The 144,179-nt window shown below is 44.0% G+C and overlaps 2 protein-coding genes across 6 annotated transcripts in view; both read right to left on the bottom strand.

Moving 5' to 3' along the window:
• Positions 1 to 499: 499 nt before the first annotated feature.
• On the bottom strand, positions 500 to 115,951 carry LOC147015163 (ubiquitin carboxyl-terminal hydrolase MINDY-1-like). Of its 3 annotated transcripts, none has more exons than XM_085849684.1 (10): positions 114,917 to 115,951; positions 84,051 to 84,158; positions 71,187 to 71,244; positions 57,410 to 57,474; positions 53,555 to 53,713; positions 25,822 to 25,924; positions 12,196 to 12,338; positions 11,885 to 12,064; positions 4,997 to 5,119; positions 500 to 1,998 (listed from the first exon to the last, which is right to left on the bottom strand). In XM_085849684.1, the coding sequence occupies exons 1-10, from the start codon at positions 115,745 to 115,747 to the stop codon at positions 1,840 to 1,842; spliced, it is 1,929 nt and encodes a 642-aa protein (XP_085705810.1). In that variant the 5' UTR covers positions 115,748 to 115,951; the 3' UTR covers positions 500 to 1,839. The 3 variants fall into 3 exon arrangements, with proteins under 3 accessions (XP_085705810.1, XP_085705809.1, XP_085705811.1); XM_085849683.1 differs by having other exon boundaries at positions 4,997 to 5,146; positions 114,917 to 115,950; XM_085849685.1 differs by lacking the exon at positions 84,051 to 84,158 and having other exon boundaries at positions 4,997 to 5,146; positions 114,917 to 115,947.
• A 19,031-nt stretch (positions 115,952 to 134,982) lies between these two features.
• Positions 134,983 to 144,179, bottom strand: part of LOC147015164 (uncharacterized) — a 12,289-nt gene continuing 3,092 nt past the window's right edge. The window contains exons 2-3 of one of the 3 annotated variants that reach the window (XR_015050224.1): positions 144,072 to 144,143; positions 134,983 to 135,065 (exon numbers count right to left, since the gene is read on the bottom strand). Coding sequence is in view for 1 of the 3 variants with exons in the window: in XM_085849687.1 (XP_085705813.1) it covers positions 142,304 to 143,575 (1,272 nt within the window). In the remaining 2 variants the exon portion in view is untranslated. Of the gene's footprint in view, positions 135,066 to 138,575; positions 139,095 to 142,267; positions 144,144 to 144,179 lie in introns of those variants that run through there. The other 2 variants (XR_015050225.1, XM_085849687.1) reach the window with 2 other exon arrangements.

Genomic DNA, 144,179 nt, shown 5'->3' on the forward strand with positions numbered 1-144,179 from the left:
AGGTGTTAAATAAGATGGCATAAAAGACACTGCATCAACGGCAATAAATGTCCAAACATTTTTCTTCTACAACCTTTAAAATCTTTCATTTAAATTCAATTGAATTATATACTCGAAGACTAGAACACAAATCACCATTTTGACACTTTCAAAACCCTTGTTTTGTTGATGCTTTGCAAATAAAATCAAAGGGGATGCAAAAAAGCAATGAAGGTAAAGAGGTCCGAATGAAGGAATGAGGTACGGTGTACACTTGAGGTAAATGATCTGGAACTGACAAGTTGCAACCTGTCATCTTAAATTTTCAAGTGCAGGTACCAATTTCACAGAATGTTACAAAGACAAATTCACACTTGGCTTTCTGGGATTTAACATCACAGTATCGCGCACACCCATACTCAGCAGAAACCGCAAAACGTCGACCTTTTGGTAGAAAAAAAAACACCTTATTTCCAATGAAAAGAGTCTGCAAGTTATTTTAACAAGACGGAAAAGCATGAAACATAAATGTGGAAATTTATTCATATGTAAATCAATCATTAATAGCCATTCCAAAATACTTTTCCTTCATTTCCCAGCAAGTTAGTCAAAACTAAATTACAACACGCAAATTCCACTGCCCAGGTAAAATGCAAACAAATAGTTTTAAAGCAATTTGAATGAAGGAACAATTGTTGCACGACCTGGTAATAAATCCTGACCACTTGCATATCTTATACATTTAAACTTTTACAAATACTCGTATTTATAAATACAGTAATATGTACAACAGTCATGTAAATAGCTCGAGTATGGAATATTTTTAAGCATAATGAGCAATGCGTTCAATTGAGGGATGTGCAGACAGTGACACCTGCAAAGACCAATCAGCTCGCAAAATGTGATTTTCATAGTCAAGCACAAATGACCATTTCCTTTGCTGAAGGTAAGATCATTTGGAAAAACCAACTCAAAATTTCAGAAATGTGATTGATTGGGGGGAAAACAAATAAAATAAAAAAACAAGAACAATAAAACTAGTGTTGGAGAAATTTCATTTCCCCCAACCCTTGCCCCCCTGCCCATTACTTACCCAAGTACATTCATTTGTTAAACAATTAGCAAAGACTTGCAATCAAAACAGCAATAGTTAGATCATCCATCGGCTTTGCAATATCATTCAGATTCCACCGCAAGAATAAAAGACTTTCAAGAACAGTAAAAAAAAGATGAATGATGCATAGAAACCTCATTTGCCAAACACTCTGTGGGAAAATCACCAACGTTATTAAGAGTTCAGCTTAAACCCATTGGTGAACGAAGAAGAAAATATTTCCAAAAAACATGACCTTTTGTTAAAATTGTGTGCACCACATTATGTGAATTGGTATTATAAACCTCAAAACAAATGTTTAGCAATTGTGCATTTATGACTTCAGCTTAAACAAACAAATTTGATCTTTACAAGAAGATCACCAGTACAAAAACAGCATTATTCTGTGCACATTATAATAATTCCACCAGGCACCAATCCTTTCAAACAACGCTTGCAAGTTCGTAATTCTTATGCCTATCGGAACGAGCAGGGAACATTGGATTCTGTCTGTGGGTCAAAGCAATAGGTAAACAAGCAATACAGTTCGATAAGACCAAAGCAAATGTGATTACAATCTGCTCCATTAGAGAAGATTGGCAAAACCCGAGCCATGAGGCAATACAAAGGTAGTAATCGGAAGGGGGGAGGGGGGCAAGAATCAAGGCCACAGACACCGCACAGGAGCCATCTCCCACTTCAAAACACAGGACATATTCAGTCCCAGCAGTTCCAAGATCTGGCTTGTCATGAGACAACCGATTGAATCAAAGAATCCCACATCTCTTTTCCTCCTGCTTTCTCGACCGCCTATCTACTCCCGTAGGCACTGGTGCTGGTGTTGCTGCTGGAGCGGTGGCAGCCCCGGCAATGGACTCTGCAGCAGGCCGTGCCAGCGTGGATGGTGAAGGCTGCTGCCTTCGGGGCTGAAGAACAAGCACAGCCATTCATGCTATGAACATTAATAACTGTGGCACAATTACACCTACAGAAATGATAAAGCTCTTGGGATTGCCTTGATCAGGGTGTATCTGGTAAGAATTTTATATATATATATATATATATATATATAGATATATATATATATATATATATATATATAAATATATATATATATATATATATATATACATATATATATATATATATACATATATATATATATACATACATATATACAAGGTGTCCCAAACAAATATACAACTTTTCATCTGCAAAGAGGATGGTCATAACATATATTTAAAAAAAAAAAGATATATGGCTGGATAGAAAGCTGAAAGGTTGAAGATTATTGTACCATTGTCAAAATTGCCACCAAAATTTAAATTTTGGTATAGAATTGTCGTTTTCTTTTTGACCACATGTTCAACGTAGGCTCCACGTTCTCCGATCACTGCCTGCAAACGCGTTGTCATGTTCTCCATCACTTTGGGAAACGTTTCCTGAGGAATGTTGTGGATTTCTCGGTGGATGTTTTCCTTCAGCCGATCAAGAGTCTGAGGCCTAGGGTTTCCATAGATCCTGTCCTTGACATACCCCCACAAGAAGAAGTCTGGAGGAGTAAGGTCAGGGGAATACGGTGGCCACTCAACGTCTTCGTATAGGGAGATAAAGCGGCCCTCAAAATGTTGGTTGAGAAAACGCCTTGCTTCCTTGGCTGTATGGGGCGGTGCCCCATCCTGCTGGAACCACTGGGTTCTCGTCTGGATCAGGTTGTTTCTCCTACGGGCCCGAGTACGTAGCTCAGGCAGATAGAATTCCTGAATCATTTCACGATAGTTCCTCTGGTTTACCGTGCAAGTGCGTCCCTGGTCATCTTCAAAGTATGGACCAATTATCCCACACCAACCAACCGCCACCCCCATGGTGACTTTGAGAACAGATCGAGGCACTAGTTCAGTTGATGCATTACCAGGATTTTCAGTTCCCCAGTACCGAAAGTTTTGCTTGTTTACCTCCCCGGACAAGTGAGCATGGCATTCGTCCATCATGTGAAGTTTTTTGAGGAAGTCTGCATCTTCCTCCAACTTTCCTGAGAACCAATTTGCAAAGTCTAGTCGTTTGCGTTTCTGTTGATCAGTAAGCACCATTTCCATTTGAATTTTGTATGGAAAGGCATGAATGTCTTGGCGAAGGATCCTCTGAACGGTGCTCTTATGAATGTTTGTCTCGGCAGAAAGTCGTCGAATCAATTTTTTTGGAGTCTGAACGACCGCCTGTCTCACTAATTCCACATTTTCTTCACTACGACCTGTCCTCTTCCAACCACTGTGACCCTTGTGAAGGTCACAGATGGTTCCCACATTGGTAAACTTTGCAATGGTGCACTTTATTGCCCGAAAATTTGGTGCATGGTGCAAGTGGATACCGAAATGTCTCGAGTAAAGACGTTGCACCTGTATGACACTTTTCGTCTGGTCCGAAAGTTCAACAATTTTTGTTCGTTGTTGTACGGTCAGTCTTGGCATTTTTCTGGCGCTTGCTTGGTATCAAAATAAACTTCAGGGTCTCTGCAACAAGAAATGAAGCATTAGTGACAAAATTACTGCTTTTTTAGGATCAAACGAAGCATTTTAAAAGTTGTATATTTTTTTGGGACACCCTATATATAAAAGTTTGTTCAAAAGGATCTCAAAATAGAGAATGAGAAAAATCAGAGAAACTCCACATATTACTCTTCTACATTTCCAAAATTGATAAAGGATGTCAGAGAAGCATAAATATAGAAATATATATAGCTGATTAAATCATCCATTTTGACACGATAAATCAGTTTATGTTATTCTTTTGGAGAAAGACAAATTTTGGCTTGGCAACAAACTTGGTTATACATTAAAAACTTCAAACTGTGCAAGGAAAGCAAAGTTCATCAAACAAGAACCAATTGTAGAAACAAAACCCTCCACAGCAAGAAGCCTTTCCCTATTCTATAGGGGGAGGCCAAATCGTACTAACATACGTACTTTTGTGTCCATCTGTGTGTATTTTTTTACCACAATACATTCGGTCATTACTTATCCAATCTTAACCAAACTCAACAGGAGGACTAAGGGTCAAACGATGGAGTCTAGTGACTTCATTTGCCCCCCTCCCCACAGGGGTTTTCAGTATTTTGCAAAACCCGTGTTAAGATGGTGGTGTTTTTCCAAGTCCGCTTCTAATAACGAATGTAATAACATCTAATCACTCATGATAAGAGCATAATATGAATGTGGCAAAAAAATTAAATGGAAGACCAAGAAGGAAGAAGTAAAGAGCAAAGATGGAGTCATCAGGAGGAACCTGGATGGGATTGAACCCACAAAATAAACAATACTAACACGAATAATATCCCCACTCTCCAAAGGGATTTTTCCTCCTTGGACAAATGCCATGTTAACGTGTATAAATAGTTCATCGTGGAGTTTCCTGGGGCACTCTTACCAGAAGTAAAAAAATATTACAAACCACAAACACGTATGATTACCTTTTTAATCAGTCGCTACTGCTGTTGAACACTAAACTGAAAGGGAGGAAACCCGACGTTCTTGAGGCCCACACCTAGATCTACTGTAATCGATACACCCCAGAGAGGACAATAGCATGACCCTTCCTGCCACTCCAATTGGGAATAGGTGTACTAGTTACAATTAAAAAACAAACAAACAAAAAATCAGAAAGCATTACCTTTGGGGAAATCTACGAATACAGAAATCTGAGACAAACATGTTTAAACGTGTTCGGCAAAGCCTGGCAAAAAAATAAATAATAATAATAAAAAAACGGCATGAATGAACAATCCACCATTTCAACACAATTCATCCAATTGATTATTGCTTCAAAGGAAGTGCCAGATAAAAAGGGGCAAAGCTGGAAGTTTTACGGAGCAAGATGAAATAAATCCCAACAACCTCAAAAGGCTTCACCAAAAACTCAGCAACTCACCTGCTGCTGCCTCTCTTGGTCCTGGTAAAACTGTGCCGCACGAATGTTTTCCTCCTCTTGAAGCTGCTTCGCAAACTCCAAATCACTCACAGCAGGTGCTGTTGTGACACCTCCCTGCTCCTGCTGCAGTGACAATGCCACTAAGTAGTCCTGGCAAAAACAATGCCATGGCCAGGTAAAAAGCAGGGGGGATTCCAGGAAGGCAATATAGTTGCATGCATTTTTGACAATGATACCATGACTGTATCTTAAGCAAATATGACCAATTTCCACAAATAAGCCACTTTTGAGGGAAAGGGGGGGGGGTCTTAGGTTTGGTTTATCTTCCTTCCTGGACATTGTGCAATTCCAAGATTCAGAGAAAACTGGGACGAGAAGCAATTCATAATCCTCTAATAACTTCATCAATTATGAAACACCATTTTGCTTTATTGGTGTAATTATTGGATTTATCATTGAAAACTATGCATTGCAATTATCATCGAAAACAGAATTTAAAACACCCCAGACAGGCTGGTGCTGCTCTCCCAACAATAGATGGAGGCCCTGATTCTCAGACAAAATATCAGTGATCTCTCTGGATGCAATCCGAGCATTTGATAGTCCAGCATTCCACCTTGCTTTCCAAGCTCTCAGCCTATGGCCTTCCAGAGTATCAACTCTCATGACTTGCTGACTTCCACTCTCAATGGGATACTCGCAAATCCTCTCCCTGTCAAGGCTGGAGTGCTCGAATTAGCAGTGTCCAGGGCACAGTGTTGTTCCTCATCTTCATCAACAATCTTCAGGTTTGAGGTTGCTCCACATGGGGTCAAATGTACAGCTGCTCCTTCCACCTCAATCAAAGTCAACTTTTCCAAACCGGTTCCTTTGTGTTTTTCTGTTATATTTTTGTCCCTGTGTGATGTTTGTGTTATCATAGAAAAATTTTCATGATAAATCATACCGTATCGTCAATATTGTTGAAAAGTTTTTTTTTTTTTTTTGTGTGGCCTGGGCTCACTCACTGATTTAAATATAACTGGATTACAGATTCGCTGAAACAAATGAAGTCACCAGCCATCACCTGGGCACTCACAACACAAAAAAGCACCATTAACTAGCCGGGAGGAGACGATGGTTCACAGTACATTATTGAACAATGCCACGAAAGGTACAATTGAGTTAGTGGAAGCTTTTGAGGAAGCCCTACTGTAAAAACCTATCTCTTCCGTCAAAATTGACCAAATCAAATCGGATTTTTTTATATGTTGTACTTATGGGCATTACGCACAGCTTCTAGGAAATGAAATTGAGAGAAAAAAAAAATCGAGAAAAAAATTAAAAGTTCAAGTGGGCGTGGCTCCGCCCACAAGGGGCGTGGGACGCCCCTCATACAAAAAGACACAACTAGACCATGATATCTAGCTTGTGTCCAAGTTTCATCAAGATCGCATCAAATGTCATGGAGCTATGCTCTGGAGAGAGTCACAAACAGAGAGACACACAGACAGACACAGACACACAGACACAACGAAAATAGTGGTCACTGCTGGCACCCGCAAACCAAAAAAAAAAAACAAACAAGCAAAAAACTCGGTATATTTTAAAACCTGCAAATCTTTGAATTCTGTTCCACATAGTTCACCGTGGAACTTTTGGTCGGAAGCGGTCGGAACATCAGTTGATAGTTCCTTCATATAATAGAGCTCAGTGGGCCTACTCCCCGAATGGCCAAAGGCTAAATTGGTTCAGTTTTGAGATGTTTGTCGTTTTGTCTGTCGTTTCCCCCGCCCCCACAACTCAAATTTTTTTTTTATCCTTTCTGCCTCTTTGATATTATCCTATTCACCCTTGCTTCAAAAAAGCAAACAAACAAACAAACACTACAAAACACAATCTTATTCTACCTTATACTTGTACTTCCTCTACCTTTCTTTACCTCTACCTTTTCTCAATATCTTAATTGAATATGCTGCTTACTTTAAAATGCTTCACTTTCCTCATTTCTTTTGGCACGAGCACCGCATGTGGGCTTCATCCTATCTATTCTTCCTCTTCTTTACAAGGCATAAATTGGAAATCGATCTCACCTAAACTCTTAGTCTGCACCCAAAGTCTGCGCTTAGACGACACTTATTAATCCTCCCCAAGCCAATCCCTTCCCTTCCAGGTTATTGGGGTTTCTCTCCTCTACCTCAACCTCGACCAACCTTCCCATTTCATCAACAAGGACAAGGAAATCCAACACAGGTGGAGGCCATTCAGCCCATCATGCCTGCACGAACACCACACCAACCTAAAGGCTCAGTCACACCTTGACATTTTAGCCAGGAATGGCAACGTATGAAAATGCACGTAAAACGTTGGCGTACGCTGTAGTTTTGAGTTTTTTTTAAAGTTTTGGTCGTATTCATAACGTGTTGGTCGTATGCATAACATATTAATAATGTACACAGAACGTTTCGTTGTCTTATAGATAACTTATAACAACGAATGCTTAGCCTGTTGTCGGCGTTCACAACCTATGCCCAACGATAGTTTAACTTAGTCATAGCGTGCTGCACGTATCGCCGACGAAGTCGTGGCGTTCTCTGTTAAAAACCTGCCGCACGCAGATTTAAATCAAAACCGCCTGAAAATTGGAAGTGTCAACATCGCAGTCACACCTTGACGATTTAGCCAGCATATGCTGACCTATGAAAAATGTGTCTAAAACGCTGGGACACGTCGAATATGGTATGGGTAAGTTGTGTATACGTTAGGAGCACGATGAAAAACAATGAAGTACGCTAGCATATTACGTGGTACGTCTAGTATGTCGTGAAATTTCAAGCATGCTGAAAATTTTACGACGTACTCGATGTATGGCTCACAAGTTCCGCATACGCTGGCATAAGTTCTCGGCACGCTCCGCAATCGTTTACACACGTCGGCCACACGTTACTTGTAAGTTACTCATAAGTCGAAACACGTCGAGGTAATGTTTAGCATACCCGAAACTTAATTTTTAACCTACGAGTAACGTGCTTTGAACCTATGAGTAGCGTGCTTTGAACCTATGTGTAATGTATCTCAAACGCACATTGGCGTATGTAGACTAATTTGATTGACGTCTTCCGGACGACCACAGAACTTACTGAACGTGTTTCTAACTTACAGCTACCGTATAATGGCGTATTGGCAGCGTTTAGGGGAATTGGTACATACAAATGGGCTTCACAAGAGGAACCCGTCAGTGTTCCAGACTCCATGTCGAGTAGATGTCAATGTCAGTAGCAGTGGCAGTAGTAGTAGTAGTAGTAGTAGTAGTAGTAGTAGTTTGAGAGAATTTAGTGATGTCGATGTTATTAGTAGTAGTAGTAGTTCGAGAGAATTTAGTGATGTCGATGTTATTAGTAGTAGTAGTAGTAGTAGTAGTTCGAGAGAATTTAGTGATGTCGATGTTAAGGCCCGGTCACACCTTGACGTTTTAGCCAGCGATGGCAACGTATTAAAATGTATGTAAACGCTGGCTTACGTTGAACTTTTGATGTTTTTTTTTAAAGATTCGGACGTATTCATAGCGACTTGGTATTATGTATAACGCATTGGTAACGGACACAGAACGTTTCGTTGTGTTATAGATAACTTATACCAACGAATGCTGAACCTGTTGTCGGCCTACACAACCGATGCCCAACGATAGTCTAACTTAGGCATAGCGCGTTGCACGCATCGCCGACGATGTCGTGACGTAGCCTATTAAAAGGCTGACGCACAACGAGTCGAATCATAACTGCCGTAGAAATGGAAGTGTCAACATCGCGGTCACACCTTGGCGATCTTGCCAGCGTATGCCGACCTAAGAAAAATGTGTCTAAAACGTTGGGGCACGTCAAATACGGTATGAGTAAGTTTGGTATACGTGAGTACAACGCTAAAGTACGCAATCATACGTCGTAGTAAGTAGAGTACGTCAAGAAATTTTAAACATGTTCAAAATTTTACGACGTACTCGGCGTATGACACACGTTCCGCATGCGATGGGGATAAGTTGTACACACGATATGTGGACGCTTACACACGTCCACAAAGGCTACTTATAAGCTACTCATAAGTCGAAACACGTCGCGGTAATGTCTTTTTTACGCGAAACTTATTTCTAACTTATGTTTGACGTGCTTTGAACCAATTCTTTACGTAGTCCCAACACACATCGACGTATGTAGACGTATTCCAATGACGTCTTCCGGTCGACAAAAAAAAAAAAATTAACGTGTTTCTGGCTTACAACTGCCATATAAAGACGTGTTCCCAGCGGTTTTGGGAATTGGTATATAAAAATGCTGCTCATAAAAGGGGAACCCAACAGTGTTTTCGAGTTCCTTTTTGAGTCGATGTGCATGTCAGCAGTTACAGTATCAGTATCAGTATTAGTATTAGGATTAGTAGTAGTTTGTTCATGTTGGCAGTAGTAGGTGAGTGTGAGGGGGAGGGTGTGGGTTATGATGGATCGTCCTTGCTTTTAACGATTTAACGATTTAAATGATAAACTCAATGATTTAAATGGCTGCATCTCCACTATTGAAAGTAGACGCTTGCGCTCAACAATTGGATTTTTTTTTTACACTCAACGACTTTTAAACGGTACCACTCAGCTATTTTCATTGTTTACAATGAACGATTTAAATTGCTGTCACTCGCCTTTGTTTTTTGACACTGGCGCTCGGAAATTTTAATCATTTCTATTGAACGTGCTAAATCGCTCAAACCCCACTATTGAAAGTAGATGCTTGCGCTCAACAATTGGATTTTTTTTTACACTCAACGACTTTTAAACAGTACCACTCAACTATTTTCATTGTTTACAATGAACGATTTAAATTGCTGTCACTCGCCTTTGTTTTTTGACGCTAGGGTTTGGAAATTTGAAGCGTTTCTTCTGAACGTGTTAAAACGCTCAAACTCGACTATTTTAAATAGACGCTGCCGATGGACAATTGGAATCATAGCCAAGCTAGACATCGAAGTGTGAACATCCTCGTCATGCCGAATAAAACTTTGAAGAATGCTGCAAATAAGTGTCCTGGCCCGTGGCCGTGGACGCTGACGCAAGGACGATCCATTATACCGACGTCTTTCAGCCTATGAGTAACTTAAAAGTAACGTCTGTCGATGTGTGGCAACGATCGCGTAACGTGCCAACAATACGTTAATCATAGGTTAGAAATAAGTTTCGGGTACGCTAAACATTACTTCGGCATGTCTCAACTTATGATTAACTTACAAGTAGCATGTGTTGACGTCTGTCAACGATCGCAGACCGTGCATACAACATGTGGCCAGCGTAGCGGAATGTGTGAGTCATACGCCGGCATACGTCGTGAAATTTCAAGCATGAAAAAATTTGAGGACAACCAAAAAGTACAACGTTTAAAGCCAACGTACAACGACGTATGGCAGTGTATTTCAGCGTGCTCTCAATGTTATCAAAACTTACCCATAACGTATTCAACGTGTGCCAGCGTTTTAGAAAAAAAATTCAAAAATCGGCATACGTTGGCTAAAACGTCAAGGTGTGACCGGGCCTTTAGTAGTAGCAGTAGTCGTAGTAGTTCGAGAGAATTTAGTGATGTCGATGTTAGTAGTAGTAGTAGTAGTAGTAGTAGCAGTAGTAGTTCAAGAGAATTTAGTGATGTCGATGTTAGTAGTATTAGTATTAGTATTAGTAGTAGCAGTAGTAGTAGCAGTTCGAGAGAATTAAGTGATGTCGATGTTAGTAGTAGTCGTAGTAGTTCGAGAGAATTTAGTGATGTGGATGTTAGTAGTCGTAGTAGTAGTAGTAGTAGTAGTAGTACTTTCAAGTAATGTGTTGCAAAGTGTGAACAACGTTAGTGTAGCGTGCTTACAAAACGTTACTCATAGGTTAGAAATAAGTTTCGGGTACGCTAAACATTACCTCGACGCGTTTCGACTTATGAGTAACTTACAAGTAACGTGTTTCAACGTGTGTCAACGATCGCATAACGTGCCTACAACTTATGGCCAGCGTAGCGGAACGTGCGAGTCATACGCCGGCATACGTCGTAAAATTTCAAGCATGAAAAAATTCGAGGAAAACCCAAAAGTTCAACGTTTAAAGCCAGCGTACAACGACGTATGTCAGTGTTTTTCAGCGTGCTCTCAATGTTATCAAAACTTACCCATAACGTATTCGACGTGTACCAGCGTTTGACAAATTTTCCAAAAAACGGCATAAGCTGGCTAAAACGTCAAGGTGTGACTGGGCCTTAAGATCCAAGAAAGAAAATGCAAAAAAAAAAAAAAAAACTTTCTTAATTAATGAAAGAAAATTTTTATTTTTATTTTCTTCCCTCGGAGAGGGGGCATGGGCTTGGTTAAAAACACACATCAACCACACAACCCCCCTTAACAAGACTCACCATCAACAGCACTCTGTATACAATTACCCATCAATACTCAAACTACCTCAAAGTCTTTTCAACATCCCAATACCCCTCTACCAAACATTCAATTTTCACCATTCAACATTCATTCAAATTCCTATTTTTTTCCTTCCTCTTCTTTCAGGCTCTTACTTATTGTGCTTGAGCTTGCATCCAGTTTGTCCCCCCCCCACCCCCCATGTCTCCCTCCCCTCTCCATACTGTCTCACTCTTCCACTCGCCCATTCTTCCTCCAAGTGTGTCACTGTCGAGTCCCTCTACTACTCCGCTGTTGGTGTGTTTCCCCACTTTCCACTGTGTTCTAGCTGTGTTGTCTTAGCTTTTCCATAAGCCTAGACTTTGTATACAAAAAAAGGAAGGATATTCTTTGGGATGTGCAGCTTGTCAAAATGTCTCCAGCCTGAAAATATTACACAAGATAATTTAATTCCTCATACTTCTGGTCAGCAATCTAAATTACCTGGTCTATCTGTTCTTGGTTGTTGCTGGACACAAAAGTAGTGCTGGGTTCAGAAGGTGGTCGAAGTCCGAAATTTGCATCAAAGAAATTTCCGTCGCCATCAACATTCTGAAGGCTCTCCCAAACGACCTTGTCTTCTCTCAGGAAGCCCTGGTCAGTAACTAGTAGGTACAGCTGGCCCTGTAATACATCAGACAGTACAGAAGCATAAAGGCATTTGTAAGCTCCATTGCTCTTAGGAACAACAGTGTGGACACATACATGCACAGGGGTATTGATTGTCCTTTTGCATGCAAGACACTCAATCTCACCTTGTGCTTATAGATGGTGCTAAAATGGTTATTCCTGAAGAAGACACAGAGCTCCCCTTCTTTGATATTATTGTTCACTTCACACAAGCCATGGTACGTTAGTTGTGTTGCTGTATTGTCCAAAAACTGTTCAGCTATTATCCCTGCACATGAGATAGATGTAGACATAAGCATCTTCATTCAATGCATGTACAAAATACATAATTGGACAAAATTTTAGAGTGAATGGCTACATTGCAACATGCCAATGAAAATGGAAAATTCAAATGATTTTTGTTGCATTTTAAAGATTGTCACATTCATGGGATTGGGGGGGGGGGTTGGGGAAAGGGGTCAGAGACAGAACAAAGGCTAAGTGTGGTCTGTGTGTTCATGAAGGACTGGGCATAATTTATTATATCAATCCATGTCTCGAGTAAAGTTAGCTGGCTCATAGTCCACGTGGAAAGACAGGTCCTATAGTTATTCATACTCGTCTCTGAGCCACCTTGCTTGGGTTTGAATCTTGTCCCAGATACAAACTGTCAATCCTGGTGTCCCACAGGTAGGGCGAGGCATCAGTGTGCGTGCCACCCCTCAAATGGAAATTAAACTGGGCCTTCCATCTGGCAACATTATTTGGTGAAAGTTAGATCCCATGGTGTATTTTGCGAAGAGTATGTGAGCTATCGCCGGTAACCTGCCCAAATCCCCCCCCCCACCCAGAAATTTCCCTGCAAAAACACCCATGATGTGAATGTTTGGTTGTACCGCTCACCAGGACTACCGTTGTTGGACAGAGCACAGGAATCGAGGTGTAGCCTTGAAAGACAGTGGGGTGATTGGGGGCTTATAAAAGTGGCAGCACTTGGGGAGAGGGTGTGTGTGTGGAGGTGCAATATTTTCACTCTCTCTCTGTCTACCAGCTCTTCTTCTTCTGGTTCACTTTTCGGCTTTGTCTTGGATTTGCAGAGGATGCAGTGCAGCTCACCCTCACCTGGAAGCTCATACGCAAGATCCTGGGGCTGCATGACAGCAGATGTTTGTGCTGATGCCCTGTGAAGCATTTCACGCAAAGCCTGGTCCGGTTCAACGGGAGTGGAATATTCGTGACATCTTGCTCTTATTTGATGTATTATTAAGTGCATATTTATTACCTCTGCCACCAAAGGTGAAGGAGGTTATGCTTTCACCCTTTTCTGTCTGTTTGTTTGTGTGCAGGATATCTCAAAAAGTTGTGAACGGATTCAGACAAAACTTAGTGCACACGTTGGGTGTGTGGTAAAGACGAATTGATTTGATTTTTGTGAAGATCCAAATCCGGATCTGCATGCGATCATTATTTAATTTACAAGTGATTCTTCACCATTGAGAGATCAGGCGAAAAACGATATTTCAAAAATGTATTGGGCCCGATATGTTCTCGTGGATCAGGATTGCATGGCGGAGGTGTGCGCTCCAGCGAGTGCCCTTCTAGTTTCCTATTTATTATTCGTCTATATTTCACGCAGCATTCTTTGTTCATCATCTTGTCATGGAGAGAAGCAGTAAATGCTACAATATTAAAAAATATCCTGCTGCTTTAATAGCCCCAAATGCAAAACTGTATTTTGTTTTTTTTGGTGTACAAGTCGATATTTTTTTCCCAGAAGTTTGAGTCTCGACTCGTACTCAGAATCGACTTGCCTATGGTTGAAGACACTGAATTTTTTTTTTTTTTTTAAAGTGATATTTTCTGAAATAAATTATATAATTAACAATTTAAACCACGAGAGAAATCATTGCCTGGAATGTTTACCGAATAGGTGAGCAATCAAACGTAAATCCACTCACTGACACCAATTTTTTTTTTTAATCTAATCAATAATGAGCATGCACTCACAAACTATGTTTTACCCATCCCTTTCAATCTTAATCATATGTATCTACCATTACCTTGTCATCTCAAAATGCCTCCCGTAAAGTGACGCAAGTCGTACACGGCAGCTTTTAAGTTGAAAGTTAAATGTGGTGAAGAAAATGGTGGGAAAATGGCTCCGCATAGGAAATACGATGGCAGAGAGAAATGCGTTCGAGACTGGTTTAAAAGCGAAGGATACATTGCGGATTACCAAGAAAACCATAACGGTTCATTGCGGCTGCAAAGGTAGGTGGACAAACATCGAGGATAAGTTGGAGGAATACGTGACGACTCAATGTGCTGTGCCACTTTTGAGGATACTGTACTCCTCCATTTATAACAAACATGTTGAAAAACTATTTACATTACCAACTTATCTGAAAGGTCGCCCCACAAAATAGTTCAAAAAATATGCACGTAACTCATTAATACTTGTGATCCTCAAAGTACCGTCGGCATCAATGCTTTGTGAGTGTGAGGGAGGAATTAACACTCCATTGTTCTAACTGACAGTTTTGCTAATGACCGTAGTCAATTTAACTTTGTCTTATCCTCCACAATCGACATATCGATGAATGAAGGAAAGAAAAATGGGGAAATTAGCCTATTCCACTTTAAAAAAAACCTGAAAAATCCAATACAGTGTAAACTAGAAGGTCATTCAATAGAGCGCATACCTCCATCACGCAATGCCTGATCCAGTAGAACATATCGGGTCCAATAAAGTTTTTGATACGTATCTAATGCTACATATCGTTTTTTAACCTATCTCTCAATTGTGAAGAATCGCAAAAAAAAATTGCGGTATCTGGCTCTGTAGCCGGATCTTCAACAAAACTTAATCAATTCGTCCTTGTTGGCAGGGCAGAGAGCAGAGGAGTTGTCAGAGTTTGGGTGAGAAAAGCAAGGCAGCACTCTAAAGGAGTCGGACAAAGGTGCGCCCAGAGTGACCCACCTCATCGACGTGACCTCGAAGCATCCCTCTCCCTATTGGTCCCATCTTCCTTCACCGACTCCACAGACCTCACACAAACGTAGCGTGGGAAGAAGGTTCTCTCTCGTCTCATCCTTTCCCAGTCTTTACTATGTGGTATGAAAGGCTGGTCGTTTTCTACTCATGAAGGATTTTGGGAAAGTTTCACGAAAAAAAAACATGCAAAGAAGGTCGAGCAACACCACTTGATACTACAGACCATGTTCCAGTGAGGCTTTTTGAATTGAAGCATCCTTGATCCGATGCTGCTTTGGGCACACGGAGTAATAGATGTGCAGTGATTCAGTGAACCGAGTTGGTGGAGTGCCCAGCAAGGGAGAGTGGCATCGACATTGTGATGCAGCTTGGGGAAATTACACCATGTCAAAAAAACGTAAACGCAAAAATTACGGAGGGTAAATAGAAAAGTGTTCAGTACTTTGTCAATGACGTTTAAAAAGTGTATGTACAATGTGTGTAGAGAGAGGAATATCTGGACAGGAGGGCCTTGCCATTTGCGAGGGCTGCATTCTTGAAAATCCCAATGAACTGCAAATCCACAATAACCAAACTTAAGGGGTAATGGGGAAAATAGGGTTAAAGAGTTCAACTTCCGCAATCCGCAAGCCTTGCCTCAACAGATTCATTGCGATAGAGTGAATCCACGAAGGGGAAACCCAAGAACCGCAAGGCCTTCCTGTACAAGAAAATGTGTCAATTTATTTTTTTGAATTTCCCAGTAATTTTTTTTTATGGAAGCAGCTGTGTTTTTCAATTGGGGATCCCTTATTGAGTACAATGCTAGATGTATGTAACAGCCATAAAAGTGTAATATTTATGAAGCTATTCTTCATTAACCATGGTTGAGTTGCATTTTACTTCTCCTCGATCAAGTCTCTTGTTATTCTCTTCCATGTGCAGTACAACGGACAGAGATAAATACAATGTGCAACCCCATCTGATCTGTGCTCAATGTGCCTTTCACGAAGGAAAATGTTACTGAAAAATTTATATATTGAGAGTTTAAGAGAAAGATACAAAGTATAATTTAAAAGCCCAGGGATATTACAATATCTAAATGACTGTCTTGATTATTTTATTTTTTTTAATTCTGAAAAAAAACACCAGAATAGCCCTAAAAAAATTGGGGCACTGTGATATATGTAATTGGTGAAAAATCTTTCTAATAACAATTACGTAATAAGTTCCTTTACAAAGAACTTCAACACAGGAGGAGGCTATTAGGCCCATCAGAGCCTGTGCTCTTATTGCTAACCGACAGTTGTTTGTCCACTCAATATCCATTTAAATGCTGAGCCTCAAGCAAGGAAGCAGCACGTATCATTTTTAAAGCCTTTGGTGCGACTCAACCGGGGTTCAAATCGCAGATCTCCCAGAGCTCTAAACATCATGCCACCGAGGCTAGTATAACTTGAACATTGGTGAACAAAGAGTTCATAAACGTGTAACAAAGCATACATTTCCTTTATTTTTTTTTGTATACCTTCGAGGCTCGTATGAGAGCTAACACACAAAGCACAGCAAGGGGGGCTTGAGACAAGAGGACAAAACAGTGGGGAACAGAGACATTAGGAGATCTGTGGAAGGGAGAGGGATGGGGCAGGGAACATAGGGAATAGAAGATGGACATTACAGGGACTTTCAGGAAGGAAAGCAGGGAATTTGAAGGAGGTGGGTTTTGGGTGGATTAACGGGGGTAGAAAAGATCGAGGATTTGGATGGGGAACTATAAGAGGTGGTGGTGAACAGCTGTTTTGAAGCCTGGAGGGAAGAATGGGATTGAACAGAGCGAGGGAGTTTATTCCAAAGGCAGGAAAAAAGAGGATTTAAAGAGTGAAGGTGAGCAGTGATTCGTGATTTTGGTAGTTTTAGCAGAAGGGGGTTGTTGGTGGACCTTGAGCATCCTGGGGAAATATGGTGGGGACAAATCGCAGACACAGCAGGGGGGGAGGGGGCGAGACTGGAGAGGAGACGGTAGAAGACAGAAAGACCACCGCCCTGCCTGCGGTGAGAGAGTGAAAGGCCCAAAGACTAAGCCTCATCGCGGGAGATGCCAATGACCCAAAATGCCTTGGTTTCCACAGCGTGAAGCCGATATAGGTGGGAGGCAGGAGCACCAGCCCAGAGTGGAGAGCAGTACTCCATCAGGCTGTGGACGAAAGCTTTGTCTGTGATCAGGAGCTCAGGTGGGCCGAGAAAGGACTTTGCATGATGGAGGATTCCCAGTCGGCGACTGGCTTTGGAGGCCAGGTTGGAAATGTGGCTTTCCCAGTTAAGATCATGGCAGATCGTGAGACCCAGAAGCTTGAAAGAAAGGACTCCTTCCAGAGGATTGTGGAGAAAGTGGATGGGGGGGGGGGGTTGCCAAACAGTCCTTTCAGAGAGACATAGTGAGAGTGTGAGATTTGTCCGGATTGAGATACAAACTCCACGTGTTGGACCAGTTTGTGATTTTACCCAGATCTGCAGTGAGCGAAGAATCTGCTGCTTGCCGGTCTGAAGGATGACAGATGACGGTCTGAAGGCAGAGGGTGGAGTCATCAACAAAGTGATTTACTCATAATTAAAGTGAAGGTGGACTGAATGACACTCAAGTAAAGTTTATTCGTGCAATAAAAAAAAATATTCTCCATTATCAAACCTTTACAATGACTACAATAGTGTGTTAACTTGCAATCTTGCTTTTTTTTTTTTAACCATTTCCTGGTTACCTGATAAATGCATCATCAACCATGAATGCTTATTCTGACAGTATGACATTCACAAATTGAATGTCATACACAGTAATACAAAATATTTTGAATGAAACACCATGATGCTCCACCTTTATGATTAACAAACTATTGATGACAAGCACAAATATGTTACGTCTATACAAAGGAAAGTAAAAAATGTTTTTCAGGTCAGGATATGTTCAATAAGACTAATATTCTAGTTAAGCATAGCATGAATCCTTGGTGACTTTCATAACCCCCTCCCCCCACTGCCAATACATTACATTACATGTAGAATCGCTGCTGCTTATCGCCTGCAATACACGTGAACAAGCGTAGCTATAGTTCACACCGCTGTACATAATTTACTGCACCAGGACTGCAACCACAGTACACAGACAATGACTGCGAGTCATCCACCAATCACTATATTTTATATGGAGACCGGTGACGTCATCAGGGTTAGCACTGATCGTAGGGGTACGCATCATGACTTGGTGACTCTCCGACGAGTTTGGGCAGTCAGAGACACCTGTTGATACCACTTTGTCTATCGACCAAATCTATGAAGTTTCAAATGCAGAAATATTGCTAGTCATCGTAATTGGCATCACTACTGAAATAAGCAAGGTAAAATACATCCCAGACAGGTATAAAACAGGAGGCGAGACACCTGTATAAAACAGGACGCCAGTTTGGCAAATATCTCCAAGGAATCAGATCCAGAGAACGAATGGAGTCATTCCATGTCAATTCACACAATATCCAGATACCTCCCATATGACACTTCTCAGATTTGCATAGAAAAATTTCCAAAAATACCGCTCCATGCCCAACAAAGGAATCCCAAGTTTCAGTTCAATACCTCAAACAGTTTTCAAGGTATAGCCCCTCAAAATGTGGGTGCCATGCTCCTTTTTCGCACTCGTGAATTGCACATTTGTTTTATCAGCGTTTTTGAAAATCTACATCTTCTGTTCTAATCACGATAGAAAGCGGAAAATGGGGTTCTCAGCTAATTCTGCTCCAGGCTTTCAGATTCCACAGCCAGAAATTTATTATCTCTTTGACAATGGAAGCTATGGACACCCAAATTTTTTATTTGGGTTTGGTGCGAAATTGATTTTTGGGTTCCATTATATTGTGACGTCCACGGGACTTGAACAGTCCCACCAAAGTAGAATGAGCCGAAACGATGGAGGCGGTTTATTTATTTATAACCCAAACATGGCGGTTCCAATCGCTCTACCGCAAACGGGACGAGGAAGGGGGCACGAGTCACTTTTCACTGAGTTGATGATGTTTATTTGTTTTTATTATCACCAGAAATAACAAGACTCGGCAAGAAGAGGGATCCGGGGCGATTTGACGGGATGGTGTGGGATCGGGCGTGGGGAAAAAACACAGACAATTCCAATGAATATACAGTTCTCAATCCCTCTAAGGCGCCAAAAACACACACACACACACACACACACACACACACACACACACACACACACACACACACACACACACACACACACACACACACACACACACACACACAAAACGTAGCTATTTCTGGTGGTCAGGCTGGACCGTGGTGTGGACGCAACTGTCCCTGGATCGGCGTCGGACGAGCTGGCCTTGCTCTCGTCAGGGGGGCAGGAGAAACCGTGGTGCTGTCGACCTCCTGGTCTTGGCCCAAGTCCGCTCACAGCCGCCAGGGAACCAGTTCTGGCGCCAAGCCGCGAGCAGGAGAGGGAGGCAGGTCCGCCCACCGCCCGACCCCGCACTCCGAGTCAACAGAACCCCAGAGCCAACCAAGGTGAGGCACGAGGCTCGGCAAGGCTCCAAGACACGATCAAGAACACGATCGATTCAGCACAACCACAAGGACGCTCTCTGCCGCCACAGGGAACCACACCAAAAAAACACGATCGTTCTGGTTGTAATCTTCTTCCTCTTCCTTTTCGACCCCGAACAGAACCTTTTTATCCTTCGTCCTCGTCACTCCCAATCGAGCCGTTTATTGGCCCACCGCCATCGCCTTCCGCCAATCGTGATCACGGGGCGGAGCCATCCGCTGCACTGTCCTGTGACGTCACGGCCAGTCTTCAGAGAATACCAAAAGGGGTTTACGCAGACACACTTACCCTATCCCGTGTCCCTATCTAATTACGTGACATTTATCATTTCCACCCTTGAAGAAATGAACATTTACTAGACAACTTATCACCACTGAATTGCTACTTATTACATCGAGATCCTGGTAAACTCGAACAGCATGGCATACCTAATTAAACATCCTAATTACCCTTTGAATGCATACCCCCCCCTCAAACGTAACACTGCCCCCTCCTCTGGTACCGCAGCTCCTGCAAGGTATATCACAGGCGCTACCGTACCAGCCTTAACACTTACTGACTCACACCTAATTAACCTAACGAAATAAAGTAGGAGGGGCAATGGGCAGCGAGTCGCAGCTAACTTACCTATCCTGCTTAATGTACTACCCCCTTATGGCCTTGTCCTCGCCTAAACAATCATTCGTTTTTTTTTTTTTGTTGTTTTTTTTTGTTTTTTTTTAAATCACATGAGAGCACTGAGCGAAGTTGCACTCCATCCTCCGGATCATCGCTCTTGCCCAGCACTCTTCCAGTGATCTGGGGAGGGGAAACAAAAGGTTCCACAAAAACACAACACTTATACTTTATATTCCTACTCTAAGCCTCAACGACACTATTCACAGGATATTTACACTTGACCGCCACCCCCAGTGGATGCTAATAGACCCAGCGTTACCTGGGGAGCCAATTTTCAAATTTGCTTGCCCCAAAATTATGCGGACATCATGCCCTTGCTGCACCTGTCAAGTTGTGCGGGATCGGGTGGGACTCACACATCTTCACAACACTCACACCATGGTCATCATCACATTTGTAGGTCATGGTCCTCATTTTAATCATGCAGGCTGAATCCCGTCGTGGCCGTGGGGTGGGTTACCACAAGATGATGGGGGCATCTCAGGTGCAACCATGCCCACAGGTAAGCTTTAGTCCAACCCAGACGTTTCTCCGCCCCGCTCCCTTTGATTCCCACCCCCCTGGTAGCCATCAGCTCTCATCCTGTACAACACACTGGAAGGGGTCTCACTGGCTCCTCTGGCCTTCCTGGGTCGCCAAGGTCCTACCCGCCTTGGTCGCCCAACCAGACCCTCTCCCAGTTGCCTCCAGACACTGTCACCATTAGCCACCAGGTGGTGAATCTCCTTGAAGGGGGTCGCAATTCACGCTCACCGTGAGCTTCAGCAATCCCTGTGGACACGCACATCATCCCCACCTACAAAACCCACATGACTCCCCCACCCCATCGGCCTTACATGTGACACCTGCATTTCTAACACTTCACCGACCATGACCTTCCCTGTTACCACACCATGCCCAATAAAAAAACAATGTGTGCACCATACATTTCACTTCTTCACTTAAAACAACTCACACAGCACTTCTCACCCGATCCACGCACCAGCCATTGGACAGCCACACGTGCCCGCTTTGTTTCCAATTACCCACTGTCCCGATTGTCACTCTAAAACCCAGCAGAACTTACAAACCCATGCCAATTTTCCCACAATTCATTTTTTTTTCCACCAAAGGAGGGCACTTCGCCACAATCTCAGCAGCCGAGCATGGCCGTATATGCTCAGCCCAATCTAGTCTCCCGGACCCCCGACAGTGATCTCCGGACCCGACCTATGAAAGGGCATCTCGGATAGACCTGGCGGTTCAGCAGGAGGATTCATCCTCTGTAATATTTGAGTAATGCCAATTTCTCCCAGCCCCCCTCCCTGATCCTGGATCTCCGCCTGTCGGATCGTCACCGATGGCCTCTCTAGAACCTGACCCGGCCGACTCCACGAGGCCAGCCTGGCCGCGCACTCAGCCGCTCGGTGAACGGTGGGTGGATCCTGTAGCTCCACTAGCGCTCGGACCTCAGGGTCCGGAAGAGCAGCTAAAAATTTCTCTAGTGCCAGTCTGTCCCATGCCTCCACTGTAAAGTCCCGATACGCGATCCTGACTGATTGGTAAATGTCCTGTGCCAGCTCCTGCACTGTCTCACCCGGCTTTAATCTGCGGTGCTGGAGCTGAGCCCGCACCAGATCATTTTGCCGCGAACCCAAACCGACGGCTCAACGCCTCGCAAATGTGGGAGCTGGTCAACATCCCCTCCGCGATCACGTTTAACACGTCTGCGGCTGGTCCCCACAACGTTGCCACCAAATTCCCTGTACGTTCCTGCTCATTCCACCCGTTTAGTCGGGAAATGCACTCAAATTGCGTCAGAAAAGCTTCAACGCTCCCTGACCCGTCGAAATTTACCAGGGGGATCACTTTTACGGTGGCCCGCTTCTCAGTTTCTCCCTTGTCCGAATCCAGCCCAGGGATCAAACACCCTTGTGGCTGCGTATCCAATTTCGGAGCCCACTGTGGCCAAAGATGTTTTGTGGTGAGGGTCTCATGGGTCAATTTTGCCTCCTGTTCCAAACGTTGAATGGACCAATTCACCTCTTCCCGCAGGATCCTCTGGGCCCGCACAAGCTCCTCCAAGGCTCCGTCGCGAGTTTGTAGCTGCTCCTCAACCAACCCGGACACTCTACTTACAAAAGATGGCTCCACCAGGCCTTTATCCAAGACTTCATCTTGGCTCATAATTTTATCTTGTTCATCCAAACGAGCCTCCAATCCTTTTACCTCCTCCGCCAAATTCATCCCTTGCTTCCTCAGCTCTCCCCACTCTTCAACCTGCAGCTGCATACGAGCATCCACACAGGCACGATGACGTTCCAGGCTTTCATCCACTTCATCAACCCGAATGTTCGTTGCATCAATTTTATCTACCAATTTTTTCCGTATATTTTCCCCCTCCAATGTAATTTCTACCTTTGTTTCCTCCAATCTAGCCTCGAATTTGCTTTGTATTTCTCCCAATTTAACATCCACACACTCCTGCATCTCAGTTTTCATTTTCTCCATCTTTTCCCCCAATTCATCCCTCATTAAATCAATCCGTGCACCCAACTGTACCCCCATTACCCCCAATTGATCTGTCATTTCTGCCCTCTGTGCCGTCATTTCTGCCCTCTGTGTCACGAATTGATTTGCCATTTGTACCGTCATGTCCCCTATTAAACGTTCCAACATTGTCTAGATCGACATCGCGCCGGTTTCCGGCACTACCGGCCCCGTTACAGGCAATGAAGCACGGTCCACGCTCGGAATGGGGGAGGTTCCAACCCTACCCCCGTCTCTCCACTCTTCCTCCGACTCGCTGCCAGACACGTGGCCTTCCTCCTCAAACATCTGGACATCCGCCATGGTGCAGAAGTCCCATTTGCCGCCAATTAATTTAAATTTGAAAAATCCCGCCAAAATTTTCCCGCGCTCGCGCGCTTTTCTGTAGTAATTTTATATTCCAATTCGTGGCGAGATTTTAATCCTGGTATATAATTTAGAGGGGTTCGAACATCCAACACCCTGACACCAATGTGACGTCCACGGGACTTGAACAGTCCCGCCAACGTAGAACGAGCCGAAACGATGGAGGCGGTTTATTTATTTATAACCCAAACATGGCGGTTCCAATCGCTCTACCGCAAACGGGACGAGGAAGGTGGCACGAGTCACTTTTCACTGAGTTGATGATGTTTATTTGTTTTTATTATCACCAGAAATAACAAGACTCGGCAAGAAGAGGGATCCGGGGCGATTCGACGGGATGGTGTGGGATCGGGCGTGGGGAAAAACACAGACAATTCCATTGAATATACAGTTCTCAATCCCTCTAAGGCGCCAAGTACACACACACACACACACACACACACACACACACACACACACACACACACACACACACACACACACACACACACACACACACACACACACACACACACACACACACACAACGTAGCTATTTCTGGTGGTCAGGCTGGACCGTGGTGTGGACGCAACTGTCCCTGGATCGGCGTCGGACGAGCTGGCCTTGCTCTCGTCAGGGGGGCAGGAGAAACCGTGGTGCTGTCGACCTCCTGGTCTTGGCCCAAGTCCGCTCACAGCCGCCAGGGAACCAGTTCTGGCGCCAAGCCGCGAGCAGGAGAGGGAGTCAGGTCCGCCCGCCGCCCGACCCCGCACTCCGAGTCAGCAGAACCCCAGAGCCAACCAAGGTGAGGCACGAGGCTCGGCAAGGCTCCAAGACACGATCAAGAACACGATCGATTCAGCACAACCACAAGGACGCTCTCTGCCGCCACAGGGAACCACACCAAAAAAACACGATCGTTCTGGTTGTAATCTTCTTCCTCTTCCTTTTCGACCCCGAACAGAACCTTTTGGTTTTGGAAGGATTTTGGAAGGATACCAAAATAGTATCCTTCGTCCTCGTCACTCCCAATCGAGCCGTTTATTGGCCCACCGCCATCGCCTTCCGCCAATCGTGATCACGGGGCGGAGCCATCCGCTGCACTGTCCTGTGACGTCACGGCCAGTCTTCAGAGAATACCAAAAGGGGTTTACGCAGATACACTTACCCTATCCCGTGTCCCTATCTAATTACGTGACATTTATCATTTCCCCCCTTGAAGAAATGAACATTTACTAGACAACTTATCACCACTGAATTGCTACTTATTACATCGAGATCCTGGTAAACTCGAACAGCATGGCATACCTAATTAAACATCCTAATTACCCTTTGAATGCATACCCCCCCTCAAACGTAACAATATTTACCCTTTTGAATTTTTTGATGACAAAAGGTTTTTCCTAAATATTTGGGAACTGGACTGTGCACCAAAATAGTTTTAGGGTGAAATGAGGGGTGTGGGGGTGGGGGGGGTATGGTAGGGTCCTAAATATCATTACGGGACAAAACCACCCTTATGACCCCCCCGATTCAGGCCACTGGTTGCCCCCGTAGGCACGTGTTGTGGGTACTGAGCTTTTAACCAAACTTTTAAAGCAATAAAAACTTTGATAATCCACCTCCTTGTGTGCGAACTGAATTTTTCAAAATGGGTACTTTTTGTCCCTATTCCACCAAAATTTTCAAAGTCCATAAACGAGGTCAGTTATGAAAAGATGATTATTACTAAACCAGGATGTATAAAAACATTCATCATGCTTCAGATGGATGCACATGATGAAAATAAAGTGACAAGGGAGCAATATCTTCCATAATTCTTGGAAAAAGCCATTTTAACCCTTTGTAAGCTATTATAGGGAAGCATGACGTGGCACAGTAATCATTCAAACAAGACATTTGAACACACATCATGGGCTGAGGTTGATGCACAGGATGTATTCGATTTGATAAAAGTATGAAACGCAGCTCGTCGGCAAGCTATGGCAGTCGCAACACTTGTTGAGTCTATGCTGCCTAGAATTGTGCCGATGACCTAGCGAACGTGAAAATAACAAACGTTCATGCTTCATAGGTCGCTCTGAGCGCACCCATGTCAGACTGCTTTGGAGTCTTGCTGTGATTACCTCAACCAAGCTCCGACAAACTCCTCTGCTCTGACAACTGATCTCTGTGATGTGGTCCTGGGTCTTGATCCGACCACTTCAGTTCCTCGACGAACAATAGACTGACTCCCTCGACATACTGAACAACTTCAAGCTGACCCCACCCCTCGGCTATTTTTACTTTGCGAACGTGCACCGATTGGTTATCCCCCAGGCCGCTAGAGCCCGTGACATGCTCATCATTGCTGGTGGTTTTCTTTTTTTTAAATGAATCTTTTGATTGCGTTTTTTTTTTCTTTTTCCTTCCGTCCAAATAATCCAAAAGACTTCGGTCACCACATTATTTTTCACTAACTTGTAATACTGTGTCACCATTTTTACCCAAGAAATACTTATGGTAGGGAACAAAAAAAAAGAAATTTAAAAAGAGAATTCTCAGATATGTTTCTGCTTTGAAATATAAAGCACATTTTGTTTTAGTTATTTTGCATAACAACAAGTAGAATAAATCAACTGCACTAATGCACTTACCAGTCGTCACCTCTTCACTGCTCTGAGAATTTTTGCTTGATATTATCTTTTCCACCAGCTGGTTGTAACTGCATTTTCCAACAGCTTTGACCACGTCGGTATTCTGCATTGACAGAGGACACACAAGAGCGAAGAAGATCGAGCAGTCAGTGAAAGAAATGGGATAAAGAAAGATCTAAACAACATACACAAGTAGATAATAATGAAACAAAAATAAATTAATAAATTATCAAACAATAATAAATAAACAAGCAGTCATAGACTGGTACTTACAAAATCGTCAACTTGACCTCTGACCTTGTCTAATAAAAGCTGTCTCTAGAGAAGGTAGCGACGCAAACCAGAAGTTTCTACGATGATTCTGTACAAAACCATCAAAAATCGAATGTTTGACCTCACTGTGACCTTGACCTTTGACCGATTTTGACCAAAATCTAATCAGCGCTAGCCATCACCCTCCTGAATCACGTGGTGTAATTTGACATTGGTAGCTTCTTCCGTTCTCGAGTTATCGTGCCTACACACACACACACACACACACACAAACACACACACACACACACACACACACACACACACACACACACACACACACACACACACACACACACACACACACACACACACACACACACACACACACACACACACACACACACACACACACACACACACACACACGACGGAAGTCATCAATATACTTACGAAATCCTTAGATTTTGTAAGTAATAAATTGATGAGAACAAACCTGGACCTCAGGCCTTATTTCTGCAAATGCATTTCAAGTTACCAGTTTTGTCATCGCAAGTGTTGAAAGTCAAACACTACCAAAGAACATATTCAACAACCTCATAGCCTTCGCCAACACATGCCATTCAAAAATTTCAATTTCAGTCTCTTCCCCTTTTTCTACTCCAAGAGAAAAATTTAGCATAAAAATACAGCATGGGGATTTGTGAAGGCGTGCCATCGACTTCGCTCAGGTTTAATAGTTACTATCATGGCAATAAAAAAGGCCATTAATTTACTCTTATACTGGTAATTTACTTACAGTCAAGAAACAAGTGCTTAGCACACTTTGTCAAAGAACAAAATAAATATACTGCATATATCCCATGGGGAGTCAATGATATGCCAAGTTTCAATTGTTTTAGTGCAGTGGTGACAGTGCAGTGGCGATTGTGCAACAGAGGCAGGAAATGGGGGTGCAGCGGGTGCGGGCACTGGCGGGGGTGCAGCGGTTGCGGGCAATGGCGGGGGTGCAGCGGATGCGGGGGTGCAGGCAGTGGCAGGGGTGCAGTGGGTGCGGGCAGTGGTGGGGTGCAGCGGGTGCAGCGGCTGTGGGCAGTGGTGGAGGTGCAGCGGGTGCGGGCAGTGGCGGAAGTGCAGCGGCTGCGGGCAGTGGCGGAAGTGCAGCGGCTGCGGGCAGTGGCGGAAGTGCAGCGGCTGTGGGCAGTGGCGGAGGTGCAGCGGGTGCGGGCAGTGGTGCCGCGGGTGTGGGGAGTGGCGAAGGTGCAGCAAGTGCGGGCAGTGGCAGAGGTGCAGCAATGGAAATTGGTAGATATGAGCTATGGGAGACAGTTATTGTGGGTGATGAGATTATTAAATATGTGGATTGTTCATTCTGCAGGAAAAATTGTAGGCATAGAATTCTGTGTAGTTTTTAAGGAGCAGGAGTAAGGGACATTGAAGGAAGAGTAAACGATATTGTATTGGGTCATGGTAGGAAGAGGTTGGTTGTGGTACACCTCGGTGCGAATGATGTAGGGAAAGTTTACTCAGAAGTTTTGAAAAATAGATACAGGGTGTTGGGAAGGCGGCTGAAAACAAAGGGTTGTGAGGTAATGTTTTCTGGGATTCTCCCAAGATCAGGAAACAATATAGAAATTATGAGCAGAGCAATAGATGTCAACCAATGGCTGGAAGAATGGTGTCGGGAGGAAGGTTTTACATTTAAGAAGCAGTGGGAATCATTTAGGGGATAAAGGGAGTGCTTCTGGAATGATGGCCTTGTATTGTTACGGATCTGGAAGCCATGAGCATTCAACATACAGGTCCTATAGCTCAGTTATTTAGATAAGTCAATGTGGATAGATAGCTCCCTGTCCCGAGTCTTACGGGAATTAAATGTACATGCGCTGTGCGTTATTTTAATAGTTCGGATTTTTACACCCCTTATAACAACACACCTTCACCTCGCTTCCTCCCACCATCCTCGACCGGCACCATTGCCCGCGTGCGTGTCAGCATGTACGTGGGCGGAGTCACAAGGACCTGACGCCTCTCTCGCCCAATCCGAGGAATGCGAGGAGGTTACCGACGGTCGACCAATAGGCACAGGCCACGCTGGAGCGAGGGCACGCCCGAAAACGATGGAGGAGCAACAAATGCTTGCGTCCGTCGGCTCGAAGCGCTTCAGTCTGGTTTTTGGCGCTGACTGCATCGCACGCTTGCGTCCAGTCTGCTCGAGTGAGCGTCCAGTCTGTCGAGTGCGCGTCCAGTCTCTCGAGTGCGCGTCTCGTCCGTCAAGTGCACGTCGTCTGCTGGAGTGCGCGTCTCTGGTCGGGTCTGGGCCAACTGCATCGGGCAGATCCGAGGCGTCTCGCTGGCGCCTAGTTCTGTGGACCGCATCGCGAAGCAGGTCTGGGTGACTCGACTCGGTGCGAAGACCACACGAGGTGGACAAGTCCGAGGCAGGTTCTGGTCTTCGGCTCGTCCTCTCCATCCGAGCTGGAGGCCTCAATAAAGACTGCTTTTGGTCCGATTCTTTTGAGTGTGCGCGTGTGTGTGTTTGTGGCGCCAGTATAGTAAGTTATGAATTGTTAAGTGCCTTGCTGTACATACGTGCTTATCAATATTCGGATAACTCTGCCCTTATGTGCTCCCCTCATTTCCCTATTGTTAATAAATATCCCCATTTGTGAAATGTATCAGCTCGTTCGTGTCCTTTCCTCCATTGGCTTAGCGTGCTGCATGTTGGAAAATTAGCAAGGCCGTTGTGCCGCCGTAAGGGGACATTTGGATCTCGGATCTCGGTGACCATCCGCTCGGGTTGCACACGGTTCGAGTACGCTAGCCTCTCATTCCGTATGGGTGCCGTCGAGGGTATGAAGACTCGGTAAATCGCCATGTGGATCTCGAGGTATTTTGAAAATTGGCAAATAACCCTGTACCACGTGGTAGAAATATTGACGCTTCACTGTCCGATAAGGGACCCGTACTTTTCTGAAGAAGTACGATCTAAATTCCGGGTGATCGGTGGAGTCGACTCAACGGCTCCATCTAGTGGTCATGCTTGCAGCCGACGCCCGGCCCACAACAATATTAAACAGAAAGGGGGCAGCAAGATTTGCAGTGGGAATTGAGGAAGGAATTCAGGGTTTGTTAGGCTAAAGGAGGGTGGGGAAGCTATTAAGGAACGGATGAAGTAATCGTGATGGGTAAGGCCAGGCAGGAAAATAGAATTTCAGGAAAGGAAAAGTTAAATATATTCCATACCAATGCCAGAGGTTTAAATAATAATATGGAAGAGCTTGATGCCAAAGTAGATAGCGAGGAGTATGATATAGTTGCAGTGAGTGAGACATGGTTTTAGGGGGAGAGTAACTGCACGACAGGATTAGAAGGCTACAAGGTGTGTTGGTGTGATTGGAAGGAGAGAATAGGAGGAGGAGAAGGAGGAGGAGTAGCAATCTGGGTAAAGGACAGCATTGCATCAAGAGAAAGGGGTGATATTAAGGATTCTGTGTGGGTAGAGATTAGAGATTGTAAAAACAGTAAGATACTGGAAGGATGCTTTTTCGGGCTCCAGGTGGGAAGGAAGAGAAGGAAGGAGGAGCACATGAAGAATTCAAAAGGGCATGTCGTGAGGGAAGAGTATTGATTATGGGAGATTTTAACTTGCCAGGGATAGATTGGGTCCAGGAACAGGGAAAGGGCAGAACAGATGAGGATTTCCTAGTTTTAATCCAGGATTGCTTTTTAAACCAGTTTGTAGATAAGCCCACGAGGGGAGAGCAGTGTTAGACCTCCTTTTAAGTAACGATCCCAATATGGTGGTGAAGGGAGGGAAGCATTTTGGATCAAGTGACCTTCACATTGTGTGTGCAAAGATTCTATTGAGGGTTGGAGTTCAGGAGAGTAGGGTAAGGCTATTAGCTTTCAGGAAGACAAACTTTGAGGGTATGAGGAGAGAATTGGGTGATGTCGTTTGGGAGAATCTAACAACAGAACAATCAGCATCAGAGAAATAGGAAACCTTGAAGGACCAAATGTGTAGAGTGCACCACATTCCAATGAGGTGTAAAACTCGAAGTAGAAGGACACCAGGGTGGTTGAGCAGTGAGATAAGGAATGCTATCAAGGGGAAGCAAAAGGCATTTATTCGGTTTAAAATAACAGGACTGGAGTTGGATTTATATCACCATTGGAGTAAACAGAGGAAAGTTAAAAAAAATAACTCGGCAAGCCAAAAGAGAGTATGAGAAAGACATGGCGAAGAATCTTAAACTTAATAGCAAGGCTTTCTTTAAGTACATCAGGGGAAAAGAACAGATTCAGACCAGTGTGGGCCCATTGAGGAATAGTACTGGGAGAGTGGTTAGTGATGAAAGTGAGATGGCAGGCTTATTAAACAGGTATTTTTCTTTAACTTTTACACAAGAACAGTCAGAAGAATTGCCAATAGCTGAGAGTATCTATCGAGGAGGTGAGGAAGGGCTTTTACAGAAGATCTAGGTTGGAGTGGAGGAAGTAAAGGAACAGCGAGGTAATCTCAGAGTAGATAAGGCTCTGGGTCTAGATAATATTCACCCGAGAGTATTGATGGAGGTGGCTGAGCAAGTAAGCGAGATGTTAATGGATATTTTAAAAGTTCCCTGGAGTCAGGACAGGTACCGGAGGATTGGAGAGTAGCAAATGTAACATCATTATTTAAGAAAGGATCCAGAGAAGAATTGGGAAACTATAGACCTGTTAGTTTGACTTCAGTTGTGGGGAAGGTGTTGGAGGTATTAATTAAAGACCGGATGAGGAACCATTTAAACAAATACAAACTAATTAAAGGTAGTCAGCATGGGTTTACCAAAGGTAGTTCCTGTTTAACAATTTTTTTAGTTCTATGAAGCAGTTTCTGATTGAGTGGATGAGGGAAAGGCAATGGACATAGTATTTCTAGACTTCAAGAAGGCATTTGATATGGTACCACATCGGAGGTTGTTAGTCAAAGTGAGAGCTTGTGGAGTGGCTGGTCAGGTAGCTAATTGGATTGCAAACTGGCTTAGTAATAGGAAACAAAGAGTGGCTGTGAGTGGGAGGATGTCTTGCTGGGAGGATGTAAGTAGCGGGGTACCTCAGGGATCAGTACTCGGACCATTACTATTAAATATTTACATCAATGATTTACTAATGGGATAAAGAGTAAGCTTTCCAAATTTGCAGATGACACAAAGCTTGAAGGTACGGTAGATAGCAGAGGGGGTGGTGATCAGATACAGGAAAGTATTGATACTTGCATAGATTGGGCAAAAGACTGGCAGATGGAATTTAACCTGAACAAGTGTAAGGTGTTGGGGATGGGAAAGAACAATGAAAATAGAGGTTACAGGATGCAAGGGGTAATTTTGGAGTGTGTCACACAGGAGAAGGATCTGGGGGTGGTAATAGATACGGGAGGTAAGCAGGCAGCACAGTGCCAATTCGCTATCGGTAAAGCAAATCGGGTTTTAGGCTGTATAAGGAGGGGGGTCGATTATTATAAATCAAAAGAGGTAGTATTAACATTGTACAGGAATTTAGTGAGAGCCACATCTAGAATATTGTGTACAGTTTTGGTCACCACAGTTCCAGAAGGACATAGATGCCGTAGAAATGGTTCAGCGTAGAGCTACTAGATTGATTCTGGGCCAAGCTCGACTCAGCTATGAGGAGCGGATGAAGGAGACAAGGCTGTATTCACTAGAAAGTAGGCGGGTACGAGGAGATATGATGTTTACGAGATGTTTAAGACAATGAATAGGTATAGATAAAATAAGGGCAGATTAATTACTCAACAGAGTAGACAGTGATAGACATCACAATAACATGGGCCATGCAGGATGAGTTTTAAATAGCAAACAGGTGGCATTATATTTTGTGGCCTGGTCCAGATCTATCCTGCATAAAACAAACAAAAAAAAACAATGCTTTGTGTTATGTGCTATTGAGGGCAAATTTAAGTTGTTTATACGTTTTTGTTATAAACACGATTGTCTATTTCACTGTTGCAGTAACTGCTATACACCAGTTCCTGCAGTAACTGTGATGCACAGAAAGCTTCCTCAGTGTTCAGTGTTCCAGTTCTTGCCATCTGTGCAATGGGAATTGGAGATCGAGTACAAGTGCATTTTCACAATGCTTAACCAAGATACCACCTCGATTTCCGATTGTCTTGAGGCAGCAGTAATTCTGAATTGTGAAAGTTCTATTTCACTGATTGCAGTAATGGAAATAAGGCTGATGTCTGACCTTGAGGAGGAGGAAGATATTCCAGAAACAACTTTCAATATGCCTTAGCTTGGGGAAAAGGATGTTGTATATCAAAGATTATTATTATTATTAGGGTAACCAGTCTAATGGACTTGGTAACCTATTGTTTTTCTTCTGTTTATTTCTTATTTCTTTATTCTTTTTCCGCTGGCAATTTTTGGGTTCTTTCGCTTTAAAAATCATTTTTCTCAGGAACGGAAAGTCCGATCGACACGAAATTTTCACCATAGTATGTATCTTTTTGATAGCAAACTTAATTGATAATTGTGTCGCCATCTTGAAAAAAACCTATAAACTTTGGACCTCTGTATCTCTGAAACCTTGCAATGGAAATTTTTTTTGCTTCATACATTTTAATAAGCTCCCCATGGGGAACACGGGTGATTTTTCGTGACGTCATGAGTGAAGCGGTGTCCCGGTGAAAATTCGTCAAGTAGAACGCTGCATAAGAAAAATCTGAAATTTCTTTAGCCTCCTCTAAACAATTCACCGTAGAAAAAAAAATTATGACGTCATACGTGACTTCGTTCGGCAGCCATCTTGTTTAAAAAAAAATTAAAAACATCTTCTCCAGAACGGCTGAAGAGATTGAGGCATAACTTTACACACACATTCCCCATGACGTCCTTTTACAGGTTTATTAATTTCTTATTGATAGGTCACATGGTTTGGTGGCCATATTGAATTGACCTAAAAACCTTCAAACATCTTCTACAGAACGGCTTGACAGATCAAGGGGAAGCTTCACAAAAGTATTGCTCAATGGTAGAGAATATAAGTTTGTTCATGAATAATTGATAGGTCACATGGTTTGGCAGCCATGTTGGATTCAATAAAAATATTAAATAATGCTTTCTCTGGAACTACTTATCCTATCGAAGTGAAACTTGGCAACTATCATACACAACCCTGTCTGCATATATGGTAAAAATTATGATGTCACAAGTCACATGGTTTGACCTCCATCTTGGATAGAAAAACGTACCTTGGCTGATCAACACAAAATTTAACAAGCATGATCCACTATGCCATGAGAGGGAGAATTTGAATTTATGTTGTAATAGGTCACATGGTATGGCAGCCATATTGGATTGAAAAATTAATAACTCCAAAAGTCCTCTTCTCTGAAATGACTGAACAGATCAAGGTGAAACTCCACATATATGACCGCCTCTCCATGACGAACAAAAAGTTCTCCCCGCTTTTGATGTACGACACATCGTTTGGCAGCCATATTATATTGACGGAAAATATTAATTAATGTTTACTCTGGAACTGCTGCATCAATAAATGTGAAACTTCAGAGTTATGATGGAACAGTCATGTGGAATGAAGGGTTTAAATTTCAACTCAATCAGCCTCATGGTTTGGCAGCCATGTTGGATTGAAGGGGAAATATTAAGTAATATTTACTCTTGGACCACTGTGTCAATATATGTGAAACTTCACAATTATTATCGAGCCGACATGGGAAACAGAGGTTTAAAATTTCAACACAATCGGCCACACAGTTTGGCAGCCAGAATTATTTCATTATTTGAATCCGAGAAGTTTTAGATTTGTTTTTTCCAGAAGGCTCACTTGGCTGCACCTGCATGCATTTGAGGGTTCAGGAATCGCAATTCAATTGATACCGACAATGTCCCCAGGAAAAATGGCGAACTGCATACGTAATAACTAGATTGAACACTTTATGCGACCCGGTTCGAAACTAGTCAGTCCCGCGCTGTCTTGAAGCAAGCCTGTATTTGTATCACTATTAAATAATGTTTTCGCTGGAACCACTTATCCTATCGAAGGGAAACTTTGCAACTGTCATCTCCAGAAAGACTCACGTTGCATCAAAGGCGGACGTCTGGGTACCTGGTCATCACTGCCAGCAGTTTTAAAGTGGCAGTTCTAGTTATTATTATTATTATTGTTATTATTATAAAGACCAAATGCACCTGCTTGTAAACTTCAACAATGCTAATCAGTTGGTCTATGTTGAATTCAATGAAAATATTTTAAAAGGCAAGATGTTTAACCGAAGTAAATCCCCACAATCATAAACTAGAGCGTTCATAGAACACTTTACCTCACCTCGTGCACTCGAGAAACAAGGACACGGGCGGGGTCTCTGTGAGCAACAAATTTGATTGGTCATGATGATGTAAAATTCCATATTTGGCCAATATACTGCTAAACGGAAGATTTTTGAAAGTGCCAAAAAATTGATGTGTTCTGCAGTGTTCAAGTATATAATTTAATTGAAATAAAATAAAGGTATTAAAGGTGACCGATTCACTGTCATGCTCGCCTGCACCGCAGCCGGTGGCAAGCTTCCCCCATATGTCATGTCCAAGAGGAAGACACTGCCCAAAGACAAGTTTCCAGTTGGCGTCATAGTTCGTGCGCAGCAAAAGGGGTTGATAGATGAGGAACTGGTCTAGGACTGGGTGTGCATAGTTTGCGCTTGCAGCAGTAGGCCGGATAGCAGTCTCTCCCGACGACGGAGCATGCTAGTCCTGGATGTATTGAGTTGTCACAAGACAACTCAACAACAAAGACAACAACAAAGCGCTACTCCGTTGGACCAACACCGATCTTGTCATCCCAGGTGGGACGATGTCGCTCCTGCAGCCCCTCAATGCGTCCATCAACAAGCCCTTCAAGGACAGGCTACGTCGGTGCTGGTCTGACTGGATGAGTGGGGAGAAGACCTGCACCAAGAATGGGAGGATGAGAAAGGTCGACCTTCCGATGATCTGCGACTGGATCATCAAGGTGTGGAGCAGATATTGTCGGACATCATCAAGCGAGAATTTCTGAAATGCTGCATCTCCACCAACATGGACGGCACAGAGGACGAAATCATTTGGGAGGAAGAGCTGCAAATGACGGTCACTGAGACGTGGACAGCGACGGGGACTTGCTCTACCCTTACTTGGAGAAGGAGTTATGTGCCGTCTTCGACGAGGAAAGCATTGACGAGGATTTATTCAAATTTCACTGAAAAGCTTCATCAAACCCAAATAGCCCTTTTCAGGGCCACAAATCCACAAGAAATATGTATGATACCGGTTCTAATAACAACCTTTTCTTCCTTTTGTAGTAACAACAACAAAAATCCTCTTTATAATATTTTAAAAATAAGAAAGAAAAATAAAAACTTCTTGGTATCCTCTCCTCTTTCTTCAAAATGAGAATAAGACTGTTCGACAAAATGAAGTGGACATGGGAGGAAGGATGTTGATACCTCCATCACTTTGTTCGGTCCAAAGTTAATGCACAAACATATTTAGATCTCGGTTCAGAAAATAAAATGATCAATATATTCATTTATTTTGAGGGTGAAAAACAGGAATACGGTAAATACATAAAATAATGAAAAAAACTTAATTCACTCAGAGCGACACTTGGTAAAATAGAACAAAGTAGAATGGCATTCGGTAGAGCGCCTACCTCCTCCAGGCTGAACAGTTTACATTTTGTATCCCACTGATGAGCTGGATCTGAACCAAAAATGTAATCCCCATGTTCTCGTCACCTAACCAACTCATCCACCAAGTTTTGTCACAACTCGTCCAGAACTTTTTGAGACATCATGATATATTTTTCGGCCCCATCTTTCAATTTTAGAAATTAGGCCTATGTCAACCTATTGACCTTAAAAATAATTGGTGATCAAATTAATCGACCTGACATGCAAATCCTGTTCAAATTTCAAGTCAATCGGAAAATTGATGATTTTAGAAATTCTCCCCAAGTTGTTGACCTTTGGCCAATATGGACCTCAAAAGTAGCTGGTGGTTGAATTTGGTGACCTGATATACAAATGCTCTTCAAAAATTACAAGTTGATCAGATTAAAATTGAGGATTTTAGAAAAAAGTCTATGTTGACCAAAAAAATATGTGGTTGAATTCAGTGACAGATGCAGATATCCGGTTCCGGTTTTGGAGCGGCGAGAGGTCTCCTTCGGGGCTCCCTGCTGACGTTCTCAAAGTTAAGTTCCGGTTGTTATTTGTCCCGTTTTAACTGTTTAATTTTCTCACCTACATGTTACTGTGTGTTCCTAGTTCGGTTTTGTTTCAAAAATCGTGCTATTTTGTGAGTATTTTTGTCGACGTTCTTACCTGGTGTTTGAGGCCTAGGCCTAGGCTTGAGGCCTACCGGTTCCACTCGGTGTTCGATCGTTTTTTTGTTTTTTGTTTTTTCTCCCCATTACCTTCAATTTCTATCCTCCCCATTACCTTCAATTTTCATCCTCCCCACTTTCCAAACATCCCCCATTCTCCCAACTAATCTCTTTCTTATCTCAAAAAAAAAATATATATATATATACATATATATATATATATATATATATATATATATATATATATATATATATATATATATATATATATATACCCAACAACAACAACAACACGCTCACCTTCTCCCGATTCTGCTTCTTCTTCTTCCTCTTATCTTCCTCCTCGTCTTCTTCCTCGATTTTTTTTTTTTCTTTTTACACTTCCATGACCTAATCTGTTGAACTCTCTCATACATTAATATTAACAACAAAAACGATCTTATAATGCTTCATCCTCCTCTCTCACACATGTGGTACTCTTTACTGTTTCACAATGCACTACTCTTCTGCTATTTTAACAGACTGCTCTCATTTCGACCTCTCCTTCATTCCTTGCCTAAAAAATCCAACTATTACAGCGCTTCTTCTCTCCATTCTCTGAATTCGCCTTCATTGCATCCATCAAGAATTGTGTTAAATCGCATCTCTGACCTAAAACTTTTAAAAACCACAGTTTGCCATGGATGCTCGCTTTCCATCAACCATTCTTTTTTTCCAACTTCAGTACCAACTCACCCCCCTCACCCCTCACTCTCACTCTCAAAGCAACCATCCACTCTTGTCCCTCCATGCCTCCCTCTCACCTCTCTCAAAAATTTCCCCCTCACCTTTCTCCCACCTTTCATCCCCCTCACTCTCCTTCTCTAAGTTGCCCCCCCTCTCATCCACCAACCTGCCTCCCTCCACTGCCCTCTCACCTCCATCTCTTCACTCCACCCCCACCTCTTCATTAAAAGTGTGGAGCTCAAATATCCGGGGCCTTCGCTCAAACCTTTCAGATCTTTCCATACAGGTTGCTACTGACAAACCAGACATTATCTGCCTAACAGAAACTTTCCTCTCCCAAGACGTGTCTGACTCCCAAGTATCTCTCCCTGGTTACTCCCTCTTACGGTATGACAGACCTGAGCCTCGTCCTGGTGGAGGTGTTGCTCTCTTCATCAAAGACTCTTCCTCACTCTATGCACTGCTCTCACTCCCCCACACCCCCAGGAATACCTCTGGCTTCGGCTTCCCCTCCACTCCCACCTCATGTTTATATGTGTACTGTACCATCCACCGAACAGTGATGACTCCATCTACAACTCACTATCCGAAAACATGGACCATCTTCTATCTTCTCATCCAAACTCTCTCTTCCTCTTATGTGGTGACTTCAATTGTCATCACGCCAGTTGGCTAGGTGTGGGTACCTCTCTCACCTGTCATGGCACCTCAGCAAAAGCTTTCTGCGACTCATTGGGACTGACTCAATCGGTCAACTTCCCGACCCGGATCTCAACCAATGGTACTCCATCTCTTCTGGATCTGATTTTGACAAATTTCCCTGACAATATCTGCTGCTCTTCCTTCGCTCCAATTGGTTCTTCTGACCACGTCCTTGTTAAAGTGGACATCTCTCTGGCTGTTATCAGAGAACCACCTCACCGCCGTCGAGTCTGGCATTTCACTCAAGCCGACTGGCAGGGTCTCCGAGCAGCCATCAAACTTACAGACTGGTCTCCTATCACTACTTTCTCAAACATCAACTCATCCTGGGAATTCTTTCAAAGAAACTTGCTCTCCCTCATGCACAGATTTATCCCCTCTCGTGTTCAGTTGTCTTACCCTTCCTCCCGCCCTTGGTTTACTGAAGCTTGTGGCGAGGCAGTTGTCCTGAAACAACTTGCCTTTGCCTCATGGAAAGCAAACCCAACTGAGGGCAATCTCAGTTCTTTCCACAAAGCTCGGAACAAGTGTGTATCTACCCTCAGGAGAGCCAGAAAACAACATCTTTCTCATCTCAAGTCTGAACTCTCAAACCTCTCTCCCTCCTCAAAATCCTGGTGGCGTTTAATCAAATCTGTTTCTGGTGTATGTTCCCCCTCCATCCCCTCCCTTACCTCAAATGGTCGCACTGCTGATTCCACACGTGATAAAGCTGAATGTCTAAACTCGGTGTTTGCAGCTAAATCTTGTGTCGTAAACCCATCACTATCTCTACCCACTTTACCCAGTCGCACCCAACTGTCCCTGGACTCTGTATCCTTTTCTCCTGACAAGGTGGAGAGCTTGCTTTCAAACCTCGAGTCAGATTCTGCAACCGGTCCAGACGGCATCAGCCCACGTGTCCTCAAAGCCTGCTCTTCTGCTCTTGCTCACCCTCTCTCTATTCTATTCACCCTCTCATTTGCTCAAGGTCAACTGCCATCTGCTTGGAAATCTGCTAACATCACTGCCCTGCATAAAAAAGGTGCAAAAACAGATCCCTGTAACTACAAATCAATCAGCCTTCTCCCAATCATCAGCAAGGTGATGGAATCCATCATCGCTTCGGACATGAAATCCTTCCTCTTCTCCAATGGCTTGATTTCCAATCATCAATTTGGTTTCAGACCAGGTCACTCGACCCTGGATATGCTGCTTCTGCTCTCCCATCAATGGATGGAGGTCCTCAATGCCAGACAGGAAATCCGAGCCGTATCCCTGGACATATCACGTGCTTTTGACACAGTCTGGCACCCTGCCCTACTCACCAAACTCTCTTCCCATGGTATTCAAGGCCATCTCCACTCATGGCTCGCAGACTTCCTCTCCTGTCGCAGTCAACGTGTGGCCCTAAATGGAGTTCTTTCACCCCCCCCCTTCCTGTCCAGGCTGGAGTTCCTCAAGGCAGCATTCTGGGCCCTGTTCTTTTTCTGGTTTTCATCAATGATCTCTCGGACTCTCTGGAAAATCCTCTATTTCTCTTTGCCGACGACTCCACCCTCTGCCGTACCATCTGTCATCCCTCAGACCGGCAAGCAGCAGCTTCTTCGCTCACTGCAGATCTGGATAAAATCACAAACTGGTCCAACACGTGGAACATGTCTTTCAATCCAGACAAATCTCACACTCTCACTATGTCTCTTCGAAAGGACCGTTTAGAAAACCCCCCCATCCACTTTCTCAACAATCCTCTGGAAGAAGTCTTTTCTTTCAAGCTTCTGGGTCTCACTATCTGCCATGACCTTTCCTGGGAAAGTCACATTTCCAACCTCGCCTCAAAAGCCAGTCGCCGACTGGGAATCCTCCGTCGTGCAAAGTCCTTCCACGGCCCTCTTGAGCTCCTGACCACTTACAAAGCTTTTGTCCGTAGCCTGATGGAGTACTGCTCTCCCCTCTGGGCTGGTGCTCCTGCCTCCCACCTTTCTCGGCTTCATGCTGTCGAAACCAGGGCATTTAAGATCATCTGCATCTCCCGCAATGAAGCTGAGTCTTTGGGCCTCTCACTCAATCACCGCAGGTTGGTCGGTGGTCTTTCTGTCTTCTACCGACTCCTCTCCAGCCTTGCCCCCCCTGCTCTCTCTGCGATTTGTCCCCACCACATTTCCACAGGGCGCTCAAGGTCCGCCAACAACCCCCTTCTGGTAAAACTACCAAAATCACGAATCACTGCTCATCTTCACTCTTTCATTCCTCTTTTTTCCCAGCTTTGGAATAAACTTCCTCACTCTATTCTTTCCCATTCTTCCCTCCAGGCTTTCAAAACAGCTGTTCACCACCACCTCTTATCTTCCCCCATCCAAATCCCCAATCTTTTCTACCCCCAATAATCCACCCAAGCCCACTTCTTTCAATTCTCCTGCTTCCCTTCCTGAAAGTCCCTGTAATGTCCATCTTCTCTTCGCCATGTTCCCCGTCCCATCCCCATCCCTCTCCCTTCCACAGTTCACCTAATGTGTCTGTTCCCCACTGTTTTGTCCCTTCCACTCCCGCGCCTCTTGTCTCATGCCTCCTTGCTGTGAGTTGTGTGTTAGCTCTCATACGAGCCTCGACCAAGGTATACAAAAAAAAAAATAAAAAAAATCGTGCTCAAATTTCAGTCAATTGAATGAAAATTGACAATTTTAGAAATCGGAAAAAGTTGTTGATCTTCGGCCTATGATGACCTTTTGACCTTAAAAATAAAAAGGATTCGGTTGGACGACCAACTCCACCATTCGGTGGTTTCGTGAAGATCAGTTTAAAATTGTGGCCTGTAGGCAATTAAAGGTTGACAAACAAACGGAAGCGATCAACATACTTGTCCAAATTTTTATTTATTTTTTGCCAATTATAATTAGTAAAAAAAAAAACATGAATTCAAATTGAAGAATGAACGTTTAACAGCATTTCTTGAGAAACTGGTGTTCAAAGTTTGAAAGGAAAGCAAAAGGAGATATTTGAAAGACATAAAAGAGCACAATACTGTTACGGCTGTGGAAATTCGCATTACACCATAAAGGGCCCTCAGGTGAGATATCTCTACAGGTACATGTATAGTTAGCCCAAACCCGTTGTATAGAGGGAATTTATGTGATCCATTCGGGCTGCGATCCTTCAGTTAGTCGTTTTTCTTTCTCTATCTTTTATTTCAAACAAACAAAAACATGGGCTTTTCCCGCCATTCTTCCCCGCGCTTGGTGTGAGGGAAGGGGAAGGGCAGCTCGCCGCCGATTGGTGAATGAACAGCATGAGGCGGTCGGGGTGAGGGAACGCCCCTTTTTGAGAACCTCCTCGAAGGAGGGTGGAGCCGAAAACGGGGCGGAGCGAAGGGCGGAACCCCGCGCTATAAAAGACGGACACGGGCAGGGCATTCTCTCTCTTCCTCCACTCTTCGCTCGTCTGCGTGTGGTTGTTGCTGTTGGTGGTTCGTTCGTCTACGAGTTCTTCAGAGAGTTCTCCTACGAGTCCAGCTGGAGGGAGTCGAGTCGGCGCATCCTCGTCCTGGGCCCTGTCGCCGTCTACAGCGGGAGAGGGCGAGCCTTCTGCCAGGTGCCGGATGCCCCGTTCGTGGCACGGAGCGGCTACACGTGCCGGCGCGAGTCGCAGACCACATCGGGGGAGGCTCGGATTCGAGGTCAAGGATGCGACGCTGGACGACGCGTGCAGGGAAATCGCAACTTTCTCTTTTCCTTTGGGTTCGTGTAAATGACTGTGGGTGGCGCCTGTCCTTGAAGTAAAACTGGTTAAGTGTTGCCGTGTGTCGGGTTTAGTCGGGACATCTCTTTTGCCTGTGATTGTGTATACGTGCCATTTCTTGACTTGCTTTTGCTTTATTGTACATGATTATTGTGACTGTAAATATGTGCCTTCCATGCTGGTCTGCGTGTGCAATTAAACGTGCTTGTGTGAACTTGTTCCCCGTTTCACTGCGTCCTTTCCTTCGTTTGAATTTCCATCTTGCATCACGTTAGGGGTTCGTAGTGGGTTTAAAATGCCCGGTAATTAATCGGAACGATCAAGGCCAACGATAACACCGCTCTGTTATCACTGTAGCACGGAACGAACCGCTTAAGCGGTTCGTGTCCGGAGTCGGCCTATGGCGTGGTACGATCGCTCGATCACTCGCGCAGGTACTTCGGTAGATCGAATTTGGTGAGCAACCCTATCCTGCATGGGTGGGCAATTGGCACGATCGTGGTGAGGTTAAACCCCCACCTGTGACTAGCTCCCGGCGTTGTTCCGAGAGGGTCACGACTGAATTGTCCGTTCTGGTGGGCGAGGCGGCCGCCATTCGAGTCGAGCGGCCGATTGCACGCCGGTGGGCGTGAATTCGCAACAATACCAAAAGGAAAGCAAAAACAATAAAATAAAATAAAAGGTTCCCATGTGGAGTACACCAAGATTATCGACGTATAGTGACATCAATTAATCGGGCCAGAATTGTTTGGGGATAGAACTTGCAGGAGCATGTCAAAACGCACTGAAGGTGATCTTGTAGAAATGTACAAGCATCAGCACATGCTGAAAATCAGATCTTTAATTGCTTTAACAACTCTCCAATGCACATTCGAATGAGCAATGAGCTTACTTTTGATAATTTCTGCCAGTTCCATTAAGCCATTGGCATGAGATGCCAAGAGATCATTGAAAAATTTTCAAGCATCAAGATTCATAAAGTTGGGCTGCAAGGACGGCTTCGAGTTAAGCACACTCGTCTCTAAGTTATCTAGCCTGGGTTTGCATTCCGACCGAGCTATAAACTGTCATCTCAGTGTTTCACAGGTAGGGTCATTCACCAACTTGTATGCTGTTCCTGGGATGGACATTAAACTGGGTTTCCTGTCTGATGGCACAACTGGGTGGACGTTAAAGATCCCACGGTGTCCTTCAAAAAGAGTAGGTGAGTTATCGCCAGCAGCACAGCAGCTGTCCTTCACAGGGCAGCTCACCGGTTGACGGAATTGGGGCAAAGCCTTCGGGATCCCCAATCTTTGATGATAGAAGGGAAACCACGGGGTAACCTTCCCAGGTCAGATTGTGGTCGTGTGTGTCGGGGTGGTGCTGAGGTGTCATCCACCAGACGGCAATCTCCTTGGGTTAACCGGAGGCGGTCCCTTCGGGTGGGTGCCTGGAATGTCCTATCCTGAAGAGAGGATGATCACCTGTCTCTGTTATCATTTGAGCTCAAGTACTTGGACATCGGTATTGCAGCACTCTCTGAGGTTCGGAGACCGGATTGCGGCGAGATCATGGCGGGTGGTTACACCTACTATTGGTCTGGTCGCTCTGATGGTTACCATGCCCAAGGAATTGCTGCAGCTGTGTCCAATAAGCTGACTCCAATGATAATTGAGGTAACACCGGTCAACGAGCGTATTATGAGACTAAGGATTCGTCACTCCTTGGGTGTCATTTCCCTGGTCTCTGTATATGCTCCGATTGAGGCGAGCGATCTCACCGTGAAGGACGCATTCCATGCCACGCTGGAGTCTGTGGTTGATCAGTGCCCCCAGGTGAGATACTCTTCTCATCTTGGGGGATTTCAATGCATCGACTGGAACTGATAGGGATGGTTATGAGACATATGTTGGTCCCCATGGGTCTGGAACTGTGAACCAGTGTAGCACTAAGTTCCTTGACTTTGCAAGAAGTCATGGACTTAAGGTGGCTGGTTCATGGTTTCAGCACTCACAGGCTCATCGCCGGATGGTTGTATGATCTCATCAGGATCATCCAGATCTGCAGGGTCAACCGGAATGCTCAGTTCCTCAATACTGACCACAGGCTTGTTGTCGCAACTCTGAAGTTGTAGCTTAAATCCAGGAGAATGGTACGTTGTGGATAGCTGAGGAGTTTGCGAACAGGCCGAGTGAAGATTTGGTGGGTCTGGGTGCTTTGGGAGATCCTGAAGAGTTGTGGAGTGTCTTCAAGACCACAGTCCTTGATGTTGCTGGTGGATGTCTTGGAACTCACCGTAGGGCGAAGAAGAATTTTGTCTCTCAAGGTGCACTAGATACCATTGACCAGTCCCAGGGCCAGGCTGAATGGCAGAGCTGAGCTGTTCAGGGAGCTGAGGTGTAAAACTGAACGAGCATTAAGGGTGGACAAGGAGGCCTATCTGCGAGGAATCTGTGAGGGGGTAGAGCATCACCCGTGGTCAAGTGATTCTCATCCTGCTTACAGGGGAATTCATGCAATGCGTTCCTCCAAGCCCGTCCATCGGTGTACTGCAGTTAGAGAAGAGGGTGGTGGGCTCTTGACAGAATAGTCCGAAGTGAAGGCCCAATGGGCCGGTTACTTTGAGCGGCTGTACCAGGCTGATCCACTAGCTGTCGAGTTGGATGTCAGGGGTGGTACAATCCCAACTGCTGACCGTTCCAATCCACTGCGGTCCACCTTCGTCTGTGGAAACACAGGCTGCCGTTGAAATGCAGTAAACCTCCTGGGATCTGTGGTGTCCATGCTGAACTTTTCAAGGCTGATGGAAATGCTGTACTCGTGCCGTTACATGCAGTTGTGTGCTCTGCCTGGAACAAAGGTATCATCCCAACTGACTGGAAGAGGTGCCTTGTTGTCCCTCTCTCGAAAGGGAAGGGTGATTGCCAAGACTGCAACAACTACCGAGGGGTGACGCTGCCCTCAGTGCCAGGCAACGTCTTTGCGTGGTAATTATCGATCGGTTCGCCACCTTCGACTTTAGCACCAGCGTCCAGAGCAGTAAGGATACACACCAAAGAGGTCAACCATTGACTGTATCCTTGCTCTTCGGGTCCTCACCGAACGCAGACGAGAGTTTCGGCAGGGGCTGCTTGCAGCCTATGTTGCAGCCTATGCTGCCAGCAGCCAATCGGGATGCCCTCTGTAGGATTCTTGGTCTTCATGGGGTGTCACCAAAACTGATCAATCTGATGTCTGAACTGGAGACATGACAGAAGTAAATAGACAGCATGATTTGAAACAAATTTATTTATTTAACATTTGAAGAATATTTGATCCATTTTAAAACATACACTCGTGTGTTGTTGACTTGCCATTTGCAGATTTCAATGCTTTTACTCTTTCAGGTATAGAACTAACAAGTTCTGAAATTTTCTCTTGTGGGATTTCTGCCCAGGCTTCCCGCAAAGGGGTTAGCAGTTCTGCCCGTGATGTTGGTTTCCTGGACTTTTTCCGCACAGCTCGATCAAATATGGCCCAGAGGTGTTCAATGGGATTCATCTCAAGAGACTGACTTGGCCATGGAAGTCGCTTGATCCCATTTCTGTCCTGCCATTCTTTGGTTTGTCTTGCAGTGTGGCATGGAGCTCCATCCTCCATGGACAGTGTTGTTTTTGACCATTTGAGCAGTGAAGAAGACGGGGAGACGTCCATTCTCAAGGATAGAAATGTATGTCGTCGAGTTGATGTTGCCAACACACTCCACAAGCTCTGACCGACCAGTGAAACAGATTGCTCCCCACACAATCACTGAAAAACCACCGTGTTTGACAGTTGGCTGCAATCGGTTCAAAGATAACTCTTGACTGGGAAGTCTCCAGACCCATACGCGTCCAGTCAGAAAATTAAGCAAATTGGGACTCATGAAAAAAATGATAGTTTGCCAAAACTCCAAGAGTTTGGTGGCCATCTCATCAGCCCACTTCTTTCTCCTTTGAATGTTGGCTGGTCGAAGGAGAGGTTTTCTGCTAGCTCCTCTCCCATAGTAGCCCAGTTGAAGAAGGTATCACAGGCAGTTCTTGAGCCAACTTGGACCTCCTCTGCAACATCTGCTGCCTTGCAATGGGGAGTTCTCAGTGGACCGCATGACAACAGCTCGAAGATACCTTTCTGAGGGCCCAGATAGACCAGAACGGGAAGCTGTGGATTCCTTGCCTTCGCTAGTGAATAGCACAATCACCCGATTGACCGTAGAAAGTGGAATGCCAAGGTTTTGAGCTATCTGATTATGGCTGACTCCACCGTGTGATTGCCCAACAATTTGTCCTCTGAAAATTGTAAAGTTTCTGTGCTCCCTGGGTTCAAGGCATAGTTAATTATGATACAAGACACAGGAACTCGTTTCTGCAAAGAAATAGTTGAATATTAGTACAAATCATTGAGCAAAACTGCGTTATGCAGATGGAATGAAATTTGTGTTTATTTACTTCTGTCATGTCTGCATACTCTGGTACAGAGAGTGCTGTGAGATGTGGTGATACCATCTCTGACTTGTTGTATTTGGCAATTCCATGCCAAATACACTATTACTGGAATTCTTTATTATTCTTTATTTTCGTCACACATCCATTGCCCTAAAACTCCTCCTTGGGCTTTTGTCTTAGAGCACTAACAATTATGTCTTTGAAATGGCTGCTTTCAAGGAAGTGCAGTGTCAACTTTTGACCTTGAAATTCTCAAGGTTAAGGTCAAGGTCACACAAAACGTCAAAAACACATTTTGCCCCATATCTTCGCCCTACGGAAAGATACAGGTCAGCCGCTGACATTTTCTGATAAGTCACAACAGGGCCTACAAAAAACCTTACTAGATCAAAGTTGTCTGACCTATATCTTCTGAGATCGGTAGGGATCAAAGTTCATGACGTTGGTCAAAAACACATTTTGCCCCATATCTTCGCCCCACGGAAAGATACAGGTTCGCTGCTGACATTTTCTGATAGGGCACAACAGGGGCTACAAAAAATCGTGTTTGACCAAAGTTGTGTGACCTATATCTTCTGAGATCGGTAGGGGTCAAAGTTCATGACATTGGTCAAAAAAACATTTTGCCCCATATCTTCGCCCCACGGAAAGATACAGGTTAGCCGCTGACATTTTCTGATAGGTCACAACAGGGCCTACAAAAAATATTATTTGACCAAAGTTGTGTGACCTATATCTTTTGAGATTGTAGGCGTCAAAGTTCATGACGTTGCCAAATACGTATTCGCTGCAAGCGAATGCAGCCCTCTAGTTCCCAGTTGTTATTGGAGTTCTTCAGGGGTGTGTACTGGCCCCCACACTTTTTCAGCACTTGTATGGATCAGATTCTGGGGAGGATGTCGGAGAGATCAGGATGCGGTGCATCATTTGGGAATGTCATGGTCTCTAACCTTGATTTCACAGATGATGCAGTCATCTTTGCAGAGACTCTGGATATCCTTTTGGGGGTCCTCGAGGTGTTGAATGAGGAGTCGGAGCCGCTGGGATTACGGGTTTCCTGGGTCAAAACTAAGATCCACGCATACAATGACATCTTGGATGCTGCTATCTTGTCTGTACCTGTTTGTGGCAAGGATGTTGAGGTCACGGAGAGATTGACTTACCTTGGCAGTGATATTCACGTCTCTGCTGGCTGTGAGCCAGAGGTCAACAGACATCTGGGTCGGGCCTGGGGAGTCATGGATTCACTGGATCATGGTGTGTGGCGCTGCCGGTACCTGTGTGGGAGGAAGAAAGTCCGAGTCTTCAGGTCCTTCATGCTTCCAGTGTTGTGAGACTTGGACTGTGACCAGGGATCTGAGACGGAGACTTAATTACTTTGGTGCCAGGTCTCTTTGGAGAATCTTTGACTATCGCTGGTCAAACTTTTTGTCCAATGAGCGGTTTCTGAGACTCAAATGAGATTTGTTACCTGCATAGTCCGTGAGCGTCAGCTGTGGCTGTATTGAAATGTGGCTCGTTTTCCTGATGCTGATCCTGCTCAGCAGATTCTCTCAGCGAGGGAGCCTCGTGAGTGGAGGAGGCCAATGGGCCGACCACGTGCCTCATGGTTGCAGCAGGTTGATCAGCATCTCAAGGAGATGGGGATGGGCCAGCCATCTGCCTGGGGGATGGCCAGACGGGGGTCCCTGGAGTACCGGCAGAAAGTGGACGCAGCGACATGATGCTCCGACGCATGCTCCCATCCATACCTGACCTGACCATGGCCAAGTTCCTAATTCCTGCCCTTACTACTTTGTCTAGTGTCAGACCTGGCCAACTGCTTAATCATGATGGACTTGGGCCAAAAACCTTCCCCGGCAAGAAGAAAAAGAAGAAAAAGAAGAAAAAGAAGAAAAAGAAGAAAAAGAAAAATTCAAAAAGGTGATCTCTAAACAAAATAAAAATGGAATGCATTTTAAAGGCAATGTCACATGGATGTTTTTTGTAGATCACGTATGGAAACTGATAAATACATTGCAGTGTATGAATAACAAAACCACTTGTAATATACTGAACTTAGAGTAAAGCAAGCTATAATCAGAATCTCACACCATCAATTGACTTGTGGTGCAATAATTACTTTTTGGCTCTCCAAGTGGTGACAACATGCATTGAAACAGGGTGCTCCAGCATAAAGCTGTCACTAATTACTGTCACACATTCTATTAGAGATTGTGAAAAGTGAACGGCAATGAATATGACTGGTGATAAGCACCATAACATCACAATTTTCTCACCGATTTTAAAATAAAAAATAAAAATAAATAGCCGTTTGATTCTGAAAATACAGGGCATTAGTCCATAAGCCAGTAGGGTTGGTCGGTACCATCTGGGGGGAATAATTCTCATTGTGATTTTTGGCAAGGTATACAACCCTAGAGTTAGAAAATGTGATAGCATGGCAACGGTGGTAGCTTTTTGTGTTATCACCCTGTTTATATGCCTAGCCTTAAATAACATTTTGCACAAAATGGCCTGTACAAGGTAAGACATCCGACTTCAACTTAATTTTTTTTTTTTAATCAGTCAAACATTAACATGGAAATTTGTCTCACCTTTTGCTAGGATCATTTGCTTCTCAATAAAAAGTGCTAAACATGCCTAGGTTGAAAGTTTTGTCATTGATATATATATATATATATATATATATATATATATATATATATATATATATATATATATATATATATATATATATATATATATATATATATATATATATATATATATATCAGTGCCTATTTCCTGTGTGGTAAATCATACCGCCTTTAGAAAAGTATTTGTCTATCATTTACTGTGGAAAGTAAATAAAAGTTCTGGAACAATATAATTACATGGGTGTTTAGCAAATTTATTAAGAAATCCAAAAATCTAAATTTATTTTTTGTATGTTGTATATTAAGATCAATATAGCAGACAATGTTACCCCACCCCCCAATGAAAAAATACCTAATTTGGACGGATTTATGTAGTTTGGTCAATGTCATGATATTTTACCTGTTGTTATTGAAGAATACTTTCCAAGAATCAAACAAAGGTAAATGATAGCATGTTCATGAACAAGATTAATGTTTTTTTCCCTGTAATTTCTCAAAAAGTACAAAATTTCAGGGATTTAGATACTCAATAATGCACATATGAAGGTATCAAACACCCGTATTACACAATATAAACCAATAAGACAAGAGCAAGATGATTAATCATGTGCAATCTGATGAATGAGTCAAAGGTGAAAATGAAACACAATCTTCTGTTGTTGGGCATAAAATTACAGAATAGAAACACAAATGTGGTGTCCCACACTAACAAGGCCATTACCGAGGCCCAATGTGTTGCTGAGAAACATATTGTCTCATGAACCAAAGGAGGAGACTGGGACCATACCCTGTGCAGAGCGTTTGTGCTGCTTAAGCAGTCTCCTTGGCTATTGGGCACAATCCTGGACGGGTTGCCACTCCGACACAGTATACCAGCATGCTGGCACTCATTTTGCCGACCTCGGAAGGATGACAGGCCAAATTTACCCCACCTGGTATTAATTCAACAGCTGAGCAGGATCCAAAGCCCACCACCCTAACCATTAAGCCAACAACAGGCATATGAACCAAAGACGGGTCCTTTATCGTTTCTAAGACATCTCTGATCATATGCGCTGATTGTAAGTGATATAAAATGTTCAAGGTGAACTTAAAAATCATAATCATTATCCAGTTCTTCAATACCCTCATCTAAACTTTCCCCATCGTCTGACTCAAAGATGGATATGTTCTGCAATGTATCAGCACTGGACTATCAGTGCCTGTAATTGCAAGCACCAAATGCGAGGCTAGTTTAAAGAACTGTTTTGAAAAGCAAATAACATGAGCTACATGCCGAACAATTTTCAAGAAGACATAGCCTATAATGAGAGAGCCATTAGTATTAAATAGAATGTCGTCTTCTGTCTTACGCCGGTTTCAGAAAAGTTTATTTTGGGATGGGGTTACTAAACGACTAATAACACACAAAAGGCTACCACCAATGCAATGCTATCACATAGTTTCTGACTGTAGAGATGTACACCCTGCCAAAAATTACGATGAGTATTATTCCCCTCGGATGGTAGCGGTGGCCAAAAATTACCGGGTCTGGCTCATGGCCTAAGAACTTGCATTTGTGAGTTTGTGCCGAGATTCCAGTGTTTATTCTCAATTTGTGTGCTAAAAGATACAGGTCCAAACAGGCCACCTGGCCGATCTCAAGATGTAATGTATGCTCAGAAAAACTTTTTTGTTAAAAGTTGTCAACCATGCTAAAAAGTATCACCATGGTCCAAGGTTTCAGATAGACCCAGTTGACATCACAGCATTTGACCTTAGATTTCAAATATTGAGGCAAAAGGTCAAATTTCTATTTTCTTCATGAATGATCTACTATCTGTTTGCTTTCACGAACCAAAGAAATAGACAAAATATTGACCAATTAATGAGTTATGGTGCTGTAAAGATTGAAAATAATAGGAAATTGGGAAGAAAATGCAAATATCTCTTAAACCGTTTGACTCATAAAATACTTACCAACTGATGTGTCCTCAAATAGGTATGTGGAAACCAAGGCATTCAAGATCATTGGAATTTCCCACGATGAAGCTTAATCTATGGGCCTATCACTTTGCCATCACAGACAGGTCAGTGGTCTCTGTCTTCTACAACCTCCTTTCTGGTCTTGCCCAATCTGCGCTTTCTGTGCTCTGTCTCCCCTCCGCACCCCCCTCACACCCCCCAGGTTTCTGTGGGATGCATATGGTCTACCATCAACCTCTTTCTGGTGAACTTCCTAAAATCCAGAATCACTGCTCATCTCCACTCATCCATTCCTCATTTCCTCACCTGTAAAACCAACTTCCACATTCTCTTCAATCTCATTCTTCCATTCAGGTCTTCAAGACAGCTGTTCACCACCATCGCAGATCATCACGCATCCAAAACCACATTCTTTTCTACTCCCATTAACCGCCCCACACCCCCTCCAATTTTCCACCCCAAGCCCAACTCCGTACAAATTTCCAGTTTTTCTTTCTTGAGAGTTTGCTTCTTTATTCATCTTGTCCACCTTGTGCATCTTCTCCAACCCCACCCATTTGTCCCAAGTCTCCCTCTATTTTGTCCTTCAACTCTGCTATCGGTTTCCCTCCTCTCTCGACTGTGCCTTTTGTTCTGTTGTGTCCTGATCCATTCAGTGTTTGTCTTACACTAAAACCCATTATATATTTCAACAAAAAATGATTAGTCATGTGATACAACACTCAATAGTGAGCTATTTGTGACAAATGCTCTTTAATGGAACGATATGACCACAATATCTGACAGCTCTAGATTTAGGATCACAACTAATGCGAAAGTATTTATTTATTTTAAATACAATGCTGATATAGAAGGCAGTGGAAATAATTAATGGGTATCAATGGAATTGTATCAACACTGATTTGGCTTATCAGGATATATCTCATAAAGATTAAGATTTCAAGCTTCTGAAAATGAAGATTAACATGCCACTATCAGATGGTCAATTAAAAGAAGAAAAAATAAATTAAAATATCCATCTGACAAATGTCCATCTGACAGAATGGTGAGGTGCAGTTCACCTCACCATTCTGGTCTCGTTTAAATGCAGTAGCAGTGCAAAGACTGTAGTTGACTCATGCCCACAGGGCAACTGAGGATGGGCACCACGATTAAGATGCTGCTGATGAAAAAACTGTCACCCACAATCCCTCGAATGAATTATATTTTTTTTTAACATCCGAAGATTTATTTACTTATTTATAAATTACTTTAGAGAGGTTTCAAGGCCCAAAATATTTGGCTTAAATAGCAAGTAAAGCACTGGTGTAAAATTACATTTTGATAATGATTGTACCATCACTACCATGGCATTTCAAATCTCCAAAGAGCAACTGAATGTGAATGGGATATAGCTAGCTTATCGTTTCATTTGAAGGACAGCAGACTCAGTTGTGCAACGTCCTTTTTTGTGGAAATGTCCTATTCTTTTAAAAATAAACTTTAACCACAAAACTCAAAGATGAGGTATCCTACGAGGGTGGCTCAAGGTTAAGCTGCATTGAGTTGTCCAATTTCAAACGTTTTGCACCACTCAACCGCTTCGGCATGAGAACACACACATGAGTAATTTATACAGCTAATCTCCTGCAAATGTAAATTCACGAGAGACTATTACACAACACTGCTCCACAGGGCAGCCTGAAAGTCACTTCACTCCTCCCCAGTAAAGCATTCGTTCTTAAACAGCTATTATTAATATACAGGTTTTATTGTGTATTGTGCAGTACTTACAATAATTAATCAGTCATTGTATCTGTGTCAGTGTTGCTACATACCACGGAGGGGGGAGGGAGTGAGGTGCAAGTAATTTAGCAGGGGTAAAGCAACTTTCAGGCCACCCTATATAACGTTACATTATATCAAGAATGCCCTGTGCAGCTGCAACATAACCTCAAACAGAAGTTTCAGGACGTACACCACAACTTCACAAACCTTCAGTGTTTTCTATGATGTCCATAGAACAAGTGGCGGTTAGTCTTGAACCTTCCCTATACATCAACCCCTGTCATTCATCTAGTGATTAGAAAATACTTTTTATGAAGGACAGATGGAATAAACAAGTGTTGCTTTTTGTTGTATTTTAAAATGGCAGCTTAAAAATTTATTACAATTTGTATACGCCATGGACTTTACACGATCACACTTGTTCAATGACCAAAACAGCACAAACAAACAAATTCTGCAAGTGTTACTGTGTTTGTAGACTTGGCCTCACCAACAGAATACCAAATAAAGAATAAAAAGGTTTACCAAGAGCGAGTCAGAGTTGGATAGATCCATATTCGAAAATGATGGTACCACCATTACAAGGAACTTGTGCACAGGAGGAGGCCATTTGGCCCAACATGCCTGTGCCACACCAATACCAGATTTAATAAATCCATCAATACCCCTTCCCTTCGTGTGCAGCCTATTAGCTGCTGCACTGGTACTCATTTCGCCGATCTCGGAAGGATGACAGGCTGAGTCAACCCCCTGGTGTTAATTCAGTGGCCAACAGGGCTTTAACTCAGGACCCTAGGATCCCAAGGCACTACCCTAACCGCTAAGCCAACACCAGTTTCTACAAATACTTGCACTACTATCTGTTCTAAGCAAGGTCTGGGTCCAAAGTTTTCTTGAGTCCCGGACGAACACCACTCGGCAGTCAAAATGTTGGATCTGAGTCTTGCCTACCAAGCAGCTATACGAGTTGGTAGTGCTTTGGTTTTTAAATGAAAATAATAAAGAAACATCAGGTGAGAGAGATTCACTATTATAAACACAACAAATGCATTTCATCGTTCTTCCCTCCCCCCCCTCCTACAATGGTGAGCCACAATGGAAGAAAAGAAACTACAATGGTGAGCCACACACCTGTGGGTCGACAAGCCAGCCATGATAAAGCGGAATCACAAGAAGGTCAAACACAATGCATTCTGGTGTGTACTCAAAGTCGGTGACACCGGTAAAGCGCACGTTCACATCCAGGCCTGTCTGAAGCTTGTGCATTATCATGATGGCATCTCCAATGTTCTGAAATAAAAAGTGTACATGAACAATCATGTGCAAATAAAAATAAAAACCAAGATTTGCAAAAGCTTTTTCAACTTTTTTAAGAGGGGGGGGGGAATAAATAAAGAGTAAATCATGTGCAATATTAACATCAGCATCATCAATAGTAATGATTCCCCATCACATCTACACATGTTACTTTTGGATCAGAGTAATGCTGCATGTAAAGCAAAGTTATACATGCTTAAAGTGGCCAGAAACAGATTACGAGAAACAATCCACCCTTTCAATGTTAAAGGGAGATTATGTGGCCTTAAGTATGGCAATGGGGAAAACAAAAGAAAAAAGGATCTTCGTGTTGTACATATACTCAGTCATGCATTTAGTGTTTGCAGTGGCCAGTCCAGAAGGCGAAGTTGACAGCATTGTCAATTGTAAGGGCGTTGCAAAATAAAGGCATTCCGATTTGACGCTAGAGTCACAGGACTCGTTTTCTGCGCTCATCACATCGGCTGAAGTGGTTTTCGGGCGTTTTCAAAATTCCTGCAGTCAAGAAAATGGTCGGATAAATTTTCTCGACCAAATGGCAAGAAAAATACAAGCGCAGGGCACATACTATACGGTACCAATGGGTCGAGAGAATAAACGGATAGAAAAGGTAGTTTAAGGTGCTTTTGGCAGTTTTATAGACTCACGGCACATGCAGCTCACAAGTCCAAAGCAACTCGGTATGACATTAAACGGCTTGTTCCTTCCAGTCCACTTAAATTCCTTTTTAGGCGATTAAGCAAACCGGTGAGGGAACAGTAAGAGGCTTGTGGTTGGGAGTTTGTGCCGAGATTCCAGTGTTTCTTCCCAATTTGTGTGTTAAAAGTGATAAATATATGTGGAAAAATTACAGGCCCAGAACAGGAATCGTCTGGCAAACCGTACCAGTGCTCTGCCATCTGAGCTATCTGGGCAACCCACCGGCTGAGCGACCAACGCAATTCCTCCACATATAGAAATGCCACTCTCTTTCCACATAAAGAAAATGCCGCCGTGTGTTAAAAGTTGCAGGTGCAAACAGACAAACTGGCCGACCTGCAAAAGTATGCTCAGAAAAACTTTTTGATGGAATTTTTTTTTTAAAGTTGTGAACCATGCTAAAAAGTATCACCATGGTCAAAGGTTTCAGATTGACCCTGTTGACATCATGGCATTTGACCTTCAATGTCAAATATTGAGGTCAAAAGGTCAAATTTTCTTCAAAAAAATCTTTCCTATCTGTGTGCTTTCACGAACTAAAGAGCTATAGAGACAAAATATCCACCAATTAATGAGTTATGGTGCGGTAAACACTGAAAAGTCTGAAGAAAAATGAAAAACATCTCTTAAACTGCTCGACTCACAAAATATTTGCCAACTGATGTGTCCTCAAATTTGTGATGCATGAAAATGTTTCAAAAGGTTCGGCCCATAGTATTGGGCACTCAAAGGGTTAAACTTGGCTTAGATGCAGGCTTCACTTATGTACACTTCTTGTCAGTCTGAGTCAGTGTGTCTGTCACACCCTGCTTACATATACCTTTCATCTGAATCTTAACATGTATGATTGAACTTGACCAAAAGTAAACAAACTATACCTTGTTTATTGATTTTGCAATGCCAAGGCCATGTGGTGCTTTGCTTCTGCGGTGGTGGGTTGTTATTTTGGAGATGTCAATCATGGCTCATGGCATTATCCCGACAGTCACTGCACTTGAGCAAAAACGAGATTCCTCTTCCACCATCGAGTACCCATGCTGTTTTATCTGCCAATAAATCAAGAGAGTGGGTGAAGAACGACATGTCGGCTGTGAGGATGGGAAGAAACGCATCAGGGATGCTGTGGCTGAACGAGAAAGGCTTACCGATCGAGCTTCTTTACCCATTCCAAATAGACTCGACTATTTCTGACCATGACTGGAAGGATTTGGAGATGAAATGGCACAAGATGTGCGATGCAAACTTTCCCTCAGAGAGCTATTTGAACAGGCTATGGAGAAAGGTCAACAAAGAGAAATGGAAAGTCTTCTGCAGGAGCGATCAGTGGAAACAATTTCCAGCCATTGGAGTCCTTCAAACTGAAGCCATAGACACAAATTACCATCAATTAATTTGGAGCTTTGCAAGTTTTGTCAACGAAAGGACAAACCCAACCTACATAACATCATGACGATGAACATATCTGAGGGGATCCTTCACCTTTCCCAGGATGATTTTGTTATGCGAGTTCAGACAGCTGTCGTTGACCTTGGTGCCTCTGAAGACAAATATCACACCCAATGCCTAATTGAGTTTGAAAGGAAAGTGAATAAGCAGCAGGGACAATATTCTACAGATTTCAACCATTTAAAAGAACTTTTCCATAAATTATGAGATGGTCTTGCTTGGGATCATGTCTGATATGAGAAATGTATAGGACATGTATCTAGCAATCGCTGAGGAAAACCAAACAGTTGTGCCAGATCGACTAATTTCCATAAGAAAAGTAACTTTGGAGATAAACAATGACCTAGCTCAGTTCTTCAATGCCAAACTTGCTGCCACTGAATCGGAGCAAAGTGAAGAAATGACAGGTGGCAGTTTCCACAGCATGGGGAGTCATACCCAGGCGAGACGTCAGTCACGAGGAGGTGAGCACATGCTTGATTCTCCATGCTTTAGAAGTGGCCGAGTCAGGATAAAGAGAATCATTGTAAAATGCAGAGACATTGATGATATTCTGTTGTTAATTTCCGTCCTTGAGGACGAGACCGATACGTGTGGATAATGAGTAGTACTTCCAAGGATACAAAATGCAATACTGTACATGATATTGGTCAAAAGCTACCACCTGTTGTTGTGGAGAGCATCCTTGGTTTTCATGTGCCAACCGGCTGTGACATTGTCTCCCCTCAATAGCTGGCATTGGGAAGAAGACACGTTGGACAGTTTATCTTAAAGGTATTCAGAGCTACTCCTTGGTGTAGGAAGAGATGACCCACATGGTGATGTAGAACAATTTCTTTGCCATTTATACCAGGCAGCAAATGTTACTGGTGGATGTAGCAAGGCGAGATATGCCATTTTTGAGAGAGACAAAAAAAGCCAACCAGCATACCATTTAGAAAAGACACAAATTACCTAAATTTTTACAAAGTGATGATCCACCCATCCTCCTTACTACAGAGCACCCAGGCTTTGTTAGGATTTGATACTGGGGTGCAAGAGGAGGAGAAATTTGCATCAAATTGTACATTACAATGTAGCTTCAAATATTTCAACAGAAAACTGTGTTGCTTGGATCGTTGAATATGAGGAACAGGACCAGGTCCAAGACATTGCCTTGGGGAACTAAAACCTCAACAGGGGAGATGAGAGGAACCAGTTGACAGCCACACCATGGGAGGAGTTAGCCTTGGATGCAATAAGGCTGATAGTTTGGAGAGCAGGGTGGGGTGCCAGACTATATTGAATGCTCGAGATATGTATCGATAATTACGAACATAACAGCAAAGGTACATGCAAGTTATTTATTTAGAGTCAATTGTGACGGGGCAATTTCGTTTGTCGTTGAAACTAAAAAAATCTGCTGATGCAACAGCTTTAAAAACGATATAATATTTCTTGAGAAACATTTGATTTGCTTGGAATATTGATGGAGGTATGCATTGGACTGCATGAAGCAAAGTAACCAAACAACAAAACAATCACCTGCTCGTAGTTGAGTCGCTGATCTTCGGAAAACTCCTTCGGTACGCTTTCTAAGATGAAATCACCTGCAGATTAATGCATGTCTGTAAGTATGCGGCATGAACACATGTCAAAGCATGTGCATCACATGGTTATGTCACAGATACGGTTTAACTCTCACCACCCACCTCCTTCTCCGATGAGCTCTCAAAACAACATTATTAGAATGTGACAGTGACTATGTTTCCAAACATTTCTTAATCAAACATTATTTAAATTAACAGAACATGAAAAAATTTTTTTTTACATTTATACAGTACAACAAAACTATGACTAGGCATAATTTGCTTTTCAAATAATGCTTTGGGGTGGAGTTCCTCCCACCCACCTCCATGTAATTAAGAGAATCAATAATGTGATTGAATTTTCAAATAGGCATAAGTACACAACAGTGAAGGAAATGGTCCAGTCTCCATCCCCGTCCCCATCTCCATCATACTCTTCACAGAGCATCGGTGCTGCCGAAGCAGCTTCCTGATCAAGGGTTATACGGGGTGGTTTGCCATTGCCTTCCCAGCAGTAGTTATGGCAGGCATTTGTAATTTGTTCATGGTGCCGGCGATGGCTCGCCGACTCTTCATGAAGGACACTGTGGGGTATTTAACGTCCACCAACTAATGCCACCAGATGGGACGCCTGTTTAACGTCCATCCGAGGGACGTTGCACACATTGATGAATCACCCTGTCTGTGAAATACCGGGATGACAGTTTATAGCTGGGTTGGAATTCCAGCCCAGGAGAGACAGCAAGAGAAGCAAGTATGCATACCTCGAGGGATCAGCCATCTTGCCAGCGCGCTATTAATTTGAAAAGCAACAATGGAAAGAGGTTCACAATGGTCGGGAAACATATCTCAGCTCAGCTGAATTTCAGATGAATTTCTCAGCAAACTAAAGTCGAAGTCATTTTGTCATTTTGTCGAAGCGTTTGCCATGACGAATGACATCGGCATTTTAGGGGGCAACGCAGTTCAAGCCAAACGGCCACAGCATTGTGGTTTCCATTTTGTCTGTTCATCACATTGTTGTCATTGTTGTTGCTGTTGTTGTTGTTTCTCTGACCCTCAACTATCAAAAGCCATTCCATCCCCATCATCAGTCATCGAGGAGTACATCCACGAGTTTTGCATTTAGAAAAGATTGTTATATATGTCATACAACAAACAGCTGCCCTTTTTGCTTCACTAAAACAACAAGTAGATGGGTGATCATGCCAAACCATCTTTTGTCTCTATCAGCTTCTTCTTCTTTTTCTTGAGTATGGCAGCTTGGGTGCCAGTTCGCTATCATTTTGTTGGGGCATGGCTGTGCCGCTGGTGCTGTGTCCAGTTCACTTGTGCACTGTGCACTAGTACTCATTTCACCGACCTGGTAAGGATGACAGGCTGAGTCAACCCCACCTGGTGTTAATTTAGCGGCCAAAGGGGCTCAAACTCAGGACGCTAAGATCCCAAGCCAGCCACCCTAACCACGAAGCCAACACCAGGTTTGTTTTAGCTGATAACTAATATTAAAGATGGTTATATTTTTTTTTTCCCCCAATACACTTATCTATATACTGTATAACTAAAACTCTAATCTTGTATGTAGGTAGGTATGTATGTATGTATGCATGTGTATGTTCCCGAAATACAGCCAAAACGGTACACGATAGCGCAAAAATTTTCGGCCCACATTACTCACCATTCTTCTGCGGTGTGCATTATCAAGTTTCGTTAAAATCGGACAACGAAAACATAATTTAAAAAAATCAATTCCTGGTTCAGTCAAGTACTCTTCGGAAGAATTTGATCAATGCAAACAACCTCAGCGGTATAGTTCGCTGGAGCCATCTTATTTTTTTTCTTGAAATGATTTATTTGAAAATCTCAAAAATTTAGTATCGACAAAGAACGATTTATTTTTAAGCATAAAATAAACATCGCCATTTTGATTTAATACTTCCGGGTTCATTCATAAATAAAATTGTGTTTACATGATTACACACAATAATTCCTTCGACTTTCTTTTCTCAGTTTTTTTTTTTCACATTGACGCGCAATATCAAGTTTCATTCAAATCGGGCAACGAAAAAAAATTATTAAAAAATTCAATTCCCGATTCAGTCAAGTACTCTTCGGGAGAATTTGATCAATGCAAACAACCTCAGCGGTATAGTTCGCTGGAGCTATCTTTTTCTTTTGAAATGTTTTTTTTTTTAATCAACCGCTGTCACAACGGGAACCCAACGGGTTCATGGGCAAATCTAGTATGTTACTAAAAGGAGAGTAGTGTGTGGTGTGTGTGTGTGTGTGTGTGTGTGTGTGTGTGTGTGTGTGTGTGTGTGTGTGTGTGTGTGTGTGTGTGTGTGTGTGTGTGTGTGTGTGTGTGTGTGTGTGTGTGTGTGTGTGTGTGTGTGTGTGTGTGTGTGTGTGTGTGTGTGTAGATTCATTCAAAAAGGGTTCCACCTGTCGCAATTAAAATGGTTCCTTAGGAAAGTTAATAATCAATTTACTTGGAACAAAGAATCAAGTACGTTTAATCTTCAAGGTGCCTGTGCTAAAAGCCAATCCTTCCGCGATTGAAGAATAAGAAGCAGGACCTCGATGTTTAATGGAGTGAGTGGTTCCTGCTGTCGGAGAGTAATAAAAATAGTTCCGTTTGAACGCTAATAAATCGATATACTTGGAACAAAAATTGGTGTCCATTTAATCTTAAAGATGCCTCTTTTAAAAGCCAATCTTTCCAGGATTGAAGAAGAAGCAGCAGGGACTTGAACTTTAATGTGGCAATAATTGCGTGGGTTTTCTCAGGATTGCTGTTGGAGAATGATAAAAATGGTTCCGTTGGAAAGCTAACGATCAATTTACTTGGTTGGAGGTGAGTGTTGTCTTGACAGTGAAGGTGGCTGGCTTAAGATATTTGGGTCTTGAGTTCAAGCCCGTGCTGTTGAATCAACACCACGTGGGTTGACGCAGCCTGTCATCCCTCCGAAGTCGGCAAAATAAGCACTAGCTTCCTGGCAACAGGAGGAATTGCATCAGCGGCACAGACGCGTCCCCAGAAGAAAAACAAACAAAAAAAGCAGCCAGCACCCACAGGCTGCATACGAATGAATAAACTTGGTTGGAAAGCTTATGATCGATTTACTTGGAACAAAAATTTGTGTCCCTTTATCCAAAGAGATGGTTGTTTGAACCAAAGAGATGGTTAAACCACCGATGCAGATTGTGGTGATGGGCGGGTAACACCGCCAGCCCAGAGAGCCGAGCGGTTTTCCTAAGGAGGCGGACATATTGATCCTCGGAGATGATATCGCGTGCAGGAGGGGTAGGGCGGAGAGACGGAAGAATGGGAAATCACAGCACAGGGGGGTTTATACTCGAACACCACGACAAACACATGGACACATCAACTGAAAATAAACACAGGATTTAATGAAAATAGACGAATATTTACAAGGGACAATAATTAAGATATAATAATAATTGTGAGATAAATTAAACTGACAGTCGAGGCACCTCCACACAGACAAGGGGAAACGAGATAAAAGAAAATCCTCCCTTTATTCTGCCAATTTGATTGGTCCAGGGATGATCTTTGTAGAACTTGGAATCGAGGCGCTACGTCCTGCACGTGTAGATGTGCGCAAAATGGCACCGAGCCGCTCTCCCTCGCAGCAGGAAAATTAGGCAAGTCATCAACAGTATTCAACACCAAGGCTCACCGACCGTAGTGCAGCTTCTTCGTCTATCACGCCTGCCGATACATGGCACTGCAGAATCACGCCGTCTCTTCGGTCATATATACACGAGGCTTCGAGGTCCGTCTCATGCGACCCAACCAAGAGACAATGGCCAGTATCTTGCTTCACCCCACAAGCCAAATTGCCTCAGCACAAATACGAGAATTGTGGCATCATCTTCATGCATTGAAGGAAAGCCAGCCGTAAAGCCCTGTTCTTACAGGCCATGTCCGAGCTACATTCTCTCTCGGCCACGTGCGTCCCTTACTCCGAACTTATCCAACAGCCACCCACCTCTTCACTTCGCTATCTGTCCTGCCGTCACACGAACAACCGCCCACCTCCGGGGAATGGCTTGCTGCCACGAAAACCGATAAGGCGGGGCTTCTGCCTGCTCGGCATGCGTAGCTCTTCTTGTTATGGTGGTGGCTGTTATAAAAACGCAACTCCTTCATGGCTGGGTTGCAAACAGCAAAAACGTAGGAATAAGTCACAGGTGGCAATTACATACTACAGGGAACTTATCCTTAATCCCCACCTAATTACCGTACCACCCCCCATGTGGTGACGCGCAACACTAACACTCAGTTTCCCTACTTAATTTACATCAAGATGTTTCTTGCACGTCCACGGTCCAAACAACTATTCAATCCTAACTTTCCTATGAAATTCCTACATCTACCCCCACAACCGTAACTGTATACACATATATCCATCCATTGGGACCATACTCTGTGCAGAGCATTGGTGTTGCCGAAGCAGTTTCCTTGGCTATTGGACACAATCCTGGACGGATCCCCACTTCGACACAGTATACCAGCAAGCTGGCACCCATTTTTGCCGACCTCGGAAGGATGACATGACGGAAGGAGTCAACCCCACCTGGTATCAATTTAACAGCAAGTGGGATTTGAACTCAGGATCTGACAATCCGAAGCCCACCACCTTAATCATTAAGCCAACACCAGGCATAAATATAAATATATCATGTCATATATCATATATACTGAAATGCAAAATAAACTTACCACCTTTTAAACCTTCAAATATCAACAATAACACTGCGTGTAGTAAATGTGTGAACTTATTTGTGGACAATAGTGTCCTCACTGTCAGACAAAACTGTCACGGATGGTCATTTGAACCTTCAATGGTCACTTCATAGCACAGCTGTTGAACAGCCGTTTTGACTGTCAGTGATTAGCCAAGGGGTACGGGATGATTTCAATGAGCTGCACGTGATGTCTTGATATTGGCTTTAAAAAGGCCAGTGCAAAATGGGCATTTCAATCAACATGCCACGATTGTCAAGGGATCAACGGCAGTGTGCCTTGGGCATACTGCAAGGCGGATTGAGCTACCGTGAGGTGGCACGTCGCCTTGGCTGTTCACACCAGACGATATCGGCCCTGGTGGACAGAGACACCCTCTACAACTCTGCAGATGACAGACCTCGATCAGGGAGGCCAAGAGTCACCACTGCAAGGCAGGACAGGTAGATGGTCCCAAGTCAGATGGCTTCAGACATTGATGACTGAGTGGGACAGAATCCAGCAGCAATCCATCCAAAGACTGGTAGGCAGTATGCGCCAACGATGCACTGCCTGTATCCAAAACAATGGTGGCCACACACGCTATTGAAAGGGGATTGACATTGCACCCTGTGCTGTTCTGTAGTGTAGAACAAACAAATGCCAATGTTTCAATTAGCAATTGTTGGTTTGTTTTATTTTGAACTGTTACAATTTTATTACATTTCAAACAAGTGGTAAGTTTATTTTGCGTTTCAGTATATATACAGTCATGCGCCACTTAACGACGTTCCGGGCAACGACGGATCGCATATACGACGGGTCTGCCAGCTCTGAAAATAAATTTATATATATAATAAATAAATAAAAATATGTAGCTGAAAAATTCCTATCGCCGAGTGATGTAGCCTCGTATAAAAATAGCACATACAATTATGTACACTCTACAGAACATAATACCTCATAATGATAAGAAACAACGACAGTGTGGCCCTAGTATAATGCGATCGTTGAGGTCCATAAAATGTCATCGCGAAAAAAGCAGGGTCGTGCTAAATCGGGATTCAAGGAAATCGGCTTTCAAACTGAACCAATGTTTCCACGTTTACCTTCTAGCAAGTAAATTACCTTTGAATTGAAGAATTCCACGAACAAATCGTTGTTGTTCATCAATTAAAACACAAATTTATTTTTAGTGAAGCTTTTTATGTTGTTAAAACAATCGCACTGTTCGGAAAATATATCACAATTGACAGGTGTTCGTTTATTCATTTGTAAATTATAACATCGATGCAATGATTACGTATTTATAAAATCCAAACGCCATTTATTCACCTTTCTATAATCGATGCGAGACGAGGTTGTAAGCTGCTGCTAACAACACTGATGGCCGTCATGAACTGCACAAAGCTAAATCTAACGTGTCTTCTGTCTCTTGGATGTGGGTTACAATTGCTGACAGTATTCATTACAGTAGTATGCTGTACAGGTTTGTTTCTGAGGGGCAATAGGCTACACCATATAGCTTAGGTGTCTAGGTTTGTGTAAGTACGATGTTCGAAAACGATGTTCGAAAACGAAAATTAAAAAAAAAATGATGTTCGCACAACGACAACGTCGCTTAACGACGCGTTTCTCAGAACGTAATCCCATCGTTAAGTGGCGCATGACTGTATATGTGTGTGTGTGTGTGTGTATATATATATATATATATATATATATATATATATATATATATATATATATATATATATATATATATATATATTGTTGCGGAAATGGCACTTAGTGTGTTATTAAATACAGGCTTATTAAATACTTAGTGTGTTATTAAAAGCCCAGACCCCCCCATTAAATGCATGTTTCGCCAGGTTGTTCGGTAAATGGACGCTACATGTGTGTCGGGAGGTGTAAGAGGCTGTTCATTGTTTGTACATTGGTGGTCGACCGAGAGATTCTTTTTCTTCCTTCCTCTCTCCGGACAATAGTCCCCGCCCAGCGCTGGGAGGGGGGGTGGCCTAGAGAAGGAAGTGAAACTGAAGGGAGGAGCCAGTGGGCTTTGAGGCGAGCGTGCGCCGGAAAGACGGTGGTGAAACTGAGCGCCGGTGTGGCGCGATCGGCTGAATCCGGCTGGCTGTGTGTGAGTCAGCAGTCGGCTTTGAGGCGAGCGAGGGCCGAAAAGGAGAAGTAAAACTGAAGAAGTAAAACTGCAGTGGGCTTGGAGGCGAGCGTGCGCCGGGAACAGAAGGTGGAACCGAGAGCACCGAGGTTAGTCTGCGATCGGCAGAAGGTGAGACTGGGAGCGCTGAGGTGGCGCAGATCGGCTGTACAGGGGACAGCTGTGTCTGTTTTCGTGAGGAGCGAGCCAAAAGAAAGGCAGGGAAGCGACTGCATGAGGGCTGTCTGCCATCAGCTGGATGAGAAACGACGAGTGGGAGTCGGCGATCGACCTTTATGAGGACATCGACAGGTTCATCCGGAGTCCAGTGATGGAGCCTCTGACTGTCCCAACTCACCTCACAGCTCGACGACATCTTGGAATCCCATGGCCCCAGCCTCCGGAGCCCAACACCTCGATTTGGCCTGATCTGGTGAACAGGCCAGGCCTGGACTTGTATGCTGGACCTTGTGAAAAGCCAGCTGGAGCATACCACCGTGGATCTTTCGCTCTGGTGCAGTCGACCACGTGGGGTCTGAACGCGCCGAGGCTGCGTGCGTGAGGGCTGCAACACGTGGACGAGAGCCATTTTGCCACGCGGCGCGTTTGAGCTTGGGCGCTCGAATCCGTAGACATCGGCTTGTCACGAGCCACATTCGTGCCTTTGACACTTTCCTCTCGTCCATGAAATATCACCAAGTACTCTGTGTCTTGTCTGCATGCTATCCACGTCTTGTCTGCATGTTGTTTAAGGCTTATCTCGTTAGGGTCCCCTTCGAAACCCGTAATCCGTAGCTCCCTAGTTAAGAACGGGTAAGAGATTAATTATAACATTGTCGTGAATGCTTTGCTGGTGTTGTGTTTCCCCGATGTGTCCCCAATAAATCTGGCTGATTCGTATGAAGTTGCCGCTTTGAATAAATTTGTGCCGCGCCGAGGAACAATCTGCTCGATTTGGAAATAAAAACCAAAAATGGTTACAGACTGGCAGAATTCGCTCGGTATCTGACAAAACCAGTCTGTAACCACGGTCTATTTCCCCAACTGGTAAGGTCCAGGGGTACGTTGGTATCGCGATTCGAGACACGTGACCCGAGGCCTGTGCCGAACCAGCCAGCGTTATAACCCCGGAGATGGTGGTGGTTAGGGTGGCGCCGAATCTGTAACATTTGGCTGTCGAGAGTAGGGTGCGAAAACCCAAACTGGTTACGGACAGTGATTGACGCACTCGTCCAAATCCTTAACAATATATATTTTTACGGATCTGGAAATCATGAGCACTCAACATTCAGGTCCCAAAAATCAGTTATTCCGTTAAGTATGTGTGTAGTCAGATTCCCCTTCCTTTTGTCTCGTGGAAGGATCAAAAACGTGCGTTACGATTTCTTTTAGTCAGGTTATTAAATCCAACCATCCACCAAACCGACAACACCACTGAACAAGCGCTTTACTCGCCGAACCGGTGACTCGCTGTCCGAGGCAGAATCTCTGGCAGCTCCTTCTCGGCTTCCACAAACTTTGTAACTTCTTTTTGACGAGTATGGGCATGCATGAAGTGGGGGGCGGGGTTTTCCCGTCATGGCTAAAACCCCGCCCAGAAAGGGCGGACCCATGGAAGCCCCGTCCAATCAGGGCAAACAGTGACGTCAGTTTCACCAAGGCCCCTCCTCGCTGAGGGAGGTCCATAAAATTACTGACACTTCAGCGGAGAGTTCAGTGCAAGAGGAGTTCTTTGGACGAAGGGTTTTTGCTGTTACGAAGGGGTGGTTACAAGGGGTGGTTACAAGAGGCGATTACGAGGAGTGGTCACAAGAGGTCTACGTTGCTGTTACGAAGGGGTTTTTCTGCTGTCACGAGGGTTGAGCAGAGGGCCATCGAGGTGGCGAACGTGTCTCTGCTGGCCCTCCACAAGGAAGGACAGAGCGACCCTGACCCCCCTCCGTGGACCCCGATTATTCGCCACCTGAACTCCACCACGGGCCTCGAGCCCCCCACGTGCAACTGGGGATCGGACCAACGGCCTTTGTCAGGTGCCGCATCGCAGAGTACTCCCCTCCGACGACCAGGTACAAGCCGAACTCTGACCCCCAGCTCGTCTCACTCATCGGCTGGAGGGTCGAATAAAGAACCTTGGGTTTTCTTTTCATTTGTGTGTGTGTTTGAGTGGTGTGTTGGGCCCATCTTGTAAGTGGAACTGCACAAGTGTTTTTGCCATTGTAAATACTTGCATTGAATATTCACTTTAAGTCTCACTTCTTGTCTTTTATTTACTGTAAATAAATTATTAGAAATGTTCCCAACTCATTTCCGTCCTTTCTTTATTTGGTCCAGCATGGTCCGGGTCTGAGTTCAGATGGGGTTTCATCCCCGATAATCCGATAATCGTAGCCTGAACGTCCTGGGCAGGCCCGCTCGACTGCATCCGAGCCGGAGTTGGTAGGTGGAAGTTGATACTCTACCGTAGCTGGTAGAGTGATCCAGTTCGGCCAGACGTTCCGAGGGCGTGAATCCCCGGTTGCCAAGACTGCGTGGTTACTTTGGTACATTTGATCTGGATAATGAATCCTACGGCACGCGGTCGAGATATTGGCGTTTCACGGTCGATTAATCGACCCGCCGGCTTCGGAGTTATCCGGAGCGACAGCCTATAAATTCCGGGGAGTCTGGTGGGAGACGGCGTAAACTTCCCCACATAGCGGTTGTTCTCGCCACTGACCGCCGGCCCACAACACACACACACACACACACACACACACACACACACACACACACACACACACACACACACACACACACACACACACTAAAAAGTAACGGGACAGCCTGCTGTGTGCTCCACTTAAACAACTTGAATGAACGGGTTATGACAGTCTTTTGGAACATTCCAGAAATATCTAAATATTAATACTGAAGGTCCAATTTTGTGCTCCTCCAAGGGGTCGCGTCACGTTTTTCTCGGTACTGTGACCTGGACTGAAATAAACTTCGTACCTGTAAGAGTGCATCGCACATCGTGGTAATAGTGAACTTTCAACTCTGAATCAGAATAAACACTTTTTGTTTTACATTCGTTTCCATGGCGACGTGTGACGTCACCGCTGAGAGGCGTCAGGACATCATGACATCATCGGTCATTTGCTGACGTCATTACATCCGTCGTCAAAAGACAGACCGTTACCGCTGAGAGGTGTAATTCCACTCCTCGAAAATAGCGTCTGCAATGTAAAACCCTCTTCTGCACATGCTGACTTCCTCAGAATGTGAATTTGACACAAAAAAATGCAACAAGAAACATTGCATCTTCTATCTATATATTAATACTGAAGGACCAATTTTGTGCTCCTCTGAGCGGTCACGTCACGTTTTTCTCGGTACTGTGACCTGGACTGAAATAAACGTCGTACCTGTAAGAGTGCATCGCACATAGTGGCAATAGTCAACCTTCAACTCTGAAGCAGAATAAACACTTTTCGTTGAGACTGAGGTGAGGAGTGAAGAGGCAGGGGTGGGGGATGAAGAGGCGGGGGCGAGGAGTGAAGAGGCGGGGGCGAGGAGTGAAGAGGCGGGGGCGAGGAGTGAAGGGGCGGGGCGAGGAGTGAAGAGGCGGGGCGAGGAGTGAAGAGGCGGGGCGAGGAGTGAAGAGGCGGGGCGAGGAGTGAAGAGGCGGGGCGAGGAGTGAAGAGGCGGGGCGAGGAGTGAAGAGGGAGGGGGAGGAGTGAAGAGGCGGGGGGCAAGGTAAGCAAATATTTGGGCGGGGGTAAGCAAATTAAAAGCGGGAGACGGGGGGGGTTGGAAATGGGGCAGGGGATGAGTGTGCGGGGCTGGGGTGAATTAGGCGGGGTTGACTGTGAGGGGGTGAACAGGGGACGGGGGGCAAGTGGGGCGGGGAATCAAGACGGGGGCGGGGAGTGAATAGGTGGGGGCGGGGCCGGGGTAATTACATTTTTGGGCGGGGGTAAGGAATTTGAAGGCGGGGGGGTGGGAGGTGGGGGGGAATAGGGCAGGGGATGAGTAGGCGGGGGCAAGCACGCCCTGTCCAGTCCATATCCCTCAAGTGTGGGTGAGCTGGTGAGGGTAGTTGAATGAACGGAATCCGTCTGTGACGGGGTTTCGGCTAGTATATATGATTGGTGATGGTTGACTGCGCTCATTGTGTGATTTTTTACAGGTCGTGCTTTACACATTGTCTAGTCTGAGTCGTCTCGCTACAAGTCGTGAACAGATAGCCAATCTGAAGTTTCTTGCCAAGCTTGGCAAAAACACCTTCTGGATCCTTCGCAATGCTGCAGCAAGTCTACGGGGAAGAAACGATGTGACGTACACGTGCATTTGAATGGCACAAGAGGTTCAAAGAGGGACAGGAGGTTGAAGACGATCCATGGTCTGGAAGACCTCCAACGAGCAGAACGGCGGACAACATTGAGCGTGTGAAGCAGATGGTACGCGCAGATCGTCGACTCACGGTACGGATGATTGCTGAGGAACTTTCCATCAACAAGGACAATGTCTGGAGCATCATCACTGAAAATCTCGAAATGCGCAAAGTGTGTGCAAACATGGTCCCCAAGCTGTTGTCCGAGGACCAGAAACAGCAAAGAGTCACTATTTGTGAAGACATTATCGAGTGCCTCGAGGACGATCCAGACCTGATCAGGAGAGTCATTACTGGCGATGAATCGTGGATATTCGAATACGATCCCGAGACCAAACGGCAGAGTCATCAGTGGAAAAGTTTGGAATCGCCAAAACCAAAGAAAGCAAGGGTGTCGAAGTTGAAGGTCAAGCTCATTGCGTTTTTAGCAGCGTCTCGCGTAGCGAACGCTGCTCTAAGAGAGCTCGGCATTGTTCTTCTTCTTCTTCTTCTTCCTGTGAAGTCAAAACCTTTTGGACTGGGCTCTTTTATATACAGGATCCGGATCTCCTTAAATACGAAACACCTGTACACATCCTCGCATAGACGGTGCCTTTTGAGAGCGTCTATCATGAACTTTAAAATATATTCGGACATTTGCTTTAAAGTTTCGAAAAGTTCACGTTACTATTTAAAGATTATTCCATTTAATATATTGTAAATTCGTAAATACACCATTTTCTCGTCATGAACGAAGATCGTCCATGACGGACGTGACGTGACGTGACGGCACGTGACGAAATATCGGAAGTTGTTGTTTTTTTTTTTGTTTTTTTTTTTAATTCTTCCTCTTCTTGTTCTTCTTCTTCTGGTGAAGATAAAACCTTTAGGACGCTGCTCTTGGACACATTTGCCCTTGTTTGACATCAAGGGCATCGTCCACTTGGAGTTTCTACCACAGGGTCAAACAGTGAATCAATACGTGTACAAGGAGATCCTCCGGCGCCTCATGAGATCAGTCCGGGACAAGAGGAGGGATCTGTGGGAGAACAACGCCTGGGTGCTCCACCATGACAACGCCCCTGCTCACAGTGCCCTGAGTATCCGACAGTTTCTGGCGGAGAGGAACGTGCCAACTCTGGAGCAACCCCCGTATTCGCCAGACTTGGCCCCTTGTGATTTTTTTTCCTATTCCCCAAGCTCAAGGGAGTGATCAAGGGGACCCGATTTCCTGATGTGGAGGCCATCAACAGGGCCGTGACGACGGAGCTCCTGAGGATTCCAGAAGAAGCCTTCCGGGAGTGCATTGAAGCGTGTATGAAGAGGATGGACAAGTGTGTGAGACTGGAGGGAAACTATTTTGAAGGGGACAAGCTGTGATTACAATATATTTTTTGGAATAAAATTTCTGTGAAGTCAGTCCCGTTACTTTTTAGACAGACCTCATACATGTACATATACTGTATACTAGCGGGGTATGCTTACACATTGTGCAAGCATATGAACTGCGCTTCCCCGTTGTCTCAGGTTACTCACTTGCATTTGATTTTTCATTTATTTATATTTTCATTTACAGATGCTTTCCAACAGTTCTGTGATTTTTTCCTGGTGCGTCAGCTTCGATGTCCATCGGCACACAAAATTACTGTGCTTCCCCATTGTCTCGGATCGTTCACCTGCATTTTCTTTTCATTTTTTATTTTTTCATTTATTTATAATTTTCATTTATGGATGTTATCTGACAATTCTGTGATTTTTCCCGGTGTACCGGCTTTGATGTCCATCCGCACGCAAAATTTCAATTTCAGCTTTTTACGTCACCTGGAAGGTACCGATTGTTAATATCAGTCAATGGTTAGAAAGTGCTTTAATCATATATCTCTCACACTCTCACACACACACACTCTCACACACACACACACACACACACACACACACACACACACACACACACACACACACACACACACACACACACACACGTTGGCAAGGAAAAGAGGGGAAAATTTTATTTCCAGCCACTCATAAAAATTCGAAATATTTCATTATTTCAATCCTAAAATAAAATGAGTCTTTACAAAAATTCTTGTTTAGGAAATGCTTTTCAACGAAAATAACACTCAGAGCAATTTGTTTTTTTAATCCTGGAGTGATATGAATCAAACAGATGAAGACAGTCGGTGTCACGTCTTATTCGATTCATTAGCAATGCACGACAGCAAATTTTGATTCCAATCGAGTCCCTTCCCACCTCTGCGCGCATCATGTGTGCACCAGGTGAAGCAGCACCCGCTTGCCCCATTCCCAAACAAAGAATACACAAATGATCTATGTCTCCGCAATTTAACATTCTGCCAGAGTATCCCCAACAATTATTATTCCACAAAATAACTTGGACTATGTTTGCACACTGAACACAGCTGTAACATAAACAAACACATCACCAGAAATAAGAAACCAATCAGGATGCTCACCGAGACATTCCATCAGTTGCTCTGCAGTTATAATCTCAATCCCTGCTGGGAATCGTATCTGAGGCAAAAAGAGCAAAATAATTATTTTAGCTTCAGAAAAACAACACTGACAAGTAAAAATAAAAAAAATATTTTACAACCATCAGTCAACAGATAGAACATGTTTGCCAAGCAGGACTTTCAAACGTCATAATTCCACAAAATATATAAATACATGCAAGCGTATCCAGCAAGACTTTTGTTTACTCAATTTTCTTTGTCCAAATATCATTTTATTTGAAAAAAAAAACAAAAACAAAGAAAAACCATCAATTACCAATGCTGCACATTTGTGGACAATTATTATTTATTTACACTACAATCGTTTACATTACATCATTTAAACTATTGTAGTGTCATTTCCCTGCCTTGTCTGGATCCCTCAAATTGCACCATTTAATCTGTAGCTTTTATTTCTCACCTTCAACTGGGCCTCCATAGTGGATTGGTGACATCATGGCTGATACATACAGGTAAGTATTGTCAGTGGTTGTTAACATTTCTTTTTTGAAAGAAATATTTCACAATCACAACTGTTCAGTGGAGTCCCAATACAAGCAATATGCAGCACAACAAACAGCAATTTTGTGTGACCATTCCAATCAAAATGACAAATCAGCACTTCGGTAAACCAATAAATTATAAAAGCGATTTGAACCCACCGAAATTCCGCATAAATAACCTTCTTCTGGTTAAACATAATCCATATCCAATTTCTAATTAAATCCAATAGAAACACCCACTCCCGCAGGGAGCAGCCAAGGGGGCGGGGAGAGGGGGGGTCATGTGTATGTACATGTCCACCATTATCATGCCGATGGTGGTGGAATACTTTTTTATTTTTAATACACAATTTCGAGGTTCGTATAAGAGCTAACACACAGAATGTATAACAAGGGGAGCATGAGACAAGAAGGGCGGGAGAGGGAAGCACAAAACAGTGGGGAAGAGACGTTTAGGAGATCTGAGGAAGGGAGAGGGATGGGGTGGGGTACAGGGGGTAAACAAGATGGACATTACAGGGACTTTCAGGTCCTTACACTACAGGGACTTTCATGAAGGAAAGCAGGGAATTTGAAGGAAATGGGTTTGGGGTGGATTAACAGGGGTAGAAATGATCATGGTTTTTGATGGGGGAAGACAAGAGATGGTGGTGAACAGCTGTTTTGAAGACCTCGAGGGAAGAGTGGGATTGAAGAATGTGAGTTTGTTCCAAAGTCAGGAAAAAAAAAAAGAGGAAGAATGAAGGTGAGCAGTGATTCTTGATTTTGGTAGTTCTACCAGAAGGGGGTTTGCTGGTGGACCTTGAATGCCTTGCGGAAAAATGGGGGACAGATCACAGTCAGAGCAGTGGGGCGAGGCCAGAGATGAGACAGTAGTAGACAGAAAGACCACCGACCTGTCTGCGGTGAGAGAGTGAGAAAGATCTATCAGGTATGAGTGAAGGACCCAGATGCTTGAGGTCCACACTGTCAAGGAAGAGGGAAGGGAGGAGCCTTTGGGTGCAGGGGATGGGAGAGAAGGGGAAGGTTAGGACGATGGAGGAGGGGGGAGGGAGGGATGTTCTTCTTATTCTTCTTTAACAGACAATTATTTCCATGTTGTCTGGTTGGCCAGGGGAAGCTTAGCTGAAGTCTTTCATGAACCAGCTGGCTCGGCCTCATGGTCAACTCAGGTTATAGCAAGAATTTAGAATTTCTTCAGGGTGCCAGCGATAGCTCTCCTATTCTTTGCAAAATATATCGATGTTTAACATCCATCAACTTACGCTTATGCCAGGAGATGGAACGCTAGGTTTAAAGTCCATGCGAGGGAAGGCACACATTGATGAATCACCCTGCCTGTGAAACATCAGGATGACAGTTTATAGCTGGGTCAAGATTCAAACTCAGGCTGGACAGCTCGGAGGGGAGTTTGCATTACGTGTCAAATAAAGGTCATAATTGGGACGTAAGCAAGGGGCAACAGTGCACGTCACACTTGATGTCATGGTTGGAAGAAATTACATGTGAGGTCCCAAGCTACAAGTTATAAACAATCCATGTATAGTCCAGTCAACAAAATCCCATGCGAGAAAAATCTGACAAGCAATGGGAAACATCATTCATCGGTGAAGACTCATTTGATCACCTAACCAAGACGCCCAGCAAGTCGAGATGGCTCGGATCCGTTCGTCTGTTGGGAAAGCGATAAGCATAGAATGCCTCAAGCATGTCAGGTTTGCTCCAAATTTCTTTCAGTTTGGTGCTAAACAATAGTAGGGACTGTTTAAAAAGGTAATCGTACATTGGAAGTAATTGACAGAATGGTTTGCAGTTATAATAATTTTACTGCCTGTAGGTGTGCCCCATGAAATGCCATGCTGAGCTATTTATACACCTAAACACAGAGTTTGAAAAAGGTGGAATTCCCCTTTGGGGAAATGAAGTCGCCACAACCTCCATCGTGTGACCCTTGGTTCTCCTGTCAAGCTTGGTTGAGATTGGATAGGTAACAACCTAATGTATCTCATTCAACAAAGATATTAAATTGTATTTTAGTATGACATCCAATTAAATGTAGTCATTTTCAAATTGCATCGATATACAGTGTGTGTGGTATGTGGTGTGTGGGTCAGAGATTGTTATCGCCATAATTCGGGTTTCAGAAGGTGGAACCGAGTCCCCCCAGGACTCAAAGTGTCCACCTTCGTTTCATTGAAGGATCGCGATTCATGGCCTAAATTGTGAAGTTGTGTTGTTCTCAGAGTTTTGTTTTGACGGCTCTTTTCAGCATCGTCACTCAGCCTCAGACAGCCTCCAACTGTAGTTTGTTTGTGGTAATGTTCCCAGGGGTGGTTTGGAGAATCTTTTGAGGTTCTTCTTTATCATTTCCGTTGTTCCAATTATAACTGGCATCATTTTGGCGCTTTTTAGCTTCCAGGATCTTTTCACTTCATTCTCGAGGTCTTGATATTTGGTCATTTTCTTGATTTCTGCATTATTTAAACCAAAATCACTGGGTATTGAAAGCTCAATTAGCAATGCCTTCTTTTCCTTTTTGTATCTGAGTACTATGTCCAGTCACAGTGCTTTGTTTCACACTGGATAGGATCATCAGCTCGTACGTGAGCATTATGGCCTTGTTTATAATGAATGCTTTTGTTCGCGGTTCCATGAGTTTTGTGGAACTGGGATATTGAAATTTCAGCAGATATACCAGTGGATTACTCTGCATGCATTGCTGTGCCTTTGTATTACAGCTGTTCTGAAATGAGTTTTTTTTTTTTACACCCCGATAGGTGGTGAGTCGTGCTTTCTGTTTATACCTTGCAGCATCAACACTTGTCCGATTGGCTCAGTTCTGCCATTTTTAAGGCCATTCGTGTGATGTCCTTGGTCTTGGGCATTTATAATGATTCATTCTCTGTCCCAATTGAGCTGACCTATTCTTTGCCATTCCAGTGATCCTTCTTTGTCTATCCCCAATCTGTCCAACTATATACATACATTGTTACGGTTAGCATAGGCATACAACAGAGAGTTGTCCTGAGTCAGTTATCCCATTAATATATATGGAGATATATCCATTCCTTGTGTAGTGGGAAGACACGGGGGTGCGTTGCGATGGGCTAAAGTTAGGTTATTAGATCATTATTCCCCTTTTATTTTACTCACTCATTTTATTTTCGAGGTGAAATCGTCTCGCTTGCTACCCTCGTTTCGCTGGCCACAGCGTACCACCATCTATCCAGCAACTCGTTTTCAGAGGCAAAATCCCGACGTTCGCTGTGGAAGCCACATCGGCATCCACGTTCCCAAACCCAGACACGCAAGGCGTGGGTGGGCCAAACTAGCGTCTGGCCGAAACCCCGCCCAGAGAGGCGGACCACATGAAGGCCCAGTCCAATCGGGATGCTCGGATCGGACGATGACGTTGGTTACACCATGGCTCCTCCCCGAGCTCCGTGATCTATAAAGTACGGAGCAATTCTCAGAGTTGGGGCGAAGTTGGGGTGGATGGAAAGGAAGAAGTCGGTCGGAGTTGTTGGATGCAAAGGTATTGAGTTGAATGGGATGGTTGTTGTTGGATGGGAAGGTTGTTGTTGTTCTGGGAGGCCATTGGAAGGAGAAGTGCGAAAAGGAATTGAAGGAGTTGATGCGAATGTGTTCCGGCTGCTTGGTTCTGCTTACATTTCACCTCGACGGCCAGCCTACTGGTCCCTACTGACACGACCTCGACCAAACCTCTTGTGTGGTCATGCTACTGCTCAACTCTCGCCATTTTGGACTCCGCTTTCCTCCAGTCAAGCTCCTGCTGCAGACACGATTACCACACGTGCGGCTGTGGACCAAACTGCACAGCTTTTATTGGGTGCCGCACCACGGAGCATCCCTCCCCCCGAAATGCTCAAGTACCAAAAACTGTGACCTCAACTCCCTCCCTCCCTGGCTGCAAAAGTCCTTTGCCTTTCATTGGGTTTATTTTGTCTGAGTGTGTGTCTGAGTGTGTTGGCGCCTGTCCGTTAGATAAGCCTGTATAAGATCTTCATTGTTGTGATTGTTATCGCTTTTATTAATCTCGCATCAAGTCTGCACTGTCTGCTTTTGTAAGTTGCTTGTATAATTGTCGCACCCCACACCTCTCTCATCTTTCTCTGCATTACATCCCCAATAAACCTCTTGTTGTGTCACATGCTTTTCCTTGCTTATTGTAAATAAAATAATAATTGTTGAAATGTTCCCAGCTCGCCTTTGTCTTTTCCTCCATTGGTCCAGCATGGTTCGGATCTAAGTTTAGCCGGCACTTTATTCCCAACAATCCGCTCCTTCTAACGGGTATATCCTTGGCAGTGCCACTCGGGTGCATCCGATCCGTCTTGGGAAGTCTTGGCGTTCCATAGTACCACTTGCATTTTGCACAATGCATATTTTTGTCATTCCCCGTGTACGGTCTGTCGTCTGCTACCAGCTATGTTGTACTGCTATCGCGTGCATGTGCACGGGTATCGCTAGCATATATTATATATTTCTCCCAGTTGCCACTCCATGTTGTATTTTTAGATCCTCGTGGAGGATCTCCAAGTCTTACTCACGTTGTTGTTCTTCATAGTCTTCTTGTGGACTTTTTTGCTTCACAGCCAACAGTTTTCATCGAAACTTCCTGAAACTGGGCATATATATATATATATATATATATATATATATATATATATATATATATATATATATATATATATATATATATATATATATATATATATATATATATATATATATATATATATATATATGGGTTGACTCAGCCTGTCATCCTTCCGAGGTCGGCGAAATGAGTACCAGTATACTGGGCCGGTGTATACCCCGGTTAAAAGAGGTGTACCATATCCCTGTGTCGTAAGAGGCGACCAGGGTTGCGTCAGGAAGGGCATCCAGCGTAAAACATGTGCCAAATCACTATGCGGATCATACGGATGATCCGCTGTGGCGACCCCTAACAGGAGCAGCCGAAAGATGAAGATGTGTGTATATATATATATATATATATATATATATATATATATATATATATATATATATATATATATATATAAAATATATATAAATATATATATATATATATATATATATATATATATAAAATATATAAATCAAAATAAAAATACCCTGCGCAGACAGTAACCATCCCCGATTTTGAAAATTCCTCCTAGAAAAAAAAGTGATGACGTCAAAATATCTCCGCTAATGGAAATCGCCTAAAAAATTATCTCCGAAACTAGGCGAGCTTTTTGAATTCTGTTCGCAGGAATCAAACAGGGCATTAGCAGAGATGAATTACCACACATATGATACATCACTATGACGTCATATCATTTTTTATGACTTCATTCCTATTTTTTGTTTCACAATGCAGAGTTTTCATCGGATCTTCATGAAACTTGCCATGTATATGCAGAAAGCCCACGCGCAGGCAGTAACCATCTCCGATTTTGAAAATTCTTCCGAGAAAAAAGTTGACGTCATAATATCGCTGCTAATGGAAATCGCCTATACCATTATCTCCGAAACTAGGCAAGCTGTTTGAATTTTGTTTGCGGAAATCAAGCCGGGCATTAGCACAGATAATTTAATCGCAAACCTGATACATCACAATGACTTCATATTCGTTTTTATGACGTCATCTTTTAAAGAACGAGGATCTTAGCTCATTTGAGCTTGTTATTTTGTCATTTTTGCAATCATTGGGGCTGTATTTATTGCCGTTTCAGTTTGCTGCATGACATCTTCTATTCATACCTGTTTTTGTCAGTTTAGTGAGATACCTTTTCAGCCTTGTTGTGTTCATGCTCGTGTACAAATTGTATTCAGTAGTCTGTTGAACTTTTTATGTACTCTGCTAATTCTGCAGTCGTCGCTCTGTGCTCTTGGTTTCGTGTAAATATCTAAAGGCTATAATGGTTCTAACGGGTCTATAGCGGCTCATTAATATTTCTTTACTCATTAATTTTTTTTGTATTTAGCGAATATCTATACTAATAAAAGTGTGGGTGTGTGTGTAGGTGTGTCGGTGTGTAAAGATCAAAATGAAGACCAATTACTGAACCGTAGCCCCAAGAAGAAAGCCAGACATAACGACACACATTTTGATATATCGGGTCTTGATATACATTTTTATTTATCGATACATGAAGAGGGATTTTCCTTTGATGTGCTTCAGGAGTCATCAATATACACTGTCTTCCTAAACCTATGTTAAGCATACAAACATACAAATTATGGCTAATTAGAAATTGGATATAGATGGTCAAACCAGCTCAGAGAAGAACTAGAAGGGCACTCGATAGAGTGCATACCTCCGCCACGTAATGCCTGATCCACGAGAACATATTGGGCCCATTACATTATTGAAACATCATGCGATACAGGACTATATCGTTTTTGGCCCTATCTCTCAATGGTGAAGAATCACTTAAAAGTCAAATAATTCTCATTTCCAGATCCGGATTGGGATCTTCACCAAAATCGAATCAATTCGTCCTTGCCGCACACCCAACCTGTCCAACAAGTTTCATCCGAATCCGTCCACAACTTTATGAGACATCGTGCTATATATCTAATCGGTTTTACCATATCTCTCAATGGTGAAGAATCACTTTAAAAATTATCAGATCCAGATTCAGACTCAGATCCTCACCAAAATTGTATCAGTTCTTCCTTGTCACACACCCATGTTCACCAAGTTTCGTCCGAATCTGTCCACAACTTTTTGAGATATCATGCTATTTATCGTTTTTGGCCCCATCTCTCAATGGTGAAGAATCACTTAAAAATTCTAGTAATCGGATCTGGATCTGGATCCGGATCTTCACCAAAAATCCAATCAGTTCATCCTTGTCACACACCGAACCTGTCCACAACTTTTTGAGATATCCTGAACACAAACAAAGAAACAAACAGAAAGGGGTGAAAACAACCTCCTTCAATCTTCGGTGGCGGAGGTAAATTGAGAATCCTCACAATGATAGGTCAGTGGGGAGGGGGGAGGGCGGGGAGGGGGGGGAAGAAGTCTGAATTGCATGGATAAATTAGCCTGGTGACCATGTGACAAAGCCAGTGGGAATTGTACAATGGTTCACCCTCTCACCAATGCACACAACTTCCATGCTACCAAAGCAACAGTCTTCTGTTTTTTTTTCAAAACAGTCAAAGCAAAAGGCGTGTGGCATATCGTAGGATTCTTCTTTTTACTTCATGCCATCGGGGTAGTGGGGCAGATCTTCCTGGAGGCATTCAAGCAAAGCGAGGTGGCCTGGTGAAGGTATAGCTTCTTTTTAAGAAGAAGGATAACACCTCATGATGAAAATGGGCAAAAAGAACAACAATGTTGATGATGCAAAGTTTCGCACAATGAATAAGTTCCATTGCCTTCCAACAGAAATCAACGGACAGCATGCAGAAAAATAAGTCGAAAGAATCAAGAGAGAGGTAGACAAGACATGTCATCATGCTTGATATTTATCGAATATGTTAAGTCCAGGACTCGATGGTTATATCATACCTGTCAGAAATTTCTGCGGTCATGCAACTTAAAAAACTAGAGGGGGAGCACTCGGTAGAGTGCAAAACCTCTGCCGCCAATACTGCTGGGTCACTTAAATGAACCTGATATCCTATTCATTGTAAGTCAAAACGGATCAGACTCTGCTGAACCACGATTGAATAAACTAAACGAGATCGACGCGCATGTAGAAATTCCCAAAAAATAAAATCAAAAATTTTTTTGAAAAAAGTTGTAAAATTTCTTCTTTTTTGGGGGGGGGGAGGTTGAAATCACTTAAACCATGTAGAAATGCAAAAAAAAAAATTCAAATATTTTTCAAATAAAATCGAAATTTTTTTGAAAAAAAAGTTGCAAAATTGTTTTTTTTTTCTCCAACAAATTTTTTTTTTGGTTGGAAATCACTTAAAACATGTAGAAATGCAACTGGAGGGGGAGCACTCGGTAGAGTGCAAAACCTCTGCCTCCAATACTGCTGGGTCACTTAAGTGAACCTGATATCCTATTCATTGTAGGTCAAAACGGATCAGACTCTACTGAGCAACGATTGAATAAACTAAACTCGATCGACGCACATGTAGAAATGCAAAAAAAATCAAAAATCGGAATTTTTTGGAAAAAATTTGCAAAATTGTTTTTTTTTTCTCTAACAATTTTTTTTTGGGGGGAGGGGGGTTGGAAATCACTTAAAACATGTAGAAATGCAAAAACAAAAATTCAAATAAAATCAAAATTTTTTTGAAAAAAAGTAAAATTTTCCAAGTTGTTTTTTTTCTCCAACATTTTTTGGGGGGGGTTGGAAATCACTTAAAACATGTAGAAATGCAAAAACAAAAATTCAAATATTTTTTCAAAATGGCCACCATAATAGCTTGGGCTAAGTCCAAAATCTAATGGCATGATCCTTGGACCATACCAAATCCCCCCACCAAGTTTCGTCGAAATCCGTCAGAGTTTTTCTGTAATACTGTTCACAAACAAAAACAAACAAACAAAGACAGGGGTGAAAACAGTAACCTCCGTCCATCTTCGATGACAGAGGTTAATAAACCATGCAATTTTATCAGAAGCTTGCAAGAAAAATTATTATAGTTTTGTTTCAAGAAAGCTTCTTTGATTTCGAGAAAATATTTTCTTCCCAAGAAAATTATTTTTTGGCAGGGTGCGTTAATCGAAGTGTGAGATAGCAAATGTGGTGTGCTGACATTTCACACACGACATTTGTTGGTTCTTGCCAAAAGCCAGCAACTGGTTCGTTTTACCGTCTACTGTGCAAATTATCACCGCCTATCAATTTCTAAGAAACTTCTCTCAAAAGCTGTGCATGTCCAGCACTTAATTGTTCATTCCTATTGAAAATAAATAAATAACTCGTTCACCACAGCCTAACTCGGAGTCGCTTCACTTTTATTCGCTCATCAGCGATCTTCAGATGGAGTAAGAAGCAGCCATGATTTTCACTACAGGCTTAAAATGTCGAGGCCGTTTTCAGCGGGCATCACGTCGTCGTTCTACATCACACCACTCGATCCTCGCATACAGCGAAGAAGAAATAAAATAAAATAAAATAAATGGATGATGTCATTCGGGCTTCATCGAATAATCCATGAGGTCCACAAAATACAAGAAGCAAGGTGTGATTGTTTCATCGGAGGGATAAAATATTTGGGGTTAATTGTACCTTTCACCGATGATAAATACTCTCACTTGTGTATACATTCCCCCCCCCCTTACCTACATGCCCCATAACCCCCTCCCCCAAGGGAGCAGGTGTTTTAAGTACAGTAAATTCATTAGTTTCTTTATTTGGGAAAAATATTCAGAAATTGACAGACAGCCATAAAAATCAAACAGCAGCAGCAGCAGCATTCCACCACACAGAACATAGAAAATTAATTGAACCAGTTGACATCGATCAATATTATTATCATGGTTGTTTACTGACCATTTCAGAATCTGTTTTTTTTCATTCAAACATTTAAAATATAAAATAAGTGTGTTGGTCATTTTATTTACCTCGAGTTGGTCAAATGTGTGCTAAATCAGGAAGATTTTAAAGCTAAATGAAGAACTTCTAAAAGTCCTTTTTGTCTTTCAAACTTGCAAAAGCTTCGGGGGGAGGGGGGCTTTTGGACCCCCCCCCCGGGGGCCTAAGCAGCCCCCAGACCACAGCCTTATTAGGATTTACCTCCTATTCTAAAAATTAACAAGAACACTGCATTTGGTACCAAAAGGACACAGTCAAGGCATGTAGAAACAAATTCTATTGTTGCGAGCATATGGAGTGGTGCTTGACGCTTCCTATGCAGAGAATGTGGATCAGTGTATTTATGGTGTGCAATGGTAGGGCAAGCTCACATGTCTTCCCATAACTTTATGAATTAGAATTTGCAGCATTGTGTATAAAACAAACAAACAGTGTTCCATGTTTCCCAGGATGTTCGATGTTGTTAGAAGCATACTACGCCTGACATTAGTTATTGTTCAAGGTTCACAGTGATCTGTACTGTGCATTTAGGTTTATAGCGTTGTGTTCAGTAGGAACATATTAAAGGACGTAGTCATCTATTTAATAGGTACTTACTGTGCTGTGGGTAGAGATGGTTGGGGGGGAGGGTGAATGGGATCCCTGGTTCAGATTTCACAACTTTAGTCAATGGAACCTGGCATTATAATGAGACTTTCCTGCATTTTGGAGACAGTTTGCATCCAGGATAAAATCGATTTTTTTTTTTTTTAAATCGATCGAATGCTCAAAGAAGAGCTTGCACGTGTATCGTGTGGGACAGGACATTTGACAATGGACAAATAAATGTACATATATGGGATGGATTCTGTGATGCTGCCCCATAAATCATGCACCACATGCTCAGATGGAAATGTCAAATAGACAAACCTGAGATCACCTTCAGATTTTTCCTTATTTATTATTAGTAAGATCTGCTGGAAAAAAAAACAAGACAACAATGTTTTAGGTCTTTACAACTGTTAGACATGAGCCACTACAAAACCTTAGATTAAATTAAAACTAATAAATAAGGAAAACTCATCCTCAAAACCACAAAATATTGAGATGAGAAAAATAATTAACTTATTTGAGAGAGATGGCCGGTTATCCACAAATTAAAGGAACCATCATCGACTGCATAGCAATTTTTCACAAAAACCACACCACTCAATCCTGCATGGAAACAGTTCGCCAAATATTGAACACATTTAAGTTTGAATCAATGCACCACAATCAAAACGATTTTACCGCCGCCACTAATGGTGGACGGAGGTGATGTTTTCCCCCCCAGTTGTCTGTCTGTGACCAGGACACTGCAAAATTTTATGAACCGATTCAGGCGAAAAACTTGGTGGACAGGTTGGGTGGTGTGCGACGAGAACAAATCGATTCGATTTTGGTGAAGATCCAAGATCCAATATATTTTTTTTGTGATTCTTCACCATTGAGGGATTGGGGGGCAAAATGATATATAGCTCAATGTCTGATAAGGTTATGGACGGATTTGGATGAAACTAGGTGGACGAGTTGGTGAGGTGACAAGAACAAGCCGATCAGATGTCGATTCAGGTCCGCATGCAGATCCTGTCATTGGGATACAAAACATAAACTGTTCCGCCTGGCAGAGGTATGCGCTCACCGAGTGCCATTCTCGTCTTGGAAATGTAACCCTTAAATGTTTTACAGGAAGAAAATAGCAAAATCAAATTGCGACCAACGGAAACGCTTGGCAGTGCTCAAAATAAGGGAGGGCTATCAGCAAGAAGCAGAGCAATTGTACTGTTTACAGCACAACACTCATTTGATGGGAGAGATGTAGAAAGGTATTCAACACAATCATTTAGTCAACTGTCTTGGGCTAAACCAGAACATATTACAAACATGTATTTCACAAAAACTATCAAAATTCGACATAAACTGCATTACAAAGCACAAGGAAAAATAACATTTTCACCGACAATACAATCAACATTACACGTTAGAATCCTGTGTGGCTTCATGTATTGAGGGGTTACCTTTTATTACTACTTAGTACCAAGTTGTACTCTATGAAATTATGACTTCATTATCCCCACGCTTTTAGAAAAATAAAAATAAAATTAAAAAGGGGGATACTGCAATTGGTTCTGTCTGTCTATCTGCCCATCTGTCCGTTAGGTGATCTACTTCTAAACGGCTGGGCAGAAAATCACCAAACTCGGTCGCTGGCATGAAGGTGCAAGAGCAGTATTATTTTGGCTGCGCACTCTAAGGCAGGGTCAAAAGGTAAAATACCGAAAAATGCAATTACAGGCACATTTTTCAAGAAACTTTGTGCATGCAATCAACATGAAATATATAACGATTTCGTGGATTTAACTCCCAGTTTCATGCCCTGGGGGGGGGGGGTGTAGACGTGGAGTTACAGGGGTCAAAACTGAAACTTTTAAAAACTCAAAATTGGATCTTGGTTATTTCCTGGTGGAACATTTTGCAATCTTTCAACTTTGCTTGAGGTGGGAAGTGTGAGGATTTGCGACGAAGCGCCATCAACTTCGCTCTCGTTGAATTATTATTGGGATGTGGGGACCCACAAAACCTGATGCTTAGTGCAGTACCATTACCATGTACTCAGTATTTGAAATTGGTAAGGACAGTGCCTACGACACCATGAAAAGGTTACATGACACCCATTTGCACCATAACATAATGGCCAATGGGACCAGGGCAGGCAGATCTTGAGGGAGCATTTACACCGGTTCCAAACGGCCGTGAGCAGGTGGTTGGGCGGAGAGATTTACCTGCTCAAATACCCAGGGCCGGAATTGGAGCTCACAGAGCCATGCGCCCACATCACGCAAGACGATTCGGAGAAGGAGAGGACAGCAAAATTGTGGATGCTCCAGAGTCTGTACCGGAGAGCAGGTTATACGGTTCAACCATTCGTTTTGCAGGAAGGATGGGAGTACGTGAAAATACATGACGTCACACGTATTACAAAAAAACACGCGTTAAGTTTCATTCATGAACAGCCATGTACGGTCGCAAATGCAAATTGGTCACCTTGGTTCTGCCTGCCCATTCCCATTAAGCATCAAGGTATGGTGTAAAACCAAGTAAGGATTCCTCGTTACATACTGAGCTATTCACTCAAACTTGCTGAGATCTGAAATTACGGTAAAAAAAATTAAACAAAAATAAAATAAAAACCTTCTCTCTACATTGTACCATATATCACCCGATTTTTTTTTTTTTTTGTTTCCTCAAAACATACCCTCGTAACCTCATTTATAGGGGGAAAAAAAGAAAAAAAGAAAGAAGAACAGTGAATAACGTTTCACTCATTCATTAATGAGCTGAAAATAAACATCCTTCTTACACCTCCACATGCAAGAATATAAAATTCACTCTGGATAACAATAATAATAATAATAATAATAATGATGATGAATTTGCAATCATAGCTGATTGTGATTCATGTATTATTAACTAAAATTAGTCATACCTTGATTAACGCTACTTTGTTCACCGTGCGTTTTTTTCTCACTGGAATTACCTCTTTATATATATTATTTTGAAAGAAAAACAAAAATTAGCTCAAATCTACCAAGCAGTTAAAAATTCCCATGCAAGAACAGGCAACATGTATCGGTCTCATCTTTTCTCTGAGCTGCACGCTCAACAAATGAGCACAGCGTGTGCTGATCAGCACTCAGCAACTCACTCCGCCAGTTGTGAATGCTCTCCTTAAACTCGTGTGTTACTGCACCATGGTAACTATTTATAATTTTGTGAGCCCAATTGACCAATAATGTCTGGAAAAAGTATTGTATGTGATAGTGTTGGTAATACATCTCCCACCTCATTACCCACTGCTGTCTTATGCCACTCTGAATGAATATATAAGTACATCCATCCATCCATCAGAACGATACTCTGTGCAGAGCGTTGGTGCTGCCAAAGCAGTCTCCTTGGCTATTGGGCACAATTCTGGACGGGTCGCCACTCCGACACAGGATACCGGCATGCTGGCACTCATTTTGCCAACCTCGGAAGGACGACAGGCAGAGTCAATCCTACCTGGTATTAATTCAACAGCAAAGTGGGATTTAAACTCAAGATCCAAGGATCCCAAGCCCACCAGCCTAACCATTAAGCCAACACCAAGTATAGTAAGTACAGTATTGGAACTTGGTATTGTTTTGATGTCATTATGATTAAAAATTAAGATTTTTGTTTATAAATTGATTTAAGACATTTATCATGTGCACACAATCATTACCTCTGCAATCAAAGGTGGACGAAGATTATGTATTCACCCCTGTTTGAAATAGGTTGGGTGTTTGACAAGGACGAATCAATTCGATTTTGATGAAGATCTGGATTATAAGAGAATGTTTTAAGTGATTCGTCACCATCAAGACATGGTGCCAAAAATGAAAAACAGCACTATATCTCAAAACGTGATAGACAGAATACGACAAAACTTGGTGGAAGAGTTGGGTAGATGACAGAACAAGCTAATTCCATTTTGGTTCAAGTCCAGATACAGATCTTGCCATGGGGATACAAAATGCAAACTGTTCAGCCTGGCAGAGGTATATGCTCAAATGAGTGCAGTTGTGGTTATAAATTGGCTGGATTAAGGTGACCATTAAGTATCCACTTGCTCAAATAAAATTTTAAAAAAGCATCACATGAGCCAAATTTCATGGCTTTTGCCCATAATTGGGCCATTCTCAAAAAAGTGGCAAAATTGGCTGAAAAAAAAATGTCCTTTAAATTTTCTACCTCAACAGATTTGCTATGGCCAGTGGAATAGGTCCTGGAAGCTGTGAAAACATTTTTTCTATCTGAAAAAAATATTTGGGCACATTTCATGCAGGAATTAGAGACTCCAACCAATTCATCACGTTTTATGACTCCAGGGCACGTCTATGACCAGAACAGACCGCATTATCAGAACCGGCATAGCTGATTTTATAGATTTTGATCGCTAGATCGCAAGTGTTCGTCATAATTTCAGCAGAAATGACAGAAAACTGGAAGTGAGTCGGTTCTACTACCGTCCTGGCCCTTTCTCCGCATCAGGGCCAGGTATCCGGGCTAAGAATACCAGAAATTTGTGTTCTGAAAACACAAGTAGTTATGTGACAACATGAAAACAAATTCTGTAAATAATGAGTCGAAACAAATTCTCACTGTGGGTCTGCAATTTTCTTTCTAAACTATTGATAGTATCCAAATTCTATGCCTGGAATTAATGATATCTTGCTTCTTTTTGTTCGAAAAATGAATACATTTTGCTTTTTTGTGTTCGCTCATTTCTCAAGAGATAAATCCGACGCATGTTTGTTTCTGGTTGAGCGGGATTACTCGATTGCCTTAAATCGCTTATGCGCACGTGTTCGGTAGAATGCTATGAACTCATTCAATAACGTAATCGTGCATAGTCGGTTAAACCCCACTTTCTTCTTTTAGAGTCTGCATGCACGGAGAGAGAGAGAACGGGAACGAGAGAAGTGGAAATTCAATGAAAGTAAAAAAGAAGCAATGAAAAAATTTAGACAAGAGAAGATATACAATGATCCTGAAGCACACGAACGATACAAGCAGAAAGAGAGGGAGCGGTACCAGAGACGAAAAGCTGAAGGAAAAATCAAGAATATTACCAACACGAATCTGTCAGAAAGGGATCAGAGAATGATGAGAAAAAAAAAAAGGAAAGCGGATCAAAGAAGTAGACAAGAGAAGAAGAAAGAAAGACTAGAAGAAAACGATCTCCCACCTACTCCTGAACAAACTCCACCCAGATTACTACGAATCCCTTCCCACCAGAAAAGAGCTGGCAGGAAGTGAATGCGACGTGCGGACCGTGGCGCCTACCGTGAAATAAACAGCCCGAAGCAGTCCGTACTTGAGCTATGTAGAAAACTACAAAAAACGAGCGAAGAAAGAACAAAAGACTGCAAAACACAGAAAATGAAAACGGTAGCGATCAGAAAGCAGAGTCCGAGAATGCGACATCTACGTCATTGGTCCCCAACCTGCGGCCCATGGAGCCCTATACTGCGGCCCGCGAGGACTTTCCAATCAAAACACATTTACATGTAGCAATTTTAAAGGGGTTTACACAATGCCACTGCCGGCCACTGCCAGCCGGCGCCGTGACCTGAAAAGCCTTACAGTGGTCATTGGCAATGTCAACTACATTCGTGCGCATGCTCTCAACCACCGTCAGTTCAAGGAGCTGCTGCAGGAGCACGATGCAAACTACGGGGATGTCTTGTACTTCTCGGCCATGAGGTGGCTGAGCAGGGGCCGCACTTTGAAGTGCTTCTTTGAGCTAAAGGACGAGCTGGCCATGTTCTTGGGAATGAAGGGCCAGCCAATCGGTCACTTCTCAGACTCACAGTGGCTGGATGACCTCGCCTTCCTCATTGACATCACTGAGAAGCTCAATGCCCTCAACGTCTCCATGCAGGGAAGAGGCAAGCTGGTCCACAACCTCTATGGCTGCATCCAGTCCTTCGAGAACAAGCTGGAGCTGTGGGAGCCACAACTGCGTGCCAGCTGACTTGACCACTTCACTGCTCTGCAGGGCCAGCACGGTGAGGATGAGACCATTTTTGAAGGAGAGAGGTATGCTACATAGAGTTCGAGAAACGATTCCAAGACTTCTGCAAGCACAAAGTCAGCTTCGAGATCTTCGCCATGCCCTTCTCATTCTATCCCTTGCAAGCCCCAACGGACCTGCAGGAGTAGCTGATCGAGCTGAAGAGTGACATCGACATCAAGGCCCAGGTTTTGGAGAAGGAACTCCAGGAGTTCTACAGGGGGCTACCACACCAGACCTTCCCCAACCTGATCAAGCATGCCCAGAAGTTGTTTTCCATGTTTGGCAGCACATACTTGTGTGAGCAATTCTTGAGTAAGCTGAAGTACTCCAAGAACAAGAACGGAAACGCCTTGTCCGACATGCACCTGGAAGATACTATTCGTGTTGCTTCCTCCCATCTGGTGCCCGGCATCAACTCGATCCTGGGAGAGCAGAGGCAGTATCAAGTTTCTCATTGATTCTGAAAAAAAATGCATCAAGTTTCTGATTGACTCTGAAAATGTTTCTCAGTATCAAGTTTCTCAATAAAATGCATCAATTTTTTTTCTGGCTCCCAACATCCTTGGCAGTAGTGAATGCAGCCCGTGGGATCAAAAGGTTGGGGACCACTGGTCTACGTCATCCCCAAACACCAAGGCAACCAGTCTGCTCAGGACTGGAGACCAGGCGAAGATAAAGAAACAGTTGGTTTTGGCTACTGTATCTCTGACCAAGTGAAGAATAACATGAAGAACTCAAAAGCTAAATGTGAATGCCTGATTGAAAAAGCGTTGATGGGGAAATTGGTGAAAAAAATATCGTCTGCTGGCAGAAGCCAGAGAGCAACTGAAGTTTTGTAGACAGCGTTTGGGCGATAGGTTTATGCATTCTGGTTGGAACGAAACTTGGAGAGAGTTTGTGGTCAACAGGAGAGAGCCAAGACGAGTTGTAAAGCTGGTGAAGCAATTCGACGAACGTGATGACATCACGATGCCGGTGGCCGGGAAAAAGGAAACGATCACCAGAAAGAGAGAAAAGGAAATGAAACAATACTTGATGGAAACGGTGAAGAATTTACATCGCAAATTCTTGAGTGAAAATCTGGGAGAAAGTATTTCATACGCCAGTTTCGCTCGTCTAAAACCATTCTCCGCGGTGCCGCTGAAAATGTCAGACCGTAACACGACGGCATGTAAATTACACTCGAACGCTGAAATGCTCTATACGTGTTTACAAATGCATTCAGCTGTGCCTCCGGATACATCACTGGAGGACTTATACATGAAATTAGTATGTGAAGATAGTTATGAGTGCAGCCACGGAAAGTGCCTCCGGTGTAAACGCAGACGTGGAGATGATTATTTCATTTTTCAGGCCCTGCTACCAGATCCCACCAAACCGGTTATTTATTACCAGTTTGTCTCTAAAACTGAGAGAAAGGGAAGTCAAGAAGAAACGACAATGAAGAAATCACACTACAAATTCACAAAAAAGAAAATATTGAAGGGAACGATTTGAAGTCGTTACAGAATGAACTGAAAAAAAGTGCTGATCGACTTCATTCCGCATCTCTTCCGCATGAAAAATCTATTTCGAATGATTCGTGAGATGACGACGAATTTATCCGAGAACGCCTGCGCTGTGCAAGTAGACTTCTCCGAAAACTGGGAGACGAAAATCCCATTTCAAATACAATCAATGCACTAGGGTGCCTCCAAGAGACAAATGTCACTCCATACAGTACACGTGACAACATCTGGACCTCGATGTTTTTGTACAGGAGCAGATGATCTGTGACACACGGCACCGGCCATAGGGGCCCATCTCGAGCCAGTGCTGGTGGAACTGAAGAGAATGGGAATGAAGGAGATCAAATTCATTAGTGATGGATCGCTGTCACATTATAAAAATAGATATAACTTCTATCTTATGTCGAAAATCCCATTCCAGCTAGTTTTTGAACAAGTTTCGTGGGACTTTCTCGAAACCTCGCATGGCAAGGGGCCGGCTGACGGGGTAGGGGCGTCCGTCAAGGCAACAGCCGACCGCCTGGTGCTGTACGGGATAGATATCACTAACTCTGATGAACTTCGAGATGCCTTGGAAAAGCAGCTGAATGTGAAAATGTTCAAAATCGACCCAGACAGGATCAATTTCTTCAAACGAGAACGAGACAGAAAAAAAAAATACCTGGCATTCACCAATGCAGAGAAACATCAAGTTCTGGCTCAAAACTCCGGCATTGTCATGCACAGAGTGCTTTCTTGTTACTGTGACGACACAAGTAGCGACGTGAAGTGTTTCAATCCACGAAAGACAACTCTCTACCGCGGTGATCTCGTGCAAGTCCTCTCTGATAGTGAAGACAACGACGACAGGTACAGTTCTGGCTCGGACCAGGAAGATGAGGAAAAGAGACGGCGTTCGACAGGCTGGAGAAAATTCTGTCACCTGAACAGAGATCTCTGTTTTGCCACCGACTGGATGAGGGGTACGATGTCGACCTCAGCACCGTCCCGCTCGCAGACCAACTGCTCCAAATGAAGTGGACAACTTGGCAAGCACTGGTGCCTGCCAGTATGAGGATCAATCACGAGCGCCCAAATCTCCAGCTCCACCGTACTATACTGAAATCAAGAGACCAAAAAAGTCTTTTAGATCGGTCAAATCATCAAAGGAACACCTACAAGTCACCGTGAAGTTCCTCCATAGAACAACTACGGGACGCTATGATTGGCCAAAAAAGCCAGATGTGGAAGAGTTCAATGAAGAAAAGAAGAAGTGGACTAAACTTCGATGGACCCCCACCTTTCGAGCTGAGTCAAAATGATGCCGAAATCATAAATAAAAAAATAGCTCCACAAAGCGGGCGTAACCCCTCAGCCCCTTGACGCAAACCAATTTCAAGATGTTGGCCACATTGAAAATCACAGCACGCCCATTTTCGAAAGGAACCTTCCTCTACTCAACCCCAATATACCTCGCCAGAATAAAATCAATGTGTGAAGCCGTTCTCAAGTTATTGTCCGGAAACCAAATTCAAGATGGCTGCTCTAGCCACCATATTGGATATCGGATTGCGCTGAATATCGAAAGGAACCTTCCTCTAAACACCCCCATTATATCACACAAAAATGAAATCAATAAGTCAAGCCGTTCTCAAACCTTCCTCTAAACACCCGCATTATATCACACAAGGACAAATGTGTCCAAGAGCAGCGTCCTAAAGGTTTTGTTGGCTAAAAAAAAAAAACAACAACAACTTCCGATATTTCATCACGTCCCTTCATTAAGTCAATAGCAAGACCCGTCGTAATGTATTTACGTATTTACGATATATCGTGTATTTACGAAATTACAATACAATAAATGGAATAATCTTTAAATCGTAACGTGAACTTTTCGAAACTTTAAAGCAAATGTCCGACTATATTTAAAAGTTCATGATAGACGCTCTAAAAAAGGCACCGTCAATGTGAGAATGTGTACATGTGCTTAGTATTTAAGGAGATCCGGATCTTGTATATACAAGAGCAGAGTCCTAGAGAAAGAAGAAGAAAAAGAAGAAAAAGAAGAAAAAGAAGAAAAAGAAGAAAAAGAAGAAAAAGAAGAAAAAGAAGAAAAAGAAGAAAAAGAAGAAAAAGAAGAAAAAGAAGAAAAAGAAGAAAAAGAAGAAGAAGAAGACCGAGCTCTCTATGAGCAGCGTCTCTGTGCTGCCGCCATATTGGATATCGGATTGTGCTGTATATCGAAAGGAACCTTCCTCTAAATACCCCCATGAAAATAAAATCAATGTCAAGCCGTTCTCAAGTTACTGTCCGGAAACCCAATTCAAGATGGCTGCCATAGCCGCCATATTGGATATCGGATTGTGCTGTATATCGACAGGAACCTTCCTCTAAACACCCCCATTATATCGCCATGAAAATAAAATCAATCTGTCAAGCCGTTCTCAAGTTATTGTCCGGAAACCAAATTCAAGATGGCTGCCCTAGCCGCCATATTGGATATCGCATCGCACTGATAATTATCGAAAGGAACCTTCCTCTACTCAACCCCAACACACCCTGGAAAAATGGATTTAATCGGACAAGGCTTTCTCCTCGAAATTGACGGAAACCAATTTCAAGATGGCTGCCATGGAGGCCACATTGAAAATCGCAGCACGTCCATTTTCGAAAGGAACCTTCCTCTACTCAACCCCAACATACCCTGCAAAAATGGATTTAATTGGACAAGGCGTTCTCCTCAAAATTGACGGAAACCAAAAGTTGACAGACGCCCCGACAACGCCTATGACGACAATACCCCTTAGCCAATTCAGGCTGAGGGGTAAAAATGAAAAATACCGATTAGTACGAATATCGCATATGGATTTGAAAACAGATATCGCATATGGAAATGAAAAAAAATGGATGATGGATGGATAAGTACCAATGTCAGAGTACAAATGCCTATTCCGTGAAACTTGCGAAAGTTGGACATAAAAGAGCTAATTCGTGGATGGGTAGCAGGCATAGACTCCTATAGAGAAGGACTGGAACCTCACGATCTCGGGGTGTGTAACTTGAGTCTGAAGGATTAACTTGAGTCCGGGGGTAAAATGACTTCTAGAAGGGCTAGAGACATGATCTCGGGATCCATATAGGGGTTTTTGAGGACGGCGAGTTCAATAATGTCATTTTCAACACCACCTGAGGTCATCTTCAAGGTCAAAAGGTCATATTTCAAGGTCAAATTACTGAATTTTGGTATTTTTTGCCTGTTTTTGTGTAACTTATAGAGGAAAACTTTTGTAAAGTCTATGACAAAACACGACATTGTGCACCTACTGCACCTACTTGCTGATTTCTATCATCGTTAACTAATGTATGTTTCTCTTTCAGAAACTGTCCAGCTGGTGATCTCACAGGATCTTTGTGTTGTTTCCTGCTTTGGTGACAATATGCCACGTCGTTGCAGCTGCTTTGGTTGAAGAGGAAACTATGATGGGACGCCTTATGTAAAGGTCATATCCTTCCCAAAAGATCCTGAGGAGAGGGAGAGATGGATATTGGCAATGCCAAATGAGAAAGAAAGCTTGAGGTGCTTAAAGGAGATTTATATTTGTGAGACACATTTCAATTGTGATTGGGTGTCAGTTAGGGGTGGCAAACGACCCAAAGAACCCCCATCAATATTTCCTGGAGTACAGAAATCAGCTTTGAAGCAGGTGACCTCAGCCCCACGCCCAACATCATCTTCTACGTCAGAATAAATTTCTAAGATGCAGGCAGCTGATGAGGCTGCAGGCAATATCCAAGATTTCGACCACTTCTGTGCAAAAATCAGCTCCTTTTTTCCTGGCTTTAACGTCATAAAAGACCAGAAAAACCTTTACCTATCAAGAACAGATACTACTGGCCAAACTGTCAAGCAGTTCTTTCATTTCCAACAAGTGCACTCACCTTTTGGATTTCTATTCTTGAATAAAGTTAAGAAAGATGGCATTGAGGTGCCCAAACGACTTTTTCCTTTGGAGAAGAACAGCCTGCTCTCAAAATGGTCCCAGATTAAATCCATAACTGACCAGGTAAACATCTATGGATGCACAAGCAAGGAACTTCTTCAGCTTGTGATAAGCCAGCTCTGTTGGATGACTGAGGCACACGAGCTTCGTCATTTCACCTTCCTTCTGTCGCAGCTGCATCTTCTGGCAGAGAAAGACTGACTACGTTCTTCCTGCTATACTGTATTTGCAGATGAAGCTTTGGAAAAGTTTTTCGGCCAAGCCAGGCAAAGAAGCGGTGGAAACTTCTACATTGACGTAGTTGACATTATGGCTGCAGCTAAAATTGTAAATTTGCAAACACTCATTAAGCATGACATTATGCCCGAATCTAGTTCTCGTGTGATTGATTGCGAAAAGAACTCTACAACTTCCATAAATCCAAATGAGCGAAGTGAACTCATTGACGAGATTACTCCTCAAGACACTCAGGATTTCTTGGGGTCTGATGATGCCCTTAAGCATAAAGTAGTTTATTTGGCCGGACACCTTGTTCATAAATATGGCGATAGCACTAGTATGGAGGAGATCATTGATGATGAAGATGGTAACGAGGTGTCATCTGAGTTTCTAGATAATTTAAATAGAGGTGGATTGAGTGTGCCGACTATGTCAACTGTCTTTTTTGTACATAATGCCTATAATTTGTACAAGACTAAAATGCATTGCCGATTTCATTTTGCTGAGCTGTTATCCTCTGTAGATGCACCTTTAGCTAGAAGTAATGCTGCATGTACTACTTTACTAACATTCTATTGAAAGCTCATGTCCTCAATGCAAGTGACAAAGAAAAAGCTTTGGGATGCCTCAGGAGGCAAGAAAAGCTCTCCAACTAGTGATAGACAGAGACATAGTTGTAATAGGCATAGTGTTGTGACATGAATATAATGTTTATGTAATACGATATGACAATAAATATCAAAGTTTGACAGCTCTATACACCTGCATCTTATTACAATCAGCCATCTCTCACCAAAAAATACCAAAATTCAGTAATTTGACCTTGAAATATGACCTTTTGACCTTGAAGATGACCTCAGGTGGTGTTGAAAATGACACTATTGAACTCGCCGCCCTCAAAAACCCTATATGGATCCCGAGATCGTGTCTCCAGCCCTTCTAGAAGTCATTTTAGCCCCAGACTCGTTAATCCTTCAGACTCAAGTTACAAACTCCGAGCATGGGAGGTTCCAGTCCTTCTCTATAGGAGTCTATGGTAGCAGGCTAATTAGGGATTCGATTCGTTACAGTTTGTGGTTGTTTTATTATTTTGACAGTTCTTTGTTCATTTTTATCTGATTATTACTGATTGATTGTTACTAGCGCATACGATTCAGACAGGAGAAATTTTTAGATAGGTCGAGGATAGGACGAGGTACAAATTTTATCTTTGTGTATCTTTTCAAGAGGTGATAATAGTTATAATCTATTATCACCTCTTGATCTTGTCCATCTGTCAAACTCATTGCTGAAAAAAACTCGTTTATTGTATTCGTATTACTGTTGGATTTGTTCTGTCTGTCCGATGATCAACCTCCGGTAGCAGCGGGGATACCGGCTCGGCACCCCTGCCTCCGGTACCACCTCCAAAAATTGACTGAATCTGAATGAATTGAAATGAAATGAAATGAAATGAACGGAATGGAGGTTGGATGATGGATAATTATGATCGATGCCAGCCGAATTGTAAAATCAAAAATCAAAGTGATCGGTTATAATTTCATTGTTCTTTTGAAATTTGTTTGCTGAAAAAAAACTTCTTTATTGTCGAAAATAAAATTATTGGCTCCCAGTTTCTAATCCTTGCCTTTCTGCATTTAAGTACCTCCATTTTCGCTTGTTAGAAACAACAAATCTTTGGAAGTTCGCTGTTTCGTTGGTTTAGATTTTTGGGTCATCTCTCGAAGAGATGACATGAAACCGGTCTAAATTGTCCGTCCGTCCGTTCATATGTACGGCCGTACACATTTTTTTGCTCCGATCAAGATGAAATTAACTAGCGTCTAGCAGGCAGAGGGCGACGAGTGATGCACGAACCATAACCATATGACCTGGACCCGGATCTGACCTCAAGGTCACGGAGGTCCAAAAGTTGCCAAATGTACAGATTTCAAAATCAAATGTATCTTGTCCACCATTGATGGTCCTATATCTGGCAAATGCCTATTGATTGCAGTATGGAACAAAATCTAAATTTTCTCGGCCCAGATTTTCCAATTTCCTTTTCGTTAGGCATCACCGTGACCCGCCCTACAGTGGGAAAATTGGCCGCGCACCAATAAAGCTGGGACCAAACGCCTTTCGGAAGATATTATAAAATAAAATGGGGAGTTGAATTGCGACTTTTGGTTTCAGCTCGATAGTCCAACAAAATGTTGCAACATATTCCGACATCTCGATAGTCCGAGAAATTGTTGCTATATTCCGACATCTCGATAGTCCGACAGCTCGATATTCCGACAGAATTTGTCGGAATATCGAGCTGTCGGACTATCGAGTTGTCGGATTATCGGACCATTGACATGTCAGACAAATGGTCAAATTTGTCGGGGTACTTGTCTCGACACGGTGATATTGGTTCACGAGTCAGTAAGTGACCACTGTATTCGTTATGGGTGTGTGTCTGTCTGTCTGTCTGTCTGTCTGTCTGTCCCAAGCATAGCTCCGTGGGTTTCGATCCGATCCTGATAAAATTTGGGTGGGAGGTTTATATCATGATCTCGTTGTGTTTTCATGAGAATGGGTATGCTGCACCCATTATGGGCGGAGCCACGCCCAAAAAAAACGTGTTTTTTGGGGGTAGCCGATTTCAAATTACATCTTCTCCGAGGGGGTTTGTCGAATCTGGCAGGGGTTTCAGTATTTGGTTAGCCCAATGGCACCTGCATAGCCCCATGGAGCTCGATTTTTCATTTTCGTCCCAAGGTCAAGGTCACAAGGTCACGAACTTAGAAAATTGTGAATTTTGACATAAAAATCATACGACTGCCCAAACTTTGAGAGCGAGGATGACTATTTTTTTATGCATAATCTTGAGGTCATTCCCCACCTAAAGTCTTGAAACCATTTTGCTCTATCTCGAACACCTTGCCCGTGGCGCCCCCTTCAAGTTTGTTTTTACGCTGATTTCATCAAAGTATGGATAATCCGAGGAGTGCGAAATGCCAGAGCCTATACGACATTATATTGTCCCTGGAATGTTCTAGAGGAAGTTTTGCACCAAAGGTCATAATCCTTAACCTTTAAGGTTCACAAAGGTCAAATTTTCAAAGTTGCGGGAATCGAACCGGGTTTTCAGCCTTCTTCGACGAACTAACTCCAATAAGCTATAGCACGTATCCTGTTTCCTTATTTTAATGTCCACAACATTGTTTTGTGACCTTTAAAGGTGATGCAAAGGTCAAATTTTGAAAGTTGTTGAACGAAACTGGGTTTTCGACATTTTGCAGCAAATAACCTGTCACTCGTACATCATGTTGATCATTTTTATAACTTGGTCAAAAATTATCACATTGTCTCATCCTTGACTTCTGAAACAATCGACATCATCAAATACCGCTCATGAACCATCGTCGTCTTCAGATTTGTTGGTATTGGCAGTGGCAATAACGGTAGCAACAATGTGTCCAACAATGGTAAAGAAGTTCATCAAGATGTCATAAAATAGTAAACGCAGAAATAATGTCTCTTAAAGCATGAGTCACATTTGCTCTACGGCTAGGATACGGCGGCCATACCCCCCCTGAATTGACAGAAACGTGCGGCGGCCGCAGAATTTCTGAGGTGGCCTCAGGGTGGCCCTACGTCGTATGGCTATCTTTTACAGGCCGTAGGAGTATCTGTGGAATTAAAGCGCGGAGTTATAACTTTTTTCATTTCTAGGTTGGCCGTAGCAATTCGACAAGCCGTAGCCATGACGTAGATGTGTTCCACGTCGACCGTACGTAGGGCGTACGGTGGGCTTGTGTTATTCGTGCGGCTGCCGTAGGCTCTTATCAATGAAAAATGAATTTTGCCAACCCCCAAAAAATTACGGCGGCCGCACTATTTCCACGGTCCGTCGCCGTAGGGTAGTCCTAAGGCGTCCCTGTGTTCAACGTACGGTGGCCTTGCAGTCTGTGTGACTACCTGCGGGCAATGCAGGGTCAACACACGGTTCCCCTATGCCCACCATGCATCCTACGTACGGCCTCCGTGGCAGTCTGCTTCGACCGTGCGCTACCGCTAGAGATCGGAGTATAGTTGTTGGGCACAAAAGCGATAATCCGATAACAGATAATTATAGAAGTTTACTTTTTTATCAGACTATTATCGGAAGTTAACTTCCATTTATCGTTATCGGACCAGTTTCCTTCCGATAACTTGATTTTTTTAGTCCCATAATGTCCGTTAACATTTTTATCGTTTCCGGGTCGCATTTCACTGAACTAATTAATTGTCAATGAGGAGAAAAATGTACATGATTATAGATTACTTGTTTTACAAGATAATGCTGAATCAGACTGCCGCGTGAAGAAAAATGGAAGAAGAAGGAGGAAAGAAGGAAGAAGGAGGAAATAAGGAAGAAGGAGGAAAGAAGGAAGAAGGAGGAAAGAAGGAAGAAGGAGGAAAGAAGGAAGAAGGAGGAAAGAAGGAAGAAGGAGGAAAGAAGGAAGAAGGAGGAAAGAAGGAAGAAGGAGGAAAGAAGGAAGAAGGAGGAAAGAAGGAAGAAGGAGGAAAGAAGGAAGAAGGAGGAAAGAAGGAAGAAGGAGGAAAGAAGGAAGAAGGAGGAAAGAAGGAAGAAGGAGTAAAGAAGGAAGAAGGAGGAAAGAAGGAAGAAGGAGGAAAGAAGGAAGAAGGAGGAAAGAAGGAAGAAGGAGGAAAGAAGGAAGAAGGAGGAAAGAAGGAAGAAGGAGGAAAGAAGGAAGAAGGAGGAAAGAAGGAAGAAGGAGGAAAGAAGGAAGAAGGAGGAAAGAAGGAAGAAGGAGGAAAGAAGGAAGAAGGAGGAAAGAAGGAAGAAGGAGGAAAGAAGGAAGAAGGAGGAAAGAAGGAAGAAGGAGGAAAGAAGGAAGAAGGAGGAAAGAAGGAAGAAGGAGGAAAGAAGGAAGAAGGAGGAAAGAAGGAAGAAGGAGGAAAGAAGGAAGAAGGAGGAAAGAAGGAAGAAGGAGGAAAGAAGGAAGAAGGGGGATACAAGGAAAAAGGAGGAAAGAAGGAAGAAGGAGGAAAGAAGGAAGAAGGAGGAAAGAAGGAAGAAGGAGGAAAGAAGGAAGAAGGAGGAAAGAAGGAAGAAGGAGGAAAGAAGGAAGAAGGAGGAAAGAAGGAAGAAGGAGGAAAGAAGGAAGAAGGAGGAAAGAAGGAAGAAGGAGGAAAGAAGGAAGAAGGAGGAAAGAAGGAAGAAGGAGGAAAGAAGGAAGAAGGAGGAAAGAAGGAAGAAGGAGGAAAGAAGGAAGAAGGAGGAAAGAAGGAAGAAGGAGGAAAGAAGGAAGAAGGAGGAAAGAAGGAAGAAGGAGGAAAAAAGGAAGAAGGAGGAAAGAAGGAAGAAGGAGGAAAGAAGGAAGAAGGAGGAAAGAAGGAAGAAGGAGGAAAGAAGGAAGAAGGAGGAAAGAAGGAAGAAGGAGGAAAGAAGGAAGAAGGAGGAAAGAAGGAAGAAGGAGGAAAGAAGGAAGAAGGAGGAAAGAAGGAAGAAGGAGGAAAGAAGGAAGAAGGAGGAAAGAAGGAAGAAGGAGGAAAGAAGGAAGAAGGAGGAAAGAAGGAAGAAGGAGGAAAGAAGGAAGAAGGAAGAAAGAAAGAAGAAGGAAGAAAGAAGGAAGAAGGAAGAAAGAAGAAAGAAGGAGGAAAGAAGGAAGAAGGAGGAAAGAAGGAAGAAGGAGGAAAGAAGGAAGAAGGAAGAAAGAAGGAAGAAGGAGGAAAGAAGGAAGAAGGAGGAAAGAAGGAAGAAGGAGGAAAGAAGGAAGAAGGAGGAAAGAAGGAAGAAGGAGGAAAGAAGGAAGAAGGAGGAAAGAAGGAAGAAGGAGGAAAGAAGGAAGAAGGAGGAAAGAAGGAAGAAGGAGGAAAGAAGGAAGAAGGAGGAAAGAAGGAAGAAGGAGGAAAGAAGGAAGAAGGAAGAAGGAGGAAGGAGGAAGGAGGAAGGAGGAAGGAGGAAGGAGAAGAAGAAGCCTTGCAATGGCGACTTCCTCAGCCATGCGGCTGCTAGGCTCTGCAGGTACTGGGTTTGGTCAAGGTTGGGAAACCCGTAAAATAAAAACATCTGTGACTGCTACATTGTGTGACCGTGGAAATACTGCGGCCGCCCTATAAATGCTAGTGGCCGTAGATTTTTTAGACCCTACGGCTGCCAAGCCAAATGTGACAAGCATTAATTACTCTTACAGTCCGCAGTCCAAATTTTCAAAATGATGGAGTGAGTACAGTCCTGTCATTAGTCTTTATAGATACTCAAAAGAGTCAGGTACACCATAGCAAGGTCTTAATTAGTTAAAACAAATTAGAAAGTATTGTCATTATCTGCCTACTTGATAAATAATCAGCAACAGTAAAGACAATAAGTCGAGTTAACGGTATCGACACAATAGTACGTCTTTACCGTTACTCGAGTAACGGTAAAGACATAAGTTTCAATACCCAAGTCTAAAAATCTCCAAAACGCTTATGAAGTATGCTTTGCAAAATTGTTAAATATTTTAATCATATTTTTTTCTTTGCTTCAGAAAAAAGAAATCCCCAGATACAATTCAACATTTTTTTGAAAATGTCTTTACTGTTACCTGCCACTTTTTCTGAGAATGACCAAATTATTCACTCCATAGGTACCTTCAAAAGGCATTATTACAGCATGTGCGCTGTATACAATTGCACAGAGTTTGAAATGTCCCCGGTGTCCCCCCCCCCCCAACGTGCCTCAAGTGAGCCAATGACAGCCGTCCGGTAGATGGCAGTGCGTAACCTAGACGGAAATGGCGACAATTGACGGAAATACCCGAGTATTTCAATGGAAATTTGTGAAACTAATGTGTTATATATGTGAAAACCATCTATATATTAATACTGAAGGACCAATTTTGTGCTCCTCCTAGCGGTCGCGTCACGTTTTTCTCGGTACTGTGACCTGGACTGAAAGAAACATGGTACCTGTAAGAGTGCATCGCACATAGTGGCAATTGTCAAACTTCAACTCTGAAGCAGAATAAACACTTTTCGTTTTACATTCGTTGACATGGCGACGTGTGACGTCACCGCTGAGAGGCGTCAGGATGTCATGACATCATCGGTTATTCGCTGACGCCATTACGTCCGTCGTCATAAAATTACTGCCGAGAGGTGTAATTACTAATTCCACTCCTCGAAAATAGCGTCTGCAATGTAATATCCTCTTCTGCACATGGTGACTACCTCAGAATGTGAATTTGACACAAAAAATGTAACAAGAAACATTGTACAGTAGACGCCGCTTTATAAATCCACCATGGGACCACGCTGTTTGGATTTATTAACCGGCTGGATTTATTAAGCGGGGAACCTATTTTCAGCCACCTACTGGATAGACAAGACAAAAAGCGAATGTCGTTAAACACTGCTTTATGCTACAAAAACATTGATTTATCAAACGGTGACAAGGGGATTGTTCAAAAGAATCTCTCCAAGGTCGCTTGCTTGGGAGGGAAGGTTTTGCGCAAATGTTCCTTTATTGAATCCTTCACGTGGCGGAAATCGGGATGGGCAAAACCTGAGAGCTGCATCCCCTGTCAAATTTGGCGAGTGCCGTCCGCATCTCTGCCACTGTTGGCATCGGCTCGGGTTCGTCGTCGCTTTCTTCCCTTGGCTACTGGGATTCGGGGTCGGAGGGATTCGAGCGGCGGCGGGATTCGAAGTCCGTCACCAGTTGCTGTTGTTGTTGTTGTTGATTTTTTTTTCACTTTGCGGCAGCACATACTACATCAAGCTAAGGTTGAGACCTCGCACGTGCCAAGCAGGTGGATTTATTAAACGGCAGATTTCTCTATGTAAAATTCCGTTCCAACTCATTTTGGTCACAATCAGCGGCTGGATTTTATAACCGTGGATTTATAAAGTGGCGTCTACTGTATCTTCTATCTATATATTAATACTGAAGGACCAATTTTGTGCTCCTCCTAGCGGTCACGTCACGTTTTTCTCGGTACTGTGACCTGGACTGAAATAAACTTCATACCTGTAAGAGTGCATCGCACATAGTGGCAATAGTCAACTTTCAACTCTGAAGCAGAATAAACACTTTTCGTTAAGATGGGAGTGAGGAGTGAAGAGGCGGGGGGCAAGGTCAGCAAATTTTTGGGCGGAGGTAAGCAAATTGAAAGCGGGAGACAGGGGGAAATGGGGCAGGGGCTGGGTTGAATGAGGCGGAGTCGAGTGTGAGGGGGTGGACAGGGGGGTGGGGGCCCGGGGGCAAGTGAGGCAGGGAATCAAAAGACGGGGGGTGGGGAGTGAAGAGGCGGCGTCGGGGTAATTACATTTTTGGGCGGGCATAAGCAAATTGAATGGGGCAGGGGCGGGGGATGAGTAGGCAGGGGCAAGCACACCCTGTCCAGTCCATGTCACTCAAGTGTGTGTGAGCTGGTGAGGGTGGTTGAATTAATGGAATCCGTCTGTGACGGGGTTTCAGCTAGTTGAATTTATTGCTTGACGGAAAAAAACCAAGAAACGCTCCGCTCTTATGTACGAACGAACGAAAGACGTCATTTCCGCCCACCATGGCATTTCGTACCGAACGCTGAAAGCTAAGTTCTTCTTATGCCATCATTCTCTTTAATATTAGCCATAAACAAGTGTTTCGTCATGCATTAGTAGTTGAAATTTACTTACAATTATGGCAGATATTGGTGGCAAAGTGATAAGTGGTTCTTTCAATAACATTTGTGTACTCATTTGCTTCACCACATGCGCTGTATTGAAGGATTTGACTTGTTTGTTTTTTTTAGTCCACAATAATTTTTTTTGTAACATTGATGCAAGTTTGCAAAACGATTTTATTTCTATTACAAAAATACTTGAGAATTTCCTGGCTTGCGATTGCCATTTCAAAGCAGTTGAAAATCATTGCAATGCATTTCCACGTCACAAAGCAAGATTGTAGTGTTTAAAAGCTTGCCATCCCTCCCCGCCACCCCCATCCCTTCCCCCTCTCCAATGACTTTCTTTGTCCCTTAGACTCTCCTCCAACAATTACATATCCCAAAACAGAAATTGCTGTTCCCATAATGGTAAATTTAAAATTAGCTGTACATGTTTGCTCTGATGTGGGCTGGCATGATGGCCTGGAGGTATGCACACTTGCCTGAATTCTGAATTCTATCCTGAATTCAAATTCCGACCCAAGTTATAAACTGTCATCCTGGTGTTTCACAGGCAGAGCGATTCATCAACATGCATGCCATCCCTTGGATTTGTTTGGATTGACACATCCTTTTTGAGCACTTACCTTTTGAAGTAAATGGCACGGAACATCAAGGGGTGTGTGTCAATCAGGGCAAATATATCTGCATACTTTGACTTCCCATTCTTTTTTCTGCATTCACTTCTAACCATTTGCATTTGTAGTTTCCCCCCCCCCCCATTTCATTTTGCTCCTATATATTTATTTATTCTTCAATTCATTCTCATCCGATCATGCTCTCGATGCTCCCTCAGCATTCTAGCCATCCCCAGATCCTCCAGAATGCACACGTTCTTCAAATAACCTCTCCTGGATATAAACAAACTCCAAAAATCCAGGCTTACTGCACACGTCCACTCTTTTTGCCCATTTGTGGAATGTATTTCCAGAGGTGTTAAACTCAAACCCCTCTCTCAAGGGCTTCAAACAGGCAGTGCACCACTATCTCATCCCCCCACACAAGGAAATACAAGGAAACAAGGAAATCAGACACAGGTGGAGGCCATTCAGCCCCCTCTGCTGACTTGCTCGGTACCTGTCCTGACTCCAGTGAACCATTCAAAATATCTGTTATCATCTCGCTTACCTGCTCAGCCACTTTCCTCAATACTCTCGGGTGCATACGAGCTGGACCCAGACGGAGCCTTATCTTCTCTTAGATTACTGAGCTGTTCCTTTACTTCCTCCACTCCAACCTGGATCTTCTGTAAAAGCCCTTCCTCACCTCCTCGACAGATACTCTCAGCTATTGGCAATTCTCCTGACTGTTCTTGTGTAAAAGTTGAAGAACAATACCTGTTTAATAAGCCTGCCATCTCACTTTCATCACCAACCACTCTCCCGGTGCTATTCCTCAATGGGCCCACACTGGTCCTAACCTGTTCTTTTCCCCTGATATACTTAAAGAAAGCCTTGCTATTATGTTTAATATTCTTAGCCATGTCCTTCTCATATTCTCTTTTGGCTTGCCAATTTATTTTCTTCACTTTCCTCTGTTTACTCCGATAGTGATATAAATCTAATACAGTCATGCGCCACATAACGACGTTTCAGGCAACGATGGATCGCATATACGACGGTGGTCCCATAATCGCATTTACGACGGTGACCGCATATACGACGGATCTGCCAGCTCCATTATAATGAAGCTGAAAAATTCCTATCGCCAAGTGATGTAGCCGACGTAGCACTGCCAGTCGTATAAAATAGCAAATACAATTATGTACAGTACATAATACTTCATAATGATTATAAACAACCAGTGTGGCCCTGTTATAATGCGATCGTTGAGGTCCATAAAATGTCATCGCGAAAAAAAGCAGGGTCGTGCTAAATCGGGATTCAAGGAAATCGGCTTTCAAACAGAACCAATGTTTGCACGTTTACCTTCAAGCAAGTAAATTACCTTTGAATTGAAGAATTCCACGAATAAATCGTTGTTGTTACAGTCGAAATTAAAACGCGAGTTTGTTTTTGGTGAAGCTTTTTATGTTGTTAAAACAATCGCACTGCTCTGAAAATATATATCACAATTGACAGGTGCTCGTTACTTCATTTATAAACTATAACATCGATGCAATGATTACGTATTTATAAAATCCAAACGCTGTTTATTAACTTTCTATAATCGATGCGAGAGGAGATTGTAAGCTGCCGCTAACAACACCCATGGCCATCATGAACAGCACAAAGGTAAAACTAACGTGTCTTCCGTCGATCTTGGATGCACGTTACAATTGCCAACAGTATTCAGTAGAGTAACATGCTGTACAGGTTTGTATCCGAGGAGCAATAGGCTATACCATATAGCCTAGGTGTCGAGGTTTGTGTTAGTACGATGTTCGAAAACGAAAAAAAAATATATATATATATATATATATATATATATATATGATGTTCGCACAACGACGACGTCGTTAACGACGCATTCCTCAGAATGTAACCCCGTCGTTAAGTGGCGCATGACTGTAGTTAGGGAATTTTAGCAAATTGTATTGACCATCTGTGAAAAAGTTGCTTACCTAAAAATTTCTTCACCAACGTATTCATCGAGGTGTCTATTAACACCTATCAATTACTGCAAACCCAAATCCTTGTGGAAAATTCTGGGGAGGCAATCAAAGTTCGGGTGCTCAGAGGGCCTGCGCGAAAAAAAAAAAAAAAAAAAAAATCAGAAAATTAACTTTTGCCAATATTGACATGTTGGATGTCGAACTAGGGGTTTTTGGGGTGCTGAATCGATTCCAACCATTATTTTTGAGAAAAAAAATACTCCATCATATAAAATGTATTTTATTGACATGTTTAACAGAACTGTGGTCAATGGAAATGTTGCTTCGTCAGCTTTTACAACCTTATTCATCAAACTCCCCAGTATCTTCCTCACTCCTCTTGTCATCAAGCTGGTTTATGTTCAGGCAAGAGTTACTATGACAGATGCCGCAAGCAGAAATACACTTGACTCCTTGCTTTTTACAGCAGCACCTGAGTGAGCTGCAGTCCCCTGCACAGTTGCAGCTGGCAAACATCAGGAGGTAGTCTGGTGCAATGGGGTCTGTAGAAGGGACTGGTGCATATCCTTGCTCAGTGAGTTGCCATCCATAGTCCCAGGCATCCAACGATGGACTTTGCAGCATCAGCCAGTCTCTAGTCTGGAGGTAAGCTCAGAGAGAGAGAGAGAGAGTGCTGTGCTGCAGCTCCTGTTGGCGGGGGGGAGTTTCTCAGGTTTTATGCTCCCAGTAGCAGCTCACTTGCTGAAGATGTCGAATCTCAAGTCTTCCAAGTCTTTGGAGGATTTCCCAAGGAACATGAGCATGAAAAGATCACAGCCTGCTTTAATGATATCACCTTTCTCAGCTCGGATGTCCATAAACACGTCCATTGCCCTCTCTGCTTCATCAGTCTTGCAGAGCTTGCTTAGCAAAGTTGGTTTGCTAAACCCAAAAATTGCAGACACTGTATCGCAGCCAAAGAAGCTGTGCAAGATGATGAGATACCTCCGGTATATCTCTGGGAGGGCCTCCTGGATCTTTCCGACATTGTAAGATGTTGCTTTGGCCGTCGTGGGGAAGATCGGATGGTCTGCAACATGATGAATCAGCATAACCAGGACGTCTGTGTCCTCAGCCCTCATCTCGACAGGGGACTCTCTTGCCTCATCTAAAGCTGCGCGGACGATGGAGGTGTCAGTATCATCGGAGCATTGCTGTACACCGATTCCATTCCTACTAAATGTCTCAGCAAGGAGCAGAACGAGCTGGGCTCTGTTGTTCTTATTATTAAGGAACTTTTCTCTTGCAATGATGATTTTGAGATCCAGACGAATGTGAATGTCACAGCATGCATTCTTTGTTCGTCTCAAGTGGTCATAGTCCTTGGTGGAGCTGAATATCCGTCAAAGACCACCGCTATCCAGAGGCGATGGCTCCCCATGGACTTCAAAAACCGGAGGTAACTCTCGGCAACATCCTTCCATGTAAGGTTAGCCTCCCACTTGACATTGTGCAGGAGCCACCCACCATCAACCACAAGGCTTGTGCAGGGGGGGTTGTTCGACAGGTGCCACACATGCCTTCAGGGACCTTGCTAGGGCAGCCTTGTCTGGCTTTCGCAACTTTTGATTTTTGTCAAACAGAGACATCGGTTTTGGCGTCAACTCAAAGCACAGAGCTTCTTTGGTCTTGACTTCACGCTCACTGATGACAATGAGGCGGTTGAATAGCTTCAGTGAGTCAATGACCAGCTTCTCGCCATTGACTTTGGGTCCAGATCTGAGGCTTGCAAGTGATTTCACCTTGTGTTTGGTTACTATTGCATCCACAACAGTTTTCCCATCCATCTTAGCCTGTATGACTGCCAACTTCTGCTTGATCAGCATTGACTTGCTCTTCGGGAGTGCTACTGAACCCAGTTGAGAAGGACACCAGAGTCTTCTTGTCCCAGTGGCATCGAAAGGTTTGACTTCCTCCAACCACCCAACTATGGTGTTGACAGCATAGTTATCCCTCTTCATTTGGGCTCTTTTAACGTCGGTGTGGACAGGTACCCCACATTTGACCATGCTTCTTTCTAGCTCTTGGTGAATGAACGAGAAGTGGTGCAGAGTCTGAACCCAAGACTTATGAGAAGACTCATTCCGAAAGCGGCCTCTGTTTAGACCACCGGAGGATTTTGCCTCACGCATGAGTGTGGTTTCTATCGTGATGTCGGTCCATGTGCCGGACCATTCATGGTCTGAGAACCTGACTACATGGTTGCTGTACAAAGTGAACTTGGATAGAGTTTCCTGGAACATGGGACTCTCCTGTCGCTGATGCATCAGCTGTACATACAGCCTTGCTCCCTAACAATCTGAATCAATTGAGTCAAATTACCACAAAACACAGTCTGAGATATCTAAAATGTATCATATCAATATTGTTACGAATTCTGGCCCGCCTGGCGTGCGATCGGCCGCGTTCCTCTAATGGCAGCCGTGTCGCCCACCGGACGGACAATTCAGTCGTGACCCGCTTGGAACTACCGCCAGGAGCCAGTCACGGGTGGGGGTTTAACCTCACCACAACCCAGTCCACATTCCACCCGCACGAAATAGGGTGAATCGCCGAATGTCGATATACCTAAATACCCGCGCGGGTAACCTACCGAGGGGTTGCACCACGCCGCAGGTCGGCTTAGGACACGAACCGCTTAAGCGGTTCGTTCCGTGCTACAGGGATAACCGAGCAGTGTTATCGCCGACCTCGACTGTTCAGATTATTTATCGGGTGTTTAAAACCCACTACTCATTCCACGATGCAAGATGGCATTTCAATGGGGTGAAAGGAGGACGCGACGAACAGGATACATTGCACACAAGGACATTTATTCCAGCAACACGTATACAGTCATGCAATATACAAGCGACAAATAGAAGGCCAAGCAATACCATCGACTATGAATATTATCTACAGTCACTTACACAGTCGTTACTTAACAGGACACGGCGCCACAGCATGCATACAAAAACAGGAAAACCCTCCCCATAGGCAGGGAGGTAGACGGGGTTCATAAACCTTTATAGTCGTGGGCCGTGGATGACCGAAAAGGCCTGCGAGACTGTGCTGGTTACCTGCCCCCTCGAGGTGTGACGGTGGGCAGGTCGCGACGCCTTGCTCCCACGGCAGCTAGCGTAGCTGCGCCTGCTCTCGGGCCTTTGCGATGATGTGGTCTGTGAGTTCTCTCCGGCATCCCTCGCCAGATGCGCAGCTTCGCACCACACAGCCGGCAGGGCTGCGCCTCCCGTCTGTGTCTCTGAGGTGTCGCCCGGACTCGCCACCGGCCCGCGCCTTCACCAACAGGTCGCCCAACGCCAAGACGAGAGAGCCTGACCTTGACCACCAAGAGAGAGCTCGAAGATGAAGCGAGAGGATGACGTCCACCAAGAAAGCAAATAGAATCCAACACGACCCCGACAGAGAGAGGATGACGTCGAAGACCCAGACAAAAAGAGTGAGCCTCACGCACGGTCCGCCTTATATAGCGCAGGGCTCCGCCCTTCGCTCCTCCCCATTTTCGGCTCCACCTTCCTTCGAGAAGGTTCCCGAAAAGGGGCGTTCCCTCACCCCGACCGCCTCACGCAGTGCATCCACCAATCGGCGGCGAGCTGCCCTCCCCCTTTCCTTCACACCAAGCGCGGGGAAAATAGGCAGGAAACACCCCACAGGCCTCACAAGAGCTTTTGTCCTGCCAATCCTTCTCAGACGGTTTCCGACACGGAAACAGTCTTAGCGTGGTCCGTGAAGGATGGCGTTCGTAAGCGGGCATAGTGGCGAAGATGGTGATGATTGTTGTGGAGGTGGTGTGAGCGTGGTGGGCGTTGTGGCGTAGTTGGTGGCGGTTGTTGTTTGCGTGGAGGTTTGTTGCAATGGTGGCTCAAAATAACGATAGATAAAGAAAAACGGCTATCTCAAAGAGTCGCAGCCCGGTGAACACGAAGAAATTCCCTTTAAACAACGGTGGGGACCTATCTGCACATAAACTTCACGTCATAACTGATCTAAGGACCCTTTGTGGTGTATTGCGAATTTCCACAGCCATAACAATATTTTACGGCCAGGGATCCATTTTCCGCAAATCAAATGGTTGGAATCAATTCAGCACCCCAAAAAACACCTAGTTAGACATCGCACAAGTCAATATTGACAAAAGTTAATTTTTTCCGATTTTTTCGCGCAGGCCCTCTGAGCACCCGAAATTTGATTGGCTCCACAGAATTTTCCACAAGGATTTGGGTTTGCACTAATTGATAGGTGTTAGTAGACACCTAGATGAATACGTTAGTGAAGAAATTTTTTGGTAAGTAATTTTTTCACAGATGGTCAATAAAATTTGCTAAAATTCCCTAACTATAACTCCAGTCCTGTTATTTTAAACCGAATAAATGCCTTTTTTTTGTATACCTTGTCGAGGCTCGTATGAGAGCTAACACAACGCACATCAAGGGGGGCATGAGACAGGAGGGGAGGGAGTGGGAAGGACAAAATAGTGGGGAACAGAGACATTTGGAGATCTGTGGAAGGGAGAGGGATGGGACGGGGAACATGGGGAATAGAAGATGGACATTACAGGGACTTTCAGGAAGGAAAGCAGGGAATTTGAAGGAGGTGGGCTTGGGTGGATTGTCGAGGGTAGAAAAGATCGAGGATTTGGATGGGGATGATAAGAGGTGGTGGTGAACAGCGGTTTTGAAGGCTTGGAGGGAAGAATGGGAAAGAATAGAGTGAGCGAGTTTATTCCAAAGGCAGGAAAAAAGAGGAATGAAAGAGTGAAGGTGAGCAGTGATTCGTGATTTTGGTAGTGTTACCAGAAGGGGGTTGTTGGCAGACCTTGAGCGCCCTGCGGAAACGTGGTGGGGACAAATCGCAGAGAGAGCGGGGGGGGGGCGAGGCTGGAGAGGAGACGGTTGAAGACAGAAAGACCACCGACCAACCTGCGGTGATTGAGTGAGAGTCCCAAAGACTCAGCTTCATTGCGGGAGATGCCGATGATCCTAAATGCCCTGGTTTCGACAGCGTGAAGCCGAGAAAGGTGGGAGGCAGGAGCACCAGCCCAGAGGGGAGAGCAGTACTCCATCAAGCCTTCTGCTTCTCCTTGATAGCATTCCTCATCTCACTGCTCAACCACCCTGGTCTCTTTCTGCTTCTAGTTTTTCACTTCATTGGAATGTACTTGCTCTACAAATTTGGTCCTTAAAGATTTCCCATTTCTCTGATGCTGATTGTCCTGTTGTAAGAGTCTCCCAATTCTCTCCGCATACCCTCAAGGTTTGCGTTCCTGAAATCTAATAGCCTTACCCTACTATCCTGAAATCTAATAGCCTTACCCTACTATCCTGAACTCTAATCCTCAACAGAATCTTTGCACACACAATGTTATGGTCACTTGCTCCAAAATGCTCCCCAACCTCCAACTCCTCCACCATGTTGAATTCGTTACTTAAAGAGGTTGAACACTGCACTCCCCCTCGTGGGCTTATCTACAAAATGTGTCAAAAACCAATCCTGGACTAAAACTAGGAAATCCTCATCCACTCTCCCGGGCTTTCCCTGTTACTCCATCTAATCCCTCCCTGGCAAGTTAAAATCCCCCAGAAGCAATACTCTTCCGTGACCACAAGCCCTTTTGAATTCTTCATGTACTTCTCCTTCCTCTTCTTTCACACCCGGAGCTCTATAAAAGCATCCTCCCAGTATCTCACTGTTTTTACAATCTCTAATCTCTACCCATACAGAATCCTCTGAAATTTATTCCTTCCTTAATGTCACCCCCTTCTCTTGAAGCAATGCTGTCCTTCACCCAGATTGCTACTCCTCCTCCTATTATTCTCTCCTTCCTATCACACTGATGCACCTTGTAGCCTTCTAAGCCTGTCCTCCAGTTACTCTCCGAATGGATAAATAAATCCATTCGGAACCCATCAGTAATGATCCCTTAACCTCGTGCAATTAGTTGGTCACTGAACTTACAAGGGATCCTGATTCACAGCATTAAATGGCAAGATGTTAGAACGTAGGATTAGATGGGCAGCCAATTTCATGCAATTGCACTCGTACATCTTTCTCTGGGATATGGATGAAATTTGCCATTTGGATATGGAAATCGTGACATTTTGTGGGGTCCAACCAATCTGCACAAGCGAGTCGCAAGCTTTCCATAAAAATTTGCAATCACAGCTCATATGTGGCAGACAGACAAACATACGGTTGTACAGCTTGAAAACTAAAAGCAAAATGTATCAATTGCCACGTTGCCCGAGGAATGATCACGAAAAGGTGAGCAGACTCAGTGCACGTGTTGCAGCGGAACACAAGCCTAAACACTTCCAATGAAGACTCAGAATGATGCTGGACCTCGTTTTCCAGCAAAACAACAGCTGGTCATCAAAGAAATGTTTAAATTTGAAATTTGATTGTTCGGACTCATTTAGTCTACCTCGAATCAGCGATCAGTCTTCATGTAGAATGTTTGCAGTTATTAATCTTACAATCATGTTTGCCAAATGCAATCGTTACAAAGAAGAAAAGAAAAAAAAAGTATATAAAATAACTAAAATATTAAAAGGCTAATTATGGAAACAGGAAAGACCTAAATATCAAACATCCATCAAGATAACGGCAACACGTGAAAGAGTTCAATTGATTGTTCAACCGTGCAGGAAACAAAACGCTCATTTTTTAGGATACATTGCTTTACTTGAATCCAGGAATGAAAATCTACTCATTGCAAAACACAAACGATAATCGGGAAAAACTATTTTTCAAGAAAATAAATAAATAAAACAATATTGGATTCACAAATTTATTCGATTTCTAATGTCGACATCTCCACATATTGGTCAAAAATGAGAACACCTAATATATATATATATATATATACACTAATATATATATATATATATATATATATATATATATATATATATACATATACACACACACACACACACACACACACACACACACACACACACACACACACACACACACACACACACACACACACACACACACACACACACACACACACACACACACACACACACACACACACACACACGTCAAGACTCATGTATTTGCAAGAACATAGAACAATTCAGAATGTGACAGGCTAAAAGGAACAATAGAAAGAAAGTGGGGACACAAACAGCAGGGATGAGGGACAAAATAGAGAGAGCCTTGGATAAATAAGGGATGGGGGAATAATGAGGGATAGGCAGGATGCAAGTGGGGGACAGGATGGATGCAGAAGCAAACTCTCAGGAACAAAAAACCTCGAAATTTGCAAGGAGGTGGGCTTGGGGGTGGGGTTGACCGGGGTAGAAAAGATCATTGTTTTGGATGCAGGGGTGATCTGAGATGGTCGTGAACAGCTGTCTTGAAGACCTGGAGGGAAGAATGAGATTTTTCCACAGGCAGGGGAAAAAATAAAAATAAAAAAAAAAGAACAAATGAGTGGAGATGAGCAGTGATCCTGGATTTTGGGAGTTTCACCAGGAGTTTAATGGTGGACTGAATGCCCCATGCGGAAACCTGGAGGAGGAGGGTGTTGGGGATAAATCACAGAAAGAACAAAAAGGTGCGAGAGCAGAAATGAGGTAGTAGAAGATAGAGACCACCAACCTGACTGCAATGTGAAAGTGAACAGCTTGTAGACTCAGCATCGTCACGAAAGATTCCAACGATCTTAAAAGGCATTGGTTTCCACAGCAAGCTGAACGAAGTGTGAGGCAAGGGCATCAGCCCAGAGGTGAGAGCAGTAATCCATCAAGCTGCAGGAAAAAGGCCTTGTAGATGGACAGGAGTTCAGGTGTGCCAAGGAAGGACTTTGTATGATGAGGATGCCCAGTCAGCGGCTGGCTTCGGACACCAACTTTGAAATGTGGTTTTCCCAAGAAAGATCATGACTGGTGGTGAAAGAGTTTGAACGATTGAACTTCCTCAAGAGGGTTGTTAAGAAAGTAGATGGGAGGGTTTGTCAGACGGTCCAAGATAGATAGAGATGGAGTTCCCAGGATTGAAAGACATTCAAAGTGTCTGACCAGTGTGATTTTGGCAAGGTCTGAAGAGAGGGAAGAGGCTCCAGCCTGCCTGTGTGAAGGACGAGGGATGTCACGGCAAAGGGTGGCGTAATCAGCAAAGGCATAAAGAAGATTTTCCATTCAGAGAGAGCGTTAATAAGATAGAAAAAGGTGATGCATCTCAAAGAAAAATAAAGATCGCAAATTAAAAATTAATTGCATGTCCTGAAGCTCACCGACATCAGGAGCAAGAGTTACTCAAACACCCCATAGACCTCCTGAGACCCTGATTTTTCTTCTTGAGTGCTGTGAATAAACTTTAGCATATCACAGGTGATGAAGGTTGTGGTCAAGTTTCATCAACATCTCGTGTGTAGTTTTGGAAAAGATAGCAAATACCTATTTTTTTTGGGGGGGGGGGTGTCAAACGTCCATCCCCCCCCCCCCCAATCACATAGACCCATTTGATGAGCACAGATATTGATGCAGTCAATAGACCTTCGTTAGCATCATACAGAAAGCTTGTAGCCATGTTTCATCAAAATAGTGCGTGTGGTTCCAGCGATAATTATGAGTGGTGTTAACAGACTGACTGCTCACTCACTCAGCTCGATGGCATAAACTCACCAGACTAAAATGCAGGTGAGCTAACCAGACTTTCTATAGTTGGCTGATTATTTGGCCGTGATAACAGACTCCTTCCTTTGTTTCTTTCGCTCTCCAATGACTAGCGTTGGTTCAATTCACATTGATGGGCACACTCGCCAACTCATACTTGGCAGACAAGCATAGAGGGTTTGCCAAATACCCATCGACGATATAGATATATATATATATATATATATATATATATATATATATATATATATATATATATATATATATATATATATATATATATATATATATGTACATGTGTGTATGTATAAAATATATATATATATATATATATATATATATATATATATATATATATATATATATATATATATATATATATAATGTACATATCCTGGTGTTGGCGTAGTGGTTAGGGTAGCGGCTTGGGATTCAAAAGGTCCTGAGTTCAAGCCCCGTTGGCCGCTTGAATTAATACACACCAGGGGGTTGACTCAGCCTGTCATCCTTCCGAGGTCGGCGAAGTGAGTACCAGTGTACTGGGCCCGGTGTATGCCCCGGTTGGAATAGGTGTACCATATCCCTGTGTCGTAAGAGGCGACCAGGGTTGTGTCAGGAAGGGCATCCGGCGTAAAACATGTGCCAAATCATTATGCGGATCATACGGATGATCCGCTGCGGCGACCCCTAACGGGAGCAGCCGAAAGAAGAAGAAGATATACATATAATGTACATGGTCTAGGCTCGTGTCAAGAGCGACGACACAGAACAGATCAAGACACAACATAACAAAGAGAACAGCATGAGAAAGGGGAAGCACCAACAGCAGGGCAGAGGGAGAAAGTAGATCGAGACGGACAATCAAGGGATGTGGGTAACGATGAGGGGTAGGGAAGAACGCAAGGGATGGATAAGATGGATACATCAGCAAAGATTTGAGAGGACGGGGTGGTTTAACAGGCTGTAAAACGATCATGGGTTTTGATGGGGGGGATGACCTGAGATGGCGGTGAACAGCTGTCTTGAAGACCTGGAGGGAAGAGTGAGATTGAAGAGGATGTGGAAGGTGAGAGACAGAGATCTTCGTTCAACAGCAGACCGCAAAAGATCAACCTAGACGTTTGAAGACCTGCGGTCAATTCCACAACTCACGTAATTCGTGTTTATCCTTGTAATATTGAACTGAGGGATGGATCCAAGTGGAATTCCAAGCACCAGGTGATCCACCGCAAGTACCACCCATCCCCAAATCTCACCTGCGCTTCATGAGAGCGGAGAAAGTGAGTGAGGCCGAGCTCACTCGACGAACTACACAACATGCATGAGCAAAACAAACTTGTACAAGTCCGCTCGTCGGGTAACACTCCTGGGTGTTGAACCAACATGGAGGGAAACCCGAGGTTCTTGCGGACATGAAGAGCACTTCGTACACGAAGAATGCAATCAACGGAAACCTACCTTCCAGGAGAGCAGCAGCACGTTCATGATGGCCAAGAGAGGACAAGGACCGTTCTCATTCTGCGTGATGATCGCCGTACTCTCCCCCTTCCACTTGAGCCACTTGATGTGATATATGGGATATTTATCTTTTCCCGCCGCTTGTTCTTCGGGTAACGTTCCAGCGGCGGTGTCCGCATCGCTTGTCGAACTCCCGGGATCGACACCGACGTCCTCCCGATCCGGACCGTCCTCTCCGGGGCTGCCGAGTCCCGGCTCTTCATTCGGAACTCGCGGCGCGTCCCGGGCGACTGGAGCCGCCGCCTCTCCCGAGACACGAGGCTCGGGGGAACACGAAACCTCAGACCGAGCCGCGTGGCTCTTCGAGGGAGCTTCTTCTACTTCTTCTTCGTCGTCAGCAACAGATGTCACCGCACGAGACTCAGAGTCCACGCCGGTCGTCGACCTGGCCTCGGCGGACACGTCCTCCCGACCGTTCGGAATCTGAGGCCTCGTATCCACCAAGTCCAAGCCAACGCGGTCTTCTCGTTCACAGGCGGGACGATTCGCTTGCACGTCGTCCTGGTCCTGGATTGCCGCGACGTCGACTCCATCGACGGCGCCGACCCCGTCTTCACTCACAGAGCAATCATCCAAGGATATCACGTCGCACTCGCCACAGTCTCCGTCTCCCATTTCGCCAGCAAGGGGGGGATCAGACGAAGACTCCTCGAAGCGTGGAATATTGGAGTTTTCGCAGCCCTCGTCTGCCGGTTGTCCGACCGCGTTCGGCTCCCTGCCATCGTCGCTGCCACCGCCCTCACCAACCGCCGCCTCTTGCGGGTCAGCCATAGCCAGGCCTAGCGCGGACCAGCTCCCCCTGAGGAAACCACGGTGAACCCAGCACGTGGGAATTCGGCCCGATGGCCTTGCACCGCCACTAGTTTGCTGGACCGGGTCCCTTGATTAATTGCGCGGCTTGGCCATAACAGCTGGCACGCGGCGCTTCAACCACGGCACCCCCCCCAAAAAAAAAAACAAACAAACAAAAAAAAAAAAAACAACGCGGAATCTTCTTCCTCCTCCTTCAATGTGATTCGCACCCTTCTTCTTCTTCTTCTTCTTCCGTTTGTTCCTCTTCTTCCTCCTTATATGTTATTTACACCACTCTTCTTCTTCCTCTGCCTCCTCCAATGTTATTTACACCCCTCTTCTTATTCTTATTCCTCCTTCAATGTTATTTACACCCCTCTTCTTCTTCTTCTTCTTCTTCTTCTGCCTCCTCCTATGTTATTTACACCCCTCTTCTTATTCTTATTCCTCCTTCAATGTTATTTACACCCCTCTTCTTCTTCTTCTTTTTAATTTTGTTCCTCTTCTTCCTCCTCCTATGTTATTTACACCCCTCTTCTTCTGATTATTTTTAATTTTGTTCCTCTTCTTCCTCCTTATATGTCATTTACACGCCTCTTTTTCTTCTTCTTTTTAATTTGGTTCCTCTTCTTCCTCCTATGTTATTTACACCCCTCTTCTTCTTCTTCTTTTTAATTTTGTTCCTCTTCTTCCTCCTCCTATGTTATTTACACCCCTCTTCTTCTTCTTCTTTTTATTTTTAATTTTCTTGTTCCTCCTCCTCGTCTGTTCCCGAAAGCAGTCTCGCAAGGCAGAGCACGGTTCTCTGCACTCAGGCTCGATGATTACTCCACGTTTTTTTGTTGTTGTCATTAATTAACCATCGGGTCAAATGTAACTTGCGCAGCCTCTTAAATTCTGTCAAAATAACAGGTGATTCAGCGTCACTTACTATTGCTAAACTGACACCGGGGTTTCCAGTACGTGTCGATGTAATGATCGTCACCAAACGGACCGAAAGACACTCAAATCAGATCAAACGACAAAACATTTGATCCTGATTGGAGGAATTTTAAACACGAGTGCGTGCCCGAACGTGCAAAAAACATTAAAAAAAAAAAATGTGACGTCAATCGTGACGTCATAGCACCGTGTCCTGTCATTGGTTTGGAAAATAAATGGCCATAACTTGGGAACCACTTGTCCGATTAATATCAAACCTTGAAAAGGCACATACTCAGGGCCCCAGCAATATGACTGGCAAGTTTCAATTAGATCGGACCAGAGGTTGTCGAGAAACAGCGGTCACAGACAGACAGACACACAGAGATTGCTGGAATTTGTGACACAATGGCACGAGTTGTATTGTGATTGAGATTCGCCATACTCTGGTTCCAGAGCGTCGGTGCTGCCGAAGCAGTTTACGAGCAAGCGTTATATTGATTGGCCCTGGGTAGTTTGCCATTGCCTTCCCAGCAAAGTAAAGTTAGGGCAGGAATTTGTAATTTGTTCAGGGTGCCGGTGATAGCTCGCCGGGTCTTTATCATCAGTTTATCGTCCATCCGAGGGAAGGCACACACATTGATGAATCACCCTGCCTGTGAAACACGAGGATGACACTTTTATAGAGCTGGGTTGGGATTCGAACCCAGGTTGGACAGACAGCTTTGAAGCGAGTGTCGGCACCTCCAAGCCATCCTTCCAGCCACCCCATTCATTCATTCACCAAAGAAGAAAAATTAGACTCGTGTGAATTAAACGGTTCACAGATTATGAACTGTGTTGAAGTCCCTGACGGTGTTATCCGTTGTAGTATCAGGGTGAAAACGTGTGCGTGGAATTGTCAACAAGGAACAAGTAAATCCAACACAGGTGGAGGCCATTCAGCCCATCATGCCTACGCGAACATCACACCAACCCAAGATCATTTTAATTAATGAAAGAAAAAAAATTGTAATTTTTTTTGTTGTTGTAATTTTTATTTATATATATTTATCTTGCCAAAACGAAGTTTTTGCAAGATATGTTAGTCAGCTTGTATGTTTTTTTTTGTTTATTTGTTTGTCTGTAATCACGCATAAAAAATTCTGCAGAGCACAGTTATCATCGGAAATTTTTGTAACTTCGCATATCAGAGGCCTATAGAGGTCCCTTTCAGTGCACAAAATTTTGAAGGTCAAGGTCAAAGGTCAAGGTCACTTTGGCGCAAATCAGGGGAGTCGACGAAACCATTATTTTTTGAGTAATTTTGATCGGATCGTCTTCAAACTTCATGGGAATATAGTTCATGGTCTGGCGCTCAGCTGATTAAATTTTGGTGGCGATTGGCCTTGACCTTCATGGTTAGCGCCTGAGGTCAAACATATTTGACCCCAAGGTCAAATTTTCAAGTTTTAGGAACCATATCGTGGAGTACCTCAAATTGAACACCTCGATGAGTGCTTTCTAGATCTGTCAAGCTTGAGACATTATGACGTCATTTGGTGACGTTATGAGGCAAACGCATATTTTTCATGGTTACTCTGTAGAACGATTCTCATCGGAATCTCTCGTAGGCAGATATTCCTCAAGGAGTCGCTCCTGGCGGATAGCAGCTCTGTTCACCTCAGTGTGACCTTAAAGAAGTCACACGTGGTCACCTTTTGGCAGGTACGGGTCCAGGGTGACATTGTTTTTATTTTATTGTTTTTTTTCTTCCCCTCGGAGAGGGGGAATGGGCTTGGTTAAAAACACACATCAACTACACAACCCACCCCCCCCCTTAACAAGACCCCCACCAGCATGATGTTCTGCACATGAATCACCATTTGGTGCGTTTTATTTGAGTTAGTTATTTTTCCCCAAACATGGTCAAAAACTCTGCAAAAAATTCGGTGGTGGACGGAGGGACAACGCCGGTACCCCTCCCTGCTCGTCGAATATAAAATATGCGAATCTTTGATGACACGTATTTTGAATCGAAAAGAAATGTTTCTGTACAAAGGGTATTGTTGAAATTCATATAGTGGAGAAAATTTTCTGAATCTTGTTTGATTGCATTGTGCTTATTAAATTATTTGGAGATTACACATGTATATATATATATATATATATATATATATATATATATATATATATATATATATATATATATATATATATATATATATATATATATATATATATATATATATATATATATATATATATATGTACATATATACATATATATATATATATATATATATATATATATATACATATGAGCCTGGTGTTGGTACAGTGGTTAGGGCAGCGGCTTGGGATCCAAAAGGTCCTGAGTTCAAGCCCCGTTGGGCCACTGAATTAATACACCAGGGGGTTGACTCAGCCTGTCATCCTTCCGAGGTCGGCGAAATGAGAACCAGTATACTGGGCCGGTGTATACCCCGGTTAAAATAGGTGTACCATATCCCTGTGTAGTAAGAGGCGACCAGGGTTGCGTCAGGAAGGGCATCCGGCGTAAAACATGTGCCAAATCACTATGCGGATGATACGGATGATCCGCTGTGGCGACCCCTAACGGGAGCAGCCGAAAGAAGAAGAAGAAGATATATATATATATATATATATATATATATATATATATATATATATATATATATATATATATATATATTGTTACGGTTGTGGAAATTCACAGAACACCATTCAGGTTCCCCAGAGGTCAGTTATTTTGGTAAGTGTGTGTTCCAGGTTAGATTTCCCCACCGATGTACAACGGGATTTGTTCTTGCGCCAGGTTGTGCATCTTTGAGATAGTGTTATTCTTTTCTATCTTTATTTTAACAATAACACCAACACCAACACCAACAACGACAACGATAACCCACGGCCGCGTTTTGACGGTGATCTCCAACACGGCCGCGTTTGACGGTGATCTCTAACACGGCCGCGTTTGACGGCAAGATCGGATCAAAACGGCGTTACCCTCTGAAAGAGCTGGCCAGTCGGAATGAGAGGGGCGGATCCAGTATGGGTGAACGTTCAAAGGTGAAAGGAAGGAGGGCGCTGATTTTGGGTGGTAAGCCCAGAGCGACCCTCCCCTTGGGGCTATAAAAAGCCTTGTTCGCCCAGAATGTTGGAGTTCAGTGGAGTTCGTGGAGTTGAGGAGAGCGCTTGAGTGTTGGAGTCCGGAGAGTTGGAGAGAGCGCTTGAGTTGAGTGGAACTGGGAGCGCTTGAGAAGAGCGCTTGAGGAGAGCGCTTGAGTTGGGCGCTGGACTTCGTGGCTTGCAGTTGGTGGTGGGAGTGGAGAGACGCCCCGTTGGGAGCTGGAGAGTTCGGAGTTTGGGCAGTTGGTTCGCTGGGGGTTCGCCGGCGCAACCAGGAGGCCTAAGTCGAGACCCATTCACTCCTCCAGCGCGTCGTCGGCTAAGCCAGGCCGCAGTGGAGGCCGAACGACCAAGGGAGCCAGTCGGAGCTCGGGGGTCCGGGCAAAGACACCGAGGGTTGCTGAACCAGGACCCAGCGAGTCACCACGAGGGTGGCCAGGTAGCCCGCCCGGTCTCTCGGAGCCCCTTCAGTCATCCCGGCTCCGAGTAATGATAAAGGCTCACGAGCCCGGTTCTTTCTTTCTGGGGTTTTGGATGAAAGTCTGTGGCGCCTTGTCTGCCTAAGTAGAACTGATTAAGTGCATGACTGTGTACATGATAATCGGCATCGGCTGTAGGCTTTTTGCTCGTGTCTTGTCCCCATCCCCCCATTCATTGCATATGTGCATTTAAAATAAATACCCCTATTGTTTGAATGTTAACCTGCTCGTTGTGTCACTTTCTGCCATTGACTGTCATGATGCGTTCGGAATATTAGCTGGCTGATTATAAGCCGATAAAACGTACATCTGGTCCGACGGGACTTGGCGATATAAAACCACTCGGCAATTGCATACGGAACGAGCTGCTTAAGCGGCTCGTTTTCGTGCAGGCCCCATCGAGGTATAAACTCCAGGCATTTCTGTCTGCGCGAATCGTTAGGTATATCAACAATTCGGCGATTGACCCTGTCGCGCATGGACAGAAGAGTTGGCTGGTTTATGGTGTGTTAAAAACACCCGTAGCTGGGTTTCGGCGTTGATCCGGAAGCTGCAACTAGATTGCCATGTTCGGTGGGAGCGCGCGGCCGGATTTTGGCTAAAGGCGGTCGTCCGCACGCTGGACGGGCGGAAATCTACAACACTGGTGTCAGGAGTTGGATAAGAACTCTCCCGTCTCCAGCGAAATTAACGGAACCGGATCAAGGGTGTGCGAAGCGACCCTCCGGTTCCATTAAATTCCGAGCTTTCAAATCTATTATTTACGACACGCAAAATGGCAGCTCAAGGCAAGCAGGGGCAGGTGGAATATGTTTTAATGTAGAATCCATGGCCCGGGACGGTTCTTATTATTTACAACCCCACCACTAATTGTAGTCAGTGGGTGCGGCCAGGGCAGGTGACAATGCAGCAGTTAATGGACGTCATGGAACTTGCGATGAAGCGCAAGGATTGGAGTCTGGGAACAGTGGCGGATGATGTAAAAATACTCCTAGAGTTTGCAAACGGGACCAGGACTCTACCTGAAGGAAGTACCGAGTCGAGGGGGAGTGTGGCAGCTGTTCGGACCACGATGACGGGTGAGGAAGAAGTGACGGAGAAAATAATGACGATTGGACGAGAAGTGTATGAACTCGGACAGAGGATGACGAGCATCGCCGCCACGACAATTAGTGAGGAAGAAACTGATAAACACGAAGAGACACAAACACAACACAACACAACACAACACACGAACGTGTTATTTCGGACACGGACACAACACAACACAGGTGGGTCACATGACTGCTTTACCACACCCCGGTGCATCCATGTGTGTATGTATTATCATAAACTACTGAGACATCTCATCTCCCCCCTCCCATTTGTTTGTTTGTGTATTTATTCATTTATTCATTCATTTACTCTCTCACTTACTCACTCACTCACTTACAAACAAATCAAGATGCTCAGGAGGTTTACGGACACGAGCTGATCTTCGAAGGGCTAGTGGAGGGCTGTCCTTGCACAGGGTCGAGGAGTTCAGGTACATTGATGGGTGAAAAACTTTCAGGAAGAAACACCTCAGGTTCAAACACAGGTGGTGTTAATACAGGAGTGGGTGTCAAAGGCACTTGAGCCAGTTCAATGTTTGTCTCCCCATGACGTAACCTGAGTTGGTCAACATGTTTACACATACATCTACCATCACACAACTTCACAAGAAACATCATTTCACCAATGTTATCGATAACGATTCCAGATAACCGCTTGGTTCCACATCCGGAGTTCAACACGTTCACAGGATCGTTGATCTGGAAGTTGTGGGATACAGATGTTTGGTCGTGATTACGTTTCTGTTGATACTTGTTATTCTCGACCTGGACCATTACGTCTGGGTGCACTAATGATAACCGTGTTGTTAATTCACGACCCCTCAGAAGCTTGGCAGGTGAGCGACCGGTGGTGTGATGTGGTCTGGTGCGGTAGTTGAGCAACACACGAGCTAGACGAGATTGAATGGAGCCTTCCTTAATGCGGCTTAGACCATTCTTGATGATCTGAACCGCACGTTCGGCTTGACCATTACTGGCAGGTTTGTAGGGGGCAGATGTGTAGTGCTTAATGCCATTCATTTTACAAAAGTTCTGATACTCTGAACTCGTAAATGATGATCCATTATCTGATACAATGGAGTTTGTAATACCATGTTGTGTGAACATGGCAGGGAGAACTTCGATTGTTACAGCAGAGGATGAGGATGGCACCACGAGCGCTTCAATCCATTTGGAGTGCGCATCATCTACGATAAGGAAAAGCTTCCCTTAAAATGGACCAGCATGGTCAATGTGTAGTCTGGACCATGGTGTTGGTGGCCATGACCACATGGCTAATGGAAAGTGTGGCGGTGTCTTGGTATGGGCTTGACAAGTGTAACAATGGTGTGCACTGGACTAAATGTCACTCTCCAAACGAGGCCACCAAACATGGGCTCGGGCAATAACCTTCATAGTGACGATGCCCGGATGAGCATTGTGGAGTTCACTGATCATTTTCCCGTGGAGTTTCGGTGGAATTATCACTCGACTACCCCAAAGCAGGCAGTCTGCATCAATGGAGAGCCCATCCTTCCGGATGAGGTATGGTTTTGCCCCTTCTGGTAGTGATGCCCAATTACCTGCCAAAACACAGCGTTTAATTTGTGACAAATCTGGATTGCTATTGGTAGCACAAGCAATCTGCTTAACGGTTACGGGCGCCTCATCGTGAATGACGTTGGCCATGAGATGAATGATATCACTAGATTGTGGAGGTTCTGAGATGGTTACGGGAAGCAGCAAGTGAGTGAGTGCGTCAGCACAGTACATTTCCTTACCCGGGCGGTAAACTAATGAATAGTCAAAACCGCCAATGGTCAGCACCCAAAGTTGTACATGACCTGATGATGTGGGCAGAATGGCTCTGGTTTCTCCCAGGAGACCTAACAAGGGTTTATGATCAGTCTCAATGGTAATATGTCTTCCAAAGACATATTGGTGCATTTTTAAGGTGCCCCAGACACACACTAACACCTCTCATTCTACTTGAGCATAGCGATATTCAGTGTCAGATAGGGTTCGTGATGCATATGCAATAGGCTGGAGATTATCGGTTTCATTTGTTTGCAACAACGCACACCCAATGCCATATGAAGGGCTATCACAACTGAGAACAAGTTCCTTGGATGGGTCATAATGGACAAGTAATGGCAAGGAGGACAGCATGGTTTTAGCAGCCTTGAACACTCTTGTTTGGGCAGCTTCCCATTTCCAGACAACGCCTTTCCTGTGGAGAAGATGCAGAGGCTCGACGGTTGTGCTTAGTTGAGGCACGAACTCACAAAAGTAGGTCAACATACCCAGGAATGCACGAAGTTCTGAAATGTTTTGTGGCATTGGTGCATTCGCAATTGCTTCAACTTTGCTTGGAGAGGGCAAAATGCCTTGACAGAAGATTTGATGACCCAGGTATTCAACTTCATGTACCATAAAGGTACACTTCTCACATCTTAGGCGTAACTCAGCTTGTGACAGCCGATTGAGGACTTCATTTAGGTTCTCGAGGTTTTCATGTTGTGACTTGCCAGTCACTAGTATGTTGGCCTGGAATGCGACTGTCTTTGGTGCACTTTTCAATAATATCTCCATCTTGCGTTGGAAGATTGGTGCAGAAGAGCGTATGCCAAATGGGCATCTGTTGTTCATGTAGAGTCCTCGATGAGTGTTGATGCATGTGTAGGGCTTGGATTCATCATCCAGTTCCATTTGAGCATAGGCATTGGTCAAGTCAAGCTTAGTGAATGTCTGGCCACTCTTGAGAGTGGTGAACAGATCCTCTGATTTGGGCAAAGGGTAGCCATCCAGCTTTGAATAGCGGTTGATCGTCATTTTGTCATCCCTACAAATGCGCACTGTTCCATCTGCTTTGAGTATTGGGACGACAGGTGCTGCCTAGTCAGAGTACTCGACTGGTGAGATGATGCACTCACTCTGCAGGCGGTCAAGCTCACATTCGATCATTGATCACATCATGTTGGGCACAGGTCTAGCCTTATGGAACAATGGCTGAGCATCTGCAGAAACATGAATCCTTACTTTGGGCCTTGCAACGGTGCCAACACCATTATTGAACAGGCCAGCATAGCTGTTACAGGCCAAAGCCTGTACAGGCTTTGAGGGGTTGGTCCTTCTCCATGCACTATCAGTAGTGGTTGGACATGAGTGCTGTTTGCATATCCTAGAGTTACGTTAGCTGAGCCAACTACAGGAACCACCTCCTTGGTGTATGTTCTCAAGTCAGTAGATACAGGCCCGAGTGCAGGAGCCTTTCTCGGAGGGTAGATGGAGGTGAACTTCTTCTCGCTCATAATTGATCAGGAAGCGCCGCTATCAACTTCCATCCTCACCGGGATCTTATCGATTGTTATATTGTTACGAATCTTGCAGCCATTTGCACACCAACAGACAGCAGTCCCCACAGTTCAGTTATTTTGATAAGTATGTGTTTATAGTCAGAGTCCCGTCTTTCTGTCTAATGTGAATTTCGTATGTGCGCTGTGAGTTATTTTATAGTCAGGTTTTATACATCTACAGCAACAACAACAACAACAACAACAGCGCCACCGTCTCTCACTCAACCCGGTCGCCATTGTCCACGTTGTTTTGGGTGAAGGCGTGGAAGGATCCTCCATCGCCTCAGATCGAGGCTCCGCCCCGAGGAAGGGCATGGAACATTTCCTCCAGCCAATGAGCGAAGGGCGAGCATCGCACGCGCGCCCCAGCCAATGGGAGGCCAGCATGCCGAGAGCTACTACGGAGCCTCTTCGGGGGGGGGAGGGGGTGGGCCTCCGAGACGCCTCGACACACCCCCCGAGATGCCTCGTCCAATCAAGAGGCTGACCACCTCAGGGGCGGCACCGCCCATCCAGATGGGATGTTCCCCCCTCGTCCAATCCGGAGGCGAGTCCCTCAGAGTGGTTCCCTTGACCTGCGGGGGGGGGGGGGGGAGGACAAGAGTAGGTGGCGAGCCGTCAGAAGTAGGGAAGAAGGAGAAAGAGAAGAAGCCTCGTCTTGCCTGCTGGCGTTCTCGTCTACCCGCGGGTGCTCGTCTCATCTGGTCCGTTTCCGTGCTGGCTGACGTCCGTTGCGTCGTCCCTGGTGCTTGGTGCTGCGTTGTTGTTGGCAGCGGGTTCGAGTCCCGCCACCGGACAGGTTCGACCAGACCACATGATGCGACAGGTGCAAGAATAGGCCCCTGCCCTCAGCTCGCCTTTCCCTCCCGAGCTGAGGGGCCAAATAAAGGCCGCAGCCACAGTGTGTGTGTGTGTGTGTGTGTGTGTGTGTGTGTGTGTGTGTGTGTGTGTGTGTGTGTGTGTGTGTGTGTGTGTGTGTGTGTGTGTGTGTGTGTGTGTGTGTGTGTGTGTGTGTGTGTGTGTGTGTGTGTGTGTGTGTGTGTGGCGCCAGTCCGTTAAGTTGAACTGTTAAGTGCTTTTCGCTCACTGTACATTGCCTGCATTTCTTGTATTCGGATAACTCTGCTCTTTGTGTGCTCCCCTCCCCGATTATTGTTTATAAATAAACCCCCGTGTTAAATGTTCCAGCTCGTTTTCTGTGCTTTCTCCCATTGGCCCAGCACGGTGCGTATTGAGAATTAGTGAGGTATTATATTTAGGTGTATTGGAGATCGAGACAATTAACCCTACGCCACGCGGTCAAAATATTGGCTTCCACTGTCCGCTAAGGAACCCGTGACCTTTGGAGTTATCCAAGGGTTACGACCTTCCATTCCGGTGTTCGGTGGGAGACGGCCTCTACTGCTCCACCTGGCGGCCGTTCCTCGCCACCGACCCCCGGCCCACAACAATATCAACTATAATTGGAGCATTGGAGCTCTTTGTTCCAACAGAGAAAATACCCAAAATTAAAACAAAAAATTTGTTTCAATTTTTTTTTTTTAATCTCGTCGCAAATCTGCGACTGTAGCAGACAAAGGGTTAAACAAACAAACAAACAAAAAAATGCTTTCGATTCCTAGCAACCCGTTTTTTGTCACCTTCAACTTGCCGTGTATGCCATGGTGGCCTATGTGAAGAGTAGGTGAGCTCTCACCGGCACCCTGAACAAATTACAAATTCCTCCCCAACCAGCAGAGGGAATTGCATCAGCATCATAGCCATGCCCTTAGCCAATGATGCTACCCCGCAGCCTAGTGATACACATGAAGAAGAAGAAAAATTTTGCCAACTTTTTTTTTTCTTGATTGGCTCCAGTTTTTTTTCTATTGTTTTTCTGACAGCACATTCCACTGAACTATTACTTTTCCATTCCATACCGTATCACCCTCTTGCTACAATGAGACTAAAAACAACTGGTCAAACCATGTGGGAGGGATAGATGGAGTTGTTTTGTTTGGTTGTTGTTTATAAGTGTGTGTTTATATTTCTGTCCTTCATTGAGGCTCTGGTCATAATTGGTGTTTAATGCCCTTTGTTTCCTCAATTATTTATAAACTTCAGTTATCATTTTGTATGTAGCCTGTGGGCTGCTGATTTGCATCATTGCTGAGAGCACGGATGTGCTGCTGATGCAGTGTCCCCTGCTGGTTCGGGCTTGAATGTGTAATTTGTTCAGGATGTCGGCAAATACCTCACCTCCTCTTCGCGAAGGACACCCATGGGATATTTAAAGTCCAGCAACTAATGCCGGCAGAGGGACGGCAAACACATTGTTGAATCACCCGCCTGTGAATCACCAGGACGGCAGTTTATAGCTGGGATGGGATTCTAAGTTTCTAACCGAGGATAGGCAGCTCTAAGAGGCGAGAGTGCTTATCTTTATGCCATCCTACCAGCCCCTACTTTAGTAATGGTTTCACATTTGTAGTATTCATTATAATTAAATTGTATGCAACTTGCTTGGTGGCCTGAGAAATGCAGTCCGTGGAATTATTTGGCCTCAACATTAATCAAGACCTGTCTTTGGTTGATCATATCCCACAAGCTGGCTTCCATGGTCAAGCGACAATCTTTGAAAAGCCAAGTTTTTCATGCTTTCTCTCATTTCGCATTTTGACACTGAGCCCACACCATGCTGAGAGATGTCCCACTTTCTGCTCCATTTTAAGACTGAGGCCAAGATATATATATATATATATATATATATATATATATATATATATATATATATATATATATATATATATATATATATATATATATATATATATATATATATATATATATATATCAACTCTCCATCCATCATGTTTTAAATTTCACATGAATGACATCATTCCTGAGTCAGGACACAGAGCTTCAGTGCAGCTCATCCTCGTTCCTGGCTTGGAAACCATTTGAGACAGACAAGAAATATTTTACTCTTCTCAGTTCTTCACAGTCAGGGCCGGATTTAGGCATGGGCAAGCTGGGCAGTTGCCCAGGGGCCTCCACAACCAGGGGGCCTCCACATATTTCATGAAAAAAAATTGTAAGGAAAAATGTATTTGTGAGTGCCTGAATGGCAGTTGGTAGTTAGTGGAACAGATATAAGACATTCATCTATAACAGATATAAAATATTCATCTTATCTCATTCTCTATTTTATATAGAAGTTCAGATTCTTTGTTCTTGAAAAATATACTTTATGGATGACTGTAAATATGTCTTGCCACCTTTTTAGTATTCTAAGGTAGGGTGCGCCTCCACTACTGAAGGCTACCCAGGGGCCACCACATATCTAAATCCGGCCCTGTCACAGTATTTATTGTACACCGTCCCTTCCTGTTCCATCTCCAGGTGATGACGTGCGCCAAAAGGGCATACTCGGTTTTCACTCCGTTTGTTTTTGCTTGTCGGGGCGACATCTAAGCCATCCTTTGAGTTAGGAAGCTGAAATTTGCTGACGAGTGAACAAGTGCTTTGGCAAAAATGGTATTTATATTTTTTGATTAATCAATTAATTGATTAATTGCTTAATTATGATCGATTTATTCATTGCTTATTTATTTTCTTTCTCATCTTGGCAATATCTCGGGCATCTTTTGAGCTAGGGAGCTGATATATGGACATGACGGTGACAAAGTGATTTGGCTATAAAGGATATTTTTGATTTACTGATTAATCAATCGATTAATTATTTAATTTTTCCACTACTTAATTTTCCAAAAAGTTACAGATCCGGATGAAAGAGTGGTGGTTTCGGTATGCTATTAGCCGATTGCTTAAGAAATTAATTGTTTTGCGATTATCATTTATTTATTTTAATGACTCAATGAATCAATAATTATTGTAAACTGCTCCGTTCCAATTCCATCTCCATGTGCTGTAGTACAGTCAAAATGTCGGATGACCTCCCACAAATTGCAACAAAAGCAAACTCAACAGATTTTGATTCCTGGATATGTCCTCAGTGACAGAAAAAAAAAGTCCTAAGGGATCCTCCAGGGGGAAAGTCCTGAAATCATGGAAATCCAATATGGCCGCCATCCGGCTTTGGGGAAAATGAGAAAATTGTAAAGATTGATATTTTAAGATGTAAATATATGTTTTTCTGCATTCTAATTGTTTCTAGTTATGGTCAGTATATTGATATACAAGAATAATTATAAAAAAGTGAAATGTATTGAGGGTAAAATAAAAAATTATTGCTTTTTTTATCCAAAAATGTCAATTTTTTTTGTCCCGAAATTTTTTTTTTTACCTGATACTGATTTTGGCTCCTGGGCAAAAAAAAAAAAGAAACGTTGAAGACACAAGATGAAATCAAGTCTATGGCAATATAATATAATTATGTAAATCATTGAAACATGATAAAATTCACAATTCCACTCGGGGCAATCACATCTGCCTGACAAAGGTTTTGAAATGAAAATGAAAATTCGCATTAAACTCAAAAACTACATCTATTATAAACTTACTATACATGTTGAGAAAAATCAAGCGTATTAAAGTTAGAACTCGACAATGTCGTCATCATCCTCATCATTGTCACATGGAGTGTTTGTGCAGCCAGAGCCCCTGCAGTTTCCACAAGCTGGAGTGCACTCAATGTTGTGCTTCTTGCATGTGCATCTCATGGTGCTACATTCAGCCTGGCAGTTGCACCTAATGACACGTAACATCTTTTCAGGAGCTGGAGCTATTGATGTCTGAAGTGGCACAAAACCCTCGTCACATTTCTGCCAATCCCAGTCTGTGGAAGAAGTATGCAAGTCTGACGTCTTGAAACGAATCAAAGACCACCTTCAGAAGCATGCCGAGTCTGCAAAGATATCTTCTAGAACTTCAGCGCTCTGGGTTCAGTATATGGACATGCTCGACATTCTACGCAAATACATCTAGGCAGAGTGCACTGGGAACTGGGCACTACATCTCCAGGCCATCCAGGAAATGCTGCCTTACCTGGCAGCCTCGTGCCACAACCTGTATGCCAAATTTGTGAGGGTGTATCTGCAGCAGATGTCCAACCTCAAAACTCAACATCCCAATGTCCAACAACGTTTTGATGAGGGGTTCCATGTGGTTCGACGAAGTGATCGCCTGTGGGCAGGTCTTTCATCTGACTTGATCATCAAACAAGTTCTGATGAGAAGTTTGAAGACCAGCGGGGTCTCACACGAGGGCGAGGAATGACAGAGCAACAACGGCTGGTATGGATACTATCAATGCCTGCCTGTGCAGAAATATACCAGGCAATGCAGGAGCTCACAGGTGTGAACTACAACACTGGAGAGCAGAAGAAGCACATGACCAAGGCAAGACAATCTCGTGACTAGAAGGACACACTATCAGCTCTTCAGTATTTACAGGAACGGAATCCGTTCAGTAGTGATCCACGTCTGAGGAACATTGCCACTGGAGTTCATGCACACCCCACCATCAACGTCGATACAGCACATGCTGTAGGAGCCAAAATATTGAAATCTATGGATGGGAAAACATCTGCCGAGTACACATTTAAGAGGAGAGACCAAGTTGTCACCCTCGGCATGAAGTCATCTGTCAAGATTGATGGAAAGCAAGTCCAGGTTGACCCACAACTCCTCTTCCAGAGACTGATCACTGTTGCACAGACAGCAGAAGAACTGGAGTCGGCCTTCAAATATGAACTGTGCAGCTATCCACCAGCCCTCGTTGATTCCTCTCTTCAGCTCCGAGAAGCACACAAGCCAGTCTTTGCTGATGCCATCTGGGATCTTCTTGGATCCGATGTCCCAGCCGATATCCCCAATGATGGGCAACAGTATGTTTTGGATGGCGGGGCACTTGTTCAACGCATTCCGTGGTCTCGTGGATCCACATACAGAGACATATGCCACCAGTACACTGATTATGTAACGAAGAAGTACGGAGATGCCATAGTCGTGTTTGATGGTTATGAGAGTACCAACACGAAGGACATGACACACCAGAGACGGTCTAAAGGGAATGCTGGCACTACTGTGACATTTCCAGCTGACATGTGTCTCACAATGAAGAAGGAACAGTTTCTTGCCAATAGGCAGAATAAACAGCGATTCATTTTTAAGTTGAGTGAAGAGCTTCAGAAGAAGAACTGTGAGATACACCATGCCTCAGGGGATGCTGATCTCCTGATTGTACTGAAGGCCGTGCAGTCTGCTACTGTCACCAACACTGTGTTAGTTGGTGATGACACAGACCTCCTCGTCCTCCTATGCTACCATACAAGCTTAGAATCCCATTACCTCTTCTTTTGTCCCGAGCCAAAGAATAACACGAAGAAGCCTCGCATCTGGAACATCAAGGCTACAAAGGAAATGATTGGTCCAGACATATGCAAGCACATACTGTTTCTACAGTCAGTTCTTGGGTGCGACACGACATCTCGTCTTCATGGGATTGGAAAGGGAGCTTCCCTCAAAAAGTTCAAAGCAAACAACACATTTCGTGAGCAGGCCAAGGTTTTGATACATATCCAGCTTCCGTATGTGATGTGGCAGATGCAGGAGAAAAAACATTGGTGATAATCTACAACGGGAAGTCAACTGACACCCTGGACACCCTCCGGTATCAGCGGTACTGGGACAAGGTGGCTTGGAGCTCCTCTCACGTGCAACCACAGACGTTACCACCAACATCAGAAGCAGCAAAGTATCACAGCCTGTGTGTGTATCTGCAAGTCCAAGAATGGAAGGGATGTGCAGATGAACTTCTTCCGACAGACTGGGGTTGGCAGAAGTGTGACGAGGGTTTTGTGCCACTTCAGACATCAATAGCTCCAGCTCCTGAAAAGATGTTACGTGTCATTAGGTGCAACTGCCAGGCTGGATGTAGCACCATGAGATGCACATGCAAGAAGCACAACATTGAGTGCACTCCAGCTTGTGGAAGCTGCAGGGGCTCTGGCTGTACAAACACTCCATGTGACAATGATGAGGATGATGACGACATTGTCGATATCGAACTTTACTACGCTTGATTTTTCTCAACATGTGAGCCTGGTGTTGGCGCAGTGGTTAGGGCAGCAGCTTGGGATCCAAAAGGTCCTGAGTTCAAGCCCTGTTGAGCCACTGAATTAATACACCAGTGGGTTGACTCAGCCTGTTATCCTTCCGAGGTCGGCGAAATGAGTACCAGTGTACTGGGCCAGTGTATACCCCGGTTAAAATAGGTGTACCATATCCCTGTGTTGTAAGAGGCGACCAGGGTTGCGTCAGGTCAAGAAGGGCATCCGGCGTAAAACATGTGCCAAATCACTCTGCGGATCATACGGATGATCCGCTGTGGCGACCCCTAAAGGGAGCAGCCGAAAGAAGAAGAAGAAGAAGAAGAAGAAGAAGAAGAAGAAGAAGAAGAAGAAGATTTTCTCAACATGTATAGTAAGTTTAAAATGGATGTCGTTTCTGAGTTTAATGCGAATTTTCATTTTCATTTCAAAACCTTCGTCAGGCAGATGTGATTGCCCCGAGTGGAATTGTGAATTTTGTCATATTTCAATGATTTACATATTTATATTGTATTGCCATTGACTTGATCTCATCTTGTGTCTTCAACGTTTCTTTTTTTTCTTTTGTCCAGGAGGCAAAATCAGTATCAGGTAAATTTTTTTTTTCGGGACAAAAAATTGACATTTTTGGACAAAAAAGCTATAATTTTTCATTTTACCATCAATACATTTCACTTTTTTTAATAATTATTCTTGTACATCAATACACTGACCATAACTTGAAACAATTAGAATGCAGAAAAACATATATATATATATATATATATGTATATATATATATATATATATATATATATATATGTATATATATATATATATATATATGTATACATATTAAAATATCAATCTTTACAATTTTTTCATTTTCCCTGAAGCTGGGTGGCGGCCATATTGGATTTCCATGATTTCAGGACTTCCCCCCCCTCCCGGAGGATCCCTTAGGACTTTTTTTTTCTGTCACTGAGGACATATCCAGGAATCAAAATCTGTTGAGTTTGCTTTTGTTGCAATTTGTGGGAGGTTGACCAAATATTTCTGCTAAAATGCCTTTACTACTGCACAGCGGCATCACCAGGAGCCGGTGGATATGTTTATTTTTTTGGGCATGGAACGGTGGACTTTGAATGTACCTGTGCTTGTTTCATTTTAATTTCCTTCCTCTGATTTGTCATTACCAGCCCCTCTTGCACCTTCTCTTACAGCAATCCATATCTTGTAACCCTTCACAAATCTTGTTTTTTTTTCTCCTTACCTTCACTCCGTTATCTCCCTGATCCTGTCTTGCTTGTGGAACCAGCTACTTAAATCTGAGTGGTTATGTTTCCCCTACCAACCCGCCTTTGTAAAATTGATTGGCTGTGTTGATTCATTGTCATTACAAGGTTGCAGCTGAAGACTGCTTTAATTACACTATTTGCATGTCTGTCTCTCTCTTTTAAAATTTCCTTAAAGCCCTGTCACACCTTGACGATTTAGCCAAAGTATGCTTGACGTTTTAGCCCAATACAAAATTGGGCTAAAACGCCGGCACACGTCGAATACGTTATGCGTAAGTTTTGTATACGTTAAGAGCACGCTGAAAAACACTGCCATACATCATAGTACACTGGCTTTCATCGTTGTACTTTGCAGTTGTCCTCAAATTTTAGCATGCTTGAAATTTTACAATGTATGCCAGCGTATGACTCACACGTTCTGCATACGCTGGCCATAAGTTGTAGGCACGTTATGCGATCGTTGACACACGTCGAGGCACGTTACTTGTAAGTTACTCAAAAGTCGAAGCACGTCGAGGTAATGCTTAGCGTACCCAAAACTTATTTCTAACCTATGAGTAACGTGCTTTGAACTTATGTGTAACGTCCCTCCAACGCATATTCACGTATGTAGCCGTATTTGATTGACGTCTTCCGGACGACCACAGAACTTACTGAACGTGTTTCTAATTTACAGCTACCGTATAATGGCGTATTGGCAGCGTTAAAAAAAACAACAACAATCACTTCCGATATTTCGTCACGTGCCGTTACGTCATGTCCGATTGCCTCTTCAGTTTGCTCATGTCTTATTCTTAGTTCCTCCTCTGTGAATATTTTCTGTTTTGAGGATATTGTCACGTCGACGTCGAAACTTAAAAGCAAATGTCCGAATATATTTTAAAATTCTTGATAGACTAAAGAAAGAAAAAAACAAACAAAAAAAAACAACAACAACAACTTCAGATATTTCGTCACGTGCCTTCACCGAGCCAAGGAAAACAAAAGAAAATGTGCCTTGATGGAGAAAATAAGTTTTGGGTATGCTAAACATTACCTCGACGTGTTTCGACTTATGAATAACTTACAAGGAACTTGTGTCGACGTGCATCAACGATCGCATAACGTGCCTACAACTTATTCCCAGCGTAGCGGAACGTGTGAGCCATACGGCGAGTACGTCGTAAAATTTCCAGCATGCTTGAAATTTCACGACGTACTAGACGTACCACGAAATATGACAGCGTACTTCATCGTTTTTCAGCGTTCTCTTAACGTATACACAACTCACCCATACCGTATTAGATGCGTGCCAGCGTTTTAGACACATTTTTCATAGGTCGGCATACGCTGGCTAAATCGTCAAGGTGTGACTGTGTGGTTGACACTTTCAATTTTCAGGCGGTTATGATTTAAATCGGCGTGCGGCAGGTTTTTAACAGGCTACGCCACGAGTTCGTCGGAGATACGTGCAGCGCGCTATGCCTAAGTTAAACTATCATTGAGCATAGGTTGTGAACGCCGACAATAGGCTAAGCATTCGTTGGTATAAGTTATCTATAAGACAACGAAACGTTCTGTGCCCCTTACTAATATGTTATGCATATGACCAACATGTTATGAATACGACCAAAACTTTTTTAAAAAACATCAAAATTTCAGCGTACGCCAACGTTTTACATACATTTTTATACGTTGCCATTGCTGGCTAAATCGTCAAGGTGTGACAGCGCCTTAAACCAGGTGAATTTTTTCCTAAAATCAAGACTACCTATTCCCCACTATCTACTGAGATAGATTTCCCATATGTGACCCAGATTTTCATATGATTCAAGCCTACTACTTACAATCTTGCGGCAATTTAACTTTGAACACAAGAACTTAAATCCATTTTTCAAGACTCAGAAATGTTTTTAAAAATTCTGACATTATTCTCTTTGTTAGCTCACCTGGAAGGTAGTTCCGGGGAGCTTATGGGGTGGCGCGTCGTCTGTCTGTCCATCAACAAATACGTGCAACTTCTTCTCTGAAACTACACATACAATTTCGGTGAAACTTTACCACAACCTTCATCACCCTGTATATAACAAAGTTTGATCATGGCATTAAAAAAATCGGGCTCCAAAAGGGTCGATGGGGGTTGCCCCCCAAAATAGGTATTTGCTTTCTTCTCAGAAACTACACATACAATTCCGATGAAAATTGACCACAACCTTCATCACATATGCTGTACCAAGGTTTGTTCACAGCATTAAAAGATTGGGGTCTGAGGGGGTCTACGGAAGGAGTTTACAGGGGGTGGCTCCCATAAAGGTGTATTGTTGTGGGCCAGGGGTCGGTGGCGAGGAACAGCCGCCAGGTGGAACAGTACAGCCGTCAACCACCGAACACCCAGAATTGCAGGTCATAACCTTCGGACAACTCTGAAGGTCAAGGGTCACTTCAGGACCGTGCTCACCAACTCTTTGATGGCGTGGGGTAGGGTTAATAGCCAAATTTCAATATACCTAAGTACCCACGTCGTCAAATTACCGGGGAAGTCACACCCTCAATGGACTCTGTCGAACCGGGTCGCTCTAGCGACCTCGGTCCGGTGTAACTGAGCGGAATTACCAAAGTCCATCGGTCCAAACAACAACTTACAGCCCAATCGGCTTTCTGGTTCTCAAGCACGAACCATGCTGGGTCAACAAAAGAAAGCACAACAACGAGCTGGTACATTGAACAATTGGGGGTTTATTTATAATGGGGCAGGGGAGCATGAAAAGAGCAGAGTTAAACTGACTATCAGAAATGCAATTTAATGTACAAAGCACTTAAACAGTTTCTACTTACAGGATGGGCACCACCGACACACACACACATACACACACACACACACACACACACACACACACACACACACACACACACACACACACACACACACACGAAATGGGGCCGGTTGGGCACCTTTCTGCCTCGTGCTGTCTGGTCGAGACGAGCTGGTTCGGGGGGGGGGAGGGGCTCGAACCAATACCTTCGTCGCTGCACCAAGCACCAGGGACCGCGCTCTCCAACCAGCCATGCATCGACGAACCAAGACCAAGGAGAAGACCAGAGATGACGATGACTCAGGACCAGATGAACCAGCCAGCACCAAGGCCCACGACCCCCCCCCAAGACCCGTGCTCCGGAGCCTGGCGTTCCTTTATTTCATTTCTTGTGCAGTGTGAGAAGATCGCCATCTGAGGCATCTCAACCCTCATTGGCCGGGGTGTCGTGGGAAAGTCGCCCCCTGTGTGTGATTGGACAAGGGGCACGCCCCTGCCTTTTTGGGCGGAGTCTCGATCTGAGGCGATGGAAATCTCTGCGCACGTATGTGGCTGGACACGCGTGTGTAACAGGGTGGTCCTTCGTTAGGGGCTAAATTTTCGAATTCATTTATTTTAAGCTCCAACCCCTGGAATTCGTTGGAATAGTCGAGAAAACTCTTCTGGTGTTTTTATTTCAAATTCCAACAACATTTACCCCTCCCTCATCGACCTTGAAGTTTAGCCTCAGTTTCTCGGAGCGGCTGACATTAGAACGACGACGTATCGACCTGTGCTGAACTTTAAAACGCTCCTGTAATGTCCAATCGTCTCTTTTGATGTGATACGTCGATCTGTGTGTTTGTGTAATGTGTAATGTGTATTACTCGTTGTTCTCACCGCCCCCTTAACAATTTTTTTTTTTCAGGGTGAAACTTCAAGGTCGACGAGGGAGTGGTAAATGTTGTCCAATTGGGAAAAATAAGTTCACCAGGAGAGTTTTCTCGACTATTCCAATGAATCCTGGGGGTTGGAGCTTAGAAAATCCGAAGTTGAGGAATAAGGACCACCCTAGTGTGTAATGGCGCGATGTGCGAAGTGAAGGAGTGATGGTTTCGGTTGGCTGGAGGTTCGATTTGTATTGCAAAAACCCTGACGAAAAAAGTAACTCACAGCGCACACATGTAATTCCCATTAGACACAGGTAGAGGACCCTAACTAGAAACACATACTTATCGAAATAACTACGCTTAGGGACTGCTGTCTGTCTGTGTGCAGGAGGCTTCCAAATCCGTAACAGTATTTCCTTTCTTTTCAGAAACTACACGTACAATTCCGATGAAACTTGACCACAGCCTTCATCACCCGTGACGTACCAAAGTTTGTTCATGACATTAAATGAAAATAAATCGGAGCAATACCCCTGGGTGCTCACCTGGTATAATAATGATACTGAGGAGGAAGACAACGTGGGATGGAATCACTAAAATGTACCAATGAACAAATGTTACAGCAAACCCCCCCCCTCCACCGTAAACTCCCTCCGTAGACCCCCTCAGACCCCGATTTATTAATTTTTTAATGCTGTGAACAAACTTTGGTATATCACAGGTGATGAGGTTTGTGGTAAAGTTTCAGCAAAATCGTATGTGTAGTTTCAGAGAAAAGTTGCAAGTACTTATGGACTGACGGACGGATGACGCGCCATCCCATAAGCTCCCAGGAACTATGTTCCAGGTGAGCTAGGAATGAGGCAGGTATATATAAAAAGGCCCTGGTGAATATTTATGGTTGTGCAATCCTTTGATACCTTATCCAAAGGTAATTGCAAGTATGCACTGCCAAGATCAAGCTTCGTGAAAGTCTATCCTCCATTTAAGGGGGCATACAAATCCTCAATCTGCAGAATCGGATAACTGTCTTGTCTTGCCGCTTGATTTACAGTAAGCTTATAATCACCACATATGCGGACTTGGCCATCGTCTTTAGGACAGGCACTATTGAAGCTGCCCAGTCTGAGAACTCTACTGGTTCTATAATTCCTACCTTCTGTATGTAATCAAGCTCAAGGTTGACCTTCCTCTTCATGGCATGTAGGGCACTGTCTGTGGTTTCAAACTTTGGATGAGTTAATGGATCCCTATGGATTTTAGTAGTTATATTCTTCACTCTGCCTAGTCCACTCTGAAAACCCTCTGCGTACTTACTCTTCCACTACAGGCACATGGGCCATTGATACCCTAATGTGACAAGTCTCGGCCAATTTCAGCTTGAACGCCTTCAGCTAATCCCACCTTATGCGGTTTGGGCTGACACAATCCATGATCATGAGAGGTGCGGTGGATTTCTGGCCATCGTAGTGTACACCAACATCAATAGTTCCAACCAATTTGATCAGCTCCCCCGGGTATGTGCATAAAACGTCACCGGATTTACGCACCACCGGAAATTTACCCCAAATGTCTTTGTATGACTTGGTGCTCATCACTGAAAAGGAGGCTCCTGTATCAACCAACATTTTGACATTTTTAGCTCACCTGTACTTTAGTCAGGTGAGCTTATTTGATCGAGCAGTGTCTTTGGGTGAGTGAATAAGTCAGTCAGTCAGTCAGTCAGTCAGTCAGTCAGTCCATAAACACTTCAGTCATTATCGCTTGAACCAAATACAGGATTTTCATGAAACTTGGCCACAAGCTTCATTTCTGCTGCGAAACGAAGGTTTATTGACCGCATCAAAATCTGCGCTCATTAAGGGGGTTTACGGGGGGGGGGAGTACCCTCACCCTCACCCCCCCCAGTAAAAAAACAATAGGTATTTGCTCCCTTCTCCAAAGCTACACCCATGATTTCAATGAAACTTGACCACAAACTTCATCAGACATAATGGACCAAAGAGTATTGACCACATCAAAATCTGAACTCATTAAGAGGTCTACATAGAGGGGGGGGGGTATTGAACCCCCCAAAATAGGTATTTGCCATCTCCTCCGGTATTTGCTCTCTCCTCAGAAACTACACAAACAATTTCGATGAAACTTGATCACAACATTCATTACCGATTATTGACCAAAGTGTATCGAGCACATCAAAATCTGCGCTCATTAAAGGGGTCTTTGGTGAGGGGGGGAGGGTTGACCCCCCCAAAATAAGTATTTGCTTTCTTCTTTGAAACTACACACCCGATTTCGATGAAACTTGACCACAACCTTCATCACCTGTGTTGAACCAAAGTTCATCGACCGCATCAAAACTTGCGCTCATTTAGGGGTCTACGGGAGTGTGGGGGGGGGAGACGGATGGTTCGACCCCCAAAATAGCTATTTGCTCTCTTATCCGAAACTACACAACACAATTTTGATGAAACTTGACCACAACATTCTTCGCTTGTGATGTACCAAAGTGTATTGACTGCACCAAAATATGCACTCATTAAGGGAGTCTATGGGGGGGGGGGCAGTTTCTGACTCTCCAAAATGGGTATTTGCTCTCTTCTCCAAACTACATACACAATTTCACTGAAAATTGACGCACAACCTACATCACTCTTGATGTACCAAAGTTTGTGAAATGAGAGCGAGAGATGAACCTTCAGAGTTTAGGCTTTATTCCATTTGATTGGAGCCGCTTCTGTGGGCACACCAGGGAATACAGGTTCAGCTAGGAGTACATAAGCAGTAACGTATACATGTGCAGTTAACCATTGCAGACAATCCGCGTAAGCACGGAGTTCGATATAATCTCCATTCTCACCAGTCAATGAGCACCTTCAGTTAACGAGCATCAAGTGAACAGCCGATGTCAATAGCAATGCCCCGGGGACCGTCACTCGTGCCGCAGAGACCTCCCCTTATACGCAAGACGCACAACATGTGATCCCGCGTCATGTCCCTCAATTCACGTTAATTCACCACATTCTCCCCACCTTTAAAATGTAACTAGGGGCCCATCTTACACACCATGATTGCTTTAGCACTATAGGAGTATACATTTCAAGCAACGCGGACTAATAGATCTACAGAAGCATACATGCCAAGCAGTGATTATTTTGAGTTGTAGGAGCATGGAAATGAGCATCGATATATGATATAATGGGCATATAGGAGCATGAGCAGCGAGAATGCCGATAATCCCCTTTACAGATTGAGTCGTCGAGGGGGCCTTATTCGTCGACCTCTCCGGGAGTAAACGGCAGTTTCACTTGAGGGAGACTCCCGATCCTCTTGGTGAGCCTCGACTTGTGCCGGGGATGACTCCTCGATCGCTCTCGGGTGGAACGCGGCAGCCCCGTCGCCTGGTGGAGTTCCTGGGGGGGAAATGTCAGAAGGAGGAGTGCCAGAAGGTGGTGTACCGGCGGGAGGAGTACCTGAGGGAGCCAGATGGCGAACCGACACAGTGGTCTCCCTGCCATCCGGGAGCCTGACATGAGCGTACTCTGGATTAGTGTCAATGAGTTCGACCCCCTCCACCAGCGGTTCATACTTGCTTTGTCGTACCGGGCGTTTCATGAACACTGTACCGGGGTGGGTCAGCCAGTTGGGCACCGTTTGACCGTCAACATAACGTCGTTGGTGACTAAACATACGTTCGTGAGGAGTGGCATTTGTGGACGTGCAGAGCAAAGAGCGTATGGAATTCAGAGCGTCGGGAAGAGTAACCTCCCATCGCTCGGGGCCCAGTCCTCTCGATTTCAGCGCCAGAGTTACGGCTTTCCAAATAACTCCATTATACCGTTCCACCTGCCCGTTTCCCTGTGGGTTGTAACCCGTCGTTCGACTAGTTGCTATGCCGTGCTCTAATAGGAATTGTTTTAGCCCGGCCGACATGAAACACGGCCCTCTGTCTGAATGTATGTACGAAGGTCTCCCAAACATAGCGAAGAGGTCAGAGAGACATTTTACGACAGTGCCCGAGGTCATATCCGAGCACGGAAACGCAAAAGGGAACCTTGAATATTCATCAACAACGGTGAATATGTATCTGTTGTCTGTTTCGGTCGGTAGGGGCCCTTTGAAGTCGATGTTTAGTCTCTCAAAGGGGGAAGTAGCCTTGATCAGTCTGCCAGATGCCGCGCCATAGAATCTGGGTTTTAGTTCAGCACAAACAGGGCATGAAGCATTCATTTGTTTAATATCTTCAACAGAATAGGGAAGATTTTGTCTGCGTACGAAATGTGCCATCCTGGTTACCCCTGGGTGGCACAGAGACACATGGAGGTCTTGCAAAGCCTGACTGATTGTTGCCGAACTGTAGACCCGGGAGAAGGTATCTGCAGCAGGGTTTTCTTTCCCGGGCCGGTAAACAATGTCGTATCTGTAGCAAGCTAGGTCTATCCGCCATCTCATAATTTTTTCATTCTTAATTTTCCCGTTATTTTTCCCATCAAACATGAAAGCCACGGATCGTTGGTCCGTAACGAGCGTGAAGTGGTTTCCCAGTAAATAATGTCTCCATTTCCGCAGCGCTTCAACGATGGCGTACGCTTCCTTCTCTATCGCTGAGTGTCTCTGCTCGCTTCTAGAGAGAGTTCTCGAGAAGAACGCGACCGGCCGCCCAGACTGATTAAGTGTAGCAGCTATGGCGTGATTTGAAGCGTCGGTCTCCACCACGAAGGGCACCGAGCTGTCGATCGATAAAACCACGGACTTACTGATATCATCCTTGAGATTGTGGAAAGCTCTTACGACAGCGGCATCTGGTGGAAAGTTTTTGCAATGCACTAGGGGATGTATTTTCTCGGAGTATTGCGAAATCCATCTCGCATAGTAAGCGAACATCCCGATCACCCGGCGCATTGTTTGCAAGTCCTGAGGTGGTGGAAGCTCACGGAGCGGGCGCAATCGCTCAGGATCAGGCTTAATTGTGCCGTCGGCTATTGTGTAGCCGAGAAGGTCAATTGACCTTGCCGAGAATCCGCATTTCTCGTAGTTGAGAGTCAGATTATATTTTCTAGCAATGCTCAAGAATCTGTCCAGATTCCTATCATGTTCCCTCTGATCCCTACCGCACACTGTGACATTATCCACGTAAACAAAAGTGTCTTCGATGTTTTCATCTGAGATGATGTCGTCCATAACCCGTTGGAAGCAAGCTACTCCATTCGTGACACCGAAAGGTATTCTCCTGAATTGGTAGAGGCGCCGCCCTGCCTGGAATGCAGTGTAAGGTTTGTCTTCCTCTCGGATGGGAATTTGATGATAGGCGCTTCGCAAGTCGATGGTACTGAATACCTTATAATTGGCCACGCGTTCGACCATCTCATCTATGCGCGGCAGGGGGTAGGCGTCGAGTTGGGTGAAGCGATTGACCGTTTGGGAATAATCGACAACCATCCGTTTCTTATGGTTCTGACTGCTGGTTACTAACACCTGTGCGCGCCATGGCGAATCGCTCGGTTCTATAATTCCCTCCTCCAGTAATCGCTTGGTTTCCGAAGTGATGAAATTCATGTCAGCAGTGGTATATCGCCGCGATTTGATCGCTATCGGTTTGCAGACCGGCGACAAGTTAGCGAACAGCTGGGGGACGTCACCTCCGCGGTGGTCAACGCATTTAAAATTAGACGAGGCTTGCTTCCTCCAAAGGGTATTTCGACGCTCGTGTGCTGCTTGAGGACATTATGACCCAGAATTACGTCTGCGCACAAATCATGAAGCACCAGCACCTTTACATCCCGATGCGTGTACCCTTTTACGTCCAATTCAACATTGCAGTACCCTCGTACGCGGGATTGTAGTGAGGTGGCGGCCATGCATACCGTATTGTCAGTCGGGTGGATTACCCATTTCCTGCCCTTCACTAGCGAGCTGTTGACGAAACTTTCAGAGCTACCGGTATCAATCAGTGCCTCAGCCATATGCCCGTTAATTCGTACGTTGATGATAGCCTTGGATAGATTCCCCGGGGAGGCTGCAGTCAATTTATTTTGCGAGTAGAGAGCCGCAGAAGTGGGTTTATTTCTCCTTAGAGTAGATTTACATACCCTGGCATAATGCCCTTTCTTGTCGCAATTCATGCATGTGGCATCTCTGGCGGGACATTTTTGACGAGGATGCCTTTTGTACCCACAAAAGAAGCATTTACCAACCGGAGCAGTTGCTGAGGAGTTTGACGAGGTCTGGGTATCCGGCTCCTCGGGTGTTTCTCCATCCCCTATATCTGGCTGTGTCTGTGCCAGTGGGGTTCCTTGGGTTCCCATCGTAGCAGCGTTCATGAGCAGCATCGGTGTCCCAAATGACTCGGATTGCTGCTGAGCCGTATCCATCGCTCGAGCCTGATCGACTACCTTGTCAAGAGTGGGTTGCGCTTTCTCTAGTAAGCGTTGCCGTATGTGGGCTGATCTGAGTCCTTGGATGAATGCCTCCCGGGTCGCTTCCTTTCGGTCTTCCTCGGCGCTTACCGCCCGGAAGCTGCCGTCTTTTCCCAGCTGATTCAGAGCTTGTAGGAACTGATCGATTGTCTCCCCGGCTGCTTGCTTGCGTGTGTTGAGAAGATGTCGTATGTATACCTCGTTCTTGGGCTTCACGTAGAGCGCTTGCAGCACCTCGATCGCTGCTTCGTAAGTGTCGCACCCCGAGAAGAGCCTGTACACGCCGGGCGAGACATGATTCACGAGAGCGGCAAATTTGTCAGCTCCCTCTTCGATGATGGTCAGATAGTGTGAGAAGGAACAGAACCAATGTGACCATTTCATTTCTGCGTCAGTCGCGTTCGGGTCTGCGTCGAACCTCTCTGGTTTGTAGATCTTGTCCATCTTTGGTTGAGAGAGCCGAGAAAATCAAATGGAATAAATTGAAATGAGAGCGAGAGATGAACCTTCAGAGTTTAGGCTTTATTCCATTTGATTGGAGCCGCTTCTGTGGGCACACCAGGGAATACAGGTTCAGCTAGGAGTACATAAGCAGTAACGTATACATGTGCAGTTAACCATTGCAGACAATCCGCGTAAGCACGGAGTTCGATATAATCTCCATTCTCACCAGTCAATGAGCACCTTCAGTTAACGAGCATCAAGTGAACAGCCGATGTCAATAGCAATGCCCCGGGGACCGTCACTCGTGCCGCAGAGACCTCCCCTTATACGCGAGACGCACAACATGTGATCCCGCGTCATGTCCCTCAATTCACGTTAATTCACCACAGTTTGTTCATGGGATTAAAAAATTCAGGGTCTAAGGGGGCTTGTGGGGGGTTTGAGTGAATGTTGCTCCTGATCCAGGTGAGCTTCAGGACAGGCAGTCCTATTTTACCTGTTGAGTCCTGTTGCATCCCGTTGCATCCCATTGCATCCTGTTGTGTCCGAGCTCTTCTGCAAGCTTGGACTATGAATACAAAAAAACAAAAAACATTGAGTACAA

Source organism: Eptatretus burgeri, chromosome 12, assembly GCF_056783735.1.
Source record: "Eptatretus burgeri isolate ZD-2024b chromosome 12, Ebu_testis_v1, whole genome shotgun sequence".
NCBI lineage: Eukaryota > Metazoa > Chordata > Myxini > Myxiniformes > Myxinidae > Eptatretus > Eptatretus burgeri.

Excerpts from the sequence above, each read along its gene's own strand:
- LOC147015163 (XM_085849683.1), bottom strand. The coding sequence starts at position 115,747 with ATGGCTGACCCGCAAGAGGCGGCGGTTGGTGAGGGCGGTGGCAGCGAC. Across the intron at positions 53,714-57,409 it reads AGCGACTCAACTACGAGCAG|AACATTGGAGATGCCATCAT; the intron begins GTGATTGTTTTG and ends TTTTTATTTCAG. Across the intron at positions 12,339-25,821 it reads CAGTGAAGAGGTGACGACTG|GGATAATAGCTGAACAGTTT; the intron begins GTAAGTGCATTA and ends TCTCATGTGCAG.